General features: G+C 42.0%; 8 protein-coding genes and 1 long non-coding RNA gene across 14 annotated transcripts; 4 read left to right on the plus strand and 5 right to left on the minus strand.

Moving 5' to 3' along the window:
• Window positions 1-1038: 1038 nt before the first annotated feature.
• kcp (kielin cysteine rich BMP regulator) lies at window positions 1039-24211 on the minus strand. Of its 2 annotated transcripts, XM_058076520.1 has the most exons (47): window positions 23757-24211; window positions 23444-23571; window positions 22635-23158; window positions 21853-21925; window positions 20380-20648; window positions 20139-20307; window positions 16479-16534; window positions 16172-16265; window positions 15693-15775; window positions 15516-15609; window positions 15371-15450; window positions 14523-14608; window positions 14355-14445; window positions 14190-14289; window positions 13984-14069; window positions 13816-13909; window positions 12706-12855; window positions 12520-12626; window positions 12332-12425; window positions 12088-12261; window positions 11928-12010; window positions 11703-11796; window positions 10604-10786; window positions 10369-10539; window positions 10117-10290; window positions 9334-9416; window positions 9147-9237; window positions 8715-8797; window positions 8472-8645; window positions 8214-8393; window positions 7812-8076; window positions 7183-7265; window positions 7015-7108; window positions 6778-6951; window positions 6602-6684; window positions 6364-6484; window positions 6186-6268; window positions 5868-5967; window positions 5685-5773; window positions 5046-5148; window positions 4823-4965; window positions 4459-4631; window positions 4268-4379; window positions 3075-3176; window positions 2840-3004; window positions 1676-1976; window positions 1039-1601 (listed from the first exon to the last, which is right to left on the minus strand). In XM_058076520.1, coding segments are annotated over exons 2-47 (6153 nt in total). In that variant the 5' UTR covers window positions 23445-23571; window positions 23757-24211; the 3' UTR covers window positions 1039-1380. The 2 variants fall into 2 exon arrangements, with proteins under 2 accessions (XP_057932503.1, XP_057932502.1); XM_058076519.1 differs by lacking the exon at window positions 23444-23571.
• Window positions 24212-26207: 1996 nt separating this feature from the next.
• Window positions 26208-33910, plus strand: LOC131131529 (cadherin-related family member 5). Its single transcript, XM_058076292.1, has 16 exons — window positions 26208-26405; window positions 26484-26574; window positions 26635-26849; window positions 28191-28247; window positions 28321-28413; window positions 28489-28575; window positions 28647-28757; window positions 28834-29004; window positions 29438-29528; window positions 29602-29708; window positions 29787-29987; window positions 30066-30197; window positions 30938-31016; window positions 31107-31297; window positions 31386-31406; window positions 31972-33910. Exons 2-16 carry the CDS (start codon window positions 26520-26522, stop codon window positions 32818-32820), a joined length of 2460 nt encoding a protein of 819 aa, XP_057932275.1. The 5' UTR covers window positions 26208-26405; window positions 26484-26519; the 3' UTR covers window positions 32821-33910.
• A 607-nt stretch (window positions 33911-34517) lies between these two features.
• LOC131131530 (uncharacterized) lies at window positions 34518-36261 on the plus strand. The gene is made up of 6 exons (XR_009130204.1): window positions 34518-34614; window positions 34717-34787; window positions 34969-35277; window positions 35350-35427; window positions 35542-35601; window positions 35687-36261. It is a non-coding gene; the product is annotated as an uncharacterized LOC131131530 (long non-coding RNA).
• Window positions 36262-39793: 3532 nt separating this feature from the next.
• calub (calumenin b) lies at window positions 39794-44066 on the minus strand. Of its 2 annotated transcripts, none has more exons than XM_058076436.1 (7): window positions 43923-44066; window positions 42795-43049; window positions 41706-41899; window positions 41469-41635; window positions 41330-41390; window positions 40846-41045; window positions 39794-40725 (listed from the first exon to the last, which is right to left on the minus strand). In XM_058076436.1, exons 1-7 carry the CDS (start codon window positions 44051-44053, stop codon window positions 40621-40623), a joined length of 1113 nt encoding a protein of 370 aa, XP_057932419.1. In that variant the 5' UTR covers window positions 44054-44066; the 3' UTR covers window positions 39794-40620. The 2 variants fall into 2 exon arrangements, with proteins under 2 accessions (XP_057932419.1, XP_057932420.1); XM_058076437.1 differs by lacking the exon at window positions 43923-44066 and adding an exon at window positions 43432-43628.
• A 142-nt stretch (window positions 44067-44208) lies between these two features.
• On the minus strand, window positions 44209-45878 carry gtf3c6 (general transcription factor IIIC, polypeptide 6, alpha). The gene is made up of 6 exons (XM_058076438.1): window positions 45719-45878; window positions 45384-45464; window positions 45248-45311; window positions 45057-45101; window positions 44869-44976; window positions 44209-44631 (listed from the first exon to the last, which is right to left on the minus strand). The coding sequence occupies exons 1-6, from the start codon at window positions 45740-45742 to the stop codon at window positions 44597-44599; spliced, it is 357 nt and encodes a 118-aa protein (XP_057932421.1). The 5' UTR covers window positions 45743-45878; the 3' UTR covers window positions 44209-44596.
• A 5393-nt stretch (window positions 45879-51271) lies between these two features.
• LOC131131032 (zinc finger homeobox protein 4-like) lies at window positions 51272-67275 on the plus strand. Its single transcript, XM_058075313.1, has 11 exons — window positions 51272-51646; window positions 53529-55212; window positions 55286-55821; window positions 55910-56123; window positions 56553-56654; window positions 56738-56868; window positions 56948-57058; window positions 58529-58685; window positions 58794-63448; window positions 63525-64181; window positions 64260-67275. The coding sequence occupies exons 2-11, from the start codon at window positions 53565-53567 to the stop codon at window positions 64374-64376; spliced, it is 8328 nt and encodes a 2775-aa protein (XP_057931296.1). The 5' UTR covers window positions 51272-51646; window positions 53529-53564; the 3' UTR covers window positions 64377-67275.
• Window positions 67276-75410: 8135 nt separating this feature from the next.
• si:ch1073-390k14.1 (deoxyribodipyrimidine photo-lyase) lies at window positions 75411-81115 on the plus strand. The gene is made up of 9 exons (XM_058075314.1): window positions 75411-75690; window positions 76683-77169; window positions 77250-77561; window positions 77970-78142; window positions 78224-78308; window positions 78573-78805; window positions 78872-79066; window positions 79125-79350; window positions 79532-81115. The coding sequence occupies exons 1-9, from the start codon at window positions 75472-75474 to the stop codon at window positions 80092-80094; spliced, it is 2493 nt and encodes an 830-aa protein (XP_057931297.1). The 5' UTR covers window positions 75411-75471; the 3' UTR covers window positions 80095-81115.
• Window positions 80367-82336, minus strand: gcsha (glycine cleavage system protein H (aminomethyl carrier), a). The gene is made up of 5 exons (XM_058075315.1): window positions 82146-82336; window positions 81922-82004; window positions 81782-81845; window positions 81562-81693; window positions 80367-80835 (listed from the first exon to the last, which is right to left on the minus strand). Exons 1-5 carry the CDS (start codon window positions 82294-82296, stop codon window positions 80738-80740), a joined length of 528 nt encoding a protein of 175 aa, XP_057931298.1. The 5' UTR covers window positions 82297-82336; the 3' UTR covers window positions 80367-80737.
• A 1152-nt stretch (window positions 82337-83488) lies between these two features.
• On the minus strand, window positions 83489-101298 carry fam107b (family with sequence similarity 107 member B). Of its 4 annotated transcripts, none has more exons than XM_058076084.1 (4): window positions 101109-101298; window positions 89229-89367; window positions 84907-85063; window positions 83489-84349 (listed from the first exon to the last, which is right to left on the minus strand). In XM_058076084.1, exons 2-4 carry the CDS (start codon window positions 89354-89356, stop codon window positions 84230-84232), a joined length of 405 nt encoding a protein of 134 aa, XP_057932067.1. In that variant the 5' UTR covers window positions 89357-89367; window positions 101109-101298; the 3' UTR covers window positions 83489-84229. The 4 variants fall into 4 exon arrangements, with proteins under 4 accessions (XP_057932067.1, XP_057932066.1, XP_057932064.1 ...); XM_058076083.1 differs by having other exon boundaries at window positions 89229-89400; window positions 101109-101296; XM_058076081.1 differs by lacking the exon at window positions 101109-101298 and adding an exon at window positions 90279-90441 and having other exon boundaries at window positions 89229-89400.
• Window positions 101299-113935: the final 12637 nt, after the last annotated feature.

Below are 113935 nucleotides of genomic sequence, written 5' to 3' on the forward strand. Positions count from 1 at the left end.
AAAAACATTTATGACTTTATCATGTTATTGAATTGTTAATAAATTGTAAATAACAACTCAGGTTGGGGTTTCGCGTAGATCTGCTCCCTTTGCAAATCGGTTGAGAAATGATGGCAAGAATGGCATAAAATGCCAGAGTTTGAATTTTGTGAAGAAAAATAAGGGGGGGGGGGGGTATCGTTTTTTTCAGTTTTTTTCAACTTGCTTCTAATGCACTTTTCTGGTCAAAAACACAGTGGAAACCTCACACACACTCAACAGGGGCCCCAGAAGCACCCAAAAATGGCATTGTTTTTGTCAGTGCTCAAGCCCTAATAATAACAGTAAAAATCATTTATATTCCATCCATCCATCTATTTTCTATATCGTTTATCCTCACATGCTGGAGCCTATCCAAGCTGTCTTGGAGCGAGAGGCGGGATACACCCTGGACTGGTCGCCAGCCAATCACAGGGCACATATAGACAAACAACCATTCACACTCACATTCATACCTATGGACAATTAGGAGTCAACAATAACCTAGCATTATTAGATGCAATTAATGACAAACTATGTTGGTGGCAAACACATAATGATTTCATAAAGTTTATGGTCATGATGTGATGACCAGTCTAATTAGTACCTTATTTAAGGCCAGCTGCACTTCTTTCATGCTGCAGGGATCATGGAAGATTTTTCGGTAGAGGCGACACACGTCCTCAGAGGAGACCTCCTGTCCCTCGGTCACACCAAGAGACTGGTACAGAGCAGCCATGTGCTCCTGCGACAACAAACAATATAAAGACAAAACAACAAACCCCAGAATAAAATAAACAAACAAACCACCTAACATTTTACCTGCTCCATGTTTTACAACCTGTGAGCCCATGAATTATACAGACGTGTTGCTATGGTTACTGCAGTCATCTGGAAGATAGCCGGATCAGGTGACTGATCTTTTTAAGTGAAAGGAGACATGTAACACATGGAACATCACTGTACTATTTATATAATAATAGATCCAGAATTGTTAGTGAGATCTGTATTTATTCAATAAATGAGTACCTGAGATAATGTGCCTTACAGTCAGACATTGCACAGTGCTTAAAAACATAAAACATATAGTTAACACAGTATTTAGTAAGAATGGTGCACATAATACTTGAAATAAGTGTCAAACCAGTTACAAGTCTAAAAAGGGTGTTTTTCTTTATTATTCTCAAGCTTTTTTTCAACCAAAAAACATTGACAATACGACCCCTTGTCTTCTAGAAATAGCACCGCATATTCAGCCATAAAGAACATGTTGAGGTTCCATGAGCTTTTCTTCTACTGAAGCCGAGTGTGCATGAAAGATGGCGGCAGTGTGCGTCTCCAAATGTGAAACTTCAAGCATCATCACAAGTTTTTGCCATGAATTATTTTGGGACATTTGCTGGAATGGATGCAGTAGTTGTTGTGCAGCACCAGCCCGGCGGGACACTGGCAGCCGGGCACACATGGCTTGAAACAGTGGCTCTCTATCACCCCTAGTGGTACGGCGGCGTTGAAGCACGTCACGGGACATGGGGGGCCGCACTCGTCAAACACGAATCCCCTCTCCACTGGACAGCCCACAGCTGTGAGGACATTATTGTTTGAGTCTTTATTGGACATTTTTATAGTGCAAAAAAGTAACGTCCCCCCGACTCACCACACAGCGATGGGCTCCTCCAGCGTAGGACCACCCCGGCCTCTCGACACTGGCTGGCGTAGGCCTCCAGTGTGTCACACAGACACTCGTCAGTGTTGGCCCCGCAGGCGCACAGATCGTACACGCAGGCGGCGTACCACGCCTCAGGGGGGACCACACGGTGGCAAGGCATAAAGACTGCAGACTTCAGGACCTTACAGCGAGCGTTAGCACCTTTTCTGGCGTGGTAGCCCGCCTCCTTGCAAGGGTCGACATCCTCCCCGGGCCGACACAATGAAAGGGTGTGGCTTCCATTTGTCACCTAAGATTAAAACAAGATTTCTTAATTAGTCCCACAATAAATGAAAATGAACTGGCTAATTTTCATATATTGTCATGTACATGTATGTGTCTGTTTTCATCTCCCGCCTCCAAACAGCCAGGAGAGAGTTCACTCTGTGCATTGGTTTCAGCACCTTGGCATGCTTGTTCCATAGAACAACGGCCTGAACAGAGTGAGCCCTTTTGTCAGTCACACAGTCTCTTTATCTATTCGTATCATACAGACTGCATTCTATTGTTTCATTGTAGTTTTAGTAATATTCTTGTTACTAGTAACAAGTAAAAATTCTTTTTAAAAGAAGACACACCTTTTTAATCAGGCTTTTAACTAATATTTTAAAACTTTTCTTATGCTTTTATCTTTTTTAGTCCTATTTTATGCTTTTAGTCTTTAGCTTTTAACTCCAGTATTTCCTCAGGGGGGGTCCTCCACACTGGGGGCTGTGTCGGGTCTGCTGAGGGGGTGCCATCCTTGGGTCCCTTCGACCCAGCCGGCTGGGGGTTCCTCCCTTTAATGTGGTTTTTTTTTGCCCCTTTGTATTGAGTTGTGGACTCCTATAGAGCCGCTAAACACAATAACTTGCACAGAAGCGGTCTAGATCTTCTGGAATCTGCACCTATTCCAGTTGTATTTAATTGGATCTCCCAAAAAGGTCTGTTTCAATTTATTCCACCCAAAGCAGTTTTCTTTATCTTTATCAATGTAAACGATTTATCTCTTGTCCCACTTGCAGTTATGTAATATCCTGGTTAAAGATGTGGATGCAGGACCTAGACGACAGATTTGAACATATTCCTTCAATCCTCAGTAAATAACGATTAACGCAATATGCTATTATTTACCCTCCAGCTGTTGCCAAAATCTGCTTCTGACAGGCTTATCTGTCCACCAGGCATGCGGAGGTCATCCTGATGGTAGTTGTTAAAGTTTCCACAGAGGCCACATGTGTGACCCTTGTAGGACCCTGGAACGCTCACCTCCAGGTGGGAGCGACCGCTCCATAGCACCTACAAATGGACACGACATCAGGGTGCATACGAGTATCATTCATAAAGAGAAATATGACTCCATGCATACCTTGAGGCCGATGTTGGTATTGAGCAGAATGGTGTTGGTTTTGCGTTCTATGTAGATGTATGGTTCTCTGAGGAATGGCAGCGTCACTGTCTCATCGTTGACCTGAGGAACACACAATTGATTGTTGCTTCCTTTTAAACATATGCATTGATTAGTTGTCAATAATGGTTTTATTTCATTTGAACATGCATCAGATTACAATTGAGTGCATCCCATAATCAGTTCACAGTTCCACATGTCCAAAAGGAGTAGGAAGAAGCAAAGTTTATTAGATCCTACCAATCAGTAACTGTTACATTTGTTCACTTCCTGCTTTCCTAATATAATTTTTATTCTTTTTTATTTTGTATTTTTATGAATTTTTTGTCACATACCGAAGTACGAGGTGATATGACCATACATTGACATATATATACATGTCATATAATGACATAATTAAAATTTCGACTTCATTTGACACTTGTATGACAAGTGAGAATGAATGGCATACAAACGTATATCTACTTGCAATACTCATGCCAAAAAAACTCCACCCATATTTTCCCACCGCAAGGCATGCTGGGTAGCTTGAGGTACTTTTTCTCCCAAGATTTCTCCGTATTTGTTGTTGATGAGGACATTGTCAGAGAAGTAAACAAGGAAGGAGTTAACATACTCTTGATATCCAACAATGTATTGTTCATAGTACGTCTTCCTGTTGGAGCAGGAAGTGTGACTTATGGCCATTTGGAGGTAACAGTTTTAACTTACTTGCCACCTTTAGCACTTAGTTGTGGATTTATTTGATGCCTTAACTTGCTGTGGATGTGTTTCCGTTTCGTTGCACCGTGAGCAAGTACATCGTTTGGCTTGATGCCAACTGAGATGTGGACAGCCCCTCCTTTTTAGTTTGTTTTCATGTGTTAATATTAACAGTACTTAACATATTTTTAATGTGAGTGAGGTGCAATGGGAATGCCTTGTCATTATGTTATTACTATAACATACTCTTACTATATTATTACTTAATATTAAAAGTGGTTACCTTGTTTTTACAGTTGTATGACAGTCAATAATTCTAAAACGCCACTTTTGCAATTGCTAATAATTAATAATCACAGTTTTACGAAGGGTGTTGTTTGACAGTTTGACACTGGAACAGATTATTTCTGTATTAATTATATCCAATGGTGTGCTTTTCGAGTCCCACAAACCTTGACAAGCCAATCCTGGAGCAGCTGTACTCTGACATCACCGATAAAGACGGTCACCTCTTTAGTCCATGACACTCCTTTACGGCCACGATCCTCGTTAGTGGCATGAATGCTGCAAAATATTAAGAAGAGTCGAATACCTTCTGATGTTGCCATGGTGACTCTCCTCCTCCTCTCTTCCTCCACCTCACCTGAAGTCTCCTCCCTCGCAGTCCTTCGCCAGAACGTAGGTGCACGCCCCCTGGAAGTGCAACATGCGGCCGTCGAAGGTGCGGTAATGAGGATCGCCAAACGCGATGCACGTGGCCGGGCGAGGGATGCAGTGAGGACAACACAAACCTGGAACAACCGCTGGCATCTCATCCTGAAGGCAACACACAAATGCACACTGATGATGATGATGATGATACACATGCTAAAGATGTCATGTATTCATATAACATTATATTTATTATTGATGTTGTTGTTTGCAGTGTATCACACTGAGCAGCATTGGATCTGTACCTAATAAAGTGGCCAGTGAGTGTATATGTAGTGTGTTGTTTTTGCACTAACTGTAGCACAGGTGAGCGGAGGGCAGCGTTCACTGCGACAGTGCACGTCTCCAGAAACACAAGTGCAAGTGGTGCACTCGTCCACCTGCCATTGTTCATCAGACTGATACAACGTGCCCTGGTGCAAACACGACACCCCGGTGTCTGCAACACACACACAAACACACACACACACGGTTAAATCACATGTGTAAACACAAATAGGACGCTTATGGTTGCGTTACCTTGACATTCATGGCAGCATTTCCCTGCTACCTTTACTGCTCTCTGGTTATTCAGACAAGGTGCAGATGAACACTCCTCAATGCTGCATTCAATGTAGCCCAGCTAAATACAATACACATTAGCAACACACACACATTTTACACACATTGTTTGATTGGATCCATTAAAACCATGAAGTAAAATAAACTAAGAAATAGAAGCATGCACATAATTCAGTGTTAATTCTATGATTACAAGACATACAATGGCTAAGATCGAGTGAGGGTTCTCTCATTCTGTGTGGAAGTGGTATATTTTTGAATTCATTGTCCTTCTTACCCACTCCATTTGTTTCTTGAGTTTAGAATAAGTACATAGGCCATCTTTTGTGTGTCAGCAGATCTCATAGACTGTGCAATGTGATGTAAACAAAGAATCCTAGGGCTCTAGTAATGTTTCATTGTCATTTTCATTATTCTGATCTATTAAACACACAAAAAATATGCTACTATCACTTTGTGTTTGGCTTATAGTATTGTTTAATACTATAGTACTATATGAATGTTATAGTTGTTCATTCATACAGTTGATCTTGGGTGTTGGGTGTTGAGTGCACCTTATAGTATACCTTATAAAGACACAAAATGTGCGTCTCTTACATTGCAGGTGCATGTAACACAGCTGTCGTCGCTGTCCGTCCATCGGCTGCCGCTCGCCATGCGTCTGTTCTGACCCTCAATCACGCAGTCTGGACATGAACAGGATATCATCACAACTATTAGTGACCGATTGCGGAAAAAGACAACAGAGAGGCCGAGGTGGAGGTCATGAAATAATGTCACCTTTACACACCGGACAGCACGAGTCTGGAGGGGTGAACTGTTCACTGGGGGGGCAAGTCAGTGGGTGGCAGGCTCGATGGAGACAGGTCCATGTTAGATCCTAAACAACACACACACAATGACAGCATTAAGTGCTTGTTTTTTAGTTAACTATGTGTGGTTTATTCTATTTTTTCTTTTTTGTGACACTTATTCCAAAAGAATGCTCAACCATCTGGATATTGCTATGATATACTGTGATAAAAGGCCGTAATTTAAAAAGTAATTTCTGTGTGTATGAGAATTGATGGTAGAATAGAAGTGTTCTTGCATCAGAACCTTGCACTGGCAGGTAAAACAGGGGTCATCTGTGGCCAGGACCTCATTGCCAATCAGTGTAGCAGTGCAGTTACTGAGGGGCTCTGGACATACACACACACACGCGCACACACACGCATAAAACAACAACAGTGTTTCTGGACAATTTATACTGTGTTGAATGCAGATGATTACTGACGTGCACAAACAGGACAGCAGGAGTCGGGTCCAGAGAACAAGATGTTATTCTTAGGGCAGTCAACCAGACTTGGACACTGTTTGCGGTAACATCGCAGGTGCTGTTCTCCATCTGGCATCACCTTAAATGCATGATACATGGAAGCCAGTATGTTTTGTTTTTTTTTACTAATAACTAAAATAGTGCAAAACTGTAGTATAGAGAAACTAGTAAGTAGAAATAGAAAGCTTGCTCCTACCTCACAGGTGCAGACCTGGCAGGGATCTCCAGCAGGATGGAAGCTGTCTCCTGGACCGTATACTCTGCCCTCAAACACACAGTCTAAAAAAAAAAAAATAAATAATAATGACATGACGCCATGGAACGCAAAAGAAGGCAGACTATGACTCGACATGGGAAGTCAATGTAGCCTACCTGCACACACAGGGCAGCACTCCCCGGGCACTTGGATGAAGTTGGTGCACGGAGACAGGCATCGTATTTCAGAGCAAGTGGTCACTCCGTCAACGCACATGCAGCTCCTGCAGTGAGACGAGTCGGCGAACCAGTTGCTGCCTTCCGAATGCTCACCTCCATCATACATACAACCTGAAAACAAAAGATGTGTTTCAACAGATCGACTCATCCGGTTGTGACTGTACGGGTGTTTACCTCTACATCGAGGACAGCATGCGCCTGGCTCAGTCACATGATGCATGCAGGTCAGCTTGGGACACTGTGGAGACGTACACTGTACTACACCAGCCTGCAATATTTCATAAACTTGTTAGTTTTCACCTGACAGCTGGACAAGTGGAATGCAATGATGACAATTCCTACCTGACAGGTGCATGTGGAGCAGTGGTTTGAACCCAAGGTCCATACCTCCCCGTCATTGTACTCATGTCCATCCAACATACATGCTAAGGACAATAAAAGAAATGTTTAAAACTGTTAACAGTGGTTATACTAATTCTACACTTCAATGACCTAAAGAACCCTGAAATGGATTATTATTAGCAATAATTCAGATTTGGGGCTGCACGGCGATCGAGTGGTAAGCGCGCAGACCTCACAGCTAGGAGACCAGGGTTCAATTCCACTTTCTGCCATCTCTGTGTGGAGTTTGCATGTTCTCCCCGTGCATGCGTGGGTTTTCTCCGGGTACTCCGGCTTCCTCCCACATTCCAAAAACATGCTAGGTTAATTGGTGACTCCAAATTGTCCATAGGTATGAATGTGAGTGTGAATGGTTGTTTGTCTATATGTGCCCTGTGATTGGCTGGGATAGGCTCCAGCATACCGCTGCGACCCTTGTGAGGATAAACGGTAGAAAATGAATGAATGAATGAATAATTCAGATTTCATTTTCTCGATCTAGATATTGGCTTCAATCAAAATGCCCCCCCCATGAATTGTGGTGCTGGACACAAAGTGTGTGTTCTACAGTTAATGATGGATGCCAGCACCTGTGCACTCAGGGCAGCACTGTCCTGGCTTGGTGACGGCTTGGCTGCAGGGTGTGGGTGGGCACACAAGGGGCACACAGGTAACTGTGCCTCTGACACAGGTGCAACGCTGGCAAGGATTGGAGGAGAGGGTGAATGTGTAGCCTTGGGGGTGGACCACACCCTCAAATAGACAGGAGTCACAGACGGGACAGCAGGCGTCTGACGGGATGGGGTGGGAACACTGGATTGGACACGGTCTCCTTTGGCAGGTCACCATCTCGTTCTGAAGTGACAATAATAAGAAAAAAGATTTAATCATGATTCTCTATGTGATGGTGGTACCTACAGAGTTAAATATATTGAGATGGTACTTGTGTAAAAGCTTGCGGAGCATTGTACTGAAAGAATGAGCAAACTGACCAGACAGGAGCAGGAGGAGCAGGGGTCAGAGGGTGAAGGGAAGGATGAGGCGGACTGGTATTCCTTCCCCTGATATCGACAAATCCCGGTGCAGACAGGGCAGCACTCCCCTGGGGGGGTCACTGGATGCAAACAGGTCACACTTGGACATGACACATGTACGCACACCACGCCGCCATTCTGCACAGAGACACACTTCATTTTAGATGACACAAATAGCAACACCAATAGCACCATGTGACCATCTAGTATCAGCACCAGACAGGAGCAGAGCTGACAATGATCCACGGGATGAGCAAATCGCTCTCCGTTGAAACAGTCCCGCCCATCAAAGTTGCATCCATCACACACGCCACATGCACAGACGTCCAGTGCCGGATGAGTACAAGACACGACTGGGCACCTTCGCGATGTACACACTACCTCGCCCCTCTGTGGTAAAAAAGGACAATGATCACATGTTGTTGCCGTAAACGATAAGCCCGAGTTTCCTTCACTCACTGAACACGTGCACTCTTGGCAGCCATCTTCTCCTCCTGCAAGGATCTGCCCATCAATGTAATTCTCACTTTGGAAGTGACAACCTGCACAGGGATAGCAAGACACCTGACAGTTACCGCCAACATTTTGGATATCATTCATAAAGGGTATCAATATTAGTATCAACAATAATATGTACAATAAGTTAAATTGTTTGTTTATAGTTACTGTACAGGTACCATACTGTATACTTCAAACTGAATAATCATCTTACTTGTAAAGGTCTTCTTACTTTATTGAAGTACATTAATTGAACATACAGTAGTGTAGCGACCTCTACAGTGGGACACTATCATTTCATCATTTCATCATTTCATCATTCAAGGCAATATGACGTCTAATATGTCATTTACTGTACATCAGGTAAATTCATTGTCCAAGTAGCTGACATACCGTCACAGATAGGACATCCACATGTGTCAGTGACAGGGTGAGGACAGAGCGCTGGAGGACATGACTTTTTCACACAGCGCACAGTGCCAGTCTGAAAGGAAATACACACACATTGCATGTTGTTTTGTAAAAGATGACAACAGTAAAAAAAAACGTATGTATTCATGTATTCATGTATTCATGCTACCTGGCAGGTGCATTCAGAGCAAGGGTTGCCCGGATCTGGAAAGGACTGTCCATTAGCAAGGACAGCTCCATTATAAAAGCAGCCTAACAAAAGAAAGTGTCATTGTTGATGAGGAAAAGTCACATACAGGATTTGGAAACAATTTTTACTATACAATAGAAATAATCTGTTCCAGGGTCAAACTGTCATCATTATACAATATTTTCAAGTACCAACTGCTAAATACTTCTTACTATTTCACATGTCTGTAATATTGTTTATTTTTATTTTCAATCTCTGTCAGCAACATTTACCATCAAAAGAGTCATTTTAACTCCTCTTAAAGTAAAATTACACAGCTTAAAAACATGTAAAATTTTTAAATCTTTTTAAAATGTAAATTAAATATAAATCTTTTTGAGTGTAATGCCTTTTTTTGACGTTGGTCTTTGGAGATGCAAATGTGAAATTTCCTGTGTTTTTTCACAGGAATTTAAGGTTGTCAGAAACAGATTAATTGGATTTTCATGATTGTCTACTTTGCTTTGGTTTGAGTCCATTTTGGTTTGAGTCGGACCTTCTGGAAGGGATTAATGATGTTAACCAAGACACCAAGACGAAAGGTAGTTTGTGTGTTCTTTTGGATGTCTGAAACAGATTAATTGGATTTACATGATTGTCTACTTTGCTTTGGTTTGAGTCCATTTTGGTTTGAGTTGGACCTTCTGGAAGAGATTAATGACGTTAACTAAGACACCACTGTAATACAACATCAAGGGTGTTCCCACTGTAAGTTAAACACACGTTCACACTCTCCACAGCATTGTCCAGGTGCTTTGTAAGGGTGGCGGCAGTCTCCATAGCAGGGTAGTTTGCTGCAGACCACATCCCCCCCGTAGCAGTAACAAACAGAACAGGGTTCTTTGTCGTCTACAAACTCGGTTCCGTCAGCGTATTCTCTCCCTTGAAACATGCAGCCTACAGGAAACAAAAAATGCGTGTTTCTTCAGAACCATCTAGATGATCATCAGTGATAAGAGTGTCATTTTGTGTTACCATCACAGGACATGCAGCACTGTCTCTGCACCGGGTGCTTACAGTCTGTCGGGGGGCAACGCTTTCTCTCACACCTTACAGACCCCTCATGACACACACATACAGAACAAGGGTCCGAAACATCATCCCACATCTCCCCATTGGCTCGCTCTCGACTTTCATATAGGCAGCCTGTAAGGAATATACTGTACTATGATATGGATGATTTTATAGTTAAAAAACACCCTATTCGTACCTTCGCATGTTCGGCAACAGTCCCGTGTGATTGGATGGGAGCAGGAAGCAAAGGGACAAGGCTTCCTCTGACAGTGGACAGTTCCATTGGTACAGGAGCATAATTGACAGTTGCCAGTCGGGTGGTAGAAACGTTGACTGTGTTTGTAAGTTTGTCGCTCGTACTCACAGTCTAAGGGTGCCACTGCAGGAAGAATGAGGCAACAACATGTTACATTCTTTCATACAAAGTAAGAGCACACTAAGTAATGCGTATCATATAGTACTACTCAACAGCAACCAAAACACCAGTGACATTTTGACTTTTTCTTGTGCACTTCCTCAACAAACCCCTGGAGGCAGCAGTCCCCAAGCAGTGCATTTGGTTCAAAATCGAGATCTGGATGATTAAGTTTTGATTTTCATTTCATTTAAGTTCACATTAATTTCAGGCATGAATATTAAAAGCTTGTGTGATAATTCTATGGCCGATAAATTATAAAATTACAAAAATATACAATAGAGTACGATGATTGTAAAGTCTAAATATTGCGAGAAAGAACACTTAACTTTATGTAAATACATTTTATAAACAATATTACCAATTTCAATATATAACATTTTCACCATTCAATCATGAAAATGCCTTTAGTCTTATAATATAAATAGATCATATAAATATATTCAATCATTCATTCATTTTCTACCGCTTTTTCCTCATGAGGGTCGCGGGGGTGCTGGAGCCTATCCCAGCTGTCTTTGGGGTACACCGGCGGGGTACACCCTGGACTGGTCGCCAGCCAATCACAGGGCACATATAGACAAACAACCATTCACACTCACATTCATACCTATGGACAATTTGGAGTCGATATAAATGTATATAAAATATAAATAATATAAAAGACTTTTTCTGAACAAATATACAACCTTAGTCTCTTAACTTTCTGAAGTTTTCTCTGAAATATCATGGCTTTAGTCTTGTAACATTACAACATTTATTCATAATAGCATGCCTTTTTATCAAAATATTATACTTTTAATCTTGTACATTTCAAACTTTTTCCTCATCCTTTTATTATTATGTTCCAAATAGTTCATACACACAATGGCTTCCTCACCAGGGCACTGGGGGCAGCATTCTCCAGGCAATGCATGAGGGTTCGTGCATGACAGTGGTGGGCATCTCTTCTTCAGACATTGGACATTTCCATTCTGTAAAACACACAACAAATGTCATCTAATGCTATGCTATACTATGCTGTTGTTCTATACTGTACTATGTTAGGTTATGCGATGCTGTGTTACTGTATGTTATGTTTGCTATGTTGTGTTATGTTGTGTACAATGCAGCTGCAGGTCCTGCATGAGTCAGTCGGGTGTGCAAACTCCTGGCCATTGTGATACTCCCTTCCTGCATAGCTGCATCCTAAAGCAGAGAAGGTGATTGTCACATGTTGGCACGCTGGATCTTTATATGTAAACTCTTGACTAAGAGTTCCTCACCATTACAGTTGTTGCGACAGCATGTTCCCGACAGAGGAGCGTTACAGTGAGGACGAGGACACTGCGCTTGGTGACAGTCGATTCTGCCACTCGCACACTTACACTCCTCACACGCACTCACTGGGTTGGGAAAGGCTTGTCCATCCACAAACACGTGGTTTTCAAAGAAACAATCTGAGGAAGGAACATATATTTTACATATAACAAATGTTATGCCATGTTTTCTCTGAGTGTATGTGACTACCTGGGCACTTAGGACAGCACTCCCCAGGTGGTGTGTATGCGTTGGTACAGTTGAGTGGGCGGCAAGGTCTTCTCTCACATTCCACAGTGCCATGCTGAGGGGACAAGCAAGGCAAAGCTAGGCAAGGCAGTGTCAACAAGCTGGACCGTTGCACTTAAAGTGCCGTTTAAGAGGGACGTCAAGCTCACCAGACATGTGCAGACTTGGCAGGGCTTGTCCGGTGTCACAAACCTCTGCCCGTTGCCATAGATACGATGGTGATAGGTGCAGCTGTCACAAACTGCACAGCAAGAACCTGCAAAAGTGCATCCAGTTTAGTGTACACCATACCAACACAACCTCTTTTAAAAGTAACACTTTGTTTCATATTTTACCAGTGGTCTTGGTGGGATGCTGACAGGTGGTGGGGGGGCACTGGTTGTGAGTACACAAGGCGTTTCCATCCACACATGTGCAACTGGAGCAGGGATCACCTGGGTGCCACCTGGACCCATCTTCATACTCGGACCCCTCCAGCACACACGCTGCATTAACATCAGTAAATCAATGTAAACATTTCATTCTGTACACCTGTGTAATCCAATACAAGACCTCTTATCAATTAATTGATATTTATTAATACATTAAAATAAAAGCTACAATTTTGGCAGTAATGTAATTAGATATTTTATTTATAACTTAAATTTATATGAACCATTGTAGTAAAAGTAAGTAAGGAAAAGACAGGAAGCAGAACTAGAGGTAGCAGAGGTTCTCATTGGGAGTGACCAGGATGGATAGGATCATGAACGAGTACATCAGATGGACATTAAATGTTAGAGGCCTTGGAGATAAAGTCAGAGAGGCCAGACTGAGATGGTTGGGACATGTCCAGAGGAGAGATAGTGAATATATTAGTAGAAGGATGCTGCCAGGTAGAGGAAGACCAAAGAGAAGGTTTATGGATGTCGTGAAGGAGAACATGAGGGTAGTTGGTGTGAGAGAAACAGATGTAGAAGACAGGGTTGGATGGAGGAGATTGATTTGCTGTGGCGACCCCTGAAGGGAAAAGCCCAAAGAGAAAGAAGAAGAAGAGGAAGTAGTAAAATTAAGTAAGTCAGGCAGTAGAAATATTTAATAATAATAATTAATACATTGGTATTATAAATGTATTACTCGATAAGACATAAAAAGTAAATTTTGCACACAATGAGCAGCATGAAATACTGTATGGTAAAAGTCAAACAAATGTATTTATTAGTCATTTTATTAATAGTCGTTTATTGTATTAATTAAAAAATGTAAGATGACAACAAAATAACTACATAAATGAAAACTTTCAAATACATATTGCATACACTGAGCTGTATAAAATATAGTAAAATGTATTTCAATAATACCAATTAAAGTATAGTGAATATAGTAAGTGTACAGTCTTTCATGCATTGGATCCAAATAGATGGGCAGTCATACCTACTGACATATGTGTGTGTGTGTGCTAATACCTTTGCAGATAGGACAACACCGATGTGGGTCTATGATGGGGTTGGAGCACTGCACAGGAGGACACTTCTCTTCATGACAAACTACATTCCCACTCTAAAATTCAGAACATGGATGCAATGTCATCATAGGGTGCTACATGGTTAAATGGTTTTGCTGCATGGACTTACCTTACACCTGCACTGCAGGCAGGATCCACTTCCAGGTGGGACAAACACTTTCCCATCTGCATACACCCTCCCATCAAAGTCACACTCTGGGAGAGCACACAAACATGATTTATGTATGTAATTATTCCATTGAACATTCCCTGGACACAAGGCCATGTCTTGTATTTGCTCTCATTTGGTTGTACAGAAGTATCCAATGTCCTCACCGTTGCATGTTGGACAACACTGTCCCTTACGTTTAGCTGGATGGCTGCAGGCCGGCGCGGGACAAGTCGCCTCCAAACGCTCACAGGACACTTCACCTGCCTGACACAGCACATTGGTTCCCTTCTCCTTGCACAAAACACACAACCTCTCAAGACTGAACTCACAGAGCAGCGACACTGCAGACAAGGGTCACCTGTGGATGGAAACTTCTGTCCATCCAGGTAGACTGTGGATTCATACTCACACTGATCACACCTACAAGACACACAAATATACATGATGACGGAGAAATGGATGAGGTAAATATAAAAGTGTTAGGGCATCGTTGTTACCGTGGACAACAGTCACCAACACGATGCACAGGATTTGGACAAAACAGGGCAGGACATGGACGAGGTGAGCAAGCTATATTTCCATCCTGGAAAAGAACATATGAAGGAATCATATTTATTGTATTATTGTTCATATTGTTCATATCATATTATTTGTTCATATTGTTCATATTGTTGATGTCATCTATTTATTATCCACATTATTATTATTATTATTTATAATTATTCATTCATTTCTATTCTATTCATTTTTATCCTCGCAAGGATCGCGAGGGGTGCTGGAGCCCATCCCAGCTGTCCTCAGGCGAGAGGCGGGGCACACCCTGGACCGGTTATTTATTATTATTTATCTTCTTTTGTCTCTATCTATCTGTCTGTCCGTCTGTCCATCTGTCCGTCTGTCTATCTATCTATTATAATTACTTTGGAATTTATGCATGGAAAAATAATCAATAAATTCTAATTTAAAAAGTAGTGTCCACAGAGGTGAGTGAGGGAGGGTACAATAGCATATAGAATAGATCATGTAACAATTAATTAAATATTTATTATTGTTTGTGAAAAAATAATTTTAACATAGTGTCCAGAATGATGAGTGACGGAGGGCATTACATTAGAACAGCTATTGTATGAATACTTACATACGTACATCTTATGTAAAAGATGTTTTTTCTGTAGGAAAATGACGTAATATAATACAAATCTAAAAATGCTTTTATACATAAAGGCATACCCTCAGGTGTTTTCTACTAAAATCCCACCCACCATAACCCCAAATTTTGCGTCTGGTGTGAATTCGGGGCAAGAAAATAAAGTATTTTAAATGTAAAAAATGTGAACATACGTACCACACATGTGCATTCTTCACAGCGGTCTCCAGTGGGGATGACGGCGCCATTTGGGAAGTTGTGTCCATTCACACCACAGCCTTGGAAAAACACACAATGTTACACTGCCCTTGACCTGTCACACACACATCTTTACATGACACACCTTGACACACAGGACAGCAGGAGTTGTGTGGAGGAGGCTCTGGGTTGCTACAAGGCGTATGACATCGCTCCCTTTCACAGCGAACATCACCTTCCTGGGGGGGGGGGGGGGGGGGGCAGCACAATTCAGTTAACAAGATGGCTGCTTAAAGTGGTTTCTGTTTGCAGTCATGCTCACCAAACAGTGGCAGACGTCACAGGGACTCTCTGCTGGCCTCCACTTTGCATCGTGATCATAATGCACACCTGAATGGATGCAGCCTGAACACACAAGGTCACACACAAGGTCACTTTTATACTCCTTGTTATTTTAGAAATGTATAGTGCTGATTCTCAAACAATTTTAATGTTTCACATGTCATGGTTGAAGCATCAAAGGGGACCTATTATGCTTTTATAAAACATGCGTAGTCCAGCAAATAACTACTAGTAGCTCCTAAGTACTTTTCAAGTAGCTCTCGTTTTGGAAATCCAAGAAAATAGCTGGAATAGGTGCAGATTCTGGAAGATCTACAAAACCTTCTGTGCAGGTTATTGTGTGTAGCTGCTCTATAGGAGTCCACAACTCAATACAAAAGGCTGAAAAATAGCATAAAAGTTCCCCTAAGATGATAGATCATCCTAATCTATTGGCTCAAATATGTTTAATAGTCTTACTGCTGCATTGCTGGCAGCACTCCCCGGGTACACTCTCCTTTTGTGTGCAGTCCAGCGGAGGGCAGGGTACCGTCGAACACTCCCTGTTACCACCCTGTTGTCAAAGACCAACATTTAAGTCCCATTGAAACACGATATCGACAAAAGCATTCAGACACAACTCTTAATTGGTCAGTTGTACAAAGTTGTATTTTTAAGAGAAAAAATATATAGAAAGGGGTATTTTTTTAAATAGAAAGTCACAATATATAAGGAGAGTTCCAATACTTTTGCACATATACGTACGTATAGTGTAAAAAATACCCACCTCACACGTATGAGCAGTGTAGGAAACATTATGAACTCTTATGTCCGTCTCACAATCTGGAAGAACAACACACACATTGTTAGAATTACGTATATTGTCTTAGTGTGTGTGCGTGTATACGTATGTGTGAGAACAGGGGCAAGCCCCTCCCAACATCCCATAAAAATGCAAAATTTATTTTCATTCATTCATTCATTCATTTTCTGCCGCTTTTCCTCACGAGGGTCACAGGGGTGCTGGAGCCTATCCCAGCAGTCTTCGGGCTAGAGGCGGGGTACACCCTGGACTGGTCGCCAGCCAATCACAGGGCACATATAGACAAACAACCATTCACACTCACATTCATACCTATGGACAATTTGGAGTCGCCAATTAACCTAGCATGTTTTTGGAATATGGGAGTACCTGGAGAAAACCCACGCATGCACGGGGAGAACATGCAAACTCCACACAGAGATGGCCGAGGTTGAAGGGTGGAATTGAACCCTGATCTCCTAGCTGTGACGTCTGCGCGCTAACCACTTGACCACCGTGCCGTCCTCAAAATTTATTTTTTTCTGTCAATTTGATTACTGTTATAATATTAATTCACGTTCTTAAAACACAGTCCGGAGATCTGGAAAACCTGGGTTCGAATCTCAACTTGGGCATCTCTGTGTGGAGTTTGCATGTTCTCCCTGTGCGTGCATAGATTTTCTCCGGTACTCCGGTTTCCTCGCACATTCCAAAAATATGCTAGGTTAATTGGTGACTCCAAATTGTCCATAGGTATGAATGTGAGTGTGAATGGTTGTTTGTCTATATGTACTCCGCCTCTCTCGTAAAGACAGCTGGGATAAGCTCCAGCATACCCGCGAACCTAGTGAGGATAAGCGATATAGAAAAAGAATGAATGGATATCATGATCACAAAAAAATCAGGAAAAAGTGGCTTATATAACACACTGACTTTGTAAAAATCATAATAAAAAAAGAAGGATGTGGAGGGCCCCAATGACTGGGTTTCCCTTGGGCCCCCAAATGATTACATACGCCCCTGTGGGAGAGAATAGAGAGTGATACAAGTAGCAGGAGTGAGAGCACTGCTGGTCCACAAAAAAAGGAATGTGGAAATAATAGTCTCATCCCCCACCCGAGCAGAGTGAGACTTTGTGAGTCTATCAGCACATTAGGTTTCACTAGGTCACTGGGGAACATCTGGATGCCGTAATGACAGGGCAGTGGCCTTCTGATGTCATACACATCGTGGCATGCTCCTCTGAGAAAACACATCAACTTTTATGAAGCAAGAAACATAACTAGAAGTGTTTGAAAGACCACCGGCGTGTGTGTCTGCTCTGCTGAGGGTGAATGAAACGTGATCTGGGCCAACATCGGGGAGGGGTCACGCTTACGATGGAGGATTTCCTATAAATGAGATTAGATAACAAGACACGCCTCCTTCATTTTACGAAGGAAGTCTGAATTAGAGACGGCTCACTAGGGGAGCACACCAAATTAGTTTTGCTGAGCTTGGATTTTTCTGGAGATAATTACCTTAATGCTGAGTGTGTGTGTGTGTGTGTGTGTGTGTGGGAGAGCGGGCAGTAATCACAGACTAAGAGGAAGACTATTGAGTGGCCTGCAGCCAACACATATTTCCTCTAGCAGGCCGGGTGCGCATTAGATCAAAGTGTGTGTTTGTGCCAGTGTGTGTGTGTGTGTGTCTCAACATGGTGCATCTGGAGTCTCCTTGGGTCGACACACAGAAACAATTAATGGCCACATGGAAGAGAAGCCAGAGGCAGACAATGTGAGGGACTCTGGATGAAGTAGTTCATATAGATCACAATCAGCACTTGCCTTCTTACATCTACTGTATGGGAACTTTTGCCCTAATGGAATGTTTAATGCATCGTCATGGCAACATGGCGACAGGCAGAAGTCCCATGTTAGTAATATATATATTTTTTAATTACAGTGTCAACTCAAAATAAGATTTGACTCCAAATATTCCATAGGTATGAATGTGAGTGTGAATGGTTGTTTGTCTATATGTGCTCTGTGATTGTCTGGCGACCAGTCCAGGGTGTACCCCGCCTCTCGTCCGAAAACTGCTGGGATAGGCTCCAGCACCCCCTGCGACCCTTGTGAGGATAAGCAGTAGACAATGAATGAATGAATGAATATTTATTTGTGATACTGGTTTTAAATTCTACAAAAGTCTATTTAGGAACATTCAGAAAAGATTATTATTGAATATTTGCCTCAATGCACCTTTCCTTAATGAAGTCTTCATATGAAAATACTTTTCATATGATTTTGGGATTTTATCTTTGAGCAGGACAATAGTCATAAAACGTCATATGTCAAATGTCATTTCACTTCTCTTTTAAAACACAGTCATTAAAATACAGAGATATTAATAATTATATTACAGTAAATATTATTTGAGTCTAAGTTTTGGAATGTTTAATGCGAGCAGCGATTTGTCTTACCTTTTTTGACTTTTTTGGTCCATGAACGCACCATCTATAGTTCTCGCATGCACAGACAGTTGTATTTTACATACATGGATGTATTATGATGTATTTTCCCTTTTTCCTCCTTTTTCTTTCACCTCATATTTACTCCTGATGCTATGTGGGAATGCATCAAGGCAAGATTTGATGACTTTGAGTGCTAATGTGCATCATTGCGGTACACAACCTCTCTGAAAAACAAAGTCCACCAAGAGGGATAGTAGCTCTGTATTCATTTAGAGCTTTTCATTTGATGTTGTTCCTGCCTTAGGGTTTACACAATACATAAAAAATAAGATAAAGCAGATGTTTTACGGATTTGTTGAAAATCTTTCCCTTGCTAGTTCTATGCTAATGCTAATACTAGCACAGCACTCGACTTCAGCCATGGTCATCACATGGACAGCCTGTAAATAGCAATAATAATAGCTATGACTGCAATTTTAGCTGGCAGTTAAATGTAAAAAAACATCAGACAGATGTAAAAATGTGAAAAACACTGGTTAGTTGGGCCACTCTTATGCCATGGTCAATAAAAACATTACCTGCTCTGCTCCAGTCTCTGGCAGGCCATGTAATATATATTATAAGTCAAACACAGCAACAGTAGATACAATTAACTTATATAATAATCTGCTACGACTTTGAAGCTAACTTGACCAATCAAAATACTCAATTCTTTCTCAATTTCTGCTCAATATTTGTTGCAGCTTGCGGCTACACAGTTACTGTGCTCCAATGAAACTACGGTGTGGGCCGAGCGTCGAACAGGAGGAGGTCACGTTTACTGCCGTGAACTGCGTTAACTTTGGCAGCTCTAAGACCCTACATAGTCTGATCTTTTTTGTCCTCCAAACTGTCAGCCTGCTACGCAGCTGATGACCGCTGTGACCCGGACTCCACTCTCCACTCTCCACTCAAAATATGGAATCACCACTTTGTGCTCTACTTGTTCCAGGAGGGCAGTGGGTTCATTGGGTGGAAATGTGACAAACCTGAAGCACAACTAAAAAGAGTATGTAAGTACACTGTTGTGTGTGTGTGTGTGTGTGTGGTGGTGGTGGGGATTCAAAGGGTCAAAGGTCAACAAATGAGCCGGGTAAGGCAAACATAGACAAGCTAATTAACAGACAAGCTAATTAGCATCATTTGAAACCCACCTATTACATTAGCTTGACATGTGACCGTTCCAGATGTGCACACACACACAGTGTTGACGTCCGTCTGCCAGCGTCGTCCATCCTCCACCTCGCGACCTTCCCACACACACAACCGCCTAACACACTCACATCCCTCCAGGTGGCGTACTCGCGACTCCAGCTCCTCGTTCTGCCACAACACATTCAGTGAGTAATGCTTACACATTAAAAAGAAATAAATACATGAAAATGTAGTCTCCACCTGAGCTTTGAGCATGTCCACCATACGAGCCAGATCCTCCAGCCTGGTCTCCAGCTTGCTCGGGCCTTGGGAAACAGGCTTCCCCCCTTGAGGAAGTCCTGGAGGTCCCAGGACCACTCCTCTTTGCAGCTGGTCACTCTGGATGTTGTGTGGATATTGGATAACGGTTTGGAGAGGTGTCCGAGTGGCTTGACTGGTGGAAGACACATTCTGTTGTAATGCTGGGACACTGTCATTGTGCTGCATGTGTTTGGATACAAGGAGAACATCTGGAAGACAGAACCACATCATTTAAAAATAGTTTGGAGTAAAAAAAAGAAGCATTCCTCCATAAAAATATTCAGCATATCAATATGTGGAATCATATTTCGGATGTTTAATGTATTCCAATGTAACTTGCATGCATGTTCAAAAAAATGACACCATTGAACATAATGTTCTTTGGACCATCTGCTCGAGGCCTTTGTGGATTCCAGGCCATGTTAAGGTGATTTCACTGTTTGTGTAGCTGCTGATGGCAAGACAAGCGTATCCAAAATGTAAACAAGAGCAAGGAAATGACAGGGCGGTCTTTGACGTGCTAAATTGCTAAATCAGTCACTAAATCACACTTGCACAACACGATGTAGACTTCAGTGTAAATGCACATGTGCAGACTTGCACACAAGGTTGATTATACAGAAAGATAGTAGTCTAGCATAATGGTTCTCAACTGCTTTGGCTGCGGGACCCACTATCACACCATCAACTCAAACTTCTCAAATATCTTACTTTTAAATGAAATGCTTGCAACACAACATGAACTACATGAACTTTATGATGCACTGTTCTCCAGCAGATATCTGCAGCTGTGTGTCGGACAAAGGGCATGTTAAATCCCCACTCAATTTCCTTACCCTCCCGTTCGAGCTGGACAAAATTGGCCATAAACATAGCAGGAACCTTTTTCTGACTTAGCAAGTGAAAAGCACTAACAAGAACACAAAGTGCATTCATGGACATCGAGACATTTTGGCCCGTGAGCCACTGAAAACAGCTCTGTGACCGACTTTTGGGTCTCAACTCACCAGTTGAGAATCCCTGTTCTAGCATAGAGTGTGGCTGCTGTTCAATGAAATGCATATAGCTCCAAATTTCTTTTGAGTGTGGGACAAAAAAAAGGTCTCTTCAAGAAAATAATTGTTGTTGCAAAGACAAACAATTCACATAAATTAGACAGTATACTCTATGTTTAAATTGTGATATCTGTAACATGAAGTAAAGTTGCTTTTAAATGATGCGGTTAAATCCAAATAAATTTTGGATTTGTTTTGACAAAATTAAAATTTTGCTTGTTTTTTTACATTTAAAAAATTGATATATGTATCTTGAATTAATTTTTGTAAAAATAGTCATTTTTGTTTGATTATTTTGATGTTGTATGTCTTTTGGATAAAACACCAATGTTGACCATAGTACATGTGGGTCATATACCTGTAACATGGTCACAGTGCCAAGGACGTTTCTGATATGCCTTCATGGAAATCTCAGCTTTCTTGAAATGACCCTGCAAAGATGAGATACAGATGGATTTAATACAGACTTTCCCAAAGTTTCCCAAACAATAGCCAACCAAATAGTCAAGGACAAAATACTAGAAGATAGATAGATAATTAATTGATCCACAAGGTAACATTTCAGGACTTTTTGATTTATGTTTTTGGTCAATGGTCAATGTTATTTATTTTTGTATATTTAGTAATGGTAATGGTTTTATTTCATTTGAACATGCATCAGATTACAATTGAGAGCATCACATAATCAGTTCACAGTTCCACATGTCCAAAAGGAGTAGGAAGAAGCAAAGCTTATTAAATCCTACCCCTCCATCTAGTACGTTTACAATCAGTAACTGTTACATTTGTTCACTTCTTGCTTTCCTAATATAGCTTACGTTTTGTTTAGTTTTTTTGTCAAGTACCAAAGTACTTTTTCTAAATATATTTCCTTGTAGGTCTCACTTTACAATAAGGTACACAAAGAAACAGTAGTTACGGAGGAACTAATGAAAAACTAATGAGGAAGTAAGGCACATAAACACATACTGTAAACTTGAGTTCTAGTTGTACATATGAACCCTTGCTGTTATTACCCAATGTAAGGCTGTCATTGGCTGCATATTTGAGTTCCAAACATTTAGAATTGGACCACCTTCAGTGATTTCAAGAGAGTCATACATATCTATGTTGGGATGTGTGATGTGTTCAAAAACTTACACTAAACTTGCTGTCTTTGTTCCCCGGTGTGCTGGCCAGAGTAATAACAACATCTTGGGGTAGTTCCACATTGAACTTCTCCTCTTCTTTTATTAGTACAACTTCAGCTTCTTGACAGTCCACAAAATATACGAGCCTGCTTGGCTCCAGGCTGACGGCCAACTGTACCCATTCCCCTGAGGAGAAGGGGTTTCTCCTGGGAAAAACAAAGCTCTGAACGCCTCCCACCGTCTGGTAGTCCACACGCAGAGTGTCCTCCAGAGTGGAGGAAGTGAGTTGAAAAATGGGTGAGGATGACGTGGAGAGGGACAGAAGGGTGATGTTGATGCCCTGTAACTGGTGTCCCACAAAGTGTAACCCCATGCTTCCCTGGAGGTTGGAGTGCAGTATCTGGGAATATTCCTGAGGGAGGGTCAAGTGAGGCGCTTTGGGACGAATTCTATACACGATCCCTGTGGGAGTGTGTAGTCTGGACAGTCCGCTTTTTGGGTGAGACATGTTTAAAGCTGCCAGAAGGTCAATCACTAGGAAAAGAGATAAAACACTGATTCATATGATTTCATATAATTTCATTTGATTTATAGTACAGTTGTCTTTGAATCATTGACTGCAACATTCTTACGGGATGAGTCTGTAGTGGCACATAGATAGATGGACAGGTGTTTGATGGATAATGACTAGATAGATGACTAGATGGTTCAATAGAATGATATTATTATTAAAGCCAAATTGTTCCATAATAGTAAACACCAAATACAACAGAACCATCTCAGTCTGGCCTCTCTGACTTTATCTCCAAGGCCTCTAACTTGTATTGTCCCTCTGATGTACTCCTTCCCGATCCTATCCATCCTGGTCACTCCCAGTGAGAACCTCAGCATCCTCATCTCTGCTACCTCCAGCTCTGTTTCCTGTCTTTTCCTCAGTGGCACTGTCTCTAGACCAAACAACATGGCTGGTCTCATTCAGTTTCACAAATTCAGATTAATGTATTTTTTGAATGTCCAGTGGGATACATTGTGGTCATCATTTTGTAGATTTGAAGGTTGCAGTATTGTATACACTGCACACACAAACAGTATTTTTGGCAATAACATCAAAGAATTGATTTAAGTCACTTACCATTGTCGTGATATGGAGCAGAAAGTCCTTGTGCAGACATTGCCACGATCCACAATATATCCAACAACAGCAGTTTGACACTCTCCATTCTGTGGACACCCCAAAAAAAACAAAAAAACAGACAGACAAAATAGTCCTTTTCACAGAAAATGCATGCTATCCAATGATTTGAGTTCAAAGTGAGTTCAAAGTGGAGATGTTCCTTATCCTTGTGAGCATGCAGAGCTGTGCAGAGACTGTGGATATAGTGAGAACATAAAACATCTGGATGCACTTCTTCTCTGCACTCTCATTCTCCTCAGAGAGACACACAGTAAACCTTTGCTCACTTTTTCTGCCTTAACTCTGCTTCTTTCTGAGGGGCTCTGCAGGATGAGATGCAGCGCAACCTCTTGTCTCTGCACTTTCTACACTTTTTTTCTTCCCTTGTTTTTTCCCCCCTTTGGTTGGGAATCTCTCCACCCATCACAGGCCAGTGGTGTTGATTCTCATACACCCCCTTCTCTCTCTCTCTCTCTCTCTCTCTCTCTCTCTCTCCCCCATCCCCTTGGTTATCAGCTAAACCTGGTGTGGAGACTGGAGAGGAGCCATGAACCTCTGCACAATAAACTATTTTCCCATAGGAAATCATGCAAATTGGGAATATTATAATCCATCATATCTGGGCATGCCCATAAAAGGAAGTCTGCATCGCACTGACGTCACAAATCATAATAGGTCCCCTTTAAGGGTCATAATAATAAAGTTATTATACTAAATTAATACTTAACCACTGCATGAAGAAGTGAAAATAACAACTTGGGTACTTTGATGACTGTGGTGTATGTAGCCTTACTTATTAGCATTTGATGTCACAATGTAAAACCTATGCATTAATACTTCTTAATGCTATCGACATCAAGTTAGTGTCACTTCAGTCATATTTCACTATTTAATTTGTCACAGTAATTTCTCTGTCAGCTTCTATGGTTGTCATCACAAGTTTGCCATCACTGGCATTCTTTCGTGGTGGTAAAACAAATACTGATACATACTCTTTGCTCAGGTTATGCATCTTTTGTTTGAAAATGTGTGTGGAAATTCAGGTCGAATATTGAAGATTTAATGACAAAATTTAATAACAAAAATAAACATGTCATATTGAGGAACATGGAAAAGTGGACTGCTCAAAAAATAAAGAGAACACAAAAATAACACATCCCGTATCTGAATGAGGGACATACTGTTATTAAATTTATTAGATTCACACTCAAACTTAAAGTGAGAAAACACTACAGCCAAGGGTACATTAGTGCAGAGTACTGTACCTTGATGGACAGAAATAGACGTGTCCATGTAAGAGTATATACAGTATTTGGTTGATGTTAATCTCCATAATATTAATGGGAGCCAGTGCCTGCTGAAGTGTGACTGCTATGGAAAGAGTCCAACTGTGCACAATCCCAACCATTGCACATCTAAACCTTTGTCCCTCTCAGACGATTTCGTCTCATGTGTTGCAGCTGTATTTGATTAAATATGTTATGTATTATAATTGTATGCATAATATTTATATTTTTACAAATATTACAAATACTTCTTGAAGTGGTGTAAAAAGCACGACTGTTCTAGATTGTGCTAGAAGTTACCACTGCAAAAGGATTGTGCTTCCTCAAAATTGTCATGGATATGATGATTCATACTCATAATTAAACAAATGAACTTTGACTCAAAATTTGCCCCAAGTATGAGCACTCTACTGTAATTTTAATGTTGCTACTTAGAACTATATCTAACCAGAACTCTGCTGACATCAGGTGGACATATTTCATCACAGCACCATAAAACAATGAGGCTGAATGAATGAAAAATCACATAAGGTGCATTATGTTCATTATGTCCATGTTCACTCCAAATATGACACATGTGTTACCTATATAACCAAAGGTATGTTGGTTTTCCTAAGGCATTGTGTGGTCTTGGTCTTTTGTCATGACAGCATAGAACATGTGCGTACACGCTAACCAAAACAAGTCCCGCTTTCATCATTGGTCTTTGAAGACACTGCGTGTGTGCTGGGACAAGTGTGTAAAAGGATGTGGGTTAATCTTCAGAGGGTACAGTAAATGGCGGATGTTTGATAACTAATCCCCTGTCAGGCCTCATTAGTGGGTTTGCATCACTGATAGAACACACCCAGCAGGCACTAGTACTATTTTCTAACACGGACGTGCAGCACTGTAGCACACAGTAGTAATGGCAGTTAAATGAGTTTTTTTTCTTTTTAGACTCATTTGCATAACAATCTATTTATTGAAGTCCAAATGTCTTTGAACTAGACAAATCTCCAAAATTCACTTGTCTGGGCCTACAGTGCCTGCTACTTGCCAGCTCTAATCTGATTGGCTCCATCTTACCCCCTGACCAGGTAAGCCCCGCCCCCTGAGGCTTTAGCCCCTGAGCTGACGTTTATCCCTGGATACGCTCCATAAGCCGCTGTCTGCTTTTTAATGTATCTGGCCAGGGGGTACGGGGTACGGTGTGTGTGCGCCTGCTATAACTTGTGGGTCCTTAAGGTGGGTTTGTGAAGAAGCCATGCAGCCCCCGTTGTCACACGGACGGAGGATATGGAGGCAGAAACACAAGCTACAGAGGATTTGACCACAGCAGGTGAGTCAGCCTACTGGAGTTGCTTGTCATATTGAGTAGATGCAACATGATCATCATGTTATTCCCGGTCAACCATAGGTTCATCAAGATCCTGAGGCCTGTCTGAGCTCAGGAATGGCCATCAAGGAACTAAAGCTGATGCTGGTCCTGTGTTTCCATGCAGTCACAGGTACGTCACATCTATTCTTTCCACACAAATGCACCGGTAAATCTTCTGTGTGGCACTCAGGAATGTCTGGATGGGGCGGATGTTTGGACGGTCAGGATGTGTACGCCAGCATCAGAGAAAACAGCCTCTGTGGAGAAGTGGTGGCTGACCTCATGGCCGACACCCCAGTGGAGGGGGTTCAATGGAGTCTGCAAGGGAAAGATGCTGATTGGTTCTTGTTAGATGGAGGAACCATACGTTTGAACACATCACCAGAGAAGGTCCTCGACCGAGAGGTATTTCTCTTTAAAGCTATTGTACTATTAAAGTGAGCCAGTTGAATGTTCACCTATGACATAACATCAAAGGTTAAAGCTCTAAGGAGGCCATTCTTGGACTGAACACAATCTCTTATCCGCCTCCAGATGGCCTCTTGTTGACACCAAAGTCAAAGGGTCAACTAGATTAACTGTCACCCTCATCCTTGGTCAATGACTCAGAGATTTAAGAATCAAAACAAAAATAACATTAGAAAGTAATGTTTGCCTTCATTTAGTAGATTTCATGGAAATACTACAAAGGAATTGTACAGAAATCCTGGAACTGGAGGTCAATTTGCTCATATTGAGTGATTATGGAATTTTTACATTTTTCAAAATGTGTTCAGTAGAATATGTGTAATATTCAATCAACTGATCAAACTGATCAAAAACATCAATAATCAACCATCCTAGCTGCTAATAAACATGCAACAACTAAAAAGGCAACAAACCAACCAAAGACTGAAGTAACTTACTAAACTACCAACTAACCAAATAACTAATAAACCAACCAATAGCTAACCTAACTCAATAACCAACCAGTCAATCCATTCATTTTCTACTGCTTATTCTCACAAGGGTCACGAGCATGCTAGAGCCTATCCCAGCTGTCTTCAGCGAGAGGCGGGGTACACCCTGGACTGGTGGCGAGCCAATCACAGGGCACATACGTATAAACAAACAACCATTCACACTCACATTCATACCTATGGACAATTTGGAGTCCCCAATTAACCTAACATGCATGTTTTTTGGAATGTGGGAGGAAGCCGGATGCCCAAGGGTGGAATCGAACTAACGAAAAACCAAACAAAAAAAGTAAAGTACCAAAAAAAGTACCAGAAAAAGCAAGTAACAAACCAACCAATGGATTAATTGATTAACCAAACAAATCAACAAACCACCCAAGTAACTAAATAACTACCAACCGACATCAAAACAGCTAGCCAATCAAACAAACAACTAACCAACAAAACCAACCAGCATCTAAATAAGCAAACAAAAACATGAACTAACCAAACCATGGTGAAACTAACCAACCAACAAATCAACAAGTAACTAAATAAGGTGACTAACAAACTATCTAATGTCTAAACTGACTAACTAACCTATAAAATACAACACTCCCACACCAACTGATCGAACATTCAGCTAACCAATCAATCAAATCACTTCTATGTCAACTAACCAACACCCCAACTAAAAAAAACAAGCGACAGAGCAGATAAAACCCACCAACGGACCAAAGCAACAAGACCACCATGTAACAGCCTCCAGTACTTGCTTGTGACCTTGGCCTCCCCGTCTGCCTTTCAGGTACAGGGTCCCGTCCTGATCACAGAACTGTGGTGCTATGTGGATGATGTGCTTCAGGTAAACTTTATTTCTTCTCCACTCCTCAGTGTACTGTCCCAAAGTCAACCAATCTGTTGTTCTTCTGTTCCAGAGTGTCTCCAGAATCATGGTGGAGGTTCTCAATGAGAACGACAACTCACCTGAGTTTGTAGACAATGTAGTCCTCTCTGTTCTTATCAGTGAGGTAGGCCACTCTGACAGATGAACAGGCTCTTTCAGTACAGGATTTGTTGACGCTGTCATGTCATGTGCTTTCTAGCTCACTCCAGTGAATACACTTGCATTTACAGTCCGGGCAAGTGATGACGATAACGACAAGATCTTTTATTCTATTGACCCATCATCGGTAAGGTGACTTAAGGTAGCGTCATTGTTGATAATAAACTGCTATTAATAATACACTTGTGTACTCTGCAGCCTGATGCCAGTTACTTTAGAATTGATCTTCCAAACAGCGGTGAGGTGATGCTTGCCAAATCCCTCGACTATGAAACCAAAACTGAGCTTTTTCTCACCGTTCATGCCTCCGTAAGTGACACTTGCTAGCCATGATTAATTAGAAACAACAACCATTCTATCCAATTCACTCTTGTTGTCATAACAGGAAATGGACACAGCCGAGCACTTCAACACCAGCATCAACGTCACAATCAGCATCCAGGATGGAGACGACCAGTATCCTCAGTTTATGCCCTGCACGCTGCTGTTTCAGGATGACACCAATCGAATTTGCACCAGTCCTGTATACACTGTCAATGTCACGGAGGGACAAGAGGTCAGTTAGACCACAATGGGATTAGGCTTTTTTGTATATTTTTATCTTAGATTATAATTGCAAGACCTCTTTTTCAGGACCTGTTTCTGGGAAAATATTTTGAAGACAAAATCAAAAACAAAAAATACAAAATGACTCTTTTTCAAATCAGGTTTTCAACAAAGTGAAATAACTTCCTTGATGAATCGATGACACTATCTTAAAATTTGAATTATAAATCCTCTGTTGTTTGCTAACTTGCTAATAACCTTTGTTTGGGTTCCCCTGCTAGACCTTGAAAATAAGACAACCTGTCTTTTTCATACATTTTTCTCAGGAAATGACATTTGGGTCAATAGGATAGTTCCACGGTTTTACAATTTTCATTCTACATGGCAAAGATTCTCTCACATAGATGTTCCCTCGTTTTACTAAACACTGTCTTATGCTGCAGGACTTTGTACTGGATTTCGCTCCCGGTCCCATTCATGCAGTGGATGGAGACCGAGGACTCAGAGCCCCAGTCAGCTACGTCATCCTCTCAGGTAGCCACATTAAATCAGGTGAGAAGACTTCATTGAACTGTACTTGTAATTTTGAAGTTGGTTTTCACGCTAGGAGATGACCACGGACGTTTCCTGATGGACAGAAAGACAGGAGAGGTGAGATTCACTCGGGCGGTGAAGGACAGATTGGCGACACCGGCGCTTCATCTTCAAGTCATGGTATGGATTGGATGGGAGTTACATGCAAGGTTGGCGAGATACTTCCCATTGGACTCACTGTTCATGTCCTGCACGCAGGCTTTCCAGGACGATGACCCCAGGAAGTATTCAGTTGCCACGGTGATGGTCCGTGTGGTCGCAGTGAACCGGTTTAATCCGGTGTTCGACATGGCCGAGTACTACGGCTTTGTTACAGCCGGTAAGAGTCCTGCCTCTCTGGTTTATACCTATGGCAACAGGGCGTTGATGCTACACGTGCAGGACCAGGACTTTAAACATGTAGGTACAAACAACAACACACGCAAAATTTGCTGTAAAGCAGTTGTTTCATTGCGTCTCTATTATCTCCGTCCACAGGGATTTAATCCGATGATCTACTTCACGTTCAGCCCAACATCTAATCACACAGACATCTACAGGGTCACACAGGAGGGGCTTCTCATCGCCACGGCAAATCAGCTCAAACCACACCAAAAACACACGCTCCAGGTAACCTTTCAATCAGGTAACGTGTCAATCTTCCACAGATTGAGTTCATATTTCGCTGACCAGATACCAAAATAAAAATTACAACTTAATTCTTTTAAATAACTTTAATCCTGCGCAGAACTCACAGCTAGGAGGACCAGGATTCGATTCCACCCTCTGCCATCTCTGTGTGGAGTTTGCATGTTCTCCCTGTGCATGCATGGGTTTTCTCCGGGTACTCCGGTTTCCTCCCACATTCCTAAATCATGTTAGGTTAATTGGCGACTCCAAATTGTCCATAGGTATGAATGTGAGTGTGAATGGTTGTTTGTCTATATGTGCCCTGTGATTGGCTGGCGACCAGTCCAGGGTGTACCCCGCCTCTCGCCCAAAGACGGCTGGGATAGGCTCCAGCACCCCCCACGACCCTCGTGAGGAAAAGCAGTAGAAAATGAATGAATGAACTTTAATCGTGAGTGATTGCATGGTCATTTATTAACATGTATATTGCTTAATACAGCAGCAACTGAACCAATGTTGTAACAGCTGGCATTAATACCACTAATGTGTTCATTGTAAACAACAGTATGACAAGTGTAACACGCAAGACTTTCACACCAACAGCCGAGTAGCGCAACCAACCATTTAAATCACATGAGGTGACTACAGAAGAGGCTGCAGCTCACTCAAAATAAGGATCAATTGCTTTTACTGTACTTTAAATGATACTAAAAGCTTGTTGAAATGTCAATATGTGTCAGGTAATGGCGAGAGACCAGGAGTCAGGTGACACCACCATCTCGACTGTGGTAGTGGAGGTGCTCTCTGTTGGGCAAATAAGTAAGAAACACTTGACATCTCTGGTCTCAAGGTAAAACAAGTCTACACAGTACAGTATGTATACCATGTGTGTGTGCTTGAACGTAACAGTTCCTCCCAGCGCGCTGGCAGACGACCGTGGTATCGGCTGCACTCTGGGAAAAGCCCTGTTTCTTAGCACAGCCTTTCTGAGCGTTGTGGGCTGTATTGCGATTTTGGTCATGTGGATGAAGAGGAAACATAAGGGGCAGCTGGACCCCCTGGAGAGAGGCTGTGTGGCCCAGGGCAAACACCCCAATGTGGTGAGATGTGGAATCATTATTAGCTAGTCTCTTTCTGTTGGAAAGCATGTTTGTCTATCTGAGCTGTGTTTGTGTTATCCTTCCTCAGAGCCTTCGATGGTTCCAATTGGTGAGTTTTATTCATGTTTTCAGCCTTTGAAAGTGTACTTGCCTTCCACACATTGACTATACAGTATGGCTGAACTGCTATGAATGGATTCAAGGATGAATGCATTATTAGATGGATTAGTTGGTGGACTGATGGATGACTTGACTGATGGGTGTATAGATGGACAGGTAAACTGATTAATGGGAGTGATGAGTGACTAGATGACCAACAAAAGAACGAGTGGATGGATGGATGGATGGATGAACTGACAGATAGATGGATGATTATCAGCTGTATGGGTGACTGGTAGGTGGATGGCTACATTAATGGGCGAATGGATAAATAACTGACAGATGAATGGAGAATGGATGGATGACGCACGGAGGACCTGACAAGTTAATACATGATGGATAGGTGAACTGATATATGAATGGAATGATGATGAATGACTGAAAGGTGGATGGATGAACTGATGGGTGAATGAGTGATGGATAGATAGATGGATAAACAACCAAGAGATGACTCATGAATGCATGAATGATGGATGGACTTCCCCCTAACTTGTTGTTGTGTGCTGCTCCATCAGGTGAATCAGAGCAGTGGCACATCCCAGGTGGAGATGACCTTCAGCAATGAAGACTATGGAAGGTGCAATCCTTCTTTCAGCTTCTCAGGCAATGACCCTTCATGTCGTCAAGGGCCAATGCAGTCAAATAACATGTCAGATCCACTTGACGCCAGTTTGAGCTTGGCTGAAGCTATGTGTGGCAGCACCATGACCTTCAACAACAACATCCCCACACCCACAAGAAGCCTCTCTTGCTTGTCTACCTTCCGCCCAACCTCCGTGGACGTGACTTCCCCAAACGATACGGGAGAGAGCTCAGTGATGCCTCCATTGGACGCAGGCTCTGGTCCTGCCGCCTATGACGACAGCGCCACTCCACCTTGCACATGTCTCGACTCAGGAGGAAACACTAGCGATGACCCTGCTGATCCCCAATCTAGCACCTCCCCCTTGTCATCTCCAGCTAGTGTTCCACGCAGTCACGCCCGAATCGCTTCAGCAGAGATAGACAAACCTTACACCGTGTCAACCACAAACCCTCCGCACCCCCCTTTACCGTCCTCGCCTCGCGCTAAACAGACAAGCACACCTCCATCCACACCGGAGCAGGCACCTTTGAAGGTAACGTTGGTCCTCGTCGACACATCACCGGAACCATCTGAGCGGAGATGGAGCGCAGAGGAAGACCAGCCCTGCACATCCCTGGACCAACCCCATCAGCCAGAACACAATGAGGAGGAGGACAATGGAATTCTGGGTGATGAAGATGCTGACAAGAACAGTGAAAGTGATTTAGATACGGATGAAGAGGAGCTGCTGAAAGTGATGGCTCAATGTAACCCCACCTTTCTCACCTTCACTCAGTGACGTCATGACCAAATGTAGGTCAGATACAGGAAGTAGATACTGAGCAAGTGAGGAACACCTGAATGTGACAACAGCACACATGAAGACGTCCAAACATACAACGTCCTACATATTGCCTTGGATCGTGTCCAGAAAGTCAATAATGTGTGAAACACAAAACACGCTTATAGCTTCACAATTATAGTTTCACATGCAGAAAATATGTATGAATTATGAATGGGGGATAAATGAACATGGCTACTTTTACCTTCACGTGAAAACACAAGAGTGATGGTGGTTGAGCTTTGACACATTGTCTCCTTTGGTCTTCAATGAATGTGTATTCATCCCTTTCATTTGTCATTTATATGCATTTTGAATTGTTTTATGAATATAAAACTATTATTGTCAACCGCTGATGACATCAGATGATGCTAACAAGGAAGGATGTTTTGCACGGTGGATAGTGTATTCGCAACATGAAATGGTGATGGTAATTTTCGACGTAAACTGAAAAGGACACTAACCGAGGTTCTACTGTAATATGATTACTCTAGTTGCAAATGAGGGGCTTTGAACACTTTAAAGGGCACGTATTATGCTAATGTTTTCATTGTGGTCTCCTATAGAGAAGCTACACACAATAACCCGCACAGAAAACTTTTTAGATTTGGCAGACTTTGCACCTATTCCAGCTGTATTTCCTTTGATTTGTGCTTCCTGTCTGTTTTAATATATTCCACCCACAGACCGCCTCTTGGCATGCCCACTCCACTGTGATTGGCCACAAGCCCAAAGTGCTTCCTAACTATGAACCATATAAGGAAGTCCACCCATCTGTGACATCACAAAGGAACGGTGTTACCACGCCTTTTCAAACTAAGCGTTTTGAGCCGTCCCAAACTTATTTTAGGGCTCACTTCTAAATGCGAAAACCTCATTGCCTGAAACTTTGGCATCGTTTAACACAACAATACAATATTTCAAACTATATTTATAGGTCAGAAAAGTGGAAAAAGCATAATAGGTCCCCTTTAAAAGTAATCTGGAAGAATGTATTAGCTTGTCAAGAATTCAAACTTTACAATTAAAGACACTTTTCTAACTTTTTCTACTGCCTAACTGTCTTTTGCCCCCTGCATGTTTTGCATATAGATTAAGCCTTAAGAAATTTGAGCTGAAGTGTTATTGAAATACAGTACTCATAGTATTCATCTGTACAAACTACTGTATGAGTTGCTCGCACCAGAGCTCTGCATACAATCACCTGATTATGAAAATGATAAATAAGATGAGCTGAGATAACTGCAACAACTTAAAATGTTAACAACAACTTAACAGGGCCCCGTTTCAAGAAGCAGGTTCAACCAACTCTGGAGTCTAACCCTGAACTCTGAGTTGATCTACTCTGAGACAGGAAACTCTGACTTACGGGTTTCAGAACAGGTGATTTCAATTGGTTCAATCAACACAGAGTTTGTTCACTCTGAGTTAAGTGCGTGCACCACGACTTTAAAAAGCCCTGATCAATGGAGCCCTGTTCCCTCGATTCACCATGGCAACGAGTGAGAAGAAAAGATCGTCGTATTTCAGTCCTCTGGAACTGGATATATTAATGCGGTCATACGGCAAATTTGAAAGCGTTTTTAAAAAGAAAAGCAACATTGAAAGCGTTTTTAAAAAGAAAAGCAACATTGAAAGCGTTTTTAAAATGAAAAGCAACATTGAAAGCGTTTTTAAAAAGAAAAGCAACACGGCTGCAGCAGCGAAAGAACGCGAGTCGGCGTGGGAGAAGATTACTGCTCGAGTCAATGCGTAAGTTTAAATTTATTATATACATTTATGCAATCACAATAATATTAGGCTACAGATGCAAACAAGTAGAATGGTGTTACAGCTACAATTTATGTCACTTAGATGTAATCCCACCGGCGAAAAAAGAACGTGGAAGCAGCTGAAGATGAAATATAAAAACATTGTTCAAACAGGTAAGCCCTCAGCATAACAGTCAGGGTGCCTTTTTTTAATCATGTTTACCACTAAATATCATTCAGCAGCTGTTTCAGTGTGCATTATCTCCAACATAATATTGTTTTCACACACATAAATGTCCTCGCCTGTATACAGTTAAATCAGACATATGAAAAGCAACATCTAACTTCTACTCAGCCAACAGAAAGCGGGCATCTGCCCGCAAAACTGGCGGAGGACCACCCCCACCACGTCTGACCGAGGCAGAGGAGCTGGCCATGGGTCAGACTGTCGGGAGGCCAGTCGCAGAGGGGATCCCTGGAGGAACCTCATCCTCGGACATGATTACACAGGAGCCACCAGCCTTGATAAGATGCAATAGGCCTAGGCCTCAAACTTCTTTTGGGCCTATAGTTCAATGTTAATTTCCCTTTCATGTGTTTTTCTTTTGTCTCAACAGATTCTGAAGACGTACTTGGTCTAGTGGATCCATGTGCCACTTTAACTGTAAGTAGCCAATAGTCCAGAGATTATGCCATATTTAAAGTATAGCATAGTGAAACACAACACTCTAAACAGGATGATGAAGATGATGGGACCACAATGTCTGCTGCCTTCTCTGTGGTGTCTGAGAGGGAGCCTGAGAGGCCTACAGAGGTAAAATCTTGATGTTACTGATTTCCTCTCCATTCACATGTGTTTACATGCTTTTGTGGATTATAGTGACTTTTAGCCTACACTGAAGTATTAACGGATTCTTATCCATTTTAGCAGAGCATGGCTGGGCAGCAGGAAGAGGGTCCCTCAACCTCCACAGCACAGATTGACACAGTGAGATACGTATTCAGTAAATTCCAGAGGTTAATTCAGTGGAATTCATGTGCAACTGTATAATGTCATCCTTATGTGTTCCCAGCTACCACTAAAAGAAATCTACAAAGTGCATTTATTAAAAACAGTACAAAAAACAGAAAAAGAAATGGTGCTGCTGGACCGCCAGATAACTAAAACGGATCTGGAAATTGAATTATTAAAACACAAGTTAGAGGTGGGTGCATGGTCATAGGTGAATTGTGTTGATGATTGTAACAATTAAAAAGTAAGAAACCATTTTTTTTCTTATTTGTAGGAAATAAAGAAGACCAAATAAAATTTTTTTTGTCTTTCTGTTTATTTTACTGCTGTTGGTGATGGTGATTATGAAAAACGACCAAACTGGCTTTAAACAGGCGCGACAATGAATGAATCACACCGGAGACAGAAAGAAACTCGAGGTTCATTGAAGAAAACCTGGTCCCGACCAGGTTATGTTCACAGAGTCTGTTGCCATAGTAACTGACACCGAGGTTAAGTTACCTCTCTCTGTGAAACAGGCTGGAGTTACTCCTCTGTCTCTGGTTTGACTTACCTCCCTTTTTGAAACGGAAAACTCAGAGTTTCCCTCATTTCAGGGTTAACATACTCCGAGTTTTCACTAAACCTGCTTCGTGAAACGGGGCCCTGGGCCCCGTTTCAAGAAGCAGGTTCAACCAACTCTGGAGTCTAACCCTGAACTCTGAGTTGATCTACTCTGAGACAGGAAACTCTGACTTACGGGTTTCAGAACAGGTGATTTCAATTGGTTCAATCAACACAGAGTTTGTTCACTCTGAGTTAAGCGCGTGCACCACGACTTTAAAAAGCCCTGATCAATGGAGCCCCGTTCCCTCGATTCACCATGGCAACGAGTGAGAAGAAAAGATCGTCGTATTTCAGTCCTCTGGAACTGGATATATTAATGCGGTCATACGGCAAATTTGAAAGCGTTTTTAAAAAGAAAAGCAACATTGAAAGCGTTTTTAAAAAGAAAAGCAACATTGAAAGCGTTTTTAAAAAGAAAAGCAACACGGCTGCAGCAGCGAAAGAACGCGAGTCGGCGTGGGAGAAGATTACTGCTCGAGTCAATGTGTAAGTTTAAATTTATTATATACATTTATGTAATCACAATAATATTAGGCTACAGATGCAAACAAGTAGAATGGTGTTACAGCTACAATTTATGTCACTTAGATGTAATCCCACCGGCGAAAAAAGAACGTGGAAGCAGCTGAAGATGAAATATAAAAACATTGTTCAAACAGGTAAGCCCTCAGCATAACAGTCAGGGTGCCTTTTTTTAATCATGTTTACCACTAAATATCATTCAGCGGCTGTTTCAGTGTGCATTATCTCCAACATAATATTGTTTTCACACACATAAATGTCCTCGCCTGTATACAGTTAAATCAGACATATGAAAAGCAACATCTAACTTCTACTCAGCCAACAGAAAGCGGGCATCTGCCCGCAAAACTGGCGGAGGACCACCCCCACCACGTCTGACCGAGGCAGAGGAGCTGGCCATGAGTCAGACTGTCGGGAGGCCAGTCGCAGAGGGGATCCCTGGAGGAACCTCATCCTCGGACATGATTACACAGGAGCCACCAGCCTTGATAAGACGCAATAGGCCTAGGCATCAAACTTCTTTTGGGCCTATAGTTCAATGTTAATTTCCCTTTCATGTGTTTTTCTTTTGTCTCAACAGATTCTGAAGGCGTACTTGGTCTAGTGCAGGGGTCGGCAACCTTTACTATGAAAAGAGCCATTTCACCCACTTGCCCACTAAAGAAAAATAGCCTGGAGCCGCAAAACGTTGTATGTTTAAAACAACATTGGAGGGAAAAAAAAAGACGAGTTGGAGTACTCTTGCTAGTACTGGAGATAAACTTTGTTTTTAAATGAGCTCTAATTTATTTTTTAGAATCGTCAAATAACTCATTAATAATAATTAATAACTCAAATAACTCAAAGTATTACTCATTTCCCTTCATGTTAACCTGTCAGAGAGAACTGGATAGCATCCTGTCTGCTCATTCAGTCACCAGTCAGAACTCAGTCAGGATGCATTCATGGATTATAGTGACTTTTAGCCTACACTGAAGTATTAACGGATTCTTATCCATTTTAGCAGAGCATGGCTGGGCAGCAGGAAGAGGGTCCCTCAACCTCCACAGCACAGATTGACACAGTGAGATACGTATTCAGTAAATTCCAGAGGTTAATTCAGTGGAATTCATGTGCAACTGTATAATGTCATCCTTATGTGTTCCCAGCTACCACTAAAAGAAATCTACAAAGTGCATTTATTAAAAACAGTACAAAAAACAGAAAAAGAAATGGTGCTGCTGGACCGCCAGATAACTAAAACGGATCTGGAAATTGAATTATTAAAACACAAGTTAGAGGTGGGTGCATGGTCATAGGTGAATTGTGTTGATGATTGTAACAATTAAAAAGTAAGAAACCATTTTTTTTCTTATTTGTAGGAAATAAAGAAGACCAAATAAATTTTTTTTTGTCTTTCTGTTTATTTTACTGCTGTTGGTGATAGTGATTATGAAAAACGACCAAACTGGCTTTAAACACGCGCGACAATGAATGAATCACACCGGAGACAGAAAGAAACTCGAGGTTCATTGAAGAAAACCTGGTCCCGACCAGGTTATGTTCACAGAGTCTGTTGCCATAGTAACTGACACCGAGGTTAAGTTACCTCTCTCTGTGAAACAGGCTGGAGTTACTCCTCTGTCTCTGGTTTGACTTACCTCCCTTTTTGAAACGGAAAACTCAGAGTTTCCCTCATTTCAGGGTTAACATACTCCGAGTTTTCACTAAACCTGCTTCGTGAAACGGGGCCCTGGACTACTGTTATGTTTATTGACTTAACACAGTAACATTCAAAACCCTTTAAAACTGCAAACATTGGTCACTTGTCAGGGTATTTATTTAACATTCAAACATTTGGTTTTTGATACAACATTTGGTTGTCATATTTAGAGATCTTCACAAATGTAAATTGCTAATTCTAATGGCTAGGGAATATATAGGATTTCCAAAGTGTTTTAGCACTGAGCCAGCACATCTGTATTAATGTTTATACTGAATGTCACAAATTATTTGTATCTTTAAGTCTTAAATGACATATGCTTTATTTATGTATGTTCAGTTTTATATCGCTTCAAAGTAAAGGCTCCACAATGCAACTCAGTTGTTATTGTGAACCTTTGGGCTAGCAGAGTTAGACTCTAGGCATGCAGTTTATCCTTTGAATGACTTATTGTATTTGAAAATGGCTATGCTATTACACGTTATTTGAGAATAACATTGTCCAGACAGAGGTCAGTAAATGCACCATGTGACTACATCTAAGTGTGATTTCAAACTTTCGGTAATCAGGACTCTGGATTAGCTCCCACAGATTAAGCTAAGACTTCCTTTGGCATAGTTTTGCACATGCGTGAGACCTGTGTAAGATCCTCCTTTTGGTGTGTGGGTTTCTTGGCTTTCATGAAGTGAAATAAGGCAGGGTTAACAAAAGAGAGATTACTCATATATTACCTTTAAAATGTGTAGAAAGGATGTCCCAGTCCTTCACGTACTAAAGGAAAAACATGCCGGAAAGAGATAGTGAGAAGATGAACCCAAGGCAACAATCCAAAGGGTCAGCAGCCTAAAAGGAAGCAGGATATTTAGTATTTCCAAGACCGGAAAATGTGACAGAACTAATTGGGTCTAAGGTTGAATACTGTTGTAATAGACAGACAAGCATAAAAACAGTTAACTGTTAACTAATGGTCCACTATTCAGCTGCGTAATTGTCCCAAACAGACACTTGAAAAAAGATATTGAACAGGTTTCAGTTGACAAATTTCTGCAATTTTGGTCCCACAGCAATGACAAATTGCATAAAGGTTATTCAAAACACATAACATCACATATAATACTGCTAATAGTAAATCGTAAACACAGCTAATGTAAACTCCATTACAGTGTAAAGGGCTGGAGTGAGTCTTACTGTTTTGAATGAGTCCATGTCTCACAACTTCTGTTGAACATTCTTTTTAACGTTGCATGTTGAGACAGGTGCTTTTTTTCACAATAAATGCCACAAAAAGCTAACATAAATATAAAGTGGTCTACTCTGACAGAGCAAAACAAGGCAGCAGACATTTGTGGCTAATTTTATTTTCATTAAGATGTTCTCAATCACAAAAACTTGAACTAATCTTCAGCTCAGTTTGCAGACAATTTAACATATTTACAGTAAAGTCTGTTTTTTCCTGCAGTGAGGCATAAATGGATGTGCTTTATACAAAAAAAAATATATAAACAGTGGTTCTAAATGGTGTTAGTGATAATATAAGCATAGCAATATTTTATAGAACTGTGTGTGTGTGTGTGTGTGTCATAGAAAACGGCTTCTTTAAGTGAATTTAGCATGGCACACAAATCCCAAAGCATAATACAAAAAATTCTCGTCAGTCATCAAAAAGACATATACTGTACACACAAAACACTCTAAATGAGGTGATGAGAGAGCTACAGACACGCGTCTGCGGCTGAACCCTTAAAGTAACTTATAAGGTGTTAACACACCTCAAACTTTAACATTTTTGTCTTTCAAATTTACCATTCAGCCCTTGCACCAAACATTCAGTTTGGATCTGATCACATGACTCATTGGAAGGGTTAATGTCCAGTGCATTGAAAAATGGAACCAAAAAAAATTGCTGTGGCTTATTTACCTGCGTTTTGTTTTCTCAATTCTTTGTCTCTCATCCGACCTGCACCAGACTAACATTTTGTGTGTGGAAGCTCAACTGGACCAAGACTTAAGCATGAACATTAATAGTGTGTATCGTGAGACACATTCAACAAATCAAATAAATTATCATCTGTCCACAGCGTTAGATGACCCCATTGTGTTTAAAAAAGAGAAAAGTCCACTGTCAAAAGAGGTAAAAACAAATAGTCTTTGTGGACGGGTACATTTTAGAACTCGTCATGTCGAGTCAGAGCTTCTCCAAAGTCGGTTGCCTGGCTGCCCACAAACAGATCGTACTTGTCCACAATTTCATTCTTTGTTAGTTGTCCGTCCTGGCAAAAGAAGGGTTAAAAATGAATTTGTATTTGTAGCTAAACATCATACAACAAAACACAGACTGCTTAAGATTGAGCCCTGAGGACCACACGTACCACTGAAAGACTCAAACTTACTTTGTCTGCATCGGACTCATAAACCAGGTGCTTGGCCTCGGCTTCTGCATGGTCGTAGTCATTAGGCAAAATCCAGTCTCTGGTCTCTTCCTTATCCATCTTGCCGTCTTTGTTTTTGTCTCTGAATTCACTGAACTGTTCTCTCTCAGTCTTCACCCACTCAGGTTCTGTGGCATCATTCTCCTGGTTGTACATGTCACCTGAGGCCACAGGAAGGGAAGAACATGTTCAGCCTTTGTGTCATGTTTCATGTTGCAGCATTTTAACAGCCTGCTGGACACTTCATATACGGTATCCATTCATCCACTTTCTATGCCGCTTAATCCTCACTCGAGTGGCGGGTGGTAAAGGTGCTACCCCCTTTCAACACAAACTACAACAATGATCATTTCCTAAAATGATCACATCTCAACTGTTTTCGGCCACAGAAATGATATCATTTTGATCTTTTTCTGTTGATAACGTTCTATAAATGGCCCCTTACCAATGTACTCGTCAAGGTCAATTAAACCATCTCCATTCTTGTCAATGTCCTCCATAGTCTCCTACGGGGAGGAAAGGAAGCAGAACAATATAAAAAAGCAACAGTGGTGATTTGGGGGGGGGGGGGATTTATTGCTCACCAACACCACAATGTCCTTCATGTGGTCATACTCCTCAGGGTGAAGGAAGGCTGTGAATTCCTCTTTGTTGGCTTTCATGTCATTGTCCTGGTCGGCCATCTTGAATCTCCTTTCGTCACGTGACATCATCTGTCTGTAGCTGAAGCCATCATCAGGCTCGGGGTCATCTGACGTCAAATGCATGCAAGTGAGCGTCAGCAGTGTTCAGCCAACTTTAGCTCCCCATGATGTTCTTACCAAGAATGTAGCCGTATGTGGCGTTCTTGTACTCTTCCCACGACACCACGTTGTCGCCGTTGAGGTCGTGACTCTTCCACTGTCTATCCACATCCTCGTAAATCCACCTCTTTTGTGCGTGCTTGATCCACTTCTTCATCTCCTCCACAGTCACAAAGCCATCCTTATCTTCATCTATACGCTCCACGAGCATGCTGCAGACAGAATAAAAAACACTCAGTGGAGCCGACCACGGGCAAACACCTGGATGATGTACGAGGTGGAAACGTCCGCCATTTAAAAAAAAATTAAATAAACTGTCAGGAGTCAAATTAAAATGTAATGTCTTCCTTTGCCCGTTGCCTAAGCCGCAACAAATTTACCAGTAGTCATCTGTTCGACTTTGCATGCTTGTGGTATCCTGGCGGACCACGTACTAGTAGTACCTGTTTTCCGTGTCCTATATGAATGAGTTGTGTTAAACTGGCATGCTTGGGGTATCCTGGCGGACCAAATACTAGTAGTACCTGTTTTTCGTGTCCTAGGTGAATGAGTTGTTAAACTAACATACAAAAAAAACAGAGTTGCCCTCTTGAACATTCAATCAAAAGGAGAAATGTGCATTTTATTTAGAACAGGTGAGCTATTTAATGAAGGACAAGTTGGAGATATTGGAAATCTTCCCAAAAGAGCTTGAAAGACAATGCCATCATTAAAGCAGGTGATTGAGGCCGATTATGACGTACTGATTATTCATCATGAATATGTAACCAATATACAGTGTTCCCTTGTTTATCACAAGGGGTGGGTTCCTGCAATAAGTGAAATATGCGAAGTAGCCAACTATATTGTTGGCGCTCACCATACACTTATCGGTCACTAGATCAGATATCATACAATATAGGCTTTTTTTTAGTCACCAATATTGGTACCAGCATTGGCTGCAAAAATTCCATATCAACCTAGCTCATCGCCTTAAGCATCCAGTCTGATTATTGTGACTGGAATCTTGGCTTGGCGAAAGCATCCCATATGCAACTTCTAGAAATCTTTCTAGATTTATACACCTGAAATTAATTTTAAAATGGCTTGATACTTAAGTGTGCTTACCCAAGTCGCTCCTTGCTCTCCTCTGGAGTAAGTTGATCGAAGGTTTTGGCTTCCTCTTGTCCCAGAAAGGCCTCATGGTCGTAGTCAAAGTTCTCGGCGTCATCATGCTCTCGGTTGCTGAGGACCTCGTCATGGTGAACGCGATCTTTCTTCTCCGTGGGCTTGCTTGTGGCGTAAACCACGCAGAGAGCAAAGCACATGAGAAACGGCCGCAACTCCATCCTGCTCACGTATGCAGATCCTCTCGACTTGGAGCTGCAAATGGTGTATCGTGTTACATTTAGAGTTGACGACAAGGTCACGCAACACAGCTAATGTGGTAATTTGCAGGCCAATTTTTTTTCACTTTGTGTGCATGATGCAGTTCCCTTGATTGGACTGCAAGTGTGCGCAGTAAACGGTTGTTATTACGAGTGATACCAGAATGATGTAACTTTATAAGGCTAGACATCCAACTATTGCTGACTAGTATACAGTTGCTTCTCAAAAAGTCTTCATCAGTGAAAAGATCTGTTTTAGGTTTGTTACTTCTGAAAGTGAAAGCTGTACATATGATGTCAGTATATTCTGACATCACCGTTTAACTGTTCCATGACATAGATTTGTTATATACAGCCAAAAACGTCATTACACCTACTTGCTTCTTGCTAACGACGGGTGAGCAAAAATTACACCTCAACACTAATAAAACATTTCAAATGACAAAAGGGCTTTAGAAACAATTGCCAAATATAAAAGCAAATCATAGAAAAGCCAAGGAACCTTCTGAGATTTACTCTAGTGTATCTACTCTATCGTCTATTGTAGGACCAACAATTTCCGAGTTCCCATCCATTAATCTTCTACGCCGCTTATCCTCACTGGGGTCGCGGGGCTTAGCTGGAGCCTATCACAACTGACTTTGGGCGAGAGTCGTTGTATTTCCGAGTTACCGTTATGTGCAATGTTAGGTGCCACATTTGACCGGTAACCCTAGCGTAACGTTACCAACATTTTTAAACAGCCTCTTATTGTATGTAACACATAAAATTACTTCTTATATTGTGTATGCCGATAACAAATGTTAAATGTGGCTTTTAAAGCTAACAAGTTGTATATTGAAGACAATTTTTGTCCAAGAGTACTTACGATGTCTTGAGAGAAGTTCGACGATGTGGCGTTGGACCCACCTCCCGGAAACACACCCATACACTTCCGGTTCTTGATCTTTTACTGGCCAATAGGATCCCAAGGACATGAGTGCGATGGAGCTCACTCATTGGGCCACCTCACTTCATCGGTGATTGGATTGGTTGAAAACCGCCACGTCCGCAAAGGCAACATTTCGTTCATTCATACACTAATTGATTTTACCGTAAGAAAGACCTCTATTACCATAATTACTAGATGTGCATGTCTATGAACTTTTCATTTTAATAGTGAAAACTCTTTCAGACAGCTAATACAACTTTTAAGACGTACAAAAACACGATGTCTGACATTTGTTTTTGCTGAAAAAAATTCACTCTTTTCACTTTTTCTATGATGTCGGGTAGCATAATTATTAGAACTGTAATATCAACTGGAAGATTCAATAAGAAAAAAAGAATGTGCTCAATGTGCGGACAAGATGAAAGCATATAAATTTGTAGTTGAAGAAAATGATTTTAGAGAGGATTTACTCCATGATGATTAAAGTCCAGATGACAGAGGTCATAATAACATTTATATTTCATAATCATCAGCCATTGAGGATGTCCACTGTCAGCCTCAAGCCTGGTCAAATGGGAGGGTTACATCCAGAAGGGCATCTGGCATACAAGCTAAGCCAAATCACTCGATGTCGATGTGGCATCTCCTGACAGGAAAAGACATAAGAGAAACACATAAACAAAAACAGATTAGATAGCACTATATACTGTAGAATTGAGTATCACAGAAAACTTAATTAAAAAAGACAGAACAAATAAAAACATGACCCTAACTGGACTGGTATTAGCCCCAGTACAAATTGTATTATATATACATGTTTCATTATGTCTGTCAGAGGTCCAGTTTAGAGTGTAGCACATGTTGAAATATTCTTTAAGTTCACCTGTGTCGGGTGTATTGTCTTTCTTGTCAGTGAGGAAAATGCGTTGCATCATCAGTTTCTTAACAGTGTGACACTTGTACTTGAGCTCTGGGCCGCTGTTTCCTTTTCCTGTTGACACACATTCCAAATATCAATATGACTGTATGACAATGGGGTGACCCTTGAGAACAGGCGAAGCAACACTTTACCTTTGACTGCCCCCTCCTCGAATAGAATACATGTTCCTAGGGCATCTTTGGAGTGGGAGAGGAAATAACAATTAGTAATAATGTTTGAAAATACAATTTATAGTACAAGTCACCTGCAGCATTGACAGATTTTGTTTCCAGACATTACTGAGATTTTGCCTACTTTTTATTTTATTAAAGTTTATTCTTACCTTCATATTCTCCTGCAAACACATACTGGCCCAGTTGCATCATAGGCTGCTCACTGTCGATATCCTGTAAAGATAAGTTAAAATGAATCTATTGATGGTTATTGTTTATATAAAGTGAACAATAGTCAGAACGCACCAGTATTTTGCAGGCAGCCCTAGGTTTGGACAAAATGTCATTATTTATGACTCCAGAAAGCTCGACGACAACCAGCTGCTCCTGCGCACACATACATTACAAAACATGTGTTTGTTGTCATCAACACATGGAACTGACAAATTTGAGTCCTTGCATCACATAAAGTGTTCCGATATGCACTTCTTGTCGTCTAAAAACAAGACTCTGGAGAAGAACAGAACGTACAGGTATAATACAGGAAACGTACATACAGTAGACGATGAATTGAGCTAGCATGTTAGCCACACGTTACTAACGTTGCACTTGTTCAAACATATACTGACAAAAGGATATACCTCTTCTTCCCATTCATCGTCCATGTTTATCCTCACAGTATTTACAATATATTACACACATGTGCTTTTGTTAATCCTCCCGCCGTCTCTATACCAAAACATGGGGGATTGTTACTTGTACGGTGTCCGGCAGGACACAAATCTAATGCTTCTGTAGCTACAGCTCTTGGCCTGTGTGCGTCGCTGTTGCTCACGTTTACTGGCACAGTCCACGAGGCGAGAAGTATGGACTGTAATACTGTAGAACAACAACACAAGAGACATCTTTCCTGTCTGTCTGCCTGTCTATCAATATATGTATCCATCTGTCTACTTAGCTATCATTTCTCTTTTTATGGCCCATGTGATTGGATCCAAATATCGAGGCACACTCATCTACATCCGAGTCCTGATGTTATTAATGTTCCGCTGCAGGAGGCCATAGCTGGGTATGATGAGATGAGAGGAGATGAAATGAGACGATACACTTTATTGATCCCCAAGGGGAAATACATCTGTCAAAGGCAGGAGGCAAAAAAATGAAATGAAGCAAACACATCATGGAACATATCCCAACCAATATGTAAAGGACCACACAAACCAAGAGCCCAAATGAAGGGTGGGGCTAAATCATGATCAAACTGTACACTTGTCGTACACAACATTAGGTACACCTGCATATTAAAGACGATCCAGTTCAAGAATAGTAACAACACATCGACCTTAAATAGATTGCAACTGGCTCAGGTTCACCACTGGCTAGCCTATGTTACTAATAGAGTAAGATCTTGTACAAAAAAGTCTATATTCTTCACAATTATAAATACAATGTTATTAAAATTATGTGAAAATGATTGTTCAGCTGGAATAAGGTGATTGGTTACTCATGCCTGGCTAGTATTCATGTACATGTCTTTAACGTGTATACACACACACACACACACACAAAAGCAGTCTCGGAGAAGCGAGCAATAATATGCAGTCATGTTGTTGTTATGAGATTATTACATTACTAGCTAAACTTAACTAAATAGCTATCATTAGCTGACAAACAAACGTAACTAGTAAGTGTGTGCGTGTTACACTTGAAATGCTGGTATACACTCAATGCAGATGGGGAAACTTGCTGCACACATTCCCTTTAACAAAGATCATATTGTTAGACATTTATTCATTTAACAACATGCTGATTGTTGTGTGTGATCCATAACCACATGTTGTCATACCTGAGAGCTATTTGGTTACCTTATTTAGCAACATTAGCAAGGTAAAAATATTATGAACAGCTCTCAGTGTGATGCAATACACTGCAAACTACCCAACATATTCTTAAATTATGTCTGTGTCAGTCACAAATGAGAATTATTATGCAATGCATTTGTTAAGACAGGATGTTGATACAGGACATTAGATTTTGCAGGTGTAGTATATACATCCATGTATTTGAATGTATTGTTCAGTTTGTCTTCATTTGTGACCTTCATGTATAAAGTGCCACGAGATATCTGCTGTTGTGATTTGGCGCTATATAAATAATGTTGAATTCAATTGAATTGGACATCTCACATTACTGTGCATATAGGTAGAATTCTTATTAAATAAGATCATGAGATTTCAAATGTAACATGAAATTAGAAACATAATATAATATATAATGTACTGGTTTGAAATCACCCCGCCTCTTACCCAAAGACAGCTGGGATAGGCTCCAGCATACCCGCGAGGCATAGAAAATGGATTAGCATTTTTTTCAGTTGTCTGTGAGGTGGCGGCAAACATTTTTTGGAAAGCAAAATAAATGCGTGCTGGTGACTACATAAACACTTAACTGGATTGAATGTAAATGCAACCCCATACTGCTTTTGTGCATTAAAATATTACCATGCACCAGCCCTGTTAATCAACATACATGCTGAAATGAAAAAGCAAAATACTTTGGTTGTCTGCCTCCCATCTGCACAGAGGTCAAAGGTCAGGTTGAACAGAACACCTTCACCTCGAGATCTGGTTTGCATTCATCATCTGGCTCTCACACGTTAGAGGAGCACTCCCCTCTCCCTGAGGCTTCCGTCCCACGGCCACTGCATGAAAAATGATGCGGTTGTAATAAACACAAGGTATAAAAAATGATCCCATACTGATTTTTACATATAGTAAGTCTTGTTTGGAATATATAGTTTATGCTTTTAGCAGTAATATAGTGCACCAGAGTTTAATAAATCCAGATCAATTAGGGTTAAGATATTTACAGATTTAAAACTGTGCATAGGCCACAAGGAAATATTTCTAAGCAGTTGTTAAATTAAAACAAGACAATAAGAGGTGTGAAAATATGTTTATCATTCAACAATGACCACAAATAGGCAGATAACAACACTGCCCAGAGGCTGATGATGCTTGAAAAATACTTGTATAAATGTAAAGCAGGTTGGTGCTGAATGAACCGCGCCCTTGAGGTGAGGGGTAAAAAAAAACCATTTTGAATCAGAATCAGGCAAACCAAATTAATGGGGTATATGGCTATCCCCCCCCTTCCTTTCGCAATCCCCATTCCTGCATGGCCTATCATCTATCTCTGGACCATGGTGGGGTTGTCATGTCGACCGGCCCACAAGTTACTATGACAACAGCTCACCGGGAAGCACTTGCTAGGGAGGTTATTGCCTCCTTGGGGATAAAGGAAGGACAAGGGTTGGCGTATGAGCAAAGACAAAGATTGAATGAAGTGAGAGGTCAACTTGGAGCATACTTGTATTTGTTAGACTGGAGCTGGGGTTGTCCTACTGAAGCAGGAAGTTCTTTTTACCCCATTCCTGGACAAGACCCGAGTCTCCCTGGTACATGATGTATTACACTGTGTGTACAGGACTGTACCCGGGGGCTAAAAAGGGAGGGAGTGACACGATAGGTCCCACCAATGCATCAGCTGGGTCCCCTGTTTCCTTAACATTTTGTCATATAAATGTCATGAAGACAAGTTTAGAATTGGGGCGCTTTTGGCTCCCCTTCCGCCTGAGGTGGGGTACCACTGTGGATAATTGCCCCATTAGCGCTGACAAGGTAAATTGGTGGAAGGGCTAACAGTATATTATGCTGAAAACAACAACCCCTAGCATTCACCTGAGGGCATGGAGAGTGGTTGTTTGCTACAGTGCAGCCCGTCTGCACAGGCTCCTTGAAGTGTACAAATACCAACATCAGTAACATTTTCTAATATGAAAATGAGCATACAAATTCTCAAAGCATATGTTCACAGGAGACATTTATATGCAAAATTAAAATAAATGAAGGCCATACACTCAGGAGCTCTGGAGCATCTGGGTTCAAATCTCTGTTGGGCATCTCCGTGTAGCGTTTGCATTTTCTCCCCATGTATTTTTCAGTAGTCCGGCTTCCTCCCACATTCCAAAAACATGTTAGGTTAACTGGAGACTCTAAATTGTCCATAGGTATGAATGTGAGTGTGAATGGTTGTTTGTCTATATTTGCCCTGTGATTGGCTGGCGACCAGTCCAGGGAGTACCCCACCTCTCGCTCAAAGACAGCTGGGATAGGCTCCAGCATACCCCCATAACCCTAATGAGGATAAGCAGTAAATGAACTGCAGTATTATAGTCCCAAATTGAGATGTGTTTGTATGCGTGCGTGTGTGTGTGTGTGTGCGTACTTGCCTACGATTTAGATAATAATAAAATGCAATTGCACATACAAATATAAATGGACATTGTAATAATCTGTGCTGCAATAAATCAAAGGATCATTGCAAAAAATAATAATATTGTGCCACTGAAGCGGAATGTAAACTTTATGATCATTTGATATTTTATGATGGGATTAAAATGCCTGAGTGATTTTTTTTTAGAATGCAAGTTAAAATCAACAGAGCGAATATCGTCATGGTATTTTTTTTTTCACTGTATTACATTAGCTAAAATACTTAATCCAAAATGTAATACTTCCAATTCTATTTGAAATAATTACATATCAGTACACACACATATAGATGTCTTCCTTGATATTGGCTGCAACAAATCACATGGTTGTGAGTCCATTTTGACTTATGTTAAAATACTTACAGGAGCACAACGTCACTGATGAGAAAACGAATGCATATAAATGGAAAATTAACGTATTGATTATAGACAGGTAAGTCTTCTTCCATTTAACACACACGCAATTATAAAACACACCATCATGTTCTCTGGCAGTAAATGCATTAAATTGTCTTTTTTTAAGTGCAACCAGGACAGCAAGAGTAGAAAAAAAGCAGCACGTTAACATAAAAACAACAGCAGGTGATTTACGTTTATGATACCTGTCGTCTATACATGGTGGCACGTGCCAGGCACACGATCACTCTCAGCGTTTTAAAATCGTAAAACAATTATTGGATGAACAATAAACGTACGGGTCAAGCAATTGAACACATTTTTAATTGGCCTAGGAATCAATTCTCTAAATACTTAATGGCGTAATAATAATTGAAAAGTGTGTGGGGAGGGGGACATAAAAAGTGTACTGGCAAATCAGCATATCGTATCAATATTCATGTATGACTCATACTGTATTGTTTTGTGTAGTGTTGTGGTGAGACGACAACAACCTTCACATTTGTGATGTAATTAATGTGATTTAGCCATTTTCAATGATGACGTCAACCATTCAGACTTTACTATTACTAAATGAAATCATGAAATGTAAAAAAAAAAATTTAAATACATGCATTTTCATCAACTAAAATGGACGATGGCCAGATTGCACATCGAGCGTTAAAATCACAATAGTATTATCATAACAATGGAGGCGAGGTGCGAGGATGGCCAGGGAAGAAAAAAAAGGTCATTTGTTATGACAGCCATATGGATGGACATTCACGCTTAAAATAATACATATTGTTTTACAAAAGCAGAGAACAAAAAAGTTTTAAAGCTATTAGATGGACACTTCAAGCCTCACCTAACATGTGTTGTCCAAAATCAGTCCAGTTTAACGTTTTTGTCCCATTTACTATAAATGTTTAGATTACAAAGCATTATCACAATATTGCCATTTTCCAATGCCTTCTATAATTTAGGAAAATAAATATCATATTTTAGTGTTTGTGTAGCTGCAGGTCAGTTCGATAGAATAACAGTAAATATGATATAAAATGTTAACACAATAGGAATAGAAAATATAGTTAGTAGCCGTTGTCCGCATTTAAATAATGATAGGGTCACAAAACCCGAATTTAAATCTCTCACCGTCTGTCATTATAAATATATTTTTTTAGACAACAATTTTTTTTTTCTTCTTTTGAAGGTGTGGCTAGATTTCTGTGTTGAAATCCTCGACGACAAATCCCATTGTACGGCATTGGATTGTAATAGTGCAGTAATATAAAATACATACATACAATGGTGCCTTTCTAGCTTTAAATGTTGGAACTTTTCCTAACATTTCCACGTCGTCCTTGTCTTCCACGCCCCCCTCCCCCTCCCTCTCTCTCGCGGAATCCTATTGATCCAAACCCGCTAATTAGCGGTGTCTGCGCAATTACGCGCATGCGCACTCGGCGTCATCTCAGCCATTTTTTGAAGGAAAGTAATTAGCAGGAATAAAGAGCCAAGTGTTTTTCCCCCCACAGTGATCAGAACTCATTCTACCTCTGGAGCTCGCACAGAACCCCTCCGTCCTCCCCCTTCGACAACCCATCACCCTGCACCCCCATCTTGTGTGTGTGTGTGTGTTTACTCCAGCCTGCATGTAGCTTTAATTACACTGTTGTTTGCTAAACAACTTGGACCGCGGCGGCTGCGCTCTCCTCCCTCTTCTTCAGCTTTTTTTTGCCCTTTTCTCTCCACGAAGAGAGCCGGGATCACGGAAAAAGGAATGCGTGATCTCTCCACACGGTTGTTTTTGTGGACAAGAACTACGAAAGGAGATTGGTGCCGGAGCCGCTGCAGAAATGTAAGTGATCCGTTTGTTTGGGGAAGGAAGGAAGGAAAGAAGGAAGGGAGGGAGGGTGCTTGGTCTGCTCGAATTCATACACAAATTAGGTTTTTGTCGGTTTCTCGAGGGCATCGAGTCACTTGTTAAGTGTCACGGCATGCATGTACGGGCGTGTGATCGCGGTGTAAACAAAGCCGAAGTCAGCCGCTTGCCAACACTCTCACGCGGGGAGAGAACTCTTCAAGTGCCCCTGTCTTGCATGGACCTTCCAAACTCGCCTCCTTCCTCCTCCGGCAAAACACTGTTGTGTGTGTGTGTGTGCGCGCGTGTCCGTGCACGCGCGTGTTACCTGGTCGAGGTTTAAAGTGATCCACATAGAACCAATATAGTCCCAAGTCCACTCTCTGTAATACAAGTACACTATACTGTATATTTACAGCCATGTAGCGCTAACTGTCTTTCTTTCCTCCCTCTCCCTCTCTCCCACTCACCCTTTCTTTCCCCTGTCTTACACTTTTTTCACCCAAGATGTGGACAAAAATCCAAATCAGTGCCACAAATAGTGTTTATAATACTGATTCTAAAGTGTAATCAGCTTGGCATTGGAATTAGATATACACTGGCATTGTTACACACACATTTTGGGCACACAATCATGTATTAACATTACAAGATAATGCTGGAAATATTGATACTCATGTGTCCTTAACTATGGTTGATTGTTTTGTGCACACACACACACACACACACACAACAGGATACACGCACATTAAAAGCTGCTTTCCCGTATTTGTGATCAATAAAAGGCCAGGAATGCTCGTATAAATAGTTGCATTGCTGATGGTTTGAGGCTATCGATTGCAGTGTAAATGAAAATCTTTATCAGATTAGGGACTTCTCAGCTGTTGTCTGCTATAGCAGGCCTCCTCAGAACCCACAGCAATGTCCCACAGAACACTAAAAAGACCACTGCAGTGAGCAAGGGTCTGTGGCCTGTGACACAAACACAGTGCATTAAAGCGCGATCAGAGCGTCGATGTGGGCCATATATCTTGAAGCTGCAGAGAACGGGAGCGCGACACCCACTTTGGAGGTTGAAGGAGGAGGAGGGGGTTGGGTGGTTGGGGCAGAAGGTGGAAGGTGAATTAAGGTTGCGGCTTGATTTCTGAAAAAGGTCACTAATTAAATTGCAGGACCAAGAGAGACGGATGCATTTGGCTCCTCTGGTTTTCACGGGAGAGAAACCGGTTCTATCATTTTTGCTTTTAAAATGACATTTAGTAATATAATATATGGAACACACATAATTTTTGCATATTTTTTACATGGTATGCACACAGCCACATAAGAATAAAGGCAGGCATGCATAATGGTACTACAGTGATAAGCATATTTGTTGTGTTTTGGATTAAATCCTGTAGCTAATGTGCTGAGTATACTGTGTAGTGTATCCGGCCTTGTGTTTGTTTGGCTAATTACAGATCCCTTGCTCTACCTTAAAATCTCCAGGCTCATGTGTGGCCAAGGCAGAATGATACAATAAATGGCTTCAAAACAGTGCTTTTATCCGCTTTTTATCTTCGTGTGGCAATTTAGCGGAAGCCCTTTAGCTCTAGAGTGTTGAGTTCTTTATTTAATCCAATTCTCGGAGGAATATTATAGACCTCCTGCGTAGCCCTTACCGCATTCCTCTACCTAGTTTGGTGCTTATGCTATTGATTTTCCCATTAAGGGCTAACGCTAACCCCTGAGTAACCGGCCTCTGTATTGCACACCCTGAAAGCTGTATTGAACAGATGCTATCCAAGGCCTTTAATCAATGGTCTCCATTGTTATGCAATATTATTTTACATGACTCGTGTATTTCATTCTTGTCTCTCTCTATGATTCTCATATACAGGTGTGGTGGTAATGCGTGGCATCTGTAGCCCCCGATATGGACATCGGTGAGGGAGGAGGAGGGGATGGAGGGGGAGGAGAGGAGAGAGATGCTGACCTTAGTCCACAGGCTTTATCTCTCCCTCTCCTGACCTTGGCGCTCATTCCTGAGCAGGGGTCAGCCTCTCACACTTCAGCCAGGACCCTTGCCAAAGAGCCCCTGATCTTGCATGAGAAGCGGGAGGAGGAGGGCGCAGAGGTGTCCGAGCCGAGAGGAGAGACACAGGTAGGGGGGAAGGAGGATGGTCATTTACAAGAGGATGAAGCAAGTCAAAAGCGGGGGATGAAGGAAAACTTCCAGGAGGAATCTCTGTCAGGGCAAAGTGTGGAGGTGCATATAGTGAAGCCGGATACAGGGGGTCTCCCAAAAGCCCATAGCCGAAGCAGCAGCAAAGGAGAAGAGGAGAAGGAAGAAGAGGAGGCCATCTCAAACCAAAGCCAAACCAAATCCAAATGTTCTTTATTACCTCAACAGAGCCAGCAAAGCGCTTCTTCCAGCACTGCAAAGGCCAGTGGCATGCTCAACAGCAAAACAGCCGCGTCTCCAAAGTCCTCCCAGACTCCCTCCACCTCTCCAAAAATCCCCCCTTTTCTTTCCACCTCTCCAAAGCACTTCACTTGCTCACCCTACTCTTCTTCTGTCCCGCTGAGCGAGAGAGAGGCAAAAGACATTACTGGAGATCAGGACTGGATTTCCGGGTTTCCTCAGAGCTTTAAATCCCAGCAGTCGACTCTGGCTTTCCCACTGGCAGGTATGGGGGCGGCCAGCGCACCTGCTGAGGATGATGGGCCGGCAGGGGTTCCTCACTCTTCCATTTCCAATGGAGATGGTGCCAAAGCTCCACAACCAAATGACAGCCAGCTTGAGACAGAAATGGATTACGACAGAGACGAAGGAGAGCAGAAAGAAGCTGTCCCCAAAAACCTCAACCAAGAGCTCTCTCCAAATTCACTGACGAGTCACATGACTGCAATGCATTCACGTAATTCCTGCAAGACACTGAAATGCCCCAAGTGTAACTGGCACTACAAGTCTCAGCATACGCTGCAAGTCCATATGAAGGAGAAACATCCAGAGACAGGCGGTCAGTGCGTGTGTGGTGCCTCTGGTGGGAAGTGTGTTTGTGGCAGTGCAACACGAGGTGTGTGTGGATACTGCAGTTCAGGGAAACCCCATCCCCGTTTGGCCCGGGGCGAAACCTATGCCTGTGGCTACAAGCCCTACCGCTGTGAGGTGTGTGACTATGCTACCTCATCGAAAGGCAACCTCAGCATACACATGCAGTCAGATAAACACCTTAATAATGTTCAGAATGGTCAGATGCATACTTCCCATATTAGCAACAACAACAACAACAGCAGCTCTTCCAATGGCACAGTGATGGATGAGCAGGCGTACAAGCTTCCACTTTCAATTTCTACATCTGCGACCCAGCCAGCCAAGCTCACACCACCTGCACACTCTCCCTCTCATGGCAAGCGTTGGCGGTGTGACGTATGCGACTACGAGACAAGCATTGCCCGCAACCTGCGCATACATACCACCAGTGAGAAACACACGCACAATATGCTGAGGCTGCAGAGAGGGTACTACTTGTCCCACTGCAGGAGCCTTGCTCCCCATCTAAAACACTTACAAAACACAGGTAAGCCATGCATAATACCATTTGCTGCTGTTTTGAAAAAAGAATGCACTCACAGTTTGTTTTGGTGTTTCAGGTGGGGAGCTCTTCAACATGCGACTGACTTCTCAACAAGTCGCAGAGCAGCCAGTCACCCTGGGCTCCACACTGACTCCTTCACCGTCCCCATCGCCTTCTCCCCCACCAGCTGCAACCTTGTCTCCCGCTGGACCTCTCTCCCACGGAGTGTTCCAATGCCTCGTCTGCTCCTGCTTTTCCTCCGACAGCTTAGAGTCCATGGAGCAACACCTTAGCACCCCTCGCTCCCTGCCCCAGTCTGAATGGTGCTCCCTGGTCGCCGGTGGCTGCCACTGCAGGCTGTGTGGCTACACCACCCCGCTGAGGGCTAACTTCTCCTTGCACTGCCAAACTGACAGACACCGAACCCGCTACCAGCTTGCAGCTCACCTACAAGAAGGGGGTGACCGCGGTCAGGAAGGTGCCACCCTGATAGCTAAGGGCAACCCCATCCAGCTGAGGTGTAATCTGTGCGATTATGTCACGAGCAGTTTTGAAAAGCTACAAGGACATTCCCAAACTTCCCATCATGAGTCCAGTGTCCGTGTTTACAGAGTAAGTACTGACTTGTACACACACCCAAAATGGCTCCTCCATATTGAGATGAGTATGTAAAACTACTTCTTCATGATTTAACTTCCAGTTCCTGCAGCAGTATGACGGTGAGGTTGATGGAGGTTCATGGCTATTCCATTGTCTCCTATGCAACCACTCCTCCTCCTCTAAGATAGAAGTACTGAAACACAGTCAAACACAAACCCATCAGCAAAGGGAGGGATTGCTACAACTGCAGCCAATGGGTGGAGAGGAGCTGGCAGCAATTTTCACCATCAGAAAAAGCCCTGATGGGGTCACAGGTGAGAATATGAATTGTGGAAGTGTATTTGACATGTAGCTGCATCTGCTTGCTGACACAAGAAATAAGGCACAGGGATTAAGATGAAAAGTGAGAAAATGAGTAATGGCTGTTGCCGAGCTATTGATCGAGTAAATTGATCAGTCGATACTTATCCTTGTTATATCCCCGATCGCCCCTGTAGACAGCTAACTAGCACCTGCTAATCAATGAACCAATAAAAATCCCCTGGGCAAGAATGGGGGAGGTTGGAGTTAGTAATAAGTGACTTCTGCTCAAGGTAACATTGGGTTAACGTTATGTGTACTTCTACAGTTACCTCTAAAAAATAATATATGATATATGTATATCATAATATATGATACCTAATCGGTATGTTCATCTGGGTAAAAATTATCATAACACCATGACTTTTATTGTCATCTCTCAGGAGAACCAAATGAGGATATGGAAAATTCCACTGAGGTCACCACTGGTCTTTTGGACCAAACCAAAGACAACTTAGGGGTTAAGCATATGGATAAGGAGACAGGTATGATTGCTTGTGACAAAAGTAAATAGAATTATAGTGTGATGCCTTATGAAGGAATATTTACACGGCTTGTGTTTTTGCAGGGAAAATGGTGGAGGAGACAGAAAAGAGGGAGTCACTGTCAGTCAAACGCCAAGCATCTGGATGCGGGGAAGTGGAAAACTGTACCATAACCAAAATACCCCGAATACACCAGCAAAGCGAGAACCAGCAGGTGAGTAGTCGCCACCAGATTTTGTTCAACAAATTGGTAATTTTTTGCAGAGCAAACTAAACTTATAAATCCTTTTTAGACTGTCCAGTGCCCTTTGTGCCAGGTTAAAATCCCGTACACACACCTTCGACCACATCTAACACATGTGCACAGTGTGGCACAGGACTGTGTCGATAAGCTCATCAGCACAGTAAGTGAATACAAAGTGTGTATTTTTTTTATTTGCTTTTGTTGAAGTTAGCTCAGGAAAATGACAAGGGAAAGGATGGGGGATGGGGCTGGAATGAAATGTAGGGAGACAATTCCATTAAAGAAGGTACCAGAGAGAAAGGCAGTGTCTTTTTAATGCATGGTTAAGGAGCTCCCCACTATCATCTTTGATGCAGACGTACAATTTGTGTGTGTGTGCTTTTTTTTAAGTAGAGGAGAGCGGATTTGACTGCAGGAGTGAGGGGAAAGCCAGTGTTTCTATAATGCATGTTTAAGTAGCCCTCTATTAGCAGAAGTGCAGTCAAGCTAAAAGGGGGGGCCCCGTGCTTTTTACTGTGTCTCTCTAGCTAACAAAGACTGGTCATCTATCCACATCAGCCGTCCTCCATCTTCCTGGCCGTATGCTAAGTGGCCTTTGTCTCTTGCTCTCTTTGCCTCCACTTCACGTACAGCTTTTCACCCCTATCCCCCTCTGCTGTACCCCCTCCAGCTACTCCTATCATTCGTATTCTGCAATCTCCGTCCCTGCTCCTCCCTTTCTGTCTCTCATTTTCTGATGCCTTACCCCTCCCTTACTGGCTCTTGCCGACATTGTTTTTTTTTTTTTTTTCTCATTGCCCCTTACGTCCTCCCTCCTCTTCCTGGTCTCTCTTTTTCATATTCTTTACCCCTTAGCTCCCCCCCAACACACCCACACCTACCACCATCCTCCCTCCTACCTCATACACCTCCCTCACTCACTCTGATAGTAATTGAGGTTCATTAATTCAGACTGAGGTGATGATGGCCATTATGTACCTTGCTTTCCAATTATGCTCTCTAGATTAAGCCTGACCTTCAGTTTTCTCTGCAGTGTGTGTGTGTGGTGATTGGCTCTTCTCTCTTTTCTTATGAAGCTGTTACATAGCAAAAACTCTTGTCATGTAAATCTCATCTTTAGCCGTCCACCCATTCCTTAGGGTAGCTGGCTGTTCACCGAGATGGAGCATTTTTTCGCTCGGTGCTTGAAGCTGTGGAGATGGAGGTTTTCTATATGAAGAATGATTTTAAATAAAATTCATTATTCAGCACAGTAAAGTTTTATTAAACCCTTGGGGCATGCAAGGGAGGGCGTCATTGGTGCTGAAGGGCAGACCCACATATCTCAACCACATACACTTATTACCAAGTTGATGTGCCTTGCTGCGTATAGTACTGTGCAGACAGGGGGAATATAACAATGCACTTAAAGATTCACTCTTGAATGTTTCATGATATTAGGACAGGGAGTGTAGACTCTTCACGTTTATTCGTCTTGCAATTTGCCTGCTATTAAAATGTACAATTAAAAATGTTTTATTCATAAAGTTGGATGAAGAAAAAACATGGACGTCAAGCTGTTTTTTGTTACTTTGGTTTGCAAAGGGCTTACTATTTTAAAATGAACAGAGTGCAATTTTCTTTTCTTTAGGTCAAACCATCCATGGAACAATCTCAGCTGGAGACTGAACCACCATCAAACCTGTGCACGGATGACACTGTAAAAAATGAAAACGTCACACATAACAAGAAAGAACATTGTCATATAACTGACTCCCTTACCTCAGATGATTCACCTAAATACAAAAGTAGGTTTAAAAGTCACCAAAAACAAAATATTGATTTGACTTTGGTGTCAACATCAATTCTACTGCTACTATTATTATGATATAATATCACTTGTGTGCGCTTTGCAGGCATTTCAGTGGAGAACGTTGAGGAAAATGGAGCCGCACCCAAAGATGTCACAGCTCTACTCACCCCACCCCTGGAAGACAACGCCACTCACCCTTCCAATGGAAAACTGGCTCCCCAATCCCTGACTCACACGCCTCCCTCCTCTCCAATCGCCGATCCCCCTCCTCTTTCTGATCGCCATGGTTACCGGTTTCGTTGCAGCAGGTGCAGTCTAGCGTTCCCTACTCAGGAGAAACTCCAGCTGCACTGGCAGTACCATGCCATGAGGGCGGCGACAGAATGCCCCCTGTGTTCCAGACAGTGTCGCAGTCAGGAGGCCTTGCAGAGACATATGCAGAACACACACTCACAGCTGGACAACACTCAGAGTACAGTCTCACTGCCTCATACTGCACAATGTATAGAACACAATAGGAATGAATCAGTTCAACAGGACATTAGTTTATCTCCTCAAGCTGGTCAAGAGGCAGGAGAAGGCGAGGAAGAAGTGAGGGAGGAAGAAGTGGAGGAAGAAGAAGACACAGTGGACACCGGAGAAAATGAACAAAAAGAGGAATTTAAACCTAAAGAAAAAGACGTAATTGGTGAAACTGATGGAGATGAGGGCGATTTAACTGAGCCAGAAAAAGTGATCACTGATGATATTCTATCAGAAGCTAGTTCCATCTCTCATATCAAAAAGAGCTTCAACCCCACGATGGACCGCTATCTTGATCCATCAAGGCCCTACAAGTGCACCATATGTTCTGAATCTTTTACTCAGAAAACAATTCTTCTGGTACACTATAATTCGGTGTCCCATCTTCACCGGGCAAGGCGAGCTTTGCAGGAGTCAAACACGAGTGTTTCTGCCCCAGAGGCTGCACGTGGACAAGATCCTCGACCTTACCGATGCAAACTATGTGGAGTCGGTTATAGCCAGAGTTCCACACTGGACATACATCTTCGCTCTGTTCTTCACCAAACAAGAGCTCGTGCGGCACAGAACCCAGGTCCACAGACACCAGTGTCTAGTGTAGCAGCTTCGGTTCCGGCCACTCCTACTGCTACTTTGGCTGCTAAGACATCTAAGGAAACATCAAAGAGTCTGCCTTTTACCAAGAAGCCAGATGTAGCAAGTTCATCAGCAGGATTCATAGCTGAGGCGCAGCTGACAGTATCAACCGATGGGCAACAGGCTAAAAAGAGAGTAGCAGAACTGATAGCATCAAGAAACCAGCTACTACTAATGCAACAGCAGCAGCTGGCCCAGGCCCAGGCCCAAGCCCAAGCTCAGTTGCAACAGACGGCATTGCTCCAAGCCCAAGTGATGCAGCACCTTCCCATTGGACCAGAGAATTTCCTTCAGCATTTCCCTCTGGCACCAGATAACTTCCTCACTCTACAGCAACAGCTTCTTCTGCCATTTTACTTTTCTGGAGACATGAAACTTAATCCGGAGTTGGCTATAAAGAGCCTGGAACACACCCAATCTGAGGCAGCCAAGTCCACAGTGAGTGAACACACTAAGGTAGAGGATAAAAAAGCTGGCAATGCTGAAACAGATGAAAAACAAATTCAGACTCAGTGTTCACCCTCTGATGATACCCAAATGAAAGATATGGAATTTGACACCAGCATTGAAAATGGCTGCAAGGGATCCGCCAACAGCCTAAACGAAAAAGAATGCATCGAAGACAAAAACGAAGAACTTTGTGTTCCAGTTGTTAAAAATGAGGGTCAAACACAGGAAAATGATTCTGCTTCAGTTAATCTCCCTGGATCGCAGTGCCCTCCACCAAGGGTGCCCTACGCGGCTGTTAATGGGGAAGCTCTTCAGGCTTTGCTCCAGAGTTATGGCTATGAATTGGCATTGCAGTATATCCAAAGTAGACATAGAAACCAGCAGCAGATAGCAACCCAGATGATACATTTGAAAAACGGGTGCTCTGATACTCCAAAAACGGAGATGTATTCAGTGGAACATAAACAGTCAGTTGGAACAGATGGAATTGTAGAAAGCAATAGCAAGGCTAACAAAAGCGAAGTTGAAGACCGACAGCGTTTCACGGGGGAAAACAATGGTGTTGATGAACTGCGAAACAAGAAGAAAGACTGTTGCAGAAGTGGAGAAAAATGCAGAGATTGTGGCAAGTTTTTTTCCGATGCTATGATATTAAAAAGCCACCAGGAATACATACACAGACTACTTCTTCCCACTGCTGCGTTAGAGAGGTTTTCCAAAGAATACAGATTACAATATGACCAAATGTACCCCTTGAAAAAGACAAAATCTGGAGAGGATTCATCTGCGAGTACAGAAGTTGTAATTCCAGCCTCATTCTCAGAATCGGTACCAGTATCTGAATCAGATACGGCTCAAGTTAAAACATCACCTCAACTCTCATTTTCAGACCCTGAAACAAAAACATGTGCAACACCCGAAGACCTGACAACTGCATCTCCGCCCTCCCCTTCTTTTTCTTCTTCTCAGCCTCAGATATTCCCACATAAGGAGCAAACCCTTACTTCCACATCTTCTACTGTTACTTCTCAAATCACACCGCCAGCAACGGCCATGCCTGTTCCCTTAGCAAAAATACCTATGCTACCTCTGCCCTTGCCCCAGCTTTCTATCCCCCCACTTCCTTTACCCAAACTTCCACTACCCCCAATTCCTTTCCCGATGGAGCTCCCTCTCATTCCTCCAGTTGTGATGCAGGCTCTCCAGCCCCAAACTTGGTTAGAATCGAGTGTGAACCCAGAGTTGGCAAAAATCTACCAGTCTCAACTCAACCCAGCACTTCTTGGACAACAGGGACCTGCTAGTCCGGTAATTATTTCCCAACCATCTCAGCTTAGCCCTGCTTTGCTAAGCCAGACACAGCAAGTTACCGGTTTTCTGGGTGAACCAGCCCAGACCAGCTCCAATCAACCAGGGCAGCAGCCCCAGGTCAGTCCAACAATACTGGAGCAACAGCAAAGTAAGAGAACCCGCACACGAATCTCTGAGGACCAACTAATTATTCTTAGAAAACACTTTGATATCAACAGCCTCCCCAGTGATGATGCGATTAACAAAATGTCCAGTCTGTCTGGTCTACCTCACAAAGTCATCAAACACTGGTTTCGCAACACCCTATTTAAAGAGCGACAGCGAGACAAGGACTCCCCTTACAATTTCAATAACCCCCCAATCACAGCCCTTGCAGAGACCAGAGAGGAAGTCCCACAAACCCAATCTCTAACACTGTCCCAGTCTTCACTGTCTCCAGGACTGCAAGACATGCCCCAGTCCACTGGTGATGCCCACAGAGGGAGACGGTCTTCTCGAACCCGCTTTACAGAAAAACAACTGGAGACACTGCAGGGGGTGTTTGAGGCGACTCCCTATCCTAGAGAGGAGGAATACGATAGGCTGTCAGCTCTGCTGTCACTCCCTAACAGAGTAATTGTTGTGTGGTTTCAAAATGCGAGACAGAGAGCTCGCAAAAGCCAGGACCGGGGAACCGATGACGGAATAGAAGGGACAAGTCAGCTTGACATTCTTAGACAAGGATGCTACAGGAATGATGATAATGATGATAACAGTTGTGTGGATGAACAGCAAACTGACTCTCACAATGAAAATTCCATGGATTTGACATATGAGTATTATTCCCAACCTGACTCTCCCGCCTTTGATTGTTCTTCTGCTAGTCACACAGAGAGCGAACATTCCATTGGCAATGATGAAATGATGAAAACACCTACTGTCAAGAAACAAGAAAATATAACAGCCAGTTATCAAACCAGCAAAAAAGACATTACAGATATGGATATCCATCCAAAGGAAAAAGCACAGGCCTTTCAAACTGTGTCCTCCACAGAGGCTGGCAATCTGGTACAACCCCAGCCAGAGATTTCAGCAGAAAAACCCCAGCCTCATTCTTCCTCCCCCACACAAACCACAGGAAATAGCAGCCAATTAATGTCTGAATCAAGCCAGGAACGTAGTCATAGTTCCTCTTCAAATTCAGCAATTATAAAACCTGCAGATACGTCCCCAAGCCAGTCGTCACCATCAGAGTCGAAAGCAAACACCACTCTGCAGCCTGAGACACCCTCGCATCAACCCACCGAGACCCAGTCACTGAACCAAATCCCACCACCAAACCAGTTTCAGTGCAGTCTATGCCCAATGTCCCTGCCGTCATTGCAGATTTGGCAGGAGCATCAGACAAGGCACCTCCTTGCGGCTCAGTCCCACGTCCAACTTCTCCACTCTGGGTTCACAGACAGAACAATGCCGTATATGATGCTCCAATCCAACCACCCCCTGATGGCTAACCAATTGCTTTCAGGCGCAATGACCCAGTTGCACCCTCATGCCACAAATTCCATGATTTCCCACTTGAGCAGTACACAAGTTAAGAACTCATTCTCTGACCTCTCTCAGAGTTCCTTCACATCTTTGAAACAGAACTCCAAGGTAATATCAGAGGCTAGTTTTGATATTCAAAGGTGTGGCAGAGAGAGCGAGGAAGAACATAGAAGAGACAAGCGTCAGAGAACCACCATCACCCCAGAACAGCTTGAAATCTTGTATCAACGTTACAGCTTGGACTCCAACCCCACCAGAGGAGTCCTGGAGGGAATCGCACGGGATGTTGGCCTCACAAGAAGAGTGGTTCAGGTACCAGAATAAACACATATATTTATATATAATTATATTATATATAATATTAAACTTGCTTTTCTTTCTTTGATAGGTCTGGTTTCAGAACACGCGGGCAAGAGAAAGAAAAGGACAGTTCAGGTCAATGGGACCAGGATCGAATTTTAGCTTGGGTTTGAACCACCTTCGCTGTCCATTCTGCAGGGCTCTCTTTAAGGTAAAGAGTGCTCTTGATGCCCATATGAGATCACGCCACTGGGCAGAGGCTGAAAGAGCAGGTTACAACTTATCAATGAGTAATGGATCCAGCATGCCCATTGGGATGGCGATGTCCTCTGTCACGGATAAACCGGGCCCATCCGTCTCCTGTAACCTCGTGTCAAACACAGGCATTGCCATCAGCAACAAAGAGAAAACAGTAAAGCAACCTGTTATATTTTCGTCTTCATCCAATGATCTGACCAATCCGGGGGAGTATGATGACTTTGAGGACGATGATGAGTTCCCGTATGATGAGGGTTCAAGTATGGCTGACCGAGGGTCACCCAGTCCTGTGGGGTCAGGAGGTCCAAACTCAGACTGGGGTGAGACCCTGCACCCGCACCACCATCAGCAGCAACGCCAAAGGACACAGATGAGTCACTTCCAAGTACTCCAGCTTCGAGACTTTTACAAGAACCACCGTACACCAAATCGCCGTGAGTGTGAGGCACTTGGCCAGGAATTGGGACTTCCTCACCGTGTGGTACAGGTAGATTTACAGAGTTTTTTTTTTATGCTAACTCTTGGGTGTGCTATCTGAGATTAATACTTGCATATATGTTTTCAGGTATGGTTCCAGAATGCTAGAGCGAAAGAGAAAAGGGCGAGAACCCTTAGCTCTGACTCTGCAGAAAGAGAGCAGGCGGAATTGACTGCTGGTGCAGGGGAGCGAGACAGAGCTTAAAGAGGCAGATTGGGTTCCCTTTATGTTCTTCAGCTCCACCCTTAACTGCCTACTGTCAACTTCTTCTTCACTTTTGCTGCCAAACCCGTTCCCTGAGCACCCCAAAGATACAGAGCCACAGGGGCCCAAAGAGAACCATTTTCAGCTGAAAGTAATAGAGCCCAAACCAAGCCCTCTCTGCAACAGCTTCTCTCATTTTGTATTGCTCTCGTCATGACTTGTTGCCCCCGTTCCTGTTCTACTACCAAACTCCACCATGGAAATAAAAACAACAACGCCACAGAGGCCAAAGAGCATTCTCCAAGTATGTGACCTCACTGCCTGGCTAGACCTGCAGTCTACCTCTCGGTCCTCATGACAGACTCACTGTGGGCCCTCCACCGGACAGTGCTTGATGACTAGCTGTGTAGCATGTACTGCTGGTCTTTACAAGGCTAGAACAAAAACAAGAGATTTTAGTGTAAATAGAGTGTTCCAAAAGATAAACTTGAAGAAGAAGAAAAAAAAACAAAGCAGTTAAAAATGGAAGATGAGGAGGAAACAAAAGAATATCTCCAAATAGATGGAGGTGTTTGCGTTGAGCTTTTGTAAAGACTGACTCAGATTCCAAAGCTCGTAACCAAAATTTTACATGTCTGTCGTTTCATGGTGTTTGTTTTCAGCAACAAACTGCAGAGTTGACGTCTGTACAGTGATGGGTAAGAGCTGCAATCTGGCACAGGAAAAAGACGGAGCCAAGAGACTGATAGTATGCTAGAGTGCAGCTCCACCCACCACAAGCCAATGATGAGTCTTCTGTTGTACACGGACACCTTCAAAGTTCCTTTTGTGGATTATAGTCCAAATAGCACAGAACAGAAAGGCCAGTTTGTCTTGAAAGGGGCAAACTATTTTTTATAGCACTCAACCATAATACTGTAAATGATAACTTTAACCAAACTCTAATTTACATTGTGTGTGTCTAGTAATAGTTTCTTAATATAAAGCTTATGAACTTGCTTCGGTAATGGTGTCACGATTATGAAAAGATTGTGACAGCTTTGATATGTTCAGGTAAGGATTAACTGCCTTTCTGTTCTCTTTGAATATACCAATGGCTTACCAATGTTGTGTGATGAATATAAAGCTTTCTATGCTCAGGTCAGCAGCTGAATATGGCTTCACCTCAAATGTGAACCCCCATACTTTCTGGTTTCCAAATGGAAGTGGCATGGTTTAAGTTTGGACGAATTATTACAAGACAGCAACAAAAAAACATCTCTGTATGTCAAAGATCTGAGCTTCTCACCTCAAATAGATTGTTAACCTTATTGAAACTAAAGGGTTTAATAGCGTGAGGGGTAAATGTACAGTATTTAGCTTTTGTATGGTTGACTCGAGACTTCATTGGATGTTTGAGACATAGCTTCTGTTCCTACACACAGACAAGGAGCAGAGAAAAACTTTATGGATGTTATTGTTATTTTTGTACACTTAATTTATTTTCCCTCTTCTCCCTCCTGCCTTTGAAGGTTTTTCTTCCTCTTTATTTGCAAGCATCTGTAATAATAATGTAACAATAATAGCTAAACAATAATTAATGCTTTAAGACAAAAACCCAAAGACGTGATAATACTTTAACCATATGACCTACAAAAAGAAGCGCTACTGTGTACTTGGTGTTTTGCTGTTTTTTGTTTGTTTTTTTTAAAAGAAGGAAAGAGTCCCTATATCTAAGCTACTGTTTTATGCCTCTCATGAGCACACTGGAGTACTCTGTAACCAAAACCCCAAACTAGAGCCATGGCAGTCTGTAATATAGCGGTTAAAGAGTTTTACTTTTCTTGAAAATTTTGTCTTTTTTTTTTTTTTCTAAACCATAGTGTTAAAACTCCAGCCCTTAAGGATGTCCAGTTTGCTGCTAATGTACTGTAGTTTCTAATGATACTGTAGGAAGATGCATGCTCTGATTGCTTTACCACTAGGCTTTAATGACTACAAACTGTAATAATAATGATACCTGTGATGCCACTGATGAACAGATGAATTCTGTTGAAAGCAAGTTGGTATACGGGGCTACATTTCATCAAGTTGGTTATTTCAGTATTCTGCTAATTGACCTAATTCAGAGAGGATAAAAATGGTAGCAGAAATATTTTTTTTCATCCTAGGAAAACACCAGTTTTCAGCTCAACATGTTTGCTGCATTTACTTGTCAAATGTTAGAACGTGTAGCTGTTTGAAGTAGTGCAGCCTTAGAACCGATAAGGTGTGGGTTTTCTGTCCTCGATGTCTTGACTCCATTTTTCCAGCTAAGACAGCTTTCCAAAGGATGTGGACTGACTAACGGCGTCTTGTTTTGTTCTGAAACTAACCAATGTTTACGACAATACCAATGAGCTTTCTTCTGTGCAGAAATGTGCATTCCAAAAACCACAGACAGTTTTTGTATATGGATTATTTTCTGATATTAATTTCATGTGTCTTTCTTGATCTTGGCGACTGTAAGATGTACATATTGGAGTCTTCTATGGTGAAGGGACTCTGTCAACCTTAATGTAGGTAAAACTGACTCTTTTGATTTTTTTTCTGGATATGTTGTTGCCATAGTGATGACCAAAAAGATACCTGTGATGTGCACCTGTCCTTATGTCCTGCTCCAGTGGTTTCGTGTGTCTCTATAATATTCCCTTCCCCACTGGTGTGTTTCTCTTCTTTACCGCTCCCATATTCCACTGAGCTAAATAAAGTCTGCTTTGGTGCATGCTTTGGTCTCATCCCTTTGGTCTATGGATCCATTTTGTGGATGTTGTGCTATGCGGCGGTGTATTTATTTATTTATTTATTTATTTATACATCTTCATATTGCAGGTGGGTTTTTATCCATGATACTTGCTGTCTGTCTGGAAGGCTTTTGATGTGTAATTGTGTGTGTGTAACACGCCAAAGCGTGGAAGCTCTTTGGTGAATGGAGGCGTGACCTCCAGGGTCACTTCATTAATTACATCTGTGACATTCAGCCAGATGAGTTTCCTTTGTGACTAAATGATATGAGGAATATTAACGACTTTGGATGAATTACACCGCTGCTCCTGCTGCTGATGATGATAATGTGTTTTACGACTCTGGGAGAGAGGGGAGGAAAATTGCTCACTACAGCACATTTGGGACATAAGCAAGATTTAAAAAAAAAAAGCATTACAGTTTTTATTTCAATTGCTGGTGTTCTTTGGAAAGGCTTACAGTGGATATCTTTACCGGAGAGCAAAAACTGAAAGTAATACACTGCATTGACAATCTGAAGCACAAACTGGTAATGGCATCTCGAGCTTCAGCAGCAAACCATTTATCCATCCATTACAGAGCATTGCGCCAACGTTACAACTCACAGACAAAATGGATACGCAGAGAGAACAAAAATAAAGCAAACGGATTGCTTTGCAGCTGATGATAGCCATCTTAGAAAGTCATCCTGATAAAGTGATCCCTCACCATTTTTCCTTCTCCCTGTCCTCCCCCTTCTTAATCAAATGAGCACTATGCAGCTGGTGGGGTTGCAGCAAAAAGGGGTATGAGTGTGTGTGGGAGGGGGGGGGGACTTTGAGGGATGGCGTGAAATTATTGCCTGCTGGTGTATATGTGTCGCTGGGGGAAGCTGGGTAGGGTAAGGGGGGGGTTGGGTTGTGTTGTGTGTGTGGTGGTGGTTGTGGGGAGAGGTGTAATGTCACTGCCTGCTGGTGAATCTGTAGTGGGGGCTCATTTAGATTTAGATTGGTTATGTGAGGAGAGAGCTGAAAGGCCAGCTCATGTTTATGCATGAAGCCCAAAGCATTCTGCTGCTGTGGAAGCCTGAATTAAAGAGACAGAGCAGAAATACATTCGCACATTTTAGCCATTGCTTTGCTTTTTTGAAAAAGGCTGCAGGGTCAAGTTACACTTTTGTCTTCATGTACGTGTAAGTAAGTGTTTAAGGGGGCCCGTTTGTGACAGTTTTTTGGGGGGTACATGCATTTAAGACACACTGATTACCTCTCTAACCAAAACAATTCAATTTCATAGAACAGAATATGCTTTAAAGCAAGGATGGCAAATCTCATTTCAGTCTTGTGTGCATGCAATTCTAAAAACAAACATCAGAATTTATAATAAATGAACATTTGTTTGATCGTGGCATCACATTTTCCCTAAATTTGATTTGTCCCATGGTGGACTTGGTCCCTGGTAAGCAAATGTATTTTTACTCCTGCTTTAAATGCATAAACAGAATCCCTGTTTCCAACACCGGTGTGCAAGTTGATTGCAGTATCTTCCACAGTTGTTACTGAGCTACACACACAGCGCCTGCATAACACTCAGTCACACACCCAGAGTCATCAGTAAATGTCTCAGAAGGAGAGTTTGTTCAGCACTTCATCAGGTATAAAGTGGTTTTTATTTGGAAATGTGGTCCCTATCCATCTTTTAAATGACTTTTTAATGGTAGCCACACCATCCTAATCAATCATGCGGCAGAGCCAGGCAGCAAACGCAAATACACTATTTATATTTCCTGCATTGTGCTGCAAACACTTTTGTTGTTCCTATTAATGAGTCAAAGAGTCCTGATTTTGTGGAAAAAAACAATTAGATACACTTTCACACTCTAACAAGGTCCTATCATAAAGTGTCAATTTATAATTAAACCATTTTGACTCACTATAAGAACCATATTTACTTATACCTAGCGAGTGACGGTATAGTGATATCCAACACCATTCCTACTTAGATAAACACTGTGTCGTCATTAAAAGTAGTTTTTACACCACTTATGTTAATATTTTATGAAGCTATTGAAGTTTCTGGTCATTTTTTTTGGTAGTCTTTCCAATCAGGCCCCACTCTTCTTTTTTCGAGACGTATACCATCCCCCGTCTGCACATGCCACCCCCCATAGTACTTTACATCTATAATGAGATACAAATACGCATCAGCAGGACAATGTCTTGCGCCACGCGTCACTGTGTGAATATTACTCACACTTATTAGCTGGATTATGTTAATCTTTACACTCCCTGCTCACAGACAACAGGCCCGGCATGATACGGGGTGGTCACGGTGACGTGTGTGTATATGTGTGTGTTGTCCTGTGTGATCTTCAGTATGTGTATGTTAGGTGGGGGTGATCGCTATGTTGTCAAACTGCTCTGCATGTGAAAAGGTGGTCTAATTATAGCACTTATGCAAATGAGCAATGCAAGCACAAACATATGCACCGGTGGCGGCTTAGTGCTTTGGTCAAAAAAGACAGCATGAGGCATTCTCTTGTTGACGAACATAAGGTGACATCACAGATTGACGGCTTGACTCGACACATTGTTATTATTACGGATGTTTAGCCATTTTACATGAAGCTGAATGGGTCAAACTCACAATCAAGTGAAGGACTGAAGGTCAGTTATTGGAGAATGTCAGACTTTTTTTTTCCAGACAGAAAACATTGATAGTATCCCTGTGGAATGATTGATTGAGTCTGACACATTTTAATTACCTCCAAATTAAATGAATCGGCTGGCAGACTATAAAACATTGCTGCTTAATAACGAGCCTCTCCATTTGCCATTTTTTTTCCTTCTTCATCCAATCCCATTTTGGCTGCCCACGCCAAATAACCTCTCTCCATTTAATGATATGCAAATGAATTTTCATGAACCCCATGATCCCATGCGATGATTAAACTGAGATGACATTAGCTGCCACAGTGCTGCCACCGTCAGTGTTTCCGTCTGTCTCCTCTCCCTATCGCTCCCATCTCACCGCTTATCCACAACAACGGCCAACCTGCAATATTAAGGGATTCATTGTCACCATTCACTTATTCATTTTCATTGTGAGAAAGGACAGTTTGCATATTCAGGGCTATTCCAGAGTTTTATCCCCAAATGTTGGTTCTTAAACTACATGTGGTCATTTAACACTGTGAACATAGCACCTAACACAAGAAAATACAATATACAATCACACATATGCACATTTTTTCCATTTGCAGTAGTCCCCTCCCACTGTGCCGTTTCAGTCTAGATCCAGTTTCAGATCTGCTGTCGTTTATTGTACTCCATTTGCATAATGAAGCCCAGGCTTAATTAAGATCCCACTGGAGTCTGGAGCCAAGGATGAAGGAAAGCAGGATGAGGAGGAGGGAAAGGGAGTTCCGGCATTCCTCAGCTTATCCACACGCTTCCAAATAGCATGCACAATTTAAAGGGGGGAGAGAAAAGCCTTGACGAGCGATTAAATCGCTAATTATGATCGGCTGTTGGAATTAGTGTGTGGCTGTTAATTAGCTGCCGAACCGATGCCCAGACAGTTGCCCGCCCCTGACGACGGCAGCGCTCTCTCTCTCACAGGCAATGGCTGGACACCCTGGAGATGATGCCAGCACATACCTCCCATATACGTGACTATCCCTTTAAGGACATCCCAGGTGTGCATGTGCAAGAGATGCTTCATCGTACTTGTTCACACATTCCCACTGTTCCTATGCTCAAAATTCTGTCTCCATCCACTGAGAACCATCCTTAATGTGCATTTCCTCATTCTTTTTCTTGTCAGCTCTTTTCCGTAATGGAATGAGTCAACATTGCATCTCTGGAATTTGCAGGTGCCTCCTTCTGGTGTTGGCACAGAGCGGAATTGGCATCAAGGAAATATACTTTGTACCCAGATGCAATTATCTCTGACTCCAACCTTCTGCTGCTATTCGGTGTCGGCTTTTTACGACTGTATTGTACAGCTTCTCGAAACGCTTGTAAATATTTCCCAGTTAGCGTTTGGCATGCTGCCATCTCTGTTTCGGGTCTCTCCCTGGAGGGCATGCCATCTCTGCAAACGGTGAAGGCGTCCAAGAATGCCTTGCTCACCATATGGGGATTGCTGTTTACAAATGTTTGTGCTAAGTAGGCTTGGCTGCATGCCATTTTTCTACCCATACCCTCGCCGCCCTACAGAAGATGCCAATGTAGGAGCGCTAGCAACCATTGCCTTGGCACATCTTGTTGTCTTTGTCCAAAATAAACTGTGATGAATGAGGAAATCGCCAAAGGTGAGTCCACTTGTATTCAAATGCCACAGATGTCCATTGGTTGCGTTGGTTCCTGGCTATGCCAAGGACGCTGGCATGGCGCCGGCAGGCTGGCAGGTACACGTCCGTTGCAACTTGGCAAAGACGGATAGACCGCATTTTCGCCGGTGTTCTCTTTCTCGTAAGATTATCGTTGATTCACATCTTGGAATATCACATTATCTTTAGCTCGTCAACGTCCTTCGGTGATTCTTTTCATCTGTGGATTCCTCTGTTGCCCGCTGGCATCTCGCTCACATATGTTCTCCAGCTATCGTCGTCGTTCCTTTTTTTTTCCGCCACCCTCGCCGGTCGGTGTTGCCCCATTGTGCCTGTGCCAACGTGGCATCAGGGTGGCAGTATGAAGGGCTGGTTCTCGTTGCCTTTCTTATTCTCCTCGCCCCTTCGCCCATGCCCGCCCCCGCTCAAGCCCTGACTGGATGGCACTGTGCCAACCTGCCGCCGCCATCGCTCTCATTTGTAGCTCATCCCTTCGTTGCCCTACCCCCCCGTCACTACATTTACATCGCTCTCTCTTCCTCATCTAGGTTCGGAGTCGTTAAGTGTGTTTGAAATATATTGTTTGAACAGTAGTCCACACACACGCTCAACTTTTCATTTCTCAAAGGGACGTATTCGGTTGTGGTCCACTTGTGACTTGGGAGACTTTTTGGTACCTGAAGGAACGCCTGGATAGCGTGGGCTGTGGGTAATTACTGCAGCATTTACCTATCCCACTGAGACAAGAGGAGAGAAATGAAGTGAGCCCTGAGTTTAGAATTTAGCTGGTGTTATTTTAATTAACTTTGACCAACCCCCCATCATGTGTGCTTCACTTCGCATGTCCTTGTGCAGGTTGGACACAGACGTTTGACACACAGTTGATCTGATTATTAGTAAAAACTGACTGTGTACAATTGATGTTGCCCACTTTACTTAAAATGACCCTTGCCCTCCTTCTTTTTCTCCTTTTTCTTCTCTTGTGTCAGATAAAAGCTGCCAGTGGTGGTGAAGCCATTAAGCAAATACTCTCATTAGTACACAAAACATAATGAATATGTAAATGGGGTGTGTAATTTATGCATGGGTTGAGAGACGAGTTCTCTTTTCAGTCCTCGTTTGTATTCACCCTATTGATGCACCCCTTTCTCTTCAAATTTCACATTCTTACACCAAATTTTCTCTTTTCTATGACCACACCCTGTGAATGAATCCACAGTGGACCTCTTGGTATCCGGCAATTGTGTTTTATTTGGTCTTTTTTTCCCCGTGTCTGTTTCATAGTTTCTACATGTCTCACAGCATTGCAGTCTTTTTTCTCCATTTGCTTTCGTCTGCTAACAGTCTGTCCTCACCAAAACAAATCCTGCAGCGACGCATTAAACAAACAACCAAGTGTTTGAACAAGGTCTGTCTTCCAGGAATATGAATACTGAATAATATATCCAGCATCGCATCCCACACTTGACTGTGGTGGGTTCATGTGTTTTCCCATTGTCCCTCTGTGGCTATGTTGCTCTAAATGTGTGGTCTAAAACTCTGTGGTAAATGGAAGCGTATCCTGATAAACATGAGTAGCCTTGCGCTTGTCTACAATAAACACCTATAATACTTGGGCTCCCTTGGCAATCACCATAGCAACAAACCAAGGCACCCACGTGAGTTGCATAGTAAGATGTTCCCTGAGCCCATAGACCATAAAGCTGCTGCAAACCAGGTAGCCTTGCTGGTGAAAGTGAATAAAAAAATAAATACCCACTCAAATGTCACACCTCAACTCTGGCTCACTCCAGGCCAATCTTGTGTGTTTATCAATAGGATTGCAATACACAACACTCGCATGCACTGCCTCTCTGTCTCACCAGATCTTAACAGGTGCTGATGAGCCGCAGTCAATGATTGTAATGAGCTATCGATCACCGTGGGAAAATGGAGGGACGGAGAGGGGTTAGGGGAAGGAGAGGACACAAACAGGAGGAGGAGGAAAATAAAGAAGTTCATGAACTAATTGGAGACAAGCTACCTTAGACGAGAGTATCGACACGTGCTTTAATCAAGTTTTCATCTCCTATTGTACTGCTTTAAATAAGCAACGAGCCACAAAGGTTTTAAGGGCAACTATTGTGGTCGATGTGCTTAGGATGACCATGCAGACCAAGCCCAGATGCCCGTGAAGGGCTCTGACGCAGTATCTTTATTTTTCCTCTCGTTTTTGTGTGTGGAGTGGAAGCAGACAGCTTTAGGGAAGGGGGAGGTGCGTCGTATGTGTTGGTTGGCGTTTCAGATAATGAAATGCAGCAGGGAACAAAGAGCTGGGGGCCCCTATTCTCTGGGCTGCGGCTTCATTTTCGCTCCCGTCAAGTCTATGATTCTTCCATACGCTCCTTCTTGTGTATGTGTTTATGTTTGTACCAGCGGCTTGTTGTGTGTACGACAACCCCGCCCACCCTCCTCCTGTTAGTATTCTGCATGGCAGATCCCCTTAATGTAATAACTGTGTCTGCATGTCTAATTTACAGCAGGAGAGAGTAAATAGCCTGTGGTTAATTACAGTACATGCATGCGTGTGTGTGTGTGTGTGTGTGTGCGCGTGTGTCCATGCATGTGTACACATGCACATAGGTGTGTCACAATGATTTATGAGTTGGAAATAGCTACACCAGTGGCCTGTTTCTTCTCACTTAGTTTTTAATCTGTCTTTCCATTAATTTTCTCTGAGATGTTGGTTGTTATGAGTCGTGTTCGTGAGGATGCACATGTGAGTGCACATTTATGGTTTAATGAGACTGAGGTGTGGACATTTTGGAAAAGGAAGATATTTGACTGGGACCTGTGCTTTGTTTTATCCATTTCCAACTCCTTTTTGCCTAAATGTGTTGAGTAAAGTAAACAAAAAAGTTGAAATGAAGGCAACTGGTCCATCCAATGTACAACCAAGATGTCCAGTGGCCTTGTATTCGACATTTAGGGGCCCGCCACCATCTTTCATGCTTCCTTCTCTTTCGGGTTTCCGTCCCTTTCCTTAGCAAAGACCCTCAATGAACAGAACACAGATCTTTATTGACAGTACACGGCAGAACATGGAAACAGCGGGTCAATCCGTTTAGCCCAAGGGCCGATACACCAATTCACCAATTTGTCAGTGTTAGTTTGAGAGAGAAAAGCAGCTAATCTCTCCTCTCTGCTCTCTATTGATCACACACTTAGACTCCACTTCTCTGTCTAAACACTATTGATTCACCCTCTCTCTCAATCTCATTCTCTCTCCCTCTCTTCTCCGTCTCCATCCCTCCACATACCGCAGCTTTCAACGCACTGCTCTTCATAATATTGAATAATATGGATTGTACATGCCCGGTGAATGAGTCACACCCTCTGTGGACACTTGAGCATGCTTTAGCATAAACAAACAAGACTAAGAAGCAGTTGGCACACAAGAATTCAAGAATTTGCCTCAGCGCCTCCTGCTCCCTGCTGTGCATATTCAAAAGCGGGTGCACTGTCTCATTAAAATCAATCCCTGTGCAGAATGAATGAATACACGGAGTGATTAAACATTCACCTCTTGTTACTGTCTCCTGCCTTTTGTTTTTGCAGCCTCACATCACACGATGCACTTGAAAAGGACCTGCCAAGATGAAGGCATTGATTCAAGTGAAAACAAGGGTCTCTTGTTTGATCACATTTAGCTAGTGGGGGGCCCATGTCATTAATCTTTTTTTGCAGATAGAAATAAAGTGGTTAAAGGGTAGCCAATCCAACGACTGTGTTATGTTAATGAAGGGAGAGAACAGGGCGGGCAATTCATCATATGCTGTATGTAATCTGCGAGTCTTTCTCAATTTAAACTAATGAACAACTGACAATGATGTGCTTTGTTAGACTGGAGCGCCCTCTACTGGTGATGTTGGCTCAGTAAAGGTTACAAAACCGACTTGCGTAACTTCCATCAGCTGTTTTGTAACTACTGTATATGGAGTAGGTACCTTATGTATTTTAAAGCGAGTTCGTGAGTTGAAGATGCCTACCAGTGGAGAAGACGCTGCTGTGGTAAGAAAGCACCTGAGAGAAGTATTGGTAGGTCGAGAAGATCCGGAGGTGTTCTTCGCGATGTGTTTGTCCATCTTGGGGCACCAGGAGACCAGATGGCAGTTTCTACCCATCATCCAGCCGCTGTCATCCGGCAACAGGTCCCTGCACTCCGCCCTCGCCTCCATCTATCAGGAATATTTCACTCAGGTCAGAATTACTGAAAGTATGCTTAACTACTATACATTTTGGCTTCATACACTTGGTCGGGTATGTGTCACAGTGTCTCTGAGATGAACATTTCAAAAAAAGTAAGTTAATTTGAATAGCATTAGGTTAATGCATTTGGTTTTGTGGTTAATGAGAGCCTCGTGCATTCACGTGAGCTGACCATGTGCATGGACATTTGGATGAAACTTAAAAATAAAATTATCGTACATACACGATTCAACGTTTCTCATAATCAACTGAAAAATTAAGTTGGACGGATCTTAATTAGCATTGTAATAGTTATTATTCGGAAACAACTCAAAACGAAAAATCACTCGAGAACATTGCACTTCTTTCTGTTAACTAATCCTACAGAATTATCACTCCACAACAAATATTATAAAAGATTTTTACATTGGTACAGATCAATATTGATACCAACGTTGCCACCGATATTTCAATACCATCAATATTTGAATCGATCCGCCCACCACTACTTTAAATCAACTTACAGCACTATCGAAAAGAAGCTTCCACTGGCAGAACAACGCCCCCTCCTGGCGGTAAAGAGGGACAGGAGACAATGCATAACATCAGGAGCAGTACAAGGATGTATCTTGTTTTTGTTTGCTGATAAGCATGTTTTTAAAGGGTCAAATTTTTGTACGTCATGGGAATTTTGGAATTAGTGTACAAATACAATAATTATCGTGTATCTGACAAGGCTGTCTAATAATATAAAATACAGTATATAAAATAATCAATACAAACCTTAAGGACTCTATACTCCTACATTATATTTGTTAAGCAATTTTGGTATTTCCTTGTAAAACATTTACACAACATATTATTCTAATTTAGGTACACATTATGTTACCTAATTTACTGGAGTGCAAGATAAACTGCCAGTTGTGCACTTCAATAACACTGCTGACTACATTAAAAGATTGGATGTTTACTTATGTTAACTTCATGTGTTTTTTTTTCTACAGCAGGTGGATGATGAGCTGGAACTCGCACTGAACCTGTCACGACTTGAAATACAAGGAACTCCACTTCAGAAACATGAAGTAACCAATGGTGGGGACACAAAGGAAGTAGGAGAGGCATGCAAATCACGAGAGACGGAGCATCAAAAGGGTGCACAGCTGAACGTGTCGGATGTGACTCTGATGGTTTCTCCCATGAAGAATATGATGGAAAATAGCACAAAGGTGCCAGAGGAAAAAGTTTTACACCAGAAAGCAAAGCGTTCTAAAAACAGACGACAGAAAGCAGCGGCCCAGCAGATAGTTGGTTTGCCATGCTCTCCATCAGCCATGCCGCCTGTATTGCTTTGGTTCCGCAGGGACTTGAGACTATGCGACAACCCTGCTCTCATCAGCTCCTTGGAGATGGGCGCACCCGTCATTCCTGTCTTCATCTGGAGTCCTGAAGAGGAGGAGGGGCCTGGGATTACAGTGGCTATGGGAGGAGCTTGTAAGTTGAATGAGTCCCTCATGATCAACGTTCACTGTATCTCTGTTGGCATTCATTGCTTCTTTTTACTCTATTGGCAGGTAAATACTGGTTTCATCAAGCTTTGGCTTCTTTCTGTTCATCTTTGGAGTGTATTGGCAGCCGTCTAATCTTCCGTGACACAAACAGAGAGGGAAACCACGTTGGATCGACTCTGTATACACTTAAAGAGCTGGTAATGGAGACTGGGGCAAGAACAGTGCTGGCCAATGGTCTCTATGAGCCCTGGCTAAAGGAAAGGGATGACATGGTGGCGTCAGCACTAAAAAAAGATGGAATTGATTGCAAGATATTCCACTCATACTGCATCAGAGACCCTTATTCTGTCAGCACAGAGGGAGTCGGACTCAGAGGTCTGTCATTAAATTTGGTTACAGTTGCTCACAAAAGTGATTACACCTCTTGCACTTCAGCAGTGATCATGATTCCGTTGATGAACCACAGCACTCATTACATGTAGGCAGCACTCATGACGCCACAACAGTGGCAGACAGTAAGCAACTCATGACAGACAGTAAGACACAATTATCTACAGGAATTTTCTTTTGAATAGTAAATCTATGATACTCTACAAAATGCACACAGACTACTCAAAGTATATGACAGTTTACTTTCTATAGTATTGTGCCTTCAGAAGATACACTAATAAAAATGAGTGCTGACATGTGAGGGGTGTATTCAAATTTGTGAGATTTCTGATTCTAATTTGGTAGTTAAGTGAACTCATTTTTTTTGTAATGTGTGGTTCATCTGTGGTGCAGGAATTGGATCAGTGTCTCATTTCATGAATTGCTGCAGACAGAACCCAGGCTCTGCATTGGGTACTCCACTGGACCCGCCTGTGTCCCTCCCTGTACCTTCCAGATGGCCTGTGGATGTCACTTTAGACAAACTTGGCCTGGCACGTATGCCACGTAGGAAAGACGGCACAACGGTTAGTGATCACAGACCATATTAAGACAATTAGAAATCCATTAGTCGTCAATATAAGTATTGTGTTTACTTTGGCTTTCAGATCGATTGGGCAGCAAATATTCGCAAGGCTTGGGATTTTAGCGAAGAAGGAGCTCACGCCCGCCTTGAGGCCTTTCTGCATGATGGTGAGACAGGAGTATATTTGTATTTGTGTGGTCATAGGGCACATAGGGCACATAGAGCCTGCTGGCTTGAGAAAAATTAAGATTTTTTTTTCCAAACATGGTAAGCTAACTTTAGTAAATTTTAAAGGCAAAACAAATAGATTTCTAGTTTGATGTAAACTACAAAATATGCTCCAGAAAATATATTTTAAAGGAATATACTGTACACTTACAGGCCACATGTTTATGTACTGTATAAATCTTTTAAATCATTTGTTTCCCAAGGTGTTTATAGATACGAGAAAGAGTCAGGCAGGGCTGATGCTCCAAATACCAGCTCTCTATCGCCATACCTTCACTTTGGTCAGCTCAGCCCTCGCTGGCTACTGTGGGATGCTAAGGGGGCACGCTGTCGACCTCCAAAATTCCAACGCAAACTGGCATGGAGAGACTTGGCATACTGGCAGCTAACCTTGTTTCCTGACCTCCCCTGGGAATCCCTTCGCCCTCCATACAAGGTGGTTATGGATAAGAGCATTAAGCATTGAACCGTTATTTTGTGACTGATCTCCTGGTATTTATAGGCACTACGGTGGAGCAGCAATCACGGTCACCTCAAGGCTTGGCAGCATGGTCGAACAGGCTACCCTTTGGTGGATGCAGCCATGAGGCAGCTGTGGCTGACAGGCTGGATGAACAACTACATGAGACACATTGTGGCATCTTTCCTCATAGCATACCTGCACCAGCCCTGGCAAGAGGGCTACCGCTGGTTTCAGGTATGACATACAGGTCATAATTCAATTTATCCAGTATTGACTTTCTGTACGTGTGTAGGACACACTGGTGGATGCGGATGTTGCCATCGATGCCATGATGTGGCAGAACGGTGGCATGTGTGGTCTGGATCATTGGAATTTTGTCATGCATCCCGTTGACGCTGCAATGACCTGCGACCCTTATGGCAGCTATGTTAGATTATGGTGTCCTGAGCTTGCAGATTTGCCCGATGACCTTATTCACAAACCCTGGAAATGCCCAGCATCCATACTGCGACGAGCAGGTAAGGAACATGTACTCAATGAAGAGGATAAAAGAGCATTGGTTTGACTGAGAGGTACTGAAATTATAGTTTGACCGTCACCTTAACAGTATTAAAAAAAATTAGGATGTTCCACTTTGGTGTTTCCCTTGTAATAACAGCGCACATAGAAACACCTCGTCCTTTCTACTCCTCTACTCAGGTGTGGTGTTTGGCCAGACATATCCGGAGAGAATAGTTACAGATCTGGAGGAGAGGCGGAGTCAGTCTCTTCAAGATGTCACCCTAGTTCGAAGCCAACACAGGCAGTATGTCGACAAACGCACAGGCTGTGACTTGGTCCCTATGCCACCACGGCTGGTCTCGGAGGCCCTGGGCTTGTCACATGATGCTGGAGGTGTAGTCCCGGCAGGCAAGCACTTCCTCCTGCCCGTCATCACCCGCATGGAATTCAAGTACCAGCTAGAAGATCCGGATGCAGTCGCCGCTGCCAATCCGTACAATGCTGTCCTTAAAGGCTACGTGGGTCGCAAAAGGGATGAGACCATTGCGTTCCTGAACGAGCGAGACTTCACGGCCAGCGTGTTGCATGAAGGAGCACAGAGGAAAGAGAGGCTGGAGAGTGACTATCGCCGCATGGAGGGGTTGCCTAGACCTCTTGCACCACGAGGAAGAGCTAGACGCACACCAAATGCAAAAGACAGGTTCTCCATAGTACCTGGTGGCACTGTGACTACATCCAGACAACCCAGGGCCCAACAGTAAACAATGTATCTTTCTCAGGACTGTAACTCGCTGTAACATCCTGTTGACACTAAATTTAGTCTAAGCTTACCTGAACTTTTTCCACTGCGTCCCTGTGTCATGGATGACACGTGTTACAAGTTATATTTTAAACCTTACAGATCTTATTTTGGCTTTGGTAAATAATATCCAAGGATTAAAATGGTGGTTGGGACAGCAAAGCCTAAAAACAATGCCTCAGCCCAAATCTTAACATGAAAAAAGCTCTTAAATACAAATCAGGAGATTAAAGAAATGCTTCAAGAGGTTTATTTTAAAGATCATTTCAGAACAGACATCATGGATGATACCAAACAGATCAAAGTACTTTTTCCCAGGACATTTGTTCTTGCTTCGACTGAAATATCATGGAACAATTCTATTAACTTGAGTGTCAGTCTCTTCTTTTTTGGGGGGGAGGGGGGAAAGTGATGTTGCAAAAATCAACACTGCACATTGTATGGTCCTTAAAGTGAGTCTTTTAAGAGCAGCTATTAAGGATCCCTAAGGTTCACATTTGTACAACACTGTCAGGGCAGCAAAGAGACACAGCAGAGTTCTGATGTAAAGAGACACTGCCTGCCAGTGTTACTTGAAGTGGAAAAATGTTGGGGGAAGGATTTGATTAGTCCTCTATGGAGCGGATGTATCGCTCATATGCGGTCTCGTCCATCAGAGAGTCCAGCTCAGAAGGCTTGGCAATGGTCATCTTCATTAGCCAACCTGTGTTAAACAGGAGCCATCAAGTTATTAGATCGAGCTAACTGCTTTTGACTGATGTCTCATTTGAATTATGAGATATTAAACATCATAACCAAGTCGGTGTCCTGTAGCTGTATGTGTTAAATAAATGTATAAGCAGTATAATTTAGCCCTTCGGGATAGGTAATAATAATTTATGAATGAATAAATATGGTATGGATGTGTTTTTGAATATTCCAAATTAATTTCAATAATCAAATAAAAATTATGTACACCCGAATTTCGCTGAATATAATTTAATCTCCGGGGGGGGGGGGGCTGCAAAAAAAGTTTGGGAACCATTGCTACAGACAGAAATTGTTACTAAACATGAAGGTGTACTCTGTAATATGGAAGTGGATTGGTTTCAGTGCAGCTGTAGTACAGATGTGGAGTCGCTGAGCGAGATATGTTAGCCTCACAGTTCACTACATATTGAAAAGATCCCCATTGAGTTGAAGGAGTTTTGCCAGGAATGCCAGGAATGGGACATAAATGAGAAGATGTATATAACTGTTGATTTTGTTAATACTTGGGTAGTTTATTTTTCTATATTGTGTATTTTGTACTGCTTAACTGATTCTGTACTCTTGCTGCTGTGCAATGCAAATTTCCCCACTGAGGGACGAATAAAGGCATATCTTATCTTATCTTTGCCTTTTCTAAAACAAAAATCTACATATTTCTTATGAAACCCTTTGTGCTTACCATCTTTGTAGCAGGATTTGTTGACCAGACCAGGCTTGTCAGCCAGCAGTGAGTTGACCTCTATCACCTCTCCAGTCAAGGGAGAAAACAGCTCACTGGCAGCCTTTACACTTTCTAGAGCTCCAAACTCATCTGAAATAGAAGATAAACACTCATGTTAAGATTAATGGTAATATGACAAATAATAGCTACATTAGACAAATCTAAGTGACCTAGTGACCTTGTTGAGCAAGCTGTGTTCCCACCTCTGGTAGTCCACAGTAAACTACATCTCCCAGAGCTTCCTGCAGGTAAACAAGACACAGGGGTTAACCACACCCCCCATTGGTTCAAGGTTGCGTGCATTCTTAAGGAATTTACCTGAGCAAAGTTGCTGATACCTACAGTACCGATTCCATTCTCTTCAACTCGAATCCATTCATGCTTGTCTGTAAATTTAAGTGCTGGAAAATAAAAAAAATACTTAAGTTTTAGCCTAAATGGAAAGTAAACAGAAAGTTAGCCTGTACGTCCTTTACTAGCTAGTAGCAATCGGTATAGTGTGGCTAACATGTAACCATACGCAAGCAAATAAAATGAAATACCTGCTGAGAATGGGGTCGATGAAGAAAAATGTCTTGGAATGTAAGATTTCGGACATAATCGATGAGACGAATGTGGTCCCGAGCGTGTTATTATGGGTATGGCGGTTGATAAGTTAGAAGACACGCAGCGGATCAGTCTACAGGCGGACATCTTTCTTCCTCGTCTGAACCTTTACACGGAATGGCAATACTGGTACATTTATTAGCGCCATCTACTGGTGTGGAGTAACGGCCAATTAGGTGCAGCAAAGTATTCTACGTCTTTTTTATTTTATAAAAGACGTAGAATACATTTTTATACATTTTTTAATACATTTTAATATTTTGATTTCCTACTACGATGCTGTGATATGCTGTGCATTTACAAATTACAAATTACATTGTGGAATTTAGCTCTTTTATTTCTGCAGCAAGTCAGTGACCACAATTTGGACACCACTGACCACTTGTTTCACCACAAAGGCGTTGTATTGCTAGGCAAGGGAGGGGTGTGTCCAAATTATGGAGCTGTATATCCAAGATGTGCATGTAGTTGTACATAGTTAGAAGTCTACAAACTGTTGGCTTTTAAATAGACTTTGGAAGGCCAGAAAGCAACATATTATAGTAATCAAGGCGAGACGTGACAAATGGACTAGGGTATTTGCATCTAGTTGTGGATAGAAAAGGCTTAGCAATGTTGCTAAGATGAAAAAAAAAATGCAGTTTTAGTAACATTCTTAATGTGCTTTTGAAAGGATAGAGTTGAATCGAATATCATACCAAAATGTTTTACTGAATCACTTGGGGTGATGCTTTTATAAAAACTCTACAAGACATTGCTTGTTTAATATCAATGAGACATGCCCTGAGATTAGAGCAGTCCCGTGGGTCAGTTAGCTTTAATGGCACATACAGCTGAGTGTTGTTGGCTTAACAGTGAAGGCTAATCTTGTTTGTGAATGATGTCGCTTAGCAGCAGAATGTAAATATTGAACTTAAGAGGGCCAAGCGAAGGCCAAGCGTAGGCCGAGCACTGATCCTTGTGGTCTGGTGCAAAATGGAGGCGGCGGGTCCAGTCTTCTACAACCTCAACAGTCCACTTGCAATCGGTTAAATGCCCTGAGAATACTACCATGACCTGGATGACTGAGAATATGTTTACTATATGGCATATTATATAACACGTATAGCTAATGGAATGGTTGGCAGGATGGGAAAACTTGAAAAATGAGAAAAACATGGAAGCCAACCAGCATCAACTAAAAAGGCTCCACTGGATATATTTTTTAACAGACATATAGCACACCAACACACACACACTCTCTACTAAGTCCATTTACTAAAAAGCAACCAAAAACAACTTTATTTAACACTTTTATTCATACAAAACAGGATGTATAAAGAAAAGAAAAATCATTCTCATGCCTGGGGAGTTATATTGCTCCAAATTGCATTAGCTGAGAAAGTGGCATGTTTAGAAATTAAAAAAAACAAAAACTTACACTCCCTTTGTCCTGTTCTGGCTTCAACACCGATGCCATAAAACAAAAATACATAACTAAAAGTGTCCCCTTTGCAACTCCTCTATAAATGGGCTAAAAGCTAAAACATAAATAACAAAAAACACATTTTGTTTGGCTTTTTACAAATTACACAGCTTTTGAGAGTCCATCCAGTGTCCACTTTTCCTTCTATGATTAGTAGGTTAAACAAAACCGAAACAATAACAATACTGACACAATAACAATAGAGAGAAATGACAGCTTGGTGTGGAGAAAGGCGTGAAACAGACGGAAAATGTGTGTGTGGTTCTCCATTGGAGGTCTTCAGCTGGCCTGAATAGGGATGTAACATGTGAGTCTCTCCAGCAGGGGGTGCTGTGTGCTGCTGCGACTAGTGCAGGTGCTCCGTGGTGGGCAAACATAGGGGTCTTTAGCCAGCAAGTCTCTTGCCTCACTGAGAAGGAACAGCTAGTTTGGGAAAAAGGCAAGCAGTTCACCTCAGATCACGGTCAGGTCAACACACGTACTCTCGCTTGCACACACGCACACACACACACACACACTCGTGACGTGTTAGTGCCAGTGACTGCTTGTTGAATTTTAGGTGGTTCTTTCTTCGCCATCTGTCTCCTGCTTGGTCCTGCGAAGGTTGCTCTTCATTTTCACAAACTCAGGAGTGTTCTCTTGTTCCTCCTCGTTTTTCTGTTGTTCCAGTTCCAGCTGAAGAAACAAACAAGGTGGAAATTGCCATGACAGTCCAAGGGAAGCTGAGCTACACAATTCAACTAGGGGTGTCTTGGAATAGTCGAGTCTTTCACTGTCGAATCATAAAAATGTAATGTTATTTCTAAGGACGCTCCTGAGCAAACATTTTAAATGCCTTTGTTTTTCTTATAGCCCATTTTGATATTCAACAGCCTAATTTGTGTTCATTGAGAATTTTAAATAATGTGTAAACAGAGGACCTATACTTACCATACATTAATAAAATTGGCCATTGACTGACTTATTGAGCTTAAACTGACTACTAAAAATCATCAGTGTGCAAGCACAGTGCAGCATTTAACTTGTACATGCGCCTTAAAATAAGCAGTTAACTCTTAGTTAACTCTAACATTAGTAATACGTGGCATTTTTCTTTTAAAGGAACTGTCTTACCACACAGCATCCACCATGTGAGGAAATACCGTAATCACGTTTAACCACAAAACAGGACTCTAAAAATATGTTTGAAAACCATGAGTGAAATTGCGACTGTACGTGATTAAAGCCTTTACCTGCTCCAGTTTCTGTTGTCTTTTCATGAGCTCTATCTCCAAGTCGCTCCTTTTCTTATGTGCCTCTTGCTCCTCCTTCTGAGCCTTAAGGACTTGCTCCCGCTTCCTTTTCTCCAGAACCTTCTGTAGTTCGGGTTTGTTCTGAGGAGCCAGGCCCCTGTACAGAATGAAAGCAATGACAACAGTCTGTTACCAGCGTGAAACTAAAGGAAACAACGCATGATTCAGTCAGGGCTGGTTCGCATGTATCAATGTATAACAGATGTGTGACATCATTCTGCTTTGACATGTATCCCCAGCGTTCTGGATTAATCATAAACCATGTCATGTTTTGAAAAGTATGGACTCCAAGCCAATCACACAGTTTGGGACAAATTTTCCGGTCTGTGGGGAAGATCACTGCCATAACTGGAACGGACCTCAGGGAAAGTGGGATGAAATCATAGTCTGCATGTTATTTTTCCAAGTCCTTACCATACAGTAGTGCACATTTTTGTGCATCTTCACTTGAAGGAGAAGGGTAGAGGGATGCAGGGGTCCAAACTCCTTTTCCCAAGGTGAAATACATAATCCTTTCAAGCACCATCAAGATGCAATTTTTTATCCAGTACACTGGCCACATTAAATTAGATAACACATCTAGGGGCGAACAAAGTGTGTTTCTTGACACACGTCCGATTTGCTCAGATTTCAAAACAAATTTTCCCCATAGAACAATAATGAAAATGATAATCTATTCCAGTGTCAAACTGTGGCCATCAAAAACCTGCAAAGGCAACATTTTTATACAACTATGACTTTTTGCAGTGTTTCATAAAAAAAAATACAAACAGTATTGCTCATATGGTTGACATGGTTGCAGTATCCCAGGGAGGATCACTCAGCTCATGGGCTGTGGGCAGCAAATGTCAAAGACTCATCAGGGACATTTTAGCTGCGTGCGTGCGTGCGTGCATGTGTCTCTCTTGCAGTGATACCAGATGTGATGTCATACTCGAAAACTCCTCCAAGTTAGAAGCCAACAACAATTAAAAGAGCAAGAGCAGTAAGATGGAGGGGAATCAAAATGGATTAGCCTGGAAAGGATCAGTGGGGACACAATGAAGCACCACAACAACACACGCAGTGCACCTCCACACGTGCGCACACGCGTGCACACACATGACTGACAAAATGCAAAAGTAGAGGCTACTTGTACCTTTAGGCACAAACCTGAACAAATCACCTCCTTCTACAATAATGTAATTGTGGGCTGCCTTCATGAGTCTGGCGGATTTAATTAAATGTATTACTGAATCCAGCAGATTACATAACTGTGCTCTCACAGTGTTCTGAGAAGCTGTGGGAGTTCTTTTGCAGCATGATGTTACTTAAACGAGAAAGAAGAGAGTGGGAGCATGACAAGAGAACACGATTGCTGAACTTGAGCATGGTTTAACTGTTTGCAATGGTCCTGCAAGTTAGGATTTGCTCTGCCGATCCAAGTGGTCAATATCAATTTAGTCACTGATTTTTGACATGCATTTTGAAGATGTTGTCATTTTTCACATGAGTAAATAACATCTGTGGTGCCAGCTATGGACATGCTGCTGTACATGTAAAACAAATATCCTCAAAGTTTCTTAATCGCTATAACATGACAATGAGTGTTTTCAAGTTCATCCAATTTATGGAGATGTTGGGATTTAATACAAGTGCCACTATGTAGTGTATTTGTCAGAAAAGTAATAGCATATGAAACACAGTCGGCTGTTTTGACACATTTTTACCTTCTTCTGTAGAGAGCCTCTTCTGTCCTCATTTTTCTACAGGACTGTAAATACAGGTAGTGGGTTTGTTTTTAAAAATGCCCATGTTGAGACCCATTTTTAAATGCAGAGATCCAAAAAAACCCAAAATAGTGTAAACAAAAGACAAACTTGTTATGAAGTTATGAACAGTCCGTCAGAGCGGAGATGGTCAAGGACACAGAAACCAGTAAACATGAGCTTCTAAAAGATGCTTTAGCCACACTCCTCCCCACTGTGGACAAATGTTTCCATAATGGCAACTCTGCATATTGGGAGGAATGTTTGTCAAAAACAAAAATATCTAGCTCTCGACCAGTCTTGACTGAGTCTTAAATTGCTCCATGTGCATGTATGTATGTGCAGCAAAGCTGTTGGTAACACAGGCAGAGAAAGACCCTCAGCTGTGACTGTTTTGTAATCTTGATTACATAACATGCTTTTTTTTTTTTGCCTTTTCATGCAACCATCTATCCATCCATGCATCCAGTACCTCCACTTACCCCCACCACTCTCATCATGACTAATCTGCTAAGCAAATACCCAATCAAAATAAAGCATCCCACCAGTGAACCTGCTATATTCCTCATACACACATCAGATATATAACGTCAGTACCTTACATGTACTGTGTTCCTTCATGAAAAATGTATTGTTGATGTGATTTCTATCACTGTTTTTTTTCCATCCTCTATTTCCATCTCTATAGCATCACCTCATGCTTCAACCTGTTTACAACATGGCTACTGTGATGTAACAGCTGTTAGTGGTTATTTATAGCTCTGACAAAAAGATGCCGCAGCTCTATTCGTTGACTTGAGATGATGCACTGACCACATGACCTGCTTGGCTCTGCGCCGCTGATCTATGCGACCTTTGCATAACACATTTGTGACACACTAATGGACATGAGGCTTTTATGTAATAGCTGCTATGCAGGATTCATGGCCTGAGCTTTACATAATAATGCTGCTGGAAGTTGGATGCCATGCTTGAGTCCCACACACACCCACCTACTCCTTCAAAGGGTAGCAGCATCGCTCCGCCCCAGTCTGCCTGAGAAGGACCACCAAGGCAACCAAGGACATCTCATGAGTATTGCATTAACTCAGCCTCCATCAATGGAGGTCACACCCAGATAGAAGACGTCAGGATGGGGGGTGCCCTCTGGAGTGCCTCTCCATTGCGTGACAAGCATTCCAAATACCCTCAAATCACAGAGTATGATTTGAATATGCCTCTAAATTCACACAAAACTCTAAATTGAACCCTTGCTCAGTGAGCATCCAAGGAGTAACTCTAGAGCAGGGGTCGGCAACCTTTACTATGAAAAGAGCCATTTCACCCACTTGCCCACTAAAGAAAAATAGCCTGGAGCCGCAAAACGTTGTATGTTTAAAACAACATTGGAGGGAAAAAAAAAGACGAGTTGGAGTACTCTTGCTAGTACTGGAGATAAACTTTTGTTTTTAAATGAGCTCTAATTTATTTTTTAGAATCGTCAAATAACTCATTAATAATAATTAATAACTCAAATAACTCAAAGTATTACTCATTTCCCTTCATGTTAACCTGTCAGAGAGAACTGGATAGCATCCTGTCTGCTCATTCAGTCACCAGTCAGAACTCAGTCAGGATGCATTCATGGTCTCACACAAAGTTGGATTTTTGTAAACTCATAACAAAGACGTGCATTTTCACCACACGGGTGCTAAAAAATATTCAAGCATTGCAAAGGGAGCCGCAACAAAGAGGCTGGAGAGCCACATGCGGCTCTGGAGCCGCGGGTTGCTGACCCCTGCTCTAGAGGCTTGTTTTTCTTTTCTTGTTTTGTTTTCATCATGACGTCTTTGTGGTGCCACTTCAGAAAGGTAGTTATTTTACAGATTTTTTAAGTTTAAAAGAACTCTATTTTTTTTACAATTACGAATTAAACTAAATAAAAATGTCATATGCTTTCGTTCAGCCTGAATACTAAATGCTCTGATAGATCAGTTACTCATCAGTGTAAGCCGATCTCTATTTTAAAAATCCTGTGACCGGCATATGCTTACCAATGCCTTTCAATGCAAATCCCAAAAACCTGTGGCTAGCACGATTGCAGCTCGCAGCGACCCTTTTGTGGAGTGGGTGTCTTGCCATGACTAACGTCTTGAGCACGTTCTCTCCCACTTTCCTTTAAAACAAAAACAATCCTGTGTGCCGTGTGCAATCAAACTGCTAACACATGCCATGAAAACAATCTAGCGGGAGTAGCACGTTAAAAAGCTTTACTATGGCATTTGAACACCACTTGACGTACTATATATGATGGGTTTTGTCAGATACCGCAGCTTATAATCTACGCTAATAATCCCCAAAATAATTCAATTCATTGGACGAGAGCAGCCTTTCTGCGCGGTGGAAGACACCGTGTTCGCCAAAGTCTCCTTAAAGAAGGTGTTTCATCCTCTGTAAGTTTCATGAGTGAAACATCGTAGGTCTACCAGTGACCTCTAAGTTTCCAAGATGTGACAAAGGGCTTGTTTTACTGACCTCTTCTGGTTCATGAGCAGTTCCCGGTGCAGGTCCTGGTGGTTCCGAGAGTTCTTGACCGGGTTGATCAACTTCTTCGGTTTGATAAGCTCATCACAGTCTTCTCCTAGATAGTCTGGCTCGGCCATGACACTCCTCCCTGGTGACAGCGACAGACCAAGGTCACGCGAATCTGAACCAGACAAGACAGACACATTTAAATATGAGTGGCAATGGAAGCATGAGAAGAGAATTTTGTTCCTGACAATCACATTCACTGGACAGTTCATTAGGTACACTTGCACAAGCAAATGAGATCCAAAACAAGACATGATGTGAAAGTTTGGCTTTACAAAGATAATACTCTGTCAGAAGACTTCATTTTACAAAATGTTTATTACTGTGCATCAACATCTCCGGTAATTGCGGTAAGCAAACTAATAAAACCAATCACTTTAGGTATACATAATATTTTGGCTGGTGAACGTTTATTCCCTCTACACTTCATGAAGTCATCCTTTGGATTGTGTTCAAAGATTGTGAATGGCCTCTTAAGTGATGGATGTACTTGTTACATAATCGTCCCCACATGGAAGAGTCAGATGGAAAAAAAACCCACATGCAAAACAATGAAAACAGACACATACTCTTATTATCTTGTTGCTGCAAAATTTGCATGATTAGACATAGTATGAGGAAATAATTTCAATAGTCAGCGTCAACTAGTAATGCTGTAGGAGATCGGCATGAATTTACACATACTGTCAACATGTTTAACAGCATTTTCAATTTATAACCACACTGAGCAACTGTATGTCCATTTACCAGACTTTGGCCCCTTCTTTCAAAGCTTACAACCGTATGTTTGAACAACAATAACACCCAAGGTAACTGAGAAAATGAAGGACCATTTAAACATGAACACAGAAAAATTGGTGAGTGAAAATCCTCAATCCACTCAGGCAGACAATAATAAACAACTGAAACAGTCAATGTAAAACAATAAAAAAAAAACTAGCACTTCAGACCAATGGAACAGTTCAAAAGTGTGAAATTATGTTATAAACTCACCCTGCAGATGAGGAAAGACGGGGTACCTGAACATCATTGCCATGGCTTCTCTTTTGGTATGATAATCAATGAATATGCGATTAAAACTTGTCGTTTTTAATCAGAGCGTTGCACAGGGGACCTGCGTTGTCCTGCACAGCTGTGTGCTACGAAGCAGAGCTCGTCTTTTATAGTTAGACACTCGCACACACTCTCTCTCTCTGCTGCACCCCTTGTATCCACCTCATCCGACTCATGTTCGACATACAGTGATTTGGAGCACCTCTAGCATCCCCCTTATCCCGCTCATGTTCAACATACAGTGGTTTAAAATAAAATTCCAATATTTGTGACAGTATCTGAATAATGATCTTTCAAATAGTTTTCTATGTTACGCTTGTGTGTAATATACTAAAATACTTACAATTGCTTGTCATGCTGTGTGAAAAAAATGCCTCTTTTCAACATGGTCAATGCCAGTGTTTACACCAAACATACAGTATACAACATGTGCTGCAGTCCAACGAGGTGGAGTGGCTTGCTTCCTAAAAATCAAAACAAGGCGTGTTGATGAAATGCAACCAAAGCGCCACTAGAGGTCGACATCCTTGCAGTGGCAATCATGACAGTTACATAACAAAGCTGCCAGAGAAAGACATGGTGTGGTTGGTTGATTTCAGCAGGAGACATCCACAAGGGATGCTTGATGATGATCATATGCAGCCATAATTCTGGGTTAATCCCCTCTGATGTCTCATTAGGATCACTTTCATCAAAACAAATTTACATGATTCCAAACCAACCAGAGATGCATTTGCTCAGGGGTGTCAAACTCAAATCGGCCAAAACACAAAAGCCTACTTTAGGTTGTGGGCCAAACTGGACATTGCCCTCATCCCACCCACAACTTTGTATTGTTATTATATATCCTGAAATGTTCAACCCTTGTATATATATCTGCATATTTAAAGTATTAGAAACCTTCTTGTCCTTTTAACTTTTGTTACCCCATCACATGCAGTAATGAGCCTTTAAAACTAAACTAACTCTAAACTGCAGAAGAGATATACTGAAGTGAAATAAGCCCAAAAGACAGCAATATCACGATGGAAATCAAAAGGTGATGAATCGCCTCAGCGATAGTATGTAGGGACGTGTGTAGATAAGCTTGTGGTTGTAAATGGGGGCATCCATGCTGTGCACATCAAAGGTGGGTTTTGTTCATGCCAGTAGCAGGGGGTGGAGGGACTCAAAGACTGGCAGTGTTGTCAAAGTGTCCGTTAGCTTAACACATGTGCTCCGACTTCCTGCATGGCCCCAGGGAGAGGGGAAGTGACATAGGGAGTTCAAAGGGGTCTCGCAACCTCAAATTGGAGCCCTGTCTTACCACTGCTGGCGTTAAATATTGTATTTAACTTCCAGTTAAACTCATACAGACACCATGTGTTCAAAGTCCAACACCTTAAAACACATGTGGCAAACTCAGGCCCGTGGGCCAAATCTGGCCAATGCTGCAATTTTATCTGGCCCGCAGAACTGTTTGGAAAATAACATTGAGTCTGCCCACCTCACATACTTTATCACACAACGAGATTACAGTGATTGAGCAAATCCCGCCGATATGAACTCCTCTGGCATTTTCATTTTAGAAATTGATAAAAAATTGTATATAGCACGAATCTTACTGTACATCACTTTCACTGCACAAAATAATACAGTGAAAGGCACAAAACATGCAAAAGTGCTCATTTTAACTAAAGCAAAGCACGAGTAATGCGGTCCATGTACTGGATTGCCATGGTGAGGCTGGATCTGAGCTGGAAGGCAAAGCTCTCAACTTGCCTTTCAATCTATGTTCCCACCCTCACCTAGCCACGGTCTTGTTCTTTCGGTCATGACCCAAAGCTCATGACCAAAAGAACAAGATCGTGGATACAAGGAGCTGAAATTAGCTTCCTCCATAGGGTGGCTGGACTCACCCTAAGAGATTGGGATGACTGATCCCAGAGGGGCTCAGAGTAGAGCTACTGCTCCTTAACATCGAGAGGAGCCAGTTGTGGGGGGAGAAGGCCCCGGGACAGACCCAAGACACGCTGACGGGATTTTGTCTCACAGCTGGCCTGGGTACACCTTGGTGTCCTACAGGTGGAACTGGAAGAGGTGGTCGGGGACCAGGAAGTCTGGGCTTCCGTACTGAGACTGCTGCCCCTGAGATTCTGACCAAGATAACAGAGGAATGGATGGATGGATGGATGTAAGTCATTACTTGGCACTTGATACATAAAGACCCATTATATTTTCAATATAAACACCTCTTTGGGGCCTTTGTGTTCTCCCAGTGCACTGTTTTGGGACAACACTTTTCTTCCAGGAATCCCATTACAGCAGTTTTGTTTATTACTCTTGGGAACAAACACACCCTCCGATAACAGTCAGGGCACAGGGAACACAATAAAATAATGAGCCCCCAAAACCCTTAAGTCTTTGAGAAGTATCCAGGAGAAAAAAAACCTCAGCATGTATAAGGATACGAAATAAAAAGCATTCAGGCATATAATGAGAATAAAGTTGGAAGAAAAGGAGTAAAAGTGGGTCAGACAGTCACAGGAGCAGAGAGAAGTGAAAATGGGAGTTGGCCGAAGAGAGCTTTCCACTGTTTACTTCACTCTTTCCTTGCCATTCATGTGTCTAACATGTTATGAATTATCATAAGACAAAGATGTCCAGAGACAAAGCATCATATTTCACTTTACATGAATGCGTTTTTAAGAAAAAGCAAGAAATTAACCAGTAACTTCAATGGAAAAAAAGATGCAATTTTGAGTTCCGAATGCTGAAGTGCAAATATGCAGGGATTCACAGCACGATGTTGGTTTCTTTGAAAAAAAATACACTTTAACAGTTTGGCTTTACCTAACCTTTTCTGAAATGGTTCTCTTATTTACCTGCCAAATAAGATATTTTACATCACAAAAGGCGGCACGGTATATTACAATATGGATTTAGGTCATATCTCCCATCCCCAATGGTGGTTTAGTTCCCCATCTGACCCTTCTTTCGTGTGTTGGATAGTGACAGTGCACGTCTGTGAGAGCTGGGTGCAACTGACCACGCCCATTCTGTCATCAACACACCAGGATGTTTTTTCCACAGCACAAAGCAGGAAAGCGTATAGGGGTCATGTGTGCAAAACAGAAAGGTCTGCATCGTGATGGTTGTGTGGCCTTTTTATTATGAGCCCTAAAAGATTTCGAGTGGGTATTGTCCTCATTCTGTTAATATAGAACCCACTTGTGTGTTTACATGTAACCTCATTGTCCCTTTTGTGTCATCATGTACACTCCATTTTCTTGTCTATTCCACTGACAGATGGGAGGTCCACCCCTCAGGGGAAATTGCATCATCAGTACCCCTGAAGCAACCCCCACACCCCGTTCTCACTCTCACTCTCACTTGTCTCAGAGACTCACACGCATACCATTTACAAGCTGAACAAATCTGGCTAAGCATTCGGCAGCCTGTCTGTTAATGAAGCAGCCATTCAGCCACAAACAGGAGCAATCCTAATTAAAGCATAAAGATAGGCCTAATTGAGAGCTGTAGGGTGTGTGCGTGTGAGAGACAGAGAGCGAGAGAGACAGAAGTGTGACAGAAAAACGCATGAGACCTCGGGGGCCTTGTGATGACGATCACTTCCTGTACAGGCCACGAGTAAGAACGTGTCCATTCACAAAGCTTACAATCATGACGACGCACATAAATCCCAGCAGGAAAGTGCAGTGATGTACTTAACTAAATTTCCCAACAATGGCACCAAATATTGTTCAGTGGCTCATAAATAAACCCAAGCTACACTCATGCACTACGTGTTAGCAGTCCAGCAGAATACGCACAGAAATGTGTGTACTTCAACTGCCCCCCAGGACAAAAAAATGGTCTGCCAATGCATGCAAAGACAGAAGGAGCCAATTAGATAAGAAAAAAACAGGCACACACAAGTACAAGTGTGTTTTTACACAATGAAATCTAGCTTCTAAGAAGGCCTACTCTAAATCAAAGAATAACTGACACGCCAACTTTGGAAGTCAGGGGAACGCCACCCCACTCACTTTGCCTGCGTTATCAGTTTGTATAGCATTGCATAGTATTTGTTGTGGTTAATTCTAAATGGTCGCACACCAAACTTTACATTCCACACAGACTTGACAGCAGGCTGTTTAGTCAGGACCACTTTTTTCATATACTGTAAATTATATGATTGAAACAGTATACATTTGGCCTATGATAGAGACTTAATTGTATAGCGACAATGACAATATATGTTGACAATACAACCTTGTCTTATCTCGCAATACTGAGAGCGACAAGCTGCAACAGCTTGCAATATGTCGCTGTAGCTAGCGCGGAAAAAGTATGTCTTGTCACAGTGTGAACTCCTCTAAGTTACTAATCTCTGCCTCCATGGCATGATATCATTGGAGGACGAGGAATGGCTAAGCAATCGACACACCAAGCAAGAGAGAACGACGCTCAACGCTATCTTGAATGTTAAGTAGTGAACATAGTGGAAAGTCAGTGGCTATGAACAGGAAATTAGCAAGTAGATTAATACAAGTCAAGACATAAAAGTATTACAACGCTACACACGGCAATTAATGCACAGTGTAAGCGCCCTTGGCCGGAAACCATGCAATATGTTACCGCATACGTCAGCAGAAAAAGGACGAAACCTTCAAGCTGTTATCAAATTGTTCTAGAATAATTTACAATACATGCCAAACAATATATCATGATATATATTGATATCGCAATAGGCTGCTGTACATCGGAATATGGATTTCAACTAGTATGACCCATCCCTATAGTATTTCCTACATGATAATAACATTCTCATTGACTTTCTGTAACCAGTTCTATAACACCCTGTTTATGCCACAAACAAGTTCACAGTGTGATCTGTAGAGTAGTCTCTCAACACTCACCATATGTTGCCATACTAAGAATATGTTGCATTGTGGAATTTTCACACAGACACACACATGCACACACACACACTAATTCGGTAGTATTTGTGCATTTGAAGCCTTGCTGGGACACACACTCCTCTCCCACAATGTGATGTCACCAAGGATACACTATGGGAATTTACAACCAGGGTTGTAGGGTCATAAAACCGATGTGCACCCATGCAAGAACACAAAACCAGCATAATGCCACAGATTGTGTATCTATTATGTGAGACAGGCCCATGCTTTAAGTATCCTGAGAGGTGTGTTAGATATCACAGGGGCAGAATGTTCCACCACACAAGATTGGCTGGCCTACATAGCTTTGTGGTCTCAGTCAGGCACGCTTTGAGGATTCATTATTGGTGTTGACTAAAAGGGTACATAATAAGCCCATTTTTCAGCACTTTGTATTGAGCTGTGGACTCCTATAGAGCAGCTACACACAATAACCCGCACAGAAAGCTTTCTAAATCTGACAGAATCTGCACCTCTTCCTGCTATATTTCCTTGGATTTCCAAAACAGTCGGTTTGAATTTATTCCACCCACTACCCGCTGCCGCCCACTTCGCTGTGATTGGTCACACCCAAGCGCTCGCTCGGACTTCCGGACTATTGGCGAACCCCACTTTCTCTGTCCCATGAGTATCGGTAGAGGTGTCCAAAAATTAAATCCACCTGTCTCAGTCCGTGGCAATCTTCTTGGTTTGCCACACACTCTTCTGGCACCATTCTTTGCTTGTTGTTTCATTGGTCAACGGTAGGTATGGTACATCCTGTCTATAGTGATATGAACAACATGCTTGTTTTTGATATCATGCTTAATAGAAATCTCAATATTTTAAAAAGTATCGAGATATCGCCCACCCTGACAGTTTTTACTATGTTATTTTTGCCATCTTTGATATTCACCATCTAATGCTCAACATTATAATTGTTGTCGGGTGTTATCCCAACCAAAACGAATCATCACTGCAATAAGATCTCTTGCCATTGAAAGTAATTGCATTGCATCATAACAATAATGCAATTAAAAATACAGTACTAGTTTCTTCTGGTGTTACTTTGACACATTGCACGATTGTGGTGACCATAAAAACGATGATGCAGAGGGAAATATATTGGCAAGAATTAAATGCATGACAAACAGTTAATATATAATGTAATATAATGGTACAGAGGGCTGTGCATTGCACCACACAAGACCTCCAAATATCTTGCTTGACTTCAGGATATCTAGTGAGACTTCAGCATTTCAAGTAACTCGTCCCTTCTGTTCAGAACAACATTGCTACTACGACAATAAAAGAACAGAAGGTACACTATACAGTGAAGTACTAACTACAACTGTTTTTTTAACCACATAGGTTACAACTGCTTCACGCTCTTGTCACTTGTCCAGAGTGCCTTGTCCAGAGCAGATAACAGAATGAATGGGAGTGATTGAAAAGGCCGACACACTATGTTGAGTCATCCTATGAGAATGTGATGAATCTGCAAAGTGATTATCACACATGCACATGCTTAGACAAATAAATGGCGATCCAGTCAAATTGTTTGCTGCTTCGAGGACTGGGACATTTAGTTACATGTGCCGTGCACTTTTCCTTTTGAAAGTTAAAACCCAAATGCTTATTCAAAGCAAATTCTGAACACATGTTGAGTGAAGGTGGGGGCAAATGGAGTGGTTTGGGTACAATGTGGGGGTCACACCTGTCAACCCCAACGGCTGGTCTATACGCCCCTTCACAGCTGAGAGTGACACATGTTCCTATATGTACATATTAAGTCCTGGTGGAAACAGGTGGCCCCAACGTCCACAGAAGTGGCTTGCTAGACAGTCACAAGCAAACTATAGTTATAGCAAAACTGTTGTTTGCTGAGGATTTTGCTTAAAATGTTTGCAGAGGTTGAGATTCCGTTAGAAAACATCCGCAAATTGTCCAATGATATCTTGCATCCATAAATATAAGGATTTAAAAAAAAATTTAATGTAAAAAAAAAACGGAAAATGTGGAAGTTGGGAAACAACAGATTCAATAGGGTCCTAAAAGATCTCTCCACCACTCAAAAGCAACTATACCCTACTTTCACTTCTCTTTGATAAGTGTTGTTTGTGGCTACTTTCTCTTTTACGGTTTTGCCGAGCCACTCCGTGCCAACAGGTAAAACAGGGTTCAAGTTCCACAAACTGTCATTTCTCTCGGACTGCTAGTGTGTGTAATTCTGAAAAATACATTTTTTTCCATCTATTCTTTGTAAATGAGTCAATGACAGACTAGCTTTAAGTGTGATGTCATAAAAAAGACCAGTCTTTGTTATGGATGTGCTGTTGACTGCATTTTTAGGTTGAAAGCTTTGTGGTACTGTGCCCCCCACAACTCCAAAAAAAAAAAAAAAAAAAACTCAAGGGGAGTCACGCCCCTCCTCTCCATCCACTGGTTGAGCCCAGCAGGGAGCACATATCTCATTGGCTGTCAGGCACACTGAGGAGGATTTGGGTGGTTCTCCTTTGTTTACGTGTTAGCAGGGAAAACCCAATAACAACTGTTACCTTGGGCAACCAGACGATCTACAGTTATCCAGACAGGAAACAGCATTGCAGGAGCAACAGACACTCAAGTATATAAAAGTACACAGACGGCATGAAGAGTCTTTGTTCCGTCTGACTCTTTGCATGAACATCATCATGACACTAAATATGTTGTCAGTATGCATATCTAAGTTAGAAACCGTGGTTTAATTCTCCAATACTTTACAGTCTTACACTGAAGTGGATTTCATGCTGTAAGAGTAGGAAGTGGCTGTTCCGCCATGGGTGTATGTTCCTACTTATGTTTACAATAAGATCATACATCTTGATACTGGCTAACAAAGTACTTAACCTGATTCACGCAGCCAAGACTCTCAATCTCTATACTTCACTCTAACAGGCTGGAAAGGAGCATGGACATTTAGCGTCCCTGTGTCATCCATTCTCCAGAACTCTGCAAAGCGGCCCACACACTAATGGATCCATATTGTGATTGAAGGTTCACAACGTAAGAAAAATCAATGGGGTACTTTGTGAAAGGCAGTCTCAATAGGTGTGTGTTTTATCCTTTATATCAAATGCTTATCTTATCTAATTTATGAGTAGCTCAACACAACAGTGCCAGACAAACAAAAGCCTTTGCATGTCTGACTTTTTATATGGCGCCCAGCACGCACACACCACCGTGGAAAGTCAATATCTGAATCGTGACATTTAAAGCCACAGTACAATGTAAAATGAGCCTTTGTCCTGTTGCATCATATTTGTTTACTATACGTCATGCTTTGTTTAGTGGTGATGGGGGACGTGTAGAAAAAGATTATAAAGGACAAAACAGCCTACCATAAGATTCTCAGAAGATTGAAAACAAACTATTTTTATAAATGGGTTTAAGCGGAAGTGATGCAATGCTAATCCAAATGATCCATGGCATTTTTATGTATAATAAACATCTACTTGTGCCACAATAAAACGTTCATTACAAAGTAGGTCGCACCAGTCTCTGATTCAGGGGTCACAAAAGTGCCTTTGATTAGCTACTTCTTCCACATCAAATCCAATTTAGTGTGGAACAGCATTCACATAGAAAAGAACCTTCATCAGTGCCATTAATCCATTCAAGAAGGTCCAACTCAAACCCAATGCATTTTCCCCATAAAAAATACTGTAAATTCATCTAATCTGTTCTGGACATCTAAAAGTGTGTTTCTTTGTTCTTTATTCAAGTCTATGTGTGCCATTTTCAGTTCAGTGACAGTTCTCAGATGAGTTCAAGCAGTGTTTCCACCAAGCAGTGGTCACATGGTCAGTAAAACAAATACTTTTTCTGCTTGTTGTTGTGTAAACAGCCCCAACACGGACTAGTGGGACAAAGTCGGCCCGGCTGTGGTCCAACTTGGGAGACAGCAACAAAGCTGGGAGTGATGGCACCTGTGTGAATGGGAATAGTGGAAAGCTGGGACCAGCATGTGGCATTTAACACTCAAGACCCATCTCTCCTGAACATTTGCACTCAACGCCAATGTCGTTGTTCGGTAAGCATTATATACGTCACACACAATTATCCGATTCCTGGATGCCGTGTTTTGCTTTGATGGATCCGCTGTGCCAGTTTTGCAGGGTTTTGATGTGAAAGGGTCTACATATAGAAAGGAACCCATATCAGCTGGTGCTGCTTTGTCTACTTTGGGAACCCTCACTCACAGACACCTTAAGAGTCTCGCTTGATGGTTTGTGCTCTTTAATCTCATTCTGCCAACGTCGGTTCAGCCGTTCCTGTGCTTGAATGTGACGTGACCTGGATGAGAGTGAGTTTTAGGGGGGTGACTGTAACCGATGCTAGCTAGTGCAGCTGTGTGTTGGTAAACACTACACCTTAAGAATGGCACTGGACAAGCTTTCAGCTTGATGGAAAAATCATACCCCTCTAGATGGATCTGATGTCTGAGATTCCCGTAGTCAAACGCAAGGCCAAACTGCACACATTAAGGCTACAAAGCCCTCTTTGAACTGTGTTAACAAGAGCTGAACACAAAACACATAGTCTCAAGGGGAGTAAGTATTGAGGATCAGTGCATTCTGCTGAGTAATACATTTTGTGCCCACAGACGGGACCAGCAGGACTTGAGATAATACCGTCAACACACACATGTGGGTTACCCCCTTATGGACACACACCCAAATGCTAAGCCAAATACCTTCATTTTTCTAGGTCAAACACACATTCCCAACTTTAATGATACATCTTGGAGAGATGACCCAGAACCACTAATGGACATGTAGCGCTGTTGAAAATGGAAACGCGGGTACCTCATTCACATATTTAAATTCCTCTCAGAGTGCAGTCATAGTGCAGTTGAGCGCATTCCAGTTGTAACACTGGCCCCACAAAAAAAAACGTATATGCAGTGACAGCATACACCCTTACGGGAAGAGGGAGGGGTTCAAAGATCAGACAACAGATGTAAATCCTTTAGCAAACTCTACTCTAAATGACTAACACATGTGAAAGCACTTTTCTCCCCCTTTCCGACACACACACACACACACACACACACACACACACACACACACACACACACACACACACACACTTGCTAGGACAGCTCCTCCAAAGCACAGTTGACACTTCATGACTGACACCAGCTGTCACTCTCGAACAGGCACACCTGATTACTTGAAAAAGTTGTAAAAAAAGGGTCGAGTTTGACTCTTGACCCTCTTTATGCAACTTTTTGTTAAAGTTTGACGAAAAAGTGTGTTGTGGCATGAGGTGTCTTAACTGACCTGTTGCAACACAGAACAACAACCATGTCAACTGGATGACAGCACCAGTAGTGCAAAAGCTCACCCTTTCATTCATACCCGTCGATTAGCCTTTGATGTTAGCATAATCAAAGTAACAGTATCTGTATCAATACTGTATGAATGAGCCTGCATACAGCTTAATACAGTATGGATGAGCCTGCATACAGCTGACAAAATCTTTCTATTAATAGTACGTTGTTCACATACTAATAAAGAAAACTACACCTTTACTGTCCAAATTGCGAGACAACAAGTGTGTACTTGCTTGCCGCAACAAGAACAACGTGTTTCGTTTACTGTCCCGTGTGCTAACAAAAGGAGAACAAAAGAGTTTCTATTATGAAATTCCATCCTTCCTTTTTTTTTTACTTATTTTCTCGATTCGCACATATATGCTCTGCTAACCTTCAGAAATTTGTTTAAAAACAACCAGACGTTCAATCACAACGGGTCCGCTTTTGTTAGGACGCTCGCACCAGACACACAAACACACACACACTTACCTCCAAGTCAAGCCACCAAATCGCTTCTTTTTCTTCGAGTTTGTGTCACTTACACGATGCCAAAGTGTTCAAATCTAAAAATGAGCGCATGACACGGTCACTGGTGTGGTTCGAGGTGTGTCTTCGCTTTGCCGCGGCTGCTTTTGGAAACTGGTCAACACTCACACACTCCAACCGGGACCCACAGAAAATGTAAATGTTAGACGAGTGGGAGGAGCCTGGTGACGTCAGAATGCCCTCCTCCTCCTCTTCATTTCCCTTGACACACACGAGTCCTGCTGACTCCTCAAGGGTCTACTGCAGTGGTCTCCATAGGTTTACTTTTATTTTATTTTTTTATAAGAGCTACTTGTACAAAATAATAACTTATTTTTGTAACATTTGTTTGTTTTTATATCTTATTTCAACCCAAAAAACAGAATTAGTACCTGAGCTTTAACATAATGCTGGAATCCACATTTTGTATTTGAGAAGGCATGTTTGTGTAGTTTTTTCTTATGACAAAACCTAAATGAGAAGACCTGAATGAAAAGCAGGCTTGCGGGTGCCTCGTGTGGTCGTGAGGGGCTCCTTGATGTCTACATAGACCTCTGGTCGACCCCTGGTCTACTGTCAAGGATCAGGGGTGACCAAAAATGAGTGAGTTGGGGCCAACAAAAATAGACAAACATACATACGTTCAAGAACAGACAAAATTTTGCACTGAAGATGCTGATAAAACTCCCCAGATGAATGAGGGTGATGAGTCAGAAAGCAAAATGAAAGCAAAATTCAACAGAAATGATAACTTAAAGTGGAACTGCACGTCATTGGGACGTATTTGAAAATTTAAAACTCAACCAAAACTTATTTCTTTGGCACATTGATTTCACATGCGAGACCAGGAGTTTATTATTATTAAAAAAAACAAACAAAAAACTTTAAACTGTATTATGGAAAGCAGGAAGTGAACAAATGTAACAGTTACTGATTGTAAAAGTACCAGATGGAGGGGTAGGATTTAATAAGCTTTGCTTCTTCCTACTCCTTTTGGACATGTGGAACTGTGAACTGATTATGTGATGCACTCAATTGTAATCTGATGCATGTTCAAATGAAATAATACCATTACCATTACCATTACCATTATGCTACTTTCGTCAACAACAGCAGCATAGATACAGCAACAACACTTACATTGTCCTCTCTCATTGGGATTGTTGTGTCTTCCAGCACAAGATATGTGCTTGACAGCAAACGACAATCTTAGCGAATGAGTCTTGAATGACGCTGAGAGTAGCAGCTAGCGAGGCGTCATGTTAGTCCGCCGGATAAATATATATTTTTTGTGTTAGTTGCTACAATAACAATATCACTGTAGCTTGGTTAATATAGAAGCCTGTTATGTAAATTTATTTTTTTTTTGCGTTTTTTTTGTGAGGGCTTTAGCGTCAAAATCGGTACTTCCCATGACGTCCATTGTTAGCTAGGTCATATTAACTCGTTTTCTCACACTAGAATACCCAATAAAGCTAAAAAAAATGTGTTCTTGTATCACATATAAGAATTGTGAATGAAAGAAATGTTTTGCCACTTCCAGGCATGCTACTGTGCCCCTGTGTGTTGTGTGAGAGAAGTTTGTTGTTCTATTATTTTGGGCCAAAGTTGAAAGTTTGGCAATACCATCGAATTACTGATGACTGGGTTTAGGGCACTGACCACTACCACAACAAGAAGACTAAATGAACGTTAAAACATTCCTGTCAGTCACACACACAAAGTATCATATTATTATCAAGTTTTGTCTGAAAAAGTGGTCTGTATTCATGTTGTGTTTTCTATAGCGTTTTAAACTGAATATTGTACATTTCTTTTCTTTGTACATGGGTGTATGACAACAGCACTAAATAAAAATGACATCTGACGTGAACCGTTATCATGCTTTTTCCAGCAAAGCTTTGACAAAAAAAGAGAAAATGTATTGCTTATGGTACATGTAAAGTAAACAAAAATGACAATTAGCCAGCCAGCAAGCTTTGATGTGTTTATAAACCAACATTTTAAAAGGTTCTCTCAGTAAGTGATACCTCTTGGGAAGTCTGTCTAGGCAAGCTTCCGTTCTGAAAAGCCTATTATGTGCTTTCCAATAAACACTAATGCTGCACATTAATGAATGTTTGCTAACATATTCACCATATCTAGTGTATTGTATTTGTGGTACAAAAAACTTGTTGCCCTACTATATTGCTATACTATATTTCAGTGTTGGATGAAGTCAAACTGGTAATTTCCAGAGCCATAACACACTCCTGCCACCCTGTTGTGTTGAAAACAGTTGTCACTTTTTAGAAATGATATTTATATATGTCACATATACCACTGGGATGCCAGACATCTAAATATTTAATTGCTTGTTATCTTGCTTTGTGGGGTTTTGTGTAAAATGTACAGGTAAATCAATGTCTGATGTACTGTTGATGTACGCTGTGTGAGCTCTGTGTGAAAAGTGGCTATATACTTCACACAATTTTTTTTATTGTTTTTAGTGGTGATTCTAAAGCCTGTTTCATGCAAACTTCTGAAGTTGGCCGATCTGATTTGTGCCTTTTACACAAACCCAAGTAAAGTGAGGTTTTTGCACCTGGTGTGTATGTAAAATCCAATTGTTTTCAACACAACAAAGCAGACAAAGCTTGTGTAAGTGTAAGGTGTTAAACTTGACCTTGATGCCGGCATTACAGAATACCCCAACATTCACGTCGTGTCTCAGAAGTCGGAAAATTTCCAGGTGGTCTAGTCCCCCTTTTTATACGTGTCAATAGTGACACAGAAAAAAGATGGGGAAAATCATCCAGGCATTGAAAAAGACTCTTAAGAGTGATCATTCAGTACTTTGATTACAACAGATCAGCTTGATCACTCTTTAATTACAACAGCTCACCAGCTTCTTGCTGCAGACTGAATATCCAGAGTACTCTTTGTGATAAAGAGTAATCTGCTTACTGATGAAGGGTCAGTGTCTCTACTTATCCAACCATCCTTCTGTTAAATCCGATCAGAGAAACCCCTGTTTTCATGTTGATCTGTCACTTTATGTCGCCCTGCTTATTTCCTGGAAGCATAACACCCTTGAGTGTTTACTACGACTGCTTTCTATTCAAGTTGCCAAAACCTTCCAAGAATTACTGGAAATGACAAAAAAAGGGTTCAAAACAGGGGTGTGGCCTGGGTGCAAAAGACCTTCTCATAATTTAAGAGTGTGTGACTAAGAGTGCTGAACTGAACAATAGGATGAGTCACTAGAGGGGTCATCTCTGACAGAGGCGACACTCCCCTCCGGGGGTGGCCACACTCAGCCTCCTACTATGTAGGAAACAGATGTGCGAAAATGAATACTAGGGTGAAACATGCTTGGCAAAACGTATATAAAACACATTGGGGTGACCAAAACAGCAACTATGACTTGTGAACTGTGTTATCACGGCAACGGCAAGCATATACTTTTTCACCGCTATGACTACAGCAAGTATGGCAATGAATCTAGTCAACAGTTTCCGTTTCCTGTGGTTATGGAAAAGTTCTACACTTCTTCTTTTAATATGCAGCTGTGATGTTGAGATTCAAGGGTAGTGTTGAGGCACACCCGGATTCTGGTTTGAACAATAAATTCCTCCTCAAGTGTGGTTTACCTTCAGTACTATTTACTCAAAACTACACTGGGCTGACCTGTGAGGATATATTTCGACACACGGTAAACAGAACTGTACATAAGGCTGATTGGCTGCTTGTGTTTCTACCTCTTCCTGTGTATATATGTGGGGGTTTCCTCACTGGATGTCACAACCTCGTATTAGAGTTCTTCTGCAGCCCCCCCTCACTCCTCCAAAGCTAGTATCTAGAGTCCAAATGTCGGAGACAGATGTTTCTGTTATCGTTTAGGGTTTCCCACAGTTCTTGTGTGTGCACATATGTCTATGGAGGTCTGCATGTGGGGGCCCCATGTTTTTTTCTTTCTTGGTCCTCCACTTTGGACAGGATATGGTCGTTATCTACAAGTCATAGTGATAGAGAGACCTTCCTGTGGGTTAGGCCAGGTCCTCAAAGTGATAGTCATAAATATCTTTTAGCAAATTATGCCTGTTCTTCATATAATCATGAATGAAGGGACTCATGAGGATCATTTATTTTTCTGTGAATAAGCTATGATATAACAAGCAGCATTTCTAAGCATGTGCCACCATAACAACGAGAGCGAATGTTAATAATCGCATGTACCGTAATTGTAGTGTACATAAGCAGCACCCGACATGTACGACCTACTTTAAAGGGGAACTGCAGTTTTTTGGAATTTTGCCCATCATTCACAATCCTTATGCGAAGCATGAACACTTCCCTTTTCTGTGCATTCTCGCACCACAACACCAGTTTGAAATCATCAAATACTACAACTATTACATGTTATCATCACTGTACGTTTGAATGCATGATCACAGCGTGTATATTAAACAATGAAATGTTCTTAGAGGTTTTCTTCATAGTTGAAATAGGTGTATCCCAATGACGGCAGTGGAAGCTAGCTCATTTTAACTTGTTTTCACGTGTTATAATGCACAGAAACGGGAAAGAAATTTGTGTTCATGTGTCACGCAAGGGGTTGCACGGTGGAGCAGTGGTTGGCACGCAGGCCTCACAGCTAGGAGACCAGAGTTCAATTCCACCATCGGCCATCTCTGTGTGGATTTTCTCCCACATTCCAAAAACATGCTAGGTTAATTGGTGACTCCAAATTGTCCATAGGTATGAATGTGAGTGTGAATGGTTGTTTGTCTATATGTGCCCTGTGATTGGCTGGCGACCAGTCCAGGGTGTACCCCGCCTCTCGCCCAAAGACAGCTGGGATAGGCTCCAGCACCCCCCGCTACCCTCGTGAGGATAAGCGGTAGAAAATGAATGAATGAATGTCACGTAAAGATTGTGAATGATGGGCAAAATTCCCAAAAAGTGCAGTTCCCCTTTATACATCCATGTACTCATCAGCTTCCTGCCATCACCTGCACTGGCCTGGCCCTGTATTTCATAGACTATGATTTTTGTTGTGGAATTCTCTTTGTGGCTTATACACTCCATTGCTCTCTTCATTGTCATCTCCTCTCTTGCTATTGTGGTCAAGTCCTAGGTAGTTTATCAGGTCATTTACCAGATGCTATAAACCGCTCAGTGCTCTTTGCGGATCGGTTACACGCTATGTGGTCAGACTTGTACTTGATCCAGGAAATTTGGATGGCAACATCAAAGAAATGAGAAATTACTCACAAGATCCATCTCTTGCTTCTGCTTGTCATGCAATAGAACCTCAGCAAGCGGTCACAGACGTTTACACCACCCATTTTGTCATGTCACTCTCACCTAGACCTGGACTTTGTCTTTCTTCAACCATCTGTAGTAGACATATTCAGGATAAATCCCATGTGCAGTAGAAGCCATCATCACTGGCTTTTTGTTCTACTATTGTGTGATTGCCAAATCAGGACTTCTCCTGACCATCACTGACCAATCCCTTCTCTTTTCAGTCCATTGCCATCAGGCAACTGACATGGCTTTGTTATGTTAGCTATTGCACAACAATTCATCTAGGAGGATATCTGATGTATAACTGACGGTAGAAATAATTGCAACTTCCTGACCAATTTCAACCACGTGCAGAGTACTACTCTGCCAAAATTCCAAACCTTTGATCGGAAAATGTATCCTTTCCTTGCTATACTTCAAAGTACAGCATCAGACAATCTGCAGAAGCAAGAACAACTGAATTTAAGCCTGTAGGGCAGGTGTGGACAAACTATGGCCCAAATTCGGCCAGCCAAGCATTTGCCAAGCAGCTGCTTCCAAAGTATTTAATTTAGTGGATAGCGTGCAGGCCTCACAGCTAGGAGACCCGAGTTCAATTCCACCCTCGGCCATCTCTGTGTGGAGTTTGCATGTACTCCCTGAGCATGTGTGGGTTTTCTCCTGGCACTCTGGTTTCCTCCCACATTCTAAAAACATGCTAGGTTAATTGGCGACGCCAAATTGTCCATAGTGACTGTGAATGGTTGTTTCTCTATATGTGCCCTGTGATTGGCTGTCGGCCAGTCCAGGGTGTACCCCGCCTCTCGCGCCTCTCTGGTACCTAGGATGGGGAAGGCTTGAAGTCCAGCCATTGCTCAACTGATTCAATGCCAAGCTGTGATGTAAACGGGCACCGTGTGAGGTCAGCATTGTGTCATCCTCTCAGCACACTTGTGAATTGATGACTTGTCCTCCAGCTCCATTAGCCACTCACGGACACTCTCCCTAAGACATAGCTATTATATCTATTCATTCACACACGTCACAACTCATACTGCCTTTGTTTGTAATAGTTGTTATTTACCACATCACTAGTTATGCCATGATTAACTACAGATAGCCATCCACGTGAGGTGACTATAACCAAGCGCATTCAAATGAATACGCCCTCAAGCGCAGCACGGAGGACTAAATTACAGCCCATATGCCGTTTTTCCCAACATGCGTGTCTATGTTCACATGTGTTCATGAAGAGCACACGCGAAAACCAGGATGCATTAATTTAACGGCAGTCCTTGGATGTTGTCGTTCAGAGCAGGCTGTTATTACTGGTCGAGCTGCAACAGATTTATTGAGCTTTACAGTAGCGAGCCTTTCTACTTAGTCTAATGACTGCCATCAGGACCGCGAGCAGATGGCTCTGTTGCCATACAGTAAGGACGAAATATAAGCAGAGATGTTCTCAAGTGTCAATAATCGTAGCACAGAATGTATCAAAATCCTCACGTGAATGCATGAATAGATACTTTTGCACACGATATGCGTTAGATAATTCCTTGCAAGAATAAATACTAATAATGACATTTAGATTATTGTTAGCTAGGAGTTAGATATATTGTTATTGATAGAAGATTTTCAGCTAGAATTAAAAGAAATATATAGAAAACTGTGGTGGGACCAGTCATGATGTTTGCTCTAGAGACAGTGCCACTGAGGAAAAGAACTGGGAGTAGCTGAGGATGCTGAGGTTCTCATTGGGAGTGACCAGGATGGAAAGGATCAGGAACGAGTACATCAGAGGGACATTACATGTTAGAGGCCTTGGAGATAAAGTCAGAGAGGCCAGACTGAGATGGTTGGGATATGTCCAGAGGAGAGATAGAGAATATACTGGTAGAAGGATGCTGCGTTTAGACCTACCAGATAGGAGGCGTAGAAGAAGACCAAAGATGGATGGAAGGAGTTGATTTGCTGTGATGACCCCTGAAGGGAAAAGCGGAAAGAGAAAGAAGAAGCTAATTGTTGTTGTTTAAGTCTGAAGTGGTGTGTATTGTGTGTTGTTAATGACTCTATTCCATTGATCACAAAGTATCCTATAGTTGCCAGGTGTGTGGCCTACAAACGCTGACAAATTCTAATTAGCACCGTCACTTCATCCAGTTTTAGTTGATGAGAGTTTTAATTAATATACAATGGTAAACATTTTTTCTTGTATGGCAAGAAAAACATTTCCTGTACAGATACACTTTATTTTTCATTTAATTTATCATTATTTCCTATGAGAGTAATTTAAATTAGATGAACCTCAAAGTTAATCAACGTCCCAATAATTAACAATAAGCAGTATTATTTCTGTTAAAGCAGACATCATACAGTTACTGCAATAGATCAAATACAGTACAGCCAAAATAATCCATCCGTCATGAAAACAATACAATGACATTAACACTCGTCAAAGATTAAAAACAACCAAGGTCAGATCATGCAGATACATTGGCTGGTGCAAACCCCAACAGGGAGACGAGTAACAATAGAAAATCCAAATATGGGTTCATCCCTCTGTCATCCGCTTGGCGTGTGTGTCTTAGTGTTTGTGTGGACAAGCTGAATAAGCAAGACTTTCAGTACACAGCAGAAGGGCCCTTACAACAACACGCATGCACCACAGTGGCCGGAAATCAAGGTCAGTGTGACAACTATGCGTGGCAGTTTTTTCCACTCCCACTACTCCCTAAAGCATTGTATTTTTTGCATTTCGTTCTTGGTGGAGACGCACATATTGTTTAAGTTTGAATGAATAGGTCACAGTTGTTCAGTTGACAGTACTCATTGTGTAGACACAACTGCTCTTTAGAGAACATTGTGATGCTACTTGTTTGTTGATGTGTTTGTGGCACAGTGGCACAGTTAAATGTATTAATCCTTTAAAAGCATCTCCAATGTTGTACTGGGTCAGCAAAGCATTACGGACAAAGACATTGGAGTTCGGTTAAATATAAAAAGGCATGCATTTTGGCTACATTTGTCCTATGTTTAGTGTCCTCGTATACACTGCAAACGCACAATTATCTGGTGTTGACGAGATCGTTTCTATTCTTAAAACAACATCAACCTCGACAACCTCATAGCCTCACAACCTCCAACCTCTGCTTACGCATCTCAACAATCCGACTGTGATCAAGGAGAGAAAGCTTTTTTGCCTTCACCATTAAGAGATCATTATGACAGTAGGAATTAGGCTTGGTGATGATTTTGGCTTTGAAAGGCTGTGGTTCCAAATACAAATCTTCCCCTTCTCACCTTCATATGTCTGCAGGACACTCAGAATCAACAAAAGAATGCCTTCACCACACAAAAATGAGTTGTGGAAACCCACAAGAGCAGACTTAAATCCATCCAAATCTGTGGGGTGACCTGACAGATGTTAAATGGGGAAATATTGCCAAGTCAGTATCTACAATGCAAACGGTGCTACAACAAAGTGTGTACACGTTATTTTCTCATTAAAAAATTGTTTCTTAATTTTATTTATTTTTCTTTTTGTGATATGCTCTAATTTTAAAAACTCCTGCGTGTTTACTCTCTGTCGCCGCAACACCTTTGTAAATATTTACATTATTTTTGTTACTTGAAAAGCCATTTATGAAGGCCTTTATGGACATGGTGGTTTATGTTTGCCTTTTTTTTGCATGTTAGGAAATTATTTTAACTCCCAATCCACTACCCACAAAATCAATTATTGCTATCAAAAGAGGACGTGAAACAAAAGATAAGCAGCAGCTGGGGCAATGATGTCTTTGTTCCAGATCATTCGTTGAATACCCACTTGCACGCACGGCCAATCACATGATTATGAATCTGCCACTTAGCACACACACACACAAGCACACACAGGAGAGGTCACAACTGTGCCATCTTGTTATTTCCTGAAAAAGATAAGTCACAAATACTTTCCTCCTCACATCAAACCCGAGTTGTTTTTTTCCATCAACAGAGGAACATTTTTATTTCTTTCCAGCTCATATCTGTACAAGCAAGCAAGAGCAAAGGTGGAGATTGGGTAAAAGAGCAAATCAGAGGAAACTTGTGCTGTTTTCCATACCTGATAACAGACCATCCTCTGTCTCCCTGCAGTCTGACCTGTCAGTTGCAGTTTCCTGGAATTCCTGATGGGAGTGTGTGTGTGGGAAGGGGAAAGGGGGATACATTCAGTCACCATAAGGTCATCACAGCAATGACTGTACATGCATGAGGTTGACGGCAATCAGCATAAATGTGTAAATGTTCCGTTAAGAGTTTTCATTTTAATATCGGAATGATGGAAAGAGGAAAGTATGGCGGATCATGATCCAAAGCATACCACGTCATGAGCCACAACATGAGACTGAAGGTGAACATATTCTTCAATGCAATAATGTATATATATTATTCATTCATTCATTCGTTTTCTACCGCTTTTTCCTCATGAGGGTCACAGGGGTGCTGGAGCCTATCCCAGCTGTTTTTGGGCGAGAGACGGGGTACACCCTGGACTGGTCGCCAGCCAATCACAGGGCACATATAGACAAACAAACATTTATATATATTATATATTATATAATGTATATATAATGTATATATAATGTATATATAATGTATATATAATGTATAATAACAAACATTCTGCCACAAAAGTTGAGACAACAAGACCTGCAATCAAGCAGCAAGTGAAGGTGGCCCCAGTGAAGGCTCAAACTCAATATTACATATTATGGTAATGTTTAGGATTTTATTCAGATATTTTTCCATAAATGTTATAGTCAAAGTCATTGTGTTGTAGTGTATATATGGCAAAATGGAAAAGAAGGCTAAGCAAATATTGCCACTTCATGAAATGCTGTGCTAATGCAGTAGATACCTAGTTTGCTTGTTTGGATTCTGCTCACCATCATGGTTCCCAAACCCGTACAGGGTGTACTACGGAAGTGGCACAGAGTTGACAGTCCTATCGATTTTAGTCTCCTCTTTTTCTGGCCATCCACTTTAAGATCGCGGGGTATCCTGTAGCCTATCCCATCGGACTTCGGGTGAGAGGTGGGGTACACCCTGGATTGGTCGCCTGCCAATCACAGGTTTTCTTACTAATCACAACCAGATAGCGTAATTAGTTGACCTCTTTGCTTGTAATTGTCCTAACTTTCCCCCTCTTTATTACGTCACTGCTCGGTTGATACACTTTAGTACACTGGCACACACTGGCACACACACTCACACAAAGACGTGAAGCTTTGAACCTTTGATATTATAAAGGACATGATCACTAATCGCATCTATTTTTCACTAGTCATCCTTTGTCTCATCATCTGCTCCAACTCGCGTTCTGATGCTGAAGTCAAGAGCGTCATTTCCTGGATTGCCTTCCTCCCTCCCTGCCATTATTCAGCAGTTCCCACTGATGATCAGCTTTATTGATCAGCCCCTGTGGGCATAGTACATAATGTGCCATCCCTCCTACACGCACAGATTTAAATCACACCAGCTGCTATGGACACTTTTCACTGATATTCAGTTCACATGAGAATGTAATATGAGTTTTAGAGCTTCACTGTACTCTTATATGGCTATGTTTTTAAAAGACAACGCCATTCTTTGTTTCAAAACAACAGGGAAGCGCAATACAGGACATCATTTGGGCAACAGCGCCCTCTTGTGGTGTTATAATGCATTACATTAGTTGAAAAGGCTTTTATATTTTGTTAATATTGAGATATTAATATTGAATATTGATACTGTTGAGGGTCACCATGAAATACTTGAAATACACGATGATTTTCTTCACTTCTGGTACCTGTATTCACAAATGTACATACAGTATAAGACGGAAAACAATATAAATTAGAAAGGATCATTGAAATATAATTCATTCATTCATTCATTTTCTGCCGCTTTTCCTTACAAGGGTCGCGGGGGTTGCTGGAGCCTATCCCAGCTGTCTTTGGGCGAGAGGCGGGGTACACCCTGGACTGGTCGCCAGCCAATCACAGGGCACATATAGACAAACAACCATTCACACTCACATTCGTACCTACGGACAATTTGGAGTCGCCAATTAACCTAGCATGTTTTTGGAATGTGGGAGGAAACCGGAGTATTGAAATATAATACTTTTTATAATTTAATCAGACTGAGCAGAGAGCAGAAAAACGTTTGTAAGAGAACTAATTTAGATTATCAATATGTGGAATAAAATTATTTTTAAATAAATGTTTAAAAAACAGTACAAGCATGGAGCTTTTCGGACATGTTGAATTGTGCAAGTGTAAACATATGTCCCGTAGTGTAATTTTGTTAAGCATGTTCAAAATAAAATATACCAGTGTTATCTATGTTGTATCCTGCTTCCATCAACTGGTTTGTTTTCCAGCTCTGGCCTGATTTAATTCCAATTGTCAGCATAATAAGGTTCAACTCATCACAAAGGCCATCTAGATACAATCATCTTAGAAGGTTTACCTTGGAGTGTCTCAAAATAATGGAAGGTCTGGGGATTTGAGAGTATTTGAGCTCCAGCTCAGGACCAAAATCCTCCTCCTCATCATAATCTGAGCTCGGGGAAAGGCAAGACGGAGGAGACTCAAAGAATAGATTATCATCTTTGTCTTTGCGGATAAACTTTGTACCATTGGTCTCTCTGCTGGAGTGATGCTCCAGGGTGTTTGACGGAGCCTCTGGCTGGGATGTTACGGCTACTGGAGGTCCATGATCATGATTTTGGGAATAGTTCGGCTCTTGAGAAGCGGCTGGATCGGTGTTAGCTTCAGATGGGTTACCAAAACAGTGGGCTAGGGATGAACAAGGTAATCCGTGCATGATGGTAGATCCCGTTGATCGAGCCTTAGTATACGGGTAGAGCCATTGTCCTTTGCAAGAATTGCAAAGGACAAAAAATGTAAAACATTACCAAAATAAATGTATGATTTTCTTTGCTGTCTTGAGCCCAGAAGGATAGCATGTTGCAAAAAACATCTTCAACGCTTGTTCTTTTCCAGAACTGTCCTTGCAATTGCAGGAAAACTCTCTACAAGTTTGTCACCAGGTCAATCCATCAGACTGTCCCGTAGATGAACCCCTTCATCCTGCAGCCTGTCATGTTCCCTCTCCTGCCACAAAGACATGTGTGCCACTGACAGGTGTCTTATTACTCATGTAGTTCCTGGTCTGGTTGGACTGTCTCAGAGAGCGAGGCCTGCGTGTGGTTGCCGACAGGGCTCTGGTTACCCCCTGATCTGGGGTCAGTTAATAATATGCTTACCCTACAACTCAATGCCACTAATGTATGACTTCATCTGACCGCAGAGCAGTGGCCGAGAGGTTATTAGAAGGTTACAGATGGTTGACTATTGGAGGGTTCCGGTTACAAGCTAACAAGGTAAGTGATAGGCATCACATAAGAAAGAGAAAGCTGGAGAGAGGAGAGGAGAAATGGAGTGTTGCTTTACAATAACAGTGCAACAGACACACACTTTGAGCAGCTGACGTTT

Source organism: Doryrhamphus excisus, chromosome 6 (genome assembly GCF_030265055.1).
Source record: "Doryrhamphus excisus isolate RoL2022-K1 chromosome 6, RoL_Dexc_1.0, whole genome shotgun sequence".
Classification (NCBI taxonomy): domain Eukaryota; kingdom Metazoa; phylum Chordata; class Actinopteri; order Syngnathiformes; family Syngnathidae; genus Doryrhamphus; species Doryrhamphus excisus.

Coding starts and splice junctions, on each gene's coding strand:
- kcp (XM_058076519.1), bottom strand. CDS start 23,844: ATGGAGAGTGTCAAACTGCTGTTGTTGGATATATTGTGGATCGTGGCA. Junction 14,290..14,354: donor GTCTGCAGTGTCGCTGCTCT/GTGAGTTCAGTC, acceptor GTGCTGTGTCAG/GCAGGTGAAGTGTCCTGTGA. Junction 5,149..5,684: donor GTGTTACATGCACCTGCAAT/GTAAGAGACGCA, acceptor TATTGTATTTAG/CTGGGCTACATTGAATGCAG.
- LOC131131529 (XM_058076292.1), top strand. CDS start 26,520: ATGGCCATCAAGGAACTAAAGCTGATGCTGGTCCTGTGTTTCCATGCA. Junction 29,005..29,437: donor ATGTCACGGAGGGACAAGAG/GTCAGTTAGACC, acceptor CTTATGCTGCAG/GACTTTGTACTGGATTTCGC. Junction 31,298..31,385: donor AGGGCAAACACCCCAATGTG/GTGAGATGTGGA, acceptor ATCCTTCCTCAG/AGCCTTCGATGGTTCCAATT.
- calub (XM_058076436.1), bottom strand. CDS start 44,053: ATGAGTGAGCTCCATCGCACTCATGTCCTTGGGATCCTATTGGCCAGT. Junction 41,900..42,794: donor GAGAGCAAGGAGCGACTTGG/GTAAGCACACTT, acceptor TTCTGTCTGCAG/CATGCTCGTGGAGCGTATAG. Junction 40,726..40,845: donor ATGAGTCCGATGCAGACAAA/GTAAGTTTGAGT, acceptor TTCTTTTGCCAG/GACGGACAACTAACAAAGAA.
- gtf3c6 (XM_058076438.1), bottom strand. CDS start 45,742: ATGGACGATGAATGGGAAGAAGAG. Junction 44,977..45,056: donor CGAGGAGGGGGCAGTCAAAG/GTAAAGTGTTGC, acceptor GTGTGTCAACAG/GAAAAGGAAACAGCGGCCCA. Junction 44,632..44,868: donor AGACAATACACCCGACACAG/GTGAACTTAAAG, acceptor TTTTCCTGTCAG/GAGATGCCACATCGACATCG.
- LOC131131032 (XM_058075313.1), top strand. CDS start 53,565: ATGGACATCGGTGAGGGAGGAGGAGGGGATGGAGGGGGAGGAGAGGAG. Junction 56,655..56,737: donor GCATATGGATAAGGAGACAG/GTATGATTGCTT, acceptor GTGTTTTTGCAG/GGAAAATGGTGGAGGAGACA. Junction 64,182..64,259: donor TTCCTCACCGTGTGGTACAG/GTAGATTTACAG, acceptor ATATGTTTTCAG/GTATGGTTCCAGAATGCTAG.
- si:ch1073-390k14.1 (XM_058075314.1), top strand. CDS start 75,472: ATGCCTACCAGTGGAGAAGACGCTGCTGTGGTAAGAAAGCACCTGAGA. Junction 77,562..77,969: donor AGAGGGAGTCGGACTCAGAG/GTCTGTCATTAA, acceptor TCTGTGGTGCAG/GAATTGGATCAGTGTCTCAT. Junction 78,143..78,223: donor GTAGGAAAGACGGCACAACG/GTTAGTGATCAC, acceptor TTTGGCTTTCAG/ATCGATTGGGCAGCAAATAT.
- gcsha (XM_058075315.1), bottom strand. CDS start 82,296: ATGTCCGCCTGTAGACTGATCCGCTGCGTGTCTTCTAACTTATCAACC. Junction 82,005..82,145: donor ATCGACCCCATTCTCAGCAG/GTATTTCATTTT, acceptor TTTATTTTCCAG/CACTTAAATTTACAGACAAG. Junction 80,836..81,561: donor CAAATCCTGCTACAAAGATG/GTAAGCACAAAG, acceptor TGTTTAACACAG/GTTGGCTAATGAAGATGACC.
- fam107b (XM_058076081.1), bottom strand. CDS start 90,321: ATGGCAATGATGTTCAGGTACCCCGTCTTTCCTCATCTGCAGG. Junction 89,401..90,278: donor CGTCTTTCCTCATCTGCAGG/GTGAGTTTATAA, acceptor TGTCTGGTTCAG/ATTCGCGTGACCTTGGTCTG. Junction 85,064..89,228: donor CTGCTCATGAACCAGAAGAG/GTCAGTAAAACA, acceptor CATTCTGTACAG/GGGCCTGGCTCCTCAGAACA.